Source organism: Pholcus phalangioides, unplaced genomic scaffold, assembly GCF_987345545.1.
Source record: "Pholcus phalangioides strain wild (caught in Gottingen) unplaced genomic scaffold, Ppha-v1.0 ptg000022l_1, whole genome shotgun sequence".
In the NCBI taxonomy this organism is placed as follows: domain Eukaryota; kingdom Metazoa; phylum Arthropoda; class Arachnida; order Araneae; family Pholcidae; genus Pholcus; species Pholcus phalangioides.
This window is the reverse complement of record NW_028301615.1, coordinates 3,462,823-3,575,714: the sequence shown is the minus strand read 5'-3', so window position 1 is coordinate 3,575,714 and position 112,892 is coordinate 3,462,823. Positions and strand designations below refer to the sequence as shown.

General features: G+C 39.7%; 1 protein-coding gene across 1 annotated transcript; it reads right to left on the bottom strand.

Annotated features, from left to right (window-relative positions):
* Positions 1 to 386: 386 nt before the first annotated feature.
* On the bottom strand, positions 387 to 98,252 carry LOC149069359 (pituitary homeobox x-like). Its single transcript, XM_089249827.1, has 3 exons — positions 97,601 to 98,252; positions 55,818 to 56,059; positions 387 to 5,271 (listed from the first exon to the last, which is right to left on the bottom strand). The coding sequence occupies exons 1-3, from the start codon at positions 97,848 to 97,850 to the stop codon at positions 4,717 to 4,719; spliced, it is 1,047 nt and encodes a 348-aa protein (XP_089105953.1). The 5' UTR covers positions 97,851 to 98,252; the 3' UTR covers positions 387 to 4,716.
* Positions 98,253 to 112,892: the final 14,640 nt, after the last annotated feature.

Genomic DNA, 112,892 nt, shown 5'->3' with positions numbered 1-112,892 from the left:
GTCTGTGTACTTGTATACTGTATTCAATGTCAAAAATAAGCAGGATTGCATTCCCCATTGCATTTAGTAGAAGTCGTAGGATTTCCATCCTAGCCAAGATTATCGATATTCAACTGTTATCACAAGTGAGAAATTTATCTCGCATAATTTCAGTAATACAGATGCTTGTGCATAAAGCGACATTACACACAATTTAGGCGTAGGCGAATATTGCCTTTCAACCCCGAAAAAAATCGAAATGCATTATTTTTTCGTTCGGAATATAGAAATGAACAATTTGCGCTATTGGTGGTGACGTCATCAAATACATAATCAATCACATACAAATGAAGCGAGAGATACACACAACCGTCGTAAACGAATATGTTTTATTGATACATTTTTTTTGTTTTCTTCTCTTTGTACACACAGATATGTTATTAGAACAATGTGATGAAAGTTCACTAGATAGTGCTTTTCATTTTCAAAACCCTTTTTTTCATTAATTAAAACGCGCGAATGAAGGATCTCTTCCACCAAATATTGGGGAAATGCGCATCCCATTGTCATTATTATCCTATTTTGTTGGGGGAGGGGGGGGGGTTTGTGCTAGTAACCTTTTATCCTTATAATAATTATTATAAGATTATATAATAATTTCTCGTAATTATTATTATAAGACGATTCTTCCTTCGACAAATCACGTCGCTCGAATTGGCCTGAATTTGAAACGAAGCATGTTTTTGGAAGACATGAAATTCATAAAACTTCCGTCAGTAGAAAACAATTACGTAATTACGATTGTTTGTTGTTTTCAGTCATAACCGAGGGTCGAATAAACCAAATAATGGGGAAAGTCATAAGAAACCAATCGATTAATGCATTGTTGTTCTTTAGAAAACAATCTTATTCTAAGAAGTACTGTATAGAGTTTTTCACCGTCTATAAATACGTAACAATTTTAAGTAAAGACAAACACATGCTAATTGTATTAAAATGGTAGTGGTAACTATATGGAGCAATTTTGAAAATTGCGAGAGCTCGTGTAGGCCCATTAGGGTCTTCGAATGGAGGGTTAAGAAGGGGGGCACCAAGGGTGTGTATAGTGGAACATTTAAATTGAAAGATTTAAAAGAACAGAAAGCGCGGTACTTCGGACACTATCAAAACATAGAGGTTACCAAAGTGAGTGCTGTGGTCAAAATATATTTCACGAAAAAACAAGCATCGAAACAAGAAAATGCTACTAAAAATCAGGAAATGTTTACTTTAATGAGCACCGGTGCGGAGCAGCTCGTTCTAGAGCAGAGGCGTCTTCTAGAGCCCGGAGACAGAGACGCAAAAAATATGAGTTATTACGGTAAAAAACGTGCAGGGTGTACACAGTTGAAGTTCTGTATATAATATACCTATTCAGAGCTGTCTAAAGCCATAACCAGAGACGTAGGCATGGGAAGGCTCGTCCCCTGCCCAAAGCCGACTAAAAATTTGGAATTGTTTTTAATTTTTCTGTTGAGAAATTAAAATGTCGGAAGAAGATACCTTTTATACAGTATTTTAACGAATTTATGTTAATTTAAATGCTTTTTGAAGGGTGGTAACTCCAAATTTCTAGGAAAGAAAGTTTTTGTGCCTCCTTTTTCTCAAGGGTCGATCCAGCCCATGCCCCTGCCCGTAATAATTCATCAGAAAATTGTGCAACTGGAAATGCATCACTGAAGGGATGGGGGAAAAGTTGAGACCAAAAAAAAAAATAATAATAATCTGCTCTGACATTCACACTAAAGAAGGTTTTCTATTAAGTGCATATGCTAATTTTTTGTAAGCATGTAACCCAACTGCTCATAACATTGATTTTGTTCCCAGCTAAAATTTACCGCTCCTAAAGCTTGCCGCCCGGGCAGTCTCTCTGTCCCTTCCTCCCCGTAATTCCAGCCCTGCTCCAGCAGAGAAAAAAAAATTTCGCTTATTTTTTTTCACTGAACAATATGACGTTGAGTTTACAAGAATGTGTTTTGCTGGAGAAACTATTTTAGGAACAGTGTGTGTGTGGGATTTTGCAGCAAATACAGTACATTGACGCAGAGACTCTTGAAAATTCTCTCCATCCGTTCAATTCAGATGTTGCTGAAGGTTCGTGATCGGTAGTTAAGACTGTAGACAGCTTAGAAAAAAGAGGAACTTAAGGGCCGAATTTTTTTTCCAGAGGTCAGTTAGTTTTTTGGCGATTCTTTTTTGAGGGAGGAATTTCGATCATGCTTTTTGGGGGGAAGGGGAGGGGGAAGCACTGCATTATTGCTATTCTGTACTTTCTCTTACTTTACAGAGAGGTTGAATCATTTTGTGCGGAAATCAGGCCCATTTAAATAAGGTCCACTGAAAATAAGGGAATCTTTTACGCAATCGAGGACCTTGCTTATTATGACAATGCCATTAATGTATCGGCTGATCCCTCGAAGAGTATTCTTCGAATTTCGTGCAATAAGAAAAAAAATGCTACAGACGATGATCTCGACTGGTTATTGAGTGGAGGGTAAAACACGTACTAATTATGACGAGTTGCGGCATTTAATGATGACTAGATATTTTTAATTTTGAATACTTGCGGATAATTACAGTGTTTGTTACTTTTTAACGGGTTGATTTCTTGAGAATATCGATAGGCAATCGCTGAAGGAATCGTTCGGGATTGTAGCTACGTTTCAGAAAGACCCTCGAACAAAATAATGAGATATTAAACTCACCTCCCCCCCCCCCCCCACTCCAATAGTTATGATCGGTAAATATGTTACAATGCCGCTCTAAAAATAAGTATTTTAATAATAAGTTGTTGCTATAAATAATTATTATCAAATTCTGCTGACAAAATTACTATATAAGACTTCATTGTTTGGGAGGAGGGGGTAACGCACAAATTGACATTCTGTCTAGGGGAGGGACAGGATAAACAATTTGCCATTTACCGATCATAGCGAATTGAGATTGAATTTATTTCTTTGTGCTTTGAGTGTTCCTTGTGGTGAACACGTGGTTTATGGGGTGGGTCGAAACTTGACTCGGGCTGGAAACATCTATTGGCCCGACACGCCATGCAAATAAGTTTAACCGGGCATGCATTTTTAAAAAAAAAAATTTTGTACTTCTCTCAAAATCTTGATTTTCTTGAGTGGCACGTTAGAACATCGATGTCAGAGATTTCATTCAGGGCCGTCTTAAGATATTAAAGGGTCCTCGTGAAACACCCCGGGAAAGGTGGTTTTTCTGAGGGGCTGCTCCTGGGTAATTGGAAGCAAATTCGCAGGCGGGGCCCATGTGTTAAGATGACAGTATCTTCATTAAGGTATCTAATATGAGGGGGGGGGGGAACACATGAATATACAGTCTACGTCGCTTAATGCGATCACATCGGAACTCGGGGTTTCTGATAACAGTAACCAAACGATAAAATATCCCAAAAAATCCGGTTCGGATATGAATGTCTACTAACACTAACAAATTCATGGGGCGTACGCAAAAAAACCCTTTGATGGGAAATGGCAATATTATCCGAAGTACTGATAACTATAAAGGAATTTTCCCCATATTATGATATTGGTCCGATTCGTTCCTGGCAAAAGTGATGATAGTACCCAAATGATAGCATTATCCGTGATTCTAATAAGCGGCGCCGGCTGTATTTCTGGGAAGAACGGAGAGAATTAATGCATACGTCGAAGTGATTTGGCGCATGTTTTAGCCGCGAAAGGAATTTCAATTCAACAAACTGACCGATGGAGGCAATTTCGTAAAAAAGAAAAGTATATTTTTAATTAATTTTAATTTTTTTGCACCTCGAACGGATTCAATCGCCGCGATCAAATGAAAAGCACTGACTCGTGTACAAACAACGGGAAAAATGTTTATGTGCAACATTACAGTTAGTATATTTCACACGGTATTATTCATCAGAATCAGATTTCGAGGCAACGATCACCTCGGTATTTTTTTTTTTTTTTTTGGTGGTGACGCTGTCATAATCATCATCATCATTTCACACACACGCACTCACTCACGCACTCTCCCCTCTCTCACAATGACTTTAATGTTAATCGAATATCCCGCGGGTGATTATTAATAATCCTCGCGGTTTTTCTCGTGATGAAGATGATGATCTTCTCTCGAAATTGAATGTTCCTCCTTTAGTGGACATGGAAATGATGGTGTTTTGATGAATATTATCTTCTTTTTTTTTTGTTTGTTCACTTCTACTTTAGGAAACATTTGCACCTTCTTTTTCTGGGCAGAGAAATGTGCAAAATGATACAGAGAAGAGATAGAAAACGAACGGCTACCTTTTTTTTTGATGATCGCGATTTCATTATTATCATCGTAATTTGGCGGCGCCGAATTTGTGCAAATCGAGAGACTTTTGTTGGTCATCACCAGTTCGTATCAAAGAAAGGAACTGTCTGCTGATGCAGCTACAAAAACACACACACACTTGGACCGTGACGACTCCAAAGTGTCTTTTGTGAATCGCATCTCCGATCCAAGTGGCCGTGACAGCAGTTTTCTGAACAACGGGACGTTCACGTACACATATTTTACTGTATATTCGTGTGGTGCGGACGTTGAGTAGAGATTGCTTTGCTTTTTTGTTTGTTTGTTTTCAATTTCGTTTTTTCTCGTGTTATTTTGGAACGGCTGGTCGAGTTCGTTCAATATTTTGTTTGTCAGCTTAGTGTTGTTGTTGTTTTTTTAGACGGTTGGCCTGTCCACTGTGGCGTATTGGCACGGTGACAGCGTCGGCGTCTGCCTCGGGGACATCGGGCCGTAGGATCCGAACCCGCCGGCCGCGTGCTGCTTCGCCTTGAGCCGGAGGGTGGCTATGCTGGATGTCATAGTGGAACACTGCTCCCTGTAGACGTAGGGCGGCGTCGGGGCCGCGTAGGGACAAGGAGGGGCAGGATTACTGAGGCTGTTGACGGGCATACTGACGTTTGGCATGATGCTCGAGCTCGTGATGCCTTGCGGAGAGGACGCGTTGAAGCAGCCCATGGCTCCTTGGCTCGGCACGACGGACGTCAGTGGGTTGACGTTTACGGAGTTGAGGCCCGGCCACGGGAAGCTCTTAGCACCCAGGGGACTGGGAACTTTGGCGGCCCAGTTATTGTACGTGGAGTAACCGGAATATAAGCTGTCGTCGAAAGGTTGCATCAGCCCGTTGAACTGCGTCCCGAAACCGTTCTTGAGTTCGGCCGCGGCGTTGCGCTCCCGTTTCCGCCATTTGGCTCGGCGATTTTTGAACCAGACCTGAAAAGATATTTAAAAAACGATTCGGTCACTATATGCATTCATACGGCTGCTTGGCTATATATCAAGTACAACACACTTATGGGAAATGTCAAGTTCTAGCGTGCGAGTGAATTCGCATTATCGAGAATCTACTCACGACATTATTAACATTCAAATAACTTTTCGAATGCAGTAGATTCTCGATAATCCGGCACAAATCAGACCAGGGTGTGCCGAATCAAGTTTGTTAAAAAAGCCTTATTAACATAATACAGGGTGGACGAGAAAAAGTCCCGAACAAATTTTAAAAATTAATAAAAAAATCAATCAACTGACATAAAAAGCGGTACAGTTTTCATTAAAACACTTTTTTAAACGGATATCGACGGTTCCAGCACATAATATTCGATTTTGCGGGGAATGATTCCATTGGTGTTTAACACTCCGTCAGTTTAGTTTGCTAATTGAAAACTGACGAAGGATCGTTAACAATATTATAATAAAGCTTTCTGAATAAGTCAGGCATCGAATGAAATGAAAATTATATTACAACGCGCGCGATATAACAGTACCTAGGATTTTTTCTTTTCATTTAGAAAGTTAGCGCCCTCTTGTGTTCAACAGAGAACAAAAATAAAATACTGAAGACGACTTAAGATACCATTAGATTCTTCAAAGCTAGTGCCCACGCTCTCCAGTGTAGGCTTTATTCAATTCTTAACTTTGCGGGAAACTTTAACATTGTCTCCATGGGAGAAATTTTGGTTCCAGAGGATTTTATTTTATTAATTCGGGACCGACTGTAGAACCACTTATGGCCTAGAGGTTTTTTTTGTTGATAAATTAAAAAAACAATAGAAATTTTTACTCACAGGGGGCACTGCGAAACGAAAAATTCGATGAATCGCATCAAATGCAGCCCAAACAGTGCATAATTCATTTTAATGACAATTTGCTTCACGTAAAACTACCATATTTCAACCATGTATATATACTCAACATGAATGTTCATGACAGTTTGCGCACTGTCATGAACATTCACAAACGCACTGTTTGTGTTGCATTTCAAGTCTCATGTGGAGTTTTCTCGTTCCACAGCACCACCTGTGAGTGAAATTTGAATTATTTTTTAAATTTATTAAAATAAAAACTGGGGCCCACGATAAACATTTTGGTGCACACCACGCTTTTTATGTCAATTGGTTAGTTCGTGTTATTAATTTTTAAAGTGTGTCCAGGACTTCTCGTCCACCCTGTGACACTGCCGGAGATTTGGACCCTGTGTACTTAGTATTTCGAACAACGATCAACGGGAAAGGCTTGCATAAACTTCTGCGTACAGACCTGCTCAGTGACATGTTTTCTTGTTCCATGCTCAAAGAAAATCCGCCGCCTGAAAACGCCGGATTACTTGATTATTAAGTTATCGAGAGTTTACTGCATTTATAAAAACGCAGACACTGACACACAATTCATAATTCATGCAGTAAAATCGTGCCTCGAAGTACGAGTAAAAATGTCCATTTCTAGAGTCGGAGCTCCATTTGTAAATGTTTAAGAGAGTGACGCAAAAGCTGCTTCACGGTATTATTTGAATACGTGAACGTAAGTGTACAATGATTAACATGGCGATTATTGTAACACAGGGAAACCAAACGGCACCGGGAAAGAGAGAGATGCACATAAAGCACACTCCAAAACGAAATCAACAGAAGGAACAGCTACCACATATAAATACCGGATTTATTCGGAACGCCCCAAGTGTTTCTCAGCCTAATGACGAACTCACTCGGCACTGATCACTTTAATTGATTCGAGATCACCGCGTTCGATTATGAGTGAAACGTCCGTCTTTTTTCCAAAGGAAGCTTCGTTCCAAAAGTCATTCTGATACTACTTGTTTCCTGAAGTTGTCACACCGGCATTAATACCCAATACGGAAATTCGAGAGAAAGCGATTCCGCTCATAAGAATCAACACATATATTTGCTTGTAAGTCTAGATATTTTCCGTTCATAAGTCCACGACGCATAAACCGAGATTTTTTTCTAAATAACGCTCGACATATATCCCAGAGATTAAGGCTAAAGTAGTAGTAGCTGAAAGTTTGTCCGAGACTCGTTTGCATCATCATCCCCCGCGGTAATGATGATCGAAGAAAAACTTTTTCCGTCTCTATACCATTTCCTAAACATTAAACTTGGTACACACTTATATATGGCTTTTAAATTGTAGTTGTGGGGGAAAAAAAGGCAATCGTCGGTACTCGAGAAATGATCTCGTTCGCATCGATTTCATTTTAGAGAGAGAATCTCTTGTTTCTTCTTCTATTTTCAGGTTTAAAGATGATGTATCGGTGCATCGGGCCAATAAATCGTCGCGAGAAATTTGCATTCGATCTTACGATCGCGTAAGCGAGGTACTGAATGGCGGATGGAGGGCGGTGTGTGGCGGTGCATTTGCAGATCAAAAACGTATCTTGCGAAGAGAGAAGCGTCCACAACCGCTCTTAATCCTTGAGTTATGTTTCGTGTATCGACGATCGCCAAAATGGAAATGTTTCCAAAGATTACCTCGTTTTATATATATTTCTCTCTCTCTCTCTCTCAAGAAACAAACCATTAGCAGTACAGCGGCAGCGGAAGTTACACACAAGTTATTTTTTTGGCTCTTGTTGTTTTATTATTCGGGCTATGACAGATGACGTTACTCACGATTTTTGCATCGGGACGCCATATTTTATGCCGTCGTCGAAAAGCCCTCCCCATCGCGATTATTCCAAAACTATTGGTTGCCAAAGCCCAATATCGCGGAGAAGACATTACACATTCGCCCGAGGCTTAGGGGCTCTCTCTCACACTTCACTCTCTCTCTCTCTCTCTCTCTACTTACTTCCTGCCCGAATTCTTGGCTTTTTTTTTGCTGCTGCTTTATTTCGTTGTTTTTCCTTCCCTGGAAAAATCTCGAGGAGATGCTGCTGCTACCTTACCTACCAACCTTTAAGGAGGTGGATGGTGATGGTAGGATGGATGGATGGTCTTGTAATCGAGCGTCGAGTCGCGCCGCCTGGTGTGCTAATGAGAATTTAAGTCGCGCCGTCCGTCTATCAATTGTGTGCGGCGCGAGTATACGATAGCGGGAAATTTTAGTCGCGTAACTTTTCGAGGCGAGGGATTTAAAAGTATTTTGGTAAAACTGAAAGCACCCCCCACCCCACCCCCACATACTGCTGAATAAATAGGGCTGGAGGAAAAAAAAAAGAGATAAAATAAATATAAAGAAGAAAGAAAGAGAGCGCTTTTATATCGCTTTTAGAAAAGGATGAATAAATATTTAAAAGGGAAAAAGAGGATAAGGAAGAGAGAGGCAGGAAGTAAATAGCTCTAAAAATATTTATAAGAAGAAAAAAAAGGAAGCCTCGGTTTTCGAGAAAGAGGAAACCAACGACGACGAATAATGAAAAAAATAAAGAACAGACATGAATAAGAGAGACACACACACACTATTTCACAAAGCGACGTGAGAACAGGTCGGTGGTGGCCGTCGGTTAAGCGATCATCAGCGATGGCCGATCCCGATCAATAATAATAATACGTATTTCTTTCTCTTCTTTTCCGGCTTTTTATTCATTTATATTTTTAAACGCGAGGAGTTATTTTTCACGTGATAAGTACGAATTCCTACACGATTCGCTTTACGAAGTGGGATTTCGACATCCTGTACAGAAGGAGGTTAAATCGCTTAATTACTGAGAATGAAGAAACGCTTTATTTCGTTCACCCCCCCATCATCGATTATGAACTTCGTTCGTTTTCTTTATACGGTCATCGATACGTCGATCGTATCGTTGTTTAATGTTTTCTGCTATTAGGAATGCAAACTCTAGAATTATTATAGACTAATTGGAATTACTTAACTGTTATACGGTTGATTTCACTGCTCGATAGAATTTTTTTTTCTCCTGTTCCCGAGGAAATTTTAACGGTTTTAGGGTACGTTGGAGCTACTGAGTTCAAGAGCTGTTGTTGGTTTTGCCGCATTGGATATAGTTTTTGAGATAATGCATACTCCCAACATTTCAATATAGTCTGCAGCCACTAATTTTTGCGCCGAATTTTTACTTAAAATTTCTCTATTTTATTTAATATATAGTCGACTACGCTTACTAAAATCATGGATAATGTTATCACTCAGGTATTGTTATCACTTTTCCAAGAAACGAAACATTCAAATATCATAACATGGGAAAAAATTCATTTATAGTTATCGGGACTTTGGATAATCCTATCTTTTTTTTCATCGAAATTTTTTTTTGCTCATTTTGAAGCCATGTAACCAAACTCATCCCCCCCCCCCCACCGTGAGGTTATCATTATTATCTTGCAAGATTATGTAGGGTCTAGAGTGTGTTCTTCTGCCTCTTCCCTTCTCCTAATCCAATCCTACAAACATTTCCGTGCTTGTCGTAATCCGTCCGTATTATTCGCTGTGACTCGTGTACGTGGGGAGTTACTTTTGCAATGGCCTTTCTATAGTGAAGGTAAATGCATGACAAAAAGAAAGCAATTTCCTTCATTTCTTGATCGGTTTCTTTCAGTTGACGGAATTCAAATTTTTTTTCTGAGGAGGATTTCTTTTCTCAATGAAACCTATTGGGCATTAAAAAAAGTAATTCGTGATATACATTCGTCAGTTTCATTCGAACGCCTCGCAATGGCTCAACAAGAAAAATGCAGGATTTTAGCAAAAAGTGGGGAAAGTCCCGTTTTATAATTAGAAAAAAAATTGGAACGGTTGAATATTTTGTAGCCAATTATGTAGGAAATAAAAACAGATTTGTCCCGTTCCATCAATACCCGTTTACCATACGTCTTATTAGACCAAACGTGATGGGTGGTCACCGTACTTGTGTAAACGAAACATTTTACCGGATATAATTATCAAGTTGTACGTCCCGGTTTAATTAGCCCTCGCGTGCAGAAAATGACAGCGGTGGGACAAAAATTATCAAATGTCTATTTCTTTGGGATTTCATTTATTTAAAATTACATTTTCAAGTCTGTTAGAGAACCAAGAGAAGATCTTCACGGACCATAGGACGAAAAACGCAGCTCTACAAAATCCCGATTTGTCTTTTCAACTCGCCAAAAGTGTACGAGTATTTTAACCCTAGACAAGTGTATACGTATTTAAATACACACAGCACACATCATCAAAAATCTCATAATTACGAAACTGATACTTAAAAACCCGCTGTATTACAAAAGAAAACACATCTGGAAGATTTATTTCATCGAAACAAATGGTTTTATATTATTATAGTTTTTTTTATTGCGTATACAATAAAAGCGTTACCCCCGTCATCGTGAAACACTGCTCATATGTTGTACAGATACAAATACAAGGCCACAACAGACAAAATGCCTGACGAGGTGGCTAAATGGTGTTGAGGGGGCGTTGACAGAAGCATGAAATCATACCGAATCGAAGAAACCGATAATAAAAGTTCAAAAAATGCTTCCGTTTCACTAACTACGGAGATGTCAGTCGCCGATTTAAACAAAAGTGGTATCGTTGGAAAAAAGACATCTTGCCGTGGGTAGTAAAGAAAGTCAGTAGAACTAGGAGATAAGAGGCCAATTTAAATCGATAAAACCATATCCTTTACTACGAGGAACCCCCTCTATAACGATATTCCCGAGATTTTGAAACAGCTATTTTTTAAATATTTTACTCGAAATATATATCTTTAAATTCGCCACATATTTTATAGTTCTTTCTCTAGTAATACTGGTAATTGGTACCACCTGACCATTGAAAATGATGAAGTTTTCACAGAGTATCGCTACTTTTCGTGTGACTGTGAAAAATCACACAGAGTGTATTACGTGCGATACCTCTTTTTACTGGGGCAATACGTGCTACTGAATTTTGTTTATCAACGAATCGATTAAAATTTTTTGCGGCTCGAAAGCACATGTATTGGTGGTGCAGTACTAACAATGCCGGAGTTTGAGACTTTTGAAGGTTTATTTTGGTTACCGTGTTTGCCAGACAATGCGTTCGAGACATGTTTACTCATTCGAAATGGTTTGTTACTTCTTCATTGCTATATGAGGTGATGCCACGATTCCCCCTCGCGAGCGACCTTTTTACAAACGAACCGTTGATCCTGGAAGAATACTTCCGTTTAGAAAAAGTATCCAAATAACGTGTTCACCTCTGAGATACGCCATTTATTTATTTATAAGCTCATACAACACGCATATGCCCAATTACAGTGGAGGGAAGATAAAAGTAAAAAACAAACATAAACAGCACGTTGCAATACAGAAAAACAAAGAAGAATACCAATAATAATATTAATAGCACAAATAAATATATTGCAAATAATACCAGATGCGCGCGCATACAAAAACATACCATGCTTCAAAGGGTTGAATAGTTGTTAAAATAAAAAAAAAAAAACTTTCTATCTGGACACCCTGTGTTCTAACTTCCAATTAGAAAGTTGTTGTCCTTTCTCTCCTGAGGCCAACAACGAAAATTCCACGTTTCCAAGTGCAATATTCGATGAGATATTCGAATTCAAAAATTTGAGGAAAAAAAAAATCACAAATGAGATTACAGAGAAGCGTTGCTCACTAGTTAATTCTGTTCTTTCCCATCTTTCCTCCGATTTTTGAATTCAAATATCTCGGTGAATATTACACTAAGAAACGTGGAATTTTCTTTGTTGGCATCTGGACAGAGACAGGGTAACAACTTTCTAATTGCGTTTCCTGAGGACAGGGTGTCCCTATAAAAAGTCAACTTTTTACTTTATTAACTGCACAACCGCATGAATGACGCAGCTGAGTTTTAAAAGTTATTTGGTACTTTTCTGATTGGAAGAACGTTTTCTTTAGGGATCAACGGTTCGCCAGTAAAAGACGACAAGGGGAACTATGGAATCACCCTATATAGAAAAATCACGGGCAACGCCGGGTATCGTAGCTAGGGGGTCATTCAAGTATAACGCGAGTGTCGATGGGGGGTAATTGAATAATGGTCAAGCCATCAACCACCCTTTATAAAAATATGAGATATTCTTAATGGTATTTTACTGGGTGTACCAAAAACGAGAAGAACTTTTCGCTGGTTTGTGGGCACTTGAACTAACATTCTTCCTATTGACAAGTCCTCTATAGAACCACTTTAGCGATCACTAAATGTTACCCGGATTTTTTAAGTGATCTAAAAATGTGTCCGGGCCCCTCAAGTGCTCTAGAAATGTGTCATGGGTCACTTAAGGGGTCTGGAACCGTGCCGCGCGTCGCACAAGTGATCCGTGATTATACCGCGGATCGCCGAAGTAATCTGAGAATGTTCCGCGTGTAACTTGAGTAATGTACAACTGCATTGGGGGCCACTCAAGTGCTCTAAAATTGTGCCACGTCACTCAAGGGATCTCTAAATGTGCCACGGACCGCTTAGGTGTTGTGAAACTGTGTCGTGGGCCACTTGAATGATCTGTGACGAGACTACTTAAATGATATGAAAATGTGCCACGGGCCTACTTGAATGCTCTGGAAATGTGACACGAATGATTTGAACGATCTGTAAATGTGCCGCTTAGTTTATTTTTACAAAATTAAGTTTCAGGTGGCGTGCCATCATTCATAACTCTGAAAACCACATTTGGTTCGTAGGCCATGGGTTTAGCATATATGACTTAGAGCATAGTCTCCCAAACTTTTTGTGTTCCATCGCCCCTTCTTCAGAAAATTTTTCCTCTCATCGCCCCCCCCCCCCAACTCAAGTAAGCCCATAGGATTCTACGTTAAATGAGTAGGTTGTATTGCCCCTTGGACCATTCCATCTCCCACCAGGGGGCGATATTAGGCACTTTGGGAAAGACTGGCTTAGAGGGTGGGTCGCAATGAATTTCCTAAAAATAAAATTTGGGTTTTTAGCCTTCAAACAACATTGGAATTAACAGAAATTGATTATAATAACATATAAAGATATTTTCTTTTGAAATTTTGATTTTTTTTTTTTTTTTAAATTTTCTCGCATCAAAAAAATAAATTTTTCGGTCGTTCTGGGCCCCTCCCCTTATAGCCTTCCCGCACGTACGACTTTAATCCCAATATGCGTTAGGAAGTAGGGGCAGAGCTGACGAAATTTTGCTGATAGGGAAGGCGGTCAGTTTTTGCTGACAGAGGGTGTGGGGGGGGGGGGTCATAAATGGCTAAAAATCTGCTGACGTAATACTTGAACGGTCCGAGCGAGCTTTTGTTTTCTGTGTTTCGAAAATCAGAAAAACGCACTAAATCATTGCGGAATAAAAAAAAAATCATAAAACGAACCGAATAATAAGGATTAAATTCCACACAATATGCGGGGGGGGGGGGGGGAGAGGGAAGCCTCAGAACAATGCAAATAACAAAATAACATCCGATCGGGCCGCTACCGCCGAATTCGTTTTTTTCCCCCAAGTTCATCCTCGTAACAAGATGAAAGAGAGCACGAGATTATTATTACTTATAAGCATCTCGAAAAAAAGGATCCCATTCGAGATCGGGAGGGAGAATCGCTCTGCACTATACATAAGAATTGCACTGCACGTGCTCCTAGATCTTCTCGAACGAATCCAAGAAATAAAGCAAAATATAATATTTTCAAGGAAAGGAGGGAGAGAGAGAGAAATAAAATAATTGCTTGGGGGAACAACAAACACAAGAGTTCGTTTTGCGTAACGCCACGCTTTCTTTCAAAAAGAGAAAAAGACGCGAAAACACAAAAAAACAAAAAATCGCCGTAATAAGAAACAAAATTCTACGAGAGGGAAAGAAAAGCAGCCATTTTTCTCTCCCTCTCTTTTTTTGTTCTAAACTCATTTTGTTAGGAAATAAGGAGAGGAGATGGAGAGGGAATGGATGTTGGTTGGGCGATAAAATACAAAATGAAGTGCGTCGTTGGTTCGTAATCGAACGTCTGTGCGTTGGAGGCGATAAATTTAATTTATGGCTGGTATTAGGGGCGTCCGCTTCGACCAAAGGGTTGAGAAGAGATACGAAGAAGCCTCGACAAATAATCGTAGACAATAGAGTTTCGCTCTTTTAATAGAGACCGAGCGCTCTTCTCTCTCACTCTTTACACACACACGACGGGAGCGAGCCTCGAATCGATGAATTTTTCACCTTCGTTGTCAACTGTGCAACGATAAATTTTAATTAGAGAACGTAGCACTTCCTCCATTCCTTCCTCCGTCGCTCTGAATATTTCAACAGCCGCGACCAACACCGACGTTTGTTCGCCTTTTAATGCTTTAAAATCTCGTTTTATAAAACGCGTCACCCGAAAAAGGGTTTCCCCAATAAAATTTAAAGTACGAATGTAATTATTGTGTTGCCCGAACGTCTATACACGCCCGAACACGGGCATTTCTTTTTATCGGTAAATATCAATTACCGCTGAATGAGCATAGCGAAATGTATTGGAGTATCTTGATCGATAGATCTTATAATCGATAGAAAACCAACGAATGCACAGAGAGAGATTTCTCTCGGGTATTCTCCGACAGAAACTGCCTCGGGGTCTCAATAAAATCTGCTCGACCATTTCCCTGACTTTCCTCGACCGAAATTCGAAAATTTCCCTAACTTTGCTTGATCAATAGTAAAAGATTTTTTTCCCGATTACTTGACAAAGAAGTAAAAAATTTCCCAGGCTGACCTTGACCAAAATTCAAAAAATCCTCCAACTTTTTTGACCAAAGTCAAAAATGTCCCTACTTTTCCTCAACAAAACTTTTGAAGAAATTAAATTCAAAATCTCTTAACACCTTTCCCTCCACCTTTCAAGTTTCAGTCCCACCCCCCGGAATTTTTTTCCTGACTTTTTGCCAAATATTTAACATTTTCCTCGACTTCCCCTAACCGTGTTTCATTTCCCCTGATTTTAACTGGCGTTCCAGGTAGCTAAAAGGCCTGCTAGGTACCCCAAGGCAGAGCATGTCAACCTTTTTATACTCTGCGAACTCGTGAGCCCTTTACTACAATTTGTTACTATTTCTCTTGGAGCCTAACTCACCAAGGTAATTTTTTTCTACCAGGGCCGTCTCAGAGTATCATTGGTATCTGGGCAAGCGATGTACTGAGGGCGCTCTACGTGCCTGGGCTTAAAATAAGCACGCTAGTTTTCATACTGACTCATAAACACCATAGTAGCAGATTTGATAATCACGATGATAATCATCATCTCCTATGCGTCTTAAGACCCCCCGAGTCGTGACCGGGTGACGACTGCACTGGCCAAAAACACCGAGGCTCCCCCCCCCCCTACTCGTTTGCTTGGACCCCAGACACAAAGAAAGATTTGATGCCACACGTGTAGTAGAAGGTGATGCGCTAATCGCCCAGACTTCCGGAGGAACTCTGAATGAAGATTAAAAAAAAATTAACAAGTCATACGAAATTAATAAGTAAGGGCCGATCGAGATGAGATTTCGGGAGGAGAGCACACACACAATATTTATAATGTTTATCAGGACGTAATTCTGATTATTCTCACGTGTCAAAATATTATATGCGCGTTGCGTATTCCAGAAAAGAAAACATTCTAACGCCAGAGAAGGAGCTAATAAATGTTCTTAGAAATTACGATACACACACACGCGGTATTTGCGTTGGCAATAATGTTTGCGTTTCGTTGCGCTTCCCTTAAGAGCGTTTCTTGTCAAGGTTCAGCCGCGACGATAGATAACCGTTTCCATATACGCGACACTCTTCTTTTCTTATTTTCCTGTCATAAAAGTCTCGGCGGACGGACACTACACGGAATCGAACCGAATTCTCCGCGTTGGTGTTGACATACACGTTATCCGAACAACTGATTAGTTTGCTTCCTGCGACAGAACAACTGTCATATCGCCGAGGCGCTTCCAAATTTTATGGCTTCCAATCGCAAGCGTTTATACAAGGCTCGTAAATCATATTTTGGGAAACGCTTCTTCTCCTTGTTATCTATCTCTTTTAACACGTGTAATTTTTCCTTTTCCTTTCTTTCTTTCTTGTTTTGTCGGCTCTCGACAATAGTTGTCTCGTGTCGAAAGACTACACCGATTGCCTTTGAAAAGTTTCCACGAGTCAAAACTGAATACTGCCGGACCCTCGAATTCTCACCGTGTTTTATCGAAAGGCAACGTTTCCCTTGGCCACTGGGCGTATCCCGAAATTCAACGACAAACGAATGCATTCAATAAATTTATAAAGTAATTACGATAATAAGTACCGGCAAATGAAAAACAGCTAAAAATATTTGTTAACTCTAGGACGTAGTGGGATTCGCGTGCATAATGAATGGCTTCTGGTGCGAGAGTCTGTCAATACCTCCGAGTGATAATACGAACTCTCGCACCGCTACGCGGTCGTATGGGCATCATGCTGGACTCTTTTCCTCAGGATCCAGGTTCGAACCGCGTTGACAACACAGTGGTGGTCGGCTGAAGTTGGTTTTGTGCGGTTTTCCAGCTTTGAAATGTTGATGCGCGTGAGCTGGTCTCCCATTTGAAAAAGTCTCTCAGTGGAGAGCAGGCAGACCTACAACACGATACAGACGTAAGGGACCGTTCATGTATTATGTCAGCAAATTTTTAGCCATTTTTGAACCTCCCCTCCCCTTGACAGCAAAATTTCGTCAGCACTGCCCCCTACCTCCTAACGCATTCTGGTGGGATCAGAAACGTACGCGGGAGAGCCATAGGGGGCTCGTGCGTCCCCCCCCCCCCCAGACGAAAAAAAATTAAAATTTCGAAAGAAAATACCTTTATATGTGTGTTATTATAATCAATTTCTGTTAATTTCAATGATATTTGACGGGCAAGAACTCAAAATTTCTCTTTAGGAAATTCATTGCGACCCGCCCTCCAACCCATACATGTTAAACCCATGGCCTCGGTGTTATCTGATGTGCCCAACACCTCAAACCTAATTTTGTAAAAATGAACTAAGTGCTACATTTTTACAAATCGCTTAAATGACCCGTGGCACAATTCCAGAGCATTTAAGTGGCCCGTGGCACACTTTGAGATATTTGGATCACTGAAATAGGCCTCAAAGATCACTTTCGCATTCAAAGGTCACTTAACACAGTTAAGTGATCACTTAACGCGATACAGTTCCAGAACACTTGAACGATCCGTGGCACATTTAGAGATCCCTTGAGTGACATGTGCCACAGTTTTGGAGCACTTAAGTGGTCCCCAGTGCGGTTCTACATCACTCAAGTTACCCGCGAAACATTCCCAGATTACTTAAGTGATCCGTGGTATAATTACGGATCACTTGTGTGATACGTGGCACGGTTCCAGAGCACTTAAGCGGCCCGGACACATTTACAAAGCACTTGAAGGATCCGTGAAACATTCAGAGATCACACTAAAGTGGCTCTGTAGGGGACTTATCAATAGGAGGAATGTTAGTTCAGGTGCCCAATAACTTTCGAAAGGTTTTTTCCGTTTTTGGCGCACCGAATAAGATGAAATGAAGAATATTTCATATTTTCATAAACGGTGGTTGATGACGTAAGCATCATCCAAACCCCCCCCCCCCCCATAGATGCTGACGTAATACTTGAATGACTACTAACAGCAAAAAAATTCAAGCATTTCCATCTTTAATTTAGAAAATAGAAGACAGATGGCACGGACACGTCTTCCAAGGGTAGGGTTACCAACCGTCCCCCTTTTTAATGTCATTTTAAGCGTCCTCCTACATATTTCGGAAAATTCGCCTTTTTGTCCTCCTTTTCAGGTTTCCGGAATTACGTTTAATTTTTTCTGGGAGAGAAAATTTCTTTTTCTCCACTTTGAAACATATATTTCTTCATTACATGAGTGTTTTTGTGTTTTTTTTCCCACGTGCATTCACCAATAGCCATCGAAATTGCAGAATTTTTTCTGTTTCTGCTTTTTTTTAGCGGTCCTGTTTTAGAGTTGGGAAAAGTTATTGTTTCGGCTGGTTTTATTGGTCGCAATAGTGGCACCATCTATTGGTGAAATTGACATAAGTGACGTCACTAAGGGTGCGTGCGCAGACGTCTTCGGATCTGGTAACCCTACGTTAGTGCCACAAATACACTCAGAACACACATTCTCTGGCACGTGCCGATTCGTTGGAAATTCCGTAGAGAAATGTGTCAGTAGTAGTAGTAGTATCTCTGAGAAACAAGAAGTATATGTTTGACCGTGAATTATTTTTCACACGGTGCATGAGTCATTTCTGTTCCATCTCAATGCCCAGGCCTGTCTGTTCTGCGAAGGAGGTTATAACGCAATTAGAAATCGAATTCAGGATTATTGGCACCAATGTTCATCAAGAACGTTTCACTCTCAGACTGGTAATTGATCACTTCATTCCATTGGAGAACCAAGATTTTTAACCACACCCTCGGAGGTGCGAGAAAGCATTCTTGGGGGGTGCGAGGAGGGGAGAAAGCAACACGATGACTGATTATTCTTAAACATTGAAATGATGCAAAAAATTATACACCTCATTTCTTAGCTTTCTCTCGGAGAATTGTGTTGCGCAATATTTGAATGTCCCCGTTTTGAAAGGAGTTTAAGGACAGACACACACACACTTATACGCAGTTTCGAAAATATGCGCTTTGCAGAAGTTTTTTTCTCTCTCTCTCTTCTGTGTGTTAATGTGACTAGAGATATATTTATTTTCAAACTTAATTCTACGAATGATGGCAATTTAATAAAAAATGGTCTAAAAATGCCAGCGCACGTATTTAACTGAAATTTCTCAAAAGTTTGATTCAGACGTGCGCTCGGTTGGAATCATTCCTAAAGATGGGGAAGAGAAACAGCTTCGGAAACACTTCGACTTGACACTGATGGAAAAACCGACACACACACAACAATCCCAACCCTAAGAAAGAATTTCTCTTGATTTCGTAAATCGAATTTGCTTCTAGATGCGTTTCTGTCGATGCAAACAAATAACGCAAGATAAGAATTCTGGGGGGAAAAAAAACTATGGGACCGGATACCAAGCTTCGTATTCCGGGAGAGAGAGAAGCGTGTAAATAAAAAATGGCAACTAACCCCTCTTTACATATTCGTTGTGGTTAACCTTACTACTGTACTACTACGTGACCCTACATATTCACCTCATACACAATCCTCACTGGAATTTCTAACGAATCGGTTACTTGCAGTAAAATGCGTTTATGTTGTCGGACTTGTGGTTGTTTTCATGTTTTCCTCGTGCTGCCATCTAATTTCCACATTTCGAAGTGAAGATGGTAAATGCTTGAATTTTCGTGTTATGTAGTTATCATGTTGAAGGTCTGCGTGCTCTCGGCGGAGAGACTGTTTCAAATGGCAGAAGTTTCGCGCCTCGAAGTTGGTTTCTCTTTTATCTAGATATAGAAGTCGAATAACAATAATGCAAAGTTAGACATACATAAATGCACCTCGTAAACATTCTTTCAAGGAATTTTTTACAAATTGGTGCATGGCGGAAAGTTTTGTGCATAAAAAGTGTGACCCTAACGTATTCATGAGGAATGCGAGATTACATATTTGACTGTAGTACATAGTGTGAGTAGGCATATACATATTTCCATTACAGAGATCATACGATTTATAGTAATGTAATACCATACGGCAACTTTAAAGGGCCACGCAATGAGATTTTTGGGTGTTGTTTTTATTCGTGTGTGTCGGAATTTAAGCAAATGAGTTAAGGTGTACCGCGGGATGGAAAATCGTGGCTCTAGGACGGAGCGAGAAGCAAGTGATCGAGTGAGGCCACCAAAAATACAAGCAGTTTGGAAGGATAGACTCCGTTGTGTATTCGCATTATCTGTACGTACAGATATGCATACATACACACGTGAATACACCACTGTATATGCACCCGAAGAATGGCGGGCAAATCGCAGGAGAGACGGAAGCTGGCGGTTCGTGGTTCGGGTTCAGTTCGCCGTAAATTATAGCCCAGCTCGGCCATTCTCTCTCTCTCTCTCTCACACAGCCTTCAGGTGGGAAGAAGAAGAATGTCTCCATGGCAACGAAGGATGAAGTGATCGATATTTGGTTCGAACCGCCTTCCGATCGGGAGAAACGCTCCCCCACCCTCTCTCCACTCGTATTATCCGGCAATAGAAACAACGAGGGAACGGGGAGGAGCCGTGCCTTATATATATGTACGGATGTATGTATACACAGTCTTCCTCCCATAATATCAAGACGGACGGAACATCTGCAGCGAAATTCGATCAAGTGTTACCTCCAGATTTCGCGAGAGGGCGCCAATCTCGTTTCCATTCATTACCTATTACTTGTTCTTTCTTTCTCTTTTTTTCTTACTCGCTTTAGTATAGGCGAGATTGCATTTTTTTGCCTTCATCATCAATTCGCGCTTAAGACGATGGGATTAAGGCACAAATCTGAAAATATATACATATATATATGAAACACGCAGTACACATACAATTTGCCTCGAGGCCGACGACTTCGGAAAGTTAACCCTATTTACACTACTATCTACACTACAGACTACTATTTTTTTCCAAAAGGGTGGTCCACGGACCCATAGGGGTCTGCAAGAGGAGTGCTAAGGGAATTCCCACAGTGCGTTTCATAACATAGCAGAAATAATATTGAAACTACACGTGGCAAGAGGCAATGTGTTATTTTTCGATGGTACGATCAAATGTCCAAATTATTTGCAAAACACCACTAGTTCATAAATTTACGACACAGCAATTTGTAAGGCGTTCGAGGCGACCGAGTTAGATACCACTGGCACAGAAACAAAAAAAAAACCTGTCTCGAGGGTTTCCTTGGGGCTCCCTCAGTGCCTGACCAAAGGAGGATGCACGCGTGGATTGCAGAATTCAAAATTTAGTAAAAGCTTGTTTGGCATTTTATTTATGATGGAAATGGTGACTTTTGGTAGAAAACACTCCTATTTCTTGGAACAAGTTTCGGGAGAGTAATACGCGAGGGAGACTAAATTATCGTTCGCAATTCAGCGATACCGTGGTTTGGCTCTACTGCAGAGATTTTCATTCAGTGTAGAGGTGGCCACCAACGCATTGGATTTGAACACAAAAATGGAGTTCGTAGGGGCGGAAAAACGCAAAATATTTGAGCGTTACTGATACAGTAGAACTTCGGTTAACGAGCGGTTCGGTTAGCGAGCAATTCACATAACCAGCAAAAATTTTGAAAAAAAAAGTGATCCGATTAACGAACGATGATTCGCATTACGAGCAAAAATTTTGCGCTTTATTTATTTATTGTCACGTTTTCACAACTGATGGTTTTTCACTTTCTTGTACACGCGTGCTGTGGAATTTAGGCAATATTCTCCCCTACAGAGTGTCCGGTCAGCGCGTGCTTCACTGGAAAATTTGATTGTGGCTACTATGCGAAACTAGATGCCACACTGTAATCGCGCGTGCGTGCGCTTGTTTTTTATAAAAATTCTGCTTGGCCAGGAACTGATGGACCTCTATTACATACAACAGCAACTATATTTTTCTACATTATCGTATCGCACGTTTGTTTATGGCGTTAATACATTACATATATTTTATTGTGTTATATATATTGTAATTATAATTGTATTGTATTATATTGAATAAATGTCGTTCTTATTGGTCATTTTTATGCGAATGAATAATTGTGGAACGAATTATTCGTATAACGTTCGCGGAACGAATTAAGCTCGTCAACCGAAGTTCCACTGAATATAGAATCTTTCTTTCACAAACGTTATTGGTTGTCGATCTAATTGTCATTTTTTTGAAAAGGTATGCAACTTCTCAATTTTTATCTTAAATACAGTAAAACCTCGCTACAACGATATTCCCTATAACGACATCATTTACTACGATAAATCCCTCTATGACGATATTTTAAGGATATTTCTGAAAAACCACTATGAAAAACGATATTTTTTTAACATTTTGCTCAAAATCATTTTGAATTTAATTTTAACTTCGTCACTTGTTTTCCTTCTTCTGAAGGCATCTGATAACATCAAGATCCTGCACTAAAAACTCACCGAAAGCTAAAGTAAGTTATTGGTATCGTTACTTTCTGTGTACGACAGGAAAGTGCAATGCAGTAAACTTCCCTGGGGATCTCAGTGAATTTTTATAATAAATTAATCAATTACAATTTTTTGTGGCGAATAAATACAAAAAAGCGCATTTTCTGATGCTATTAACAATGCCGATGTACAGAAGATGGCAACATCACCATAAATTTGATCACTCTTAAGGATACTTTTGCCTCTCGATACAACGATATTTTTTCTTGGTCCGCAGAATATCGTTAAATCGAGGTTTCACTGAATTAAAAAAAAATTTATTTTTGAAAAAAGTAAGTGTTGATTCTATTGCTATTCAGGAGAACGTTTTATATTGAAGTTTTACTATTAGCGCATTATATATGAAATTTCAAATGTATAGTTCAGGCCCGTCATTTAGGGGGGGGGGGCAGGGGGGGGCCGGCTTTTGAAAATACATTAAAAATGGTATATATGTGCATATATATATATATATACATACATTGAGTATATGTGCTTTGCCCCCCCCCCGAAAAAGGTGAAATGACGGCCCTGGTATAGTTATCCCTGGTATAGATTTGAAACAGCAAACATGAAAAAATTTAGAATAATAATATGCATGTCTCTGTTTAACATACGTTGGTTTGTAGAAGTTCGGGTGATGTTATCAAAACACTCACGTTTCGTAAACGATAGAAATAAATCACTGCATACATTTGTATGTGCACCCTCTATAAAATGGAAACTTGTCTGGAATGGAAAATAATTTCAGTCTCGTGACCTTTCGTCTTATACAGGTTTCGCTGTAATATGTTAATCGATTTTCACAAGGCATTCGATAAAATAGATCGTTTTCTTCTGGTCCGAAAGCCATTAGACCCGTGTATGCCAGAAAAACAATTGCCGTATCCAAGCTCAAGTCATATCTAAATTCAAGTTCGTGTTGAAGATTGCCTCTCTGCCAAAAAGACGTATCCAGCGGTATGTGTGCAATGTTCAGTGTTGGGTTGACTCTGCTGTGTGTCCTATTCACGCGTGATATTACTCTTTACATTCATCCAACATCAGTTGATAAAAGTGGTATTATACACGGGGGGGGGGGCGGCACAGAATGAATTAATGAATTCAAGTTACACAATGGCCGGCGAAGAGCCCAGAGATTTCACGTCCTGCCCCAGGGGATTCTTAACTTATGGGTCACGGTCCAAACTTGGGTCGTAGCAGCTTTTGAGATGGGCCGTTCAAACCCACTAACAGCTAGGAGCTGTGTCTCAACCTAGATCCCGAGATACGTCGTACAAATTCACTTACAGCCACGGATTCTTGGGCTGTGGACCAATATTCAAAACTTGGTTCGCAGATTCTTCTTAAATTAGTTGTGCAAATCCAATTACAGTCCTGTTATAAATGCATTTAATGCGTCACTAGTTTCATTAATTTTGAAAAACAAACAGTCCCGTGGGTCACGAAGTTTCATTCCTCCCCCGCTCTGTTTCCATGGGAGATATAAGCTGGATACTTCAAGAGGTGTGAGTATATTGGTCGCGAAGCTGATCTGGTTGATTTTGGCTCGCGACTGAAAAACATTAAGAGAGGTAGATAGTGGTATTATAGAGCCCTGCTGTATATCAACTTGGGAATCACAATATACAATACCGGTAGTTTCGGCCTCATAATTCAAATATAGTGTGTAAAGCGAGACGCGCTTCTCACGGCTTACGCATGGCCTGTAAGAAATGTGGTTCCAATACACTCATGTACGCGTTTTCAGTAGCGTATTTATACATCATGGAATATTTTTCGCCAATATGGTGTCCATACAATGTGACCGAAGTCTAAAAATCACTTACCAAGCAGCTCTGTGGTCTGAGTTACCTCCCACAGGAGGAAAAGCTGGTGTATTGTCCGCACATAGTGAAGTGAACAAACAAATAAGCAGACATTATTTATTATTTATCTTATTAACAAATAAGAGCAGTGGATTCCAAACTTTTTCACTCGTTGCCTCTTTTCCAGAGGAAACATTTTCAGCGCCTCTTCACATGGAAATATCTCAATTTTTTAGAACGAGCTTATATAGCTACAGTAAGACCTCCCAAATCCGGACGGATCCACATTCCAGACAATTCGGCCAAATTAGTTTTCCTTCAAAACCGGGAACTTTTTGTGTTTTTTCTGCACCAGATTCTGTTTCGGCCTTTCCCAATTCAACCATTTTTTTTGTACCATTTATTGTTGGTGTTCGCAGCGATTTTCAGGCTTCTGGGAAACAGTGACGGGAAACTGTCTCTCGATGAATGCGAATGGTCGGAAAGTCAGCTTTGATCAAAAGAGAAGAAGAAAAAAAATATATGTGTCTTCACACGTTTCATTTCTTTGCTCTGTATAGCTGGTAACGGTATATAAATTACAAATTATAGTTAAAAATTAAATTATATCTGTTACTATACGCATATGCATGTTGATTTTTTTTACTTCAAACGAAAATATAAATCAAAGTGCTTAAAGAGGTCTACCACTGTTCTAAATGTCAAAAATTAGGGAAGAAACAAAAGTTGATCCATAATCCGCAATATCCTCTCCGAATTCGAGAGGTCTTAGTGTACTACGGTGCAGTAACCTACGACGTGTGTGATACTGACTATGTAGTAACGTGGTTCAAGTTAGTTACAAATTCATACTCCGACTGAGTTTCGAAACCAGACTTGTAAAGCCACCTTAACCAATCTCGTTATATTTTTGTAGTTCGAGAAGCAACGTCAAGTTTTTGAGCTGCTAAGGAGTAAAGGACGCGATCGTGTTCGCAAGAGAGAGAGAGAAATGATTCAAAATTTCGGTTTTTACCAGAAAGTATTACATGCAACGAGATAAAGGAGAATCGGTAATCGCATTGTGTGAGTGTGTTGAATATGTCGCAAGCGCATATAAATCGGGATCTGGAAGCGATTTCGGAAGCATCATTTGAAAATGAGTTTCGTCGATTGGATCTTGACGCGCGTTGCTTTCTTCTCGGCAGAAGCTCAACATTCCGAATCGCGCGCTTCTTCCACGGCTTAAACGGTGTCTATTGGAAAAGTGTGAACAAAAGGACAAGGGGCTAGGAGGGCTCGATGCAAGGTCCCAATACAGATAAACGTACGCACAATACGACGCGTTAAGCACCCAGCGCAGAAATTCATCTTCTCACACACACGCACGCACACACAGCGAATATATGTATATCTTTTCGCTCGGTGGGGGGATCAGCGGAATGTCGTTTTCAAGAACTCATTTTTACGACATTAGCCGCGCAAAGAGGATTAACTCCTCAACTGATTCCGATTCGAAGGCGAAAAGAGTTTTAATTAGTTTGAGAGAGGCGCGAGTTCGCATTCTAATGATGTCGAGCGAACGAATCAAATATCCGATTTGCTCGCAAAATTTGCTCGGAATTTGGAATCAAAGTTTCTCGTCGTCGTCGAATACTTTATTCGACCCTTAACTAGGAAACTGTGATTCTCTCGGAATTAGAACAGCGCACCGATCAGAATAATGTTAATGGTAATTATCTTTCTCTCTCTCTCTCTCTCTCTCTTTGGTAAAGCTTTTCTGTGCGACGACGATGAATGCGAATTTCGCAGATATACAGTACTATATACACGCACGCACATTGCTGCTCTCTCTTGTTTTGAAAAGCTTTTGCTGCCTCTAATGCTAGGCTCTCCGAAACTGTTTTAGGTCGCGCTCTTCTCTCACCGTATGTACATTAAAAATTTAGCTAATTTCTAGCCTCTTCTTCTCCTCCTCTAGCTCAATAATACTTCTTCAGTGTTGATATTATTATATTCGGATTTTTGAGGTTCAATCCGCGACATTCGCAATAACTTGAGGGGCTCGAATGACTTCTATATCAGCGACGAATGAAGGATTTATCGCGTCGAAAGGTACATATGTATATAATTACTCTCGAGAATCTCTATCGATCGTATAATAGAAAGATTCTCGTCTGGAGCCGATCTTCCTCACACCTTCGCGAGCGAAAAGAAACACGTTTTCAGTTGTTTTCAACCCTCTCTATGGTCATACACGGCTAATACGTGGTCAAAAAATGCCCATTATGCTCATTTCTTTTCCCAACTCTCTTGATATTTTAGAAAGTACGGTGTAATTTCAGTACAAAATACGGCCACAGTGAAACATCGCTATAATGATGTGCTCGATACAACGATATTTTTTCAAATCGTATTTGGAATTGATTACAGTTCAATGTAAAACTCCTCTCGATGAAACGATATCCTTTACTACGATAAATCCCTCTATAGTGATATTTCTTGAGGGGATTTCGAAATTGCTACCACGATATTTCTTAAATTTTGCTCAAAATCACCTTCAATATATTTTTGAATTTCTCATCAGTTTGTGTTCTTCCGAGGGAGTTCTATAACACAGGTATTTATTGCAATATCTACCCTCCGAAACTGTTAATGAAGCTGCCGTAAAGCTCTTTTCTGTGTAATACACAAAAGTGTTGGCGGTAAACTACTTTACAGGGTGAAACAACTAACTGTGTTCTATTGATGAACTAATCCTTTTCTATGTTTTTCTTCGAATAAACACTCATTGATGCATTTTATGGTGGTACGGTACTAACAACGCCAATTCAGAGGAGATGCCAACAATAGCATAAATTTAGCACAGCCTGATGGTAATATCTCGATATAACGATAGCTTCTCTACACCGGTAGTTTTCTTGGTCCCCAGAGTATCATTGTATCGAGATTTAACTGTATATAGGTGCAATACTTTTTTTTTGTCTAGAAAGAGTTGATTCCTTGTCAATGTCTTTTTGGGAGCTGCTGAAATTTTGGTGTTCAGAGATTTATGAAATTGCACCAAATTGAGAGAGGGATTGGAAATGAAAAATTGAAGGTAAACACTATTCAACTCTGTTAAGCAAGATCTGCTGTGTTTGTCTGATTGTATCTGTTTATGTAGATAACATGAAAACCAAGACAGATTGCATATTTTACCTTGAATTAACCATTTTAGCTAATTACAAGTCCACTATAATTAGTTAAAGGGTATTTCTACCGATTCGTAAACGTAGTCGTGAGTATTTGTTTTAATTACCAAAGCGAAATGGACGGTATTTCCCGAAGTGAATGAGACCAAAACACGAACGTGACGTTCATTTCGACCGAGTTCGGGGGGATCTTCATTGAGGAAACTGCGCCAAATTCAAACGATTTATAAAGGCCACGGGTCACCACACCAAGACATAATTCGATATTTTGAATTATAGGATGGAATCCAGATTCGCAAGGACTCAATGTAACGTACAGTGGCGTCTTAAGACGACTTCGACAATAAACACTGAGCCAAAATAAAACAAATATTCATTAAATTCATTCATTTTAATATTTTTTTCTTCTGTATGGAACGAATAGAAGACGAATGAAAGTTGAAGAAATAAAGTAAAATGAAAGAAAAAAAAAAGAAATGAATGTTTGCCACGCCCACATCTTATATTCGATGTTTGATTTCCATCCGTGCATTCTGAAAATTTTTGTTGTTTCTGTAAAACTGATACAACTAAGAATGAAAAATGTGAATGATCATAAAAAAAAAGGGAAAATCACGCTGTGACAGTTTCACTCCCATAAAACTAATTAGGGGGGAATTAAAGTCGGTCCCGCCTAATCGGATTTCAACGATTTCAGCACACAATTTCCGATTAAGCGGAGTATCCGATTATGCGGGAAAAACAATTCAGTTGCCATTTTAAAACGTCAGTATAGTTTTTATATTGAAAAGTGATGAAAAATCAATATTAATAAAGCTTCTTGAATAAATCAGACATAAAAAATGAAATGAAAATTGCATTTAATTATAATGATCACAATTCCTAAGATTTTTACTTTTCATTGGGAAATTTAGCGCCCTCTATAGGCTCAACAGAGAATAAAGATAAAATAATTAAATGTGCTTATTGAAGACAACTTGAATACTCTGAGGCCAGTACCTACTCTCAAATGCATTTATCTTAACTCAGTAACATATTTTCTATTGATTTCAAATGTTCATGCAATGAAAACATTATGTGTATAGCGGTTGATGTGTATTAACAGTTGACGTTTAAAACGTAATATTCGATTTAGCGGAGAAAAAAGTCGTTGAAATTATCTTATTAAGCGGGGAACTTTAACATTGTCCCCACTCAAGTTATTTTATCAAGTGGGTTATACGTTTAAACGTTATCCGATTAACCGGGGCCGACTGACTGTACATGAAATTATAATTCATATACGATCTCTAATCAAAATAATGTTAATAAATAAAAGTTGCGTCCGTCCCTATTTTATACCGAAAGCAATTTCACCCTGTTTATAACTTGAACGAAACTTCACTGATATATCGGAGATTAAAATCCCTGGTTTCGGTCAGTTTTACATTACAAAATAACTACCTAAAAAATTTCAGGACCCCGGAAGGTTTAAAAAAAATCTGGAATTCCCATCACATCAATATCATAGTGAATTTTAAACTCAAACGCTACGGAGTAAAATTTTTTCGGAATTTTTAAATGGGAGCAATTTAAAAGAATAATTATATTTACAACGTTATTGGAGACAAATAATTGCAGAACAAATTTCACTTCACGTGTCTTCGGCTACTTAACCTTTCGGCCTACCGTTACCAACTGAAACAGTTGTTTACCTTTGAGAACGGTACCCAATTAGTTAGCGAAACGCATTTATTTGTCTTCAATAACGTCGAAAATAAATTTCTTTCTGATACCAAGGCAACGTATCATTCTTCAATCAGACCAGGGATTTCCAACAGGTGCGCCGTGAGACGATCGTAGGTGTGCTTCGAGAAGCTTCAAAGAAAATGAAATAAGTCATTTTTTAAAGAAGCATAAAATGTTGAATTGTCTAAACAAAAATTGAGACACCGTACGAGTAATATCATGCATATCATAAATGAAGAAAATAAAAAAAATCTGAAGAAGGTTTTTGCATAAAAACAAGTAGCACAATTGCCCGAATTGAAAAATTTGAAAATTGAATAATAAAAGTCCTAGACGAGACTTAGATGCGTTGGATAGAAAGGGTTAAAATAGAAACTTCAATAGAAAAAACGTTTGAATTACAGGAGGCGTAAAGTCGATGAGGTGCTTACTAAATGAATTTTTCAGAAGTTCGATTTACTGCATTAAAAAAAATTTGAAAAAGCATTTTTATACACCTACAACCGACATATACCAGTATTTTCTCCGTATTGGGTGAGCGATTCCATTGTTTAAAGGAGTGGTTTGCAGTCTGTGGTCCGTGGGGGCCATTGGGGCTCTTTGGTCACTCCACAAAATGAAATTGATCAGTAAATTTATCGACTAAATAAAAATGAGAAAATAGGCGCCTCTCTCTATAAGAGGCTCCAACATAGCATTTTTTTTTCATAAAAGGTCTCCTCGAGTCAAAACATTTTGGGAGCCGCTGTTTTGACGAGCGCGAGCCTCAGCGAATTAAAATATTACAGAAAAGAAGAACAGGTTACAGCAAAAAATAAATTGAGAGAGAAATGACAGAGGATCACAATTACACCATTAAAAAACAGATACAGTATTAACTTTTGAATTAGTTAGTTAAATAAAAAAATTTACGTTCGGGTAATCGATCAATAGCAATCATTTTGAAATGTCACAAAGAAAAGCAACAATTCTGTTCTTAACATCACATTTGGTGAAACCTGTTTTTCTGTGATGAATAATATTAATAATAAAAGCCGATCATAATTAGAAACTTTGGAAAAAGCTTTAACCATTTAAGCGGTTTTTAAATTTTCCTGATCCGCATTATAACTGGCACATTGGAAATGAAAGCGTGTTGAGAACTCGAGATATTTCGGGGTGACCGAAATAAAACAGATCAAGTTTGACGAGATATCTCGGGATTAACGGTTAAGGGCTATGAGAGTGATCCCTGTTCAAAAAAGAAAATACTCCACTAATTAGTCAAAATAACAAATCTAATTAAGTTTTGTTAATGTTTTAAATTTTTTGTTTGTTTTAACCCATTGCTTTGTGATTAACAATTAATGATAATGATAATTAATTCAAGATTGTTAATTATTGCTAATAATTAATAATAATTAATAATTAAATAATAATAATTATATAATACTAAAATACGTAATAATTAAATAATTAAAAAATCGTTTTTTTTTTTAAATCTCAAGTTAAGTGTACACTGGAAGTTCAAGAGTGCCGCAGGGTTGAAAAACACTGAATTAGACATTTAAAAACTTCAGTTTCTATGGAATGAAGAAAATTGGCTTTTCGGGCTCGACGGCCGTCGTTGGTTTTAGTTTTTGCTGCACGTTTCTCCCATTATCGCTTTACGGATGTACCGTATAATCAAAGATGGATCTTTCTCTTTTTTTCTGTGATACAGATTTACGTATCACTTTAACTTTAGAATTAACCGTAGACATTTTGCTCTTATCGAACACTTTTGATGAAACACCAGGTATAATCGCGGCCAAGTCGAGTAAACACTTGATTTTTTTTTCTATTCATTGGATATCCTAATATGGTTTGGCCTGACGCACAGTGAAACTTGAGCGTCAGAAGCTTATGGAGCGAGCTTTTGATCTCGATGATTTTTGTTTTCGCAATTACAGTGGATCCCGCTCTTCACGTTTTTCATAAAAGAAGGCCCGTCACGAGAAAACTTTGTAAGCGGGAAAGCACTTCAAAAGGGGAATGAGTATGAATAAAAGTTTAGACCCTCGGAAATAAGTCGTACTAAGCGAAAAAACGTTCTAAGAGGAAACGTTATAAGCGGGATCCATCGGCGATTGCAACGTTTCCTCATCTTGCCATCGAACGAGTAGCACGTGCTTCGGGTCAGCTTTGGGTCGCGTGAACTGTCGCAAATACCAGAAGGAACGACAGGAATTTGTTTTTATTCTTCATGTCCATCCGCGGAATTTCAAAGAATATTTTCGTAGTAGAATTAGTTCGGCGAAGAATTAATCAAGGGGCTGACGAAAATGAATTCGACGTCAGAAAAGAGAGGAAAAAAAAGAGTAGTTTGAAAAGAGCTTGCACGGGGCAGTGTGTGCAAAAGTAAAGAGGAGGAGCTTAAAGAGGAGGACGAAGGAGGATGAGAGGCAAACGATGGAGGAGGGCTGTAAGAAAAGCTTTCGAAAGCTCTATCGAAGAAGAAGAAGACGCAAAATGTCTTTTGGAAATGCCTCGGTAATCCTCTTGCAAGGAGCCGAGAAGAAAACCTTTTCTGCGTGTGTGTGTGTCTCTCTCTCACACGTAATTACCTTCAAGTCTCGAGGCCCTTTTAATGCAGGTGGGGCTTAAACACATTACTATGCCTAATTAAACCTGCTGCGTGCTTTTGATCGGCCGATCATCTCGACCTGACCGATCTCTCTCTCACTGAGTGGATTTTGTTATTAAGCTTTCTTTTCGTTCGTCGCATCGCAAAAGCTGTTTTGCGGTTGTACCTGTGATTTAATTAAATTCTTCTTTGACTTTTTTTTCTCTCTCTCTTCGCGGCTTTTGTCGCCAGACGTCGAAAATCGAGCTTTTATTGCGAAAAACGATCGCCAACCCCCTGCCCCATTTTTATTTATTTATTTTTTTCTCTCCTGGCCATCGTTCCTGGAGAGGAGAAGCTGTTATCGCATCTATTATATTCGCATAAATGCCGTTTCGTCGAGACGAGACTCGCGGGAAATTAATCCGACGACGATATAAAACACTTTCGAACGAAGAAATCGAACGACGTTGTTTCAATTTGGAAACGCTACAAATGATGAGACGGTGTTTCCCGAAGTGGCTCGACACCAAAACGCGAGCGCCTCGACCTTTTCCACCGTTACACTGCAATGTTTCTCAAAGTAGCCGCTGTGCGGGTCGTGTGGGTATCGTGCTGGATTCTCATCGCGAGGAGTTAGGTTTGAAAACCGTTGCTGAAGTTGGTTTCCTTTTTTGGAGGAAGTTGGTTGGAAGTGGCAGCTGAAGTTGGTTTTCTTCTTCAACTTGTAGGCGCGAATGCGAGCAGGTTTCTCATTTGAAAAAGTCTCAGAGAGCGAACAGACTTTCGACATGATACTTACATAACATGAAAATTCAATCATCTATCATCTTTACTTCAAAATACGGAGCACAGATGACAGCACCAGCAAGAATACAAAGCAGGCACACAATTCCGGCAACATAAATAAGTGTGCCATGCATGCAATGCATATACTTACATACACTCATACAACATGTTCCAATATGTACCGATTCGTTAGAAATTCCGCAAAGAAATGTGTACGAGGTGCCTGTACGGTTGAGAAGACGTGTTTCTCAAAGTGTGCATCGCCGCTCTTAGGGGAATAGCAAATGTTGGAAAGGGGCATCGCGGTGAGCTGGAGATGTTGATTTGTGTGCTTATTTACGGTTTGAAGGGGCTCTTTTATAAATGAAAAATATCTACTAAACTATTGTGGGGAGCCGCAGATGCGTCAGGAATTGGGCAAGGAAGCCGCAGGTGGCAAGAGTTTGAGAACAACTGGTGTACTGGGATTGAGGCACTGGTCGGATAAACCATGCTCGTAGCCACCCACAGAAGCACCGTTCTAACAGATATCCTGAATGTTTTGTTAATGATTGCTCATATGAATCGATTCGAACCTAATACCACTCGTTTTTTACAACTACGATGCGGAAACAGCTCCAAATACTATGGGGAAAGAGATTTTTCTGATTGTGATGTGCAGATCCGAATCCTAGGAAGGAAAGTTGTTTGTCTCGGAATAAAACTCGGACCAGTGCGTTACCTACACAACGAAGACACAACCTTCCTTTCCTTATAACACGCATAATAGCGATAACACGTAACATTTGAATGACTCAAATAGTATCAGAAAATAGATCTTGATAAGACCAACACAAAGCCTTTCGCCCATTGGAAGTTACTACGAGTACATGCGCAAGACTCTTAGAGCGGACTTGCGCATGCACGCGCCTTGTTCCGCTCGTAGTAGATTCCAGTGGAGGGCCAGCAGTGCGTAACACTGCCTTTACTAATACGCCTCCTGTCTTGCGCAGCAGGCGCACGCGGTTCGCAACGAAATCGTTTTACACTTTTTCTCAGGAAGTACATACAAGATGCAGATGAATCTCTCGTTGAGAGACAACAAAATCCCACAATATTCCATGAAGTGCCTCCTGCAGTTTTTCTTGGCAGACCAAACAAATCGTATTGTAAGTTTAAAAGACGTGTTCGCGTTGAAAATTGCGTCCGTGTCGATGACGCAGCTTCCACCAGTTTCTTTTTATCTTTGATATTTACACTCAATCCTTGTATTAGCGTCATTTACGTACATTTGCGCACCCAAAAATGACACAGTAGATCAAGTTTCCTCAACCGAGGGTTCCCGAAACATCGTTGTGGTTTTGAGAGAGAAATTGCAAGGAATAATAGTGTGGCACATTGTTCCGTACATCAGTGGTAATGTTCTGCAGCAGGGATGTTCAACCTATAGGAGAGTGCAGATTTGAAAACGTGTCCTGGGCCACTAAATTAAGAGATCTAGAATAGTGCCACGGCGACCTGTAAACATGTCGCGGATTTATTAAGTTATCTGAGAATGTGCCGCGAGACCCTTAAGTGGTCTGAAACTGTTCCGTAGGTCACTCGAGTGATCTGGAAATGTGCCACTTAGTTAATTTTTTACAAAATTATTTTTGAGGTTGCGGGTCAAATCAGATGACTCCCAGAGATACGTTTTCCCGCGGGCTATGGGTTCAGCAAAAAGTCCGTAGAAACTTTAAAAATGGACAAAAACCGGAAAAATAACCGAAATAAAAAACGGTTTGCAGGGTTAGCATCGCTAGGTCAGGAGACGTTTTTAAGACAAGGAAAAAAACAACGCAAAAACAGCCGATAGGTGGCGCTGATACGAGCGACTTCGATGGAAATATGCAAATGAGACGGTTATAAGAACTTGCGCTCCTAATCCGCAACCAGTTCACCACTGTAAATCGTGTATGTAGACCTGCTGCACTCTGCCGTTGCTGGATTTGTGACTCGCCTTCAATGTGTTATCCCCTGTTGTAGTGGTGAACACATAGTGCTGTAATAAACGATTTGGAGGCATTCTGTTCGTTATTTGCGTATCTTTTCTTTGACTTGTGTACGTCAACGCCACCTATCAGCTGGCGATGTAAACCCCGCAAACCGTTTTTTATTTCGGTTATTTTTCCAGTTTTTATGAAGTTTCTACGGACTTTTTGCTCACCCTGTATATTCTACAGTGTAGGGATTTCCTAGAAAAGGGGTTTTCAACGCATGGTTCATCGAATTGTTTGGTAACATGCATATGTAGTGTAGCTGAGTGGTTAACAGGCCTCAGTAAAATGTCAAATGTGGCCCACGCAGTTTCAACGGTTGGAGGTCTTATCCTTCTCCTTTCTTAGAACGTGGATATTATTTTAAGGGTTCCGCAGAGGTGAAAAGGTAGAGGAACTTGCAGCTGATCGAAATGAAACAACTTTCATTGCCGTCTCATAGTCTTTCAAACTTCCTGGGAATGAATAAAATCTGTTGTTACGGCCCGGATAATCGAACCGCCCCCAAGATTAAGGCATGGAACATCCTATCGATCAATCTGCTGCATTCGACCGATGATGACCGGATCAATAAAGACAGGGAGTCGATCGATTAGGGTTATCATTAATGCGTGTTTGTTTGTGATATATTACACGGAATATGAAAATTGGTGTTATAGCGTATTAATAATTGCGTTGTTTTCAATATGAAAGAGTCAAGTCGAGAGACGGAAAATAAAGAAGAGAACTTGATTTGGTTGGGGACCGACCCCGCGGTCGCCATACTGTTTTTCCCGCCCCCGCTGTGGTATCCCGCAGTTGTGTCCCGAATGACAGAGGCAGTGAAATTTCGCAGCCAAAGGGGGGGGGAGAGGCGGTGGTGAATGCGGCACAAAGGCGGCAGCGGGGGTAGTAAGGTAAACTGGTGGTTGTGTGAGTGTGAACTCTATGAAAGCCCAGCGGGCCGCGTAACTCCGGCCCATTTATCTTGCTTATTTAAAGAGAGAACACCTCTGCTAGTTTCCCGAGGCCACACACACACACACGACACTGTCTCCCCTCATGGCACTGAGTCGTATTCATTTCTCCCTCGCGAACTTCTCGCTTCGCTACCCACTGTCAACTCTTTGGGCACCTCCCGGAGGTGCCCTTTGTCTCGTCTGTATCATGAATATTTAGAGTAGCTGCTTTTCTGTGCCCAGCTAATCCGAAATGACCGCTGCTAGAAACGTGCACCACCACCACCACCTTTTCTCTTCTACAGCGTCTCTTCGCTTTTAAAACCCCTTCCATCCTCTTGCTCCGCATATCTTCTGTACATACTATACATGCATATGCGAAATAGCGATTAACGAAGAGCTCGAGAGAAAATTGTTTACAATATTTCCCTCTGGCGCGGCTCCGATTCAAATTTCATTAAGTTCTCTGTCTTTTTGACGAACACATTCTCCGAGACTCGTCTTGACATTCATTTGTGCGGAGGAATTCTTGAAACTCTCCTCCGACGAAATGAGTTTGCTCCAGCGATCATCTCCCGCCATCCCAATCAAATTAGTAATAGCAAGGATCGGATCTGTTGTTGTCTTCGTCGATACGCGATACGTCGATCATCGCAAACGGAAATTCAAGAATCCACCGAGCACAGAAGAGACCTCAAAAAAATTAATCGGCTCCCAAAAACGTTCTTTTACGTGACAGCGCACCGCCATCACCGAAAAGTCGTCGACAACCAGAGCCTTCCGTTATTATCTCAATTTCTTGGTAATTAAAAGTGTTCGAGTTAGAGCTGCTACGAAGCTCCCGTTTTTGAAATACGCACACAGTAATCACGAAAAAAGTTGAAAACGCACTCGAACTCTGTTCAATCAATCGATCACCGCTTAGCATTTCTCTCCATTCATCCGTAAATCTTAATTACTCACACGATGATCCTCCAGTTAGGGATTATTTAGGCAAGAGCCACGGAGAGGAGACATCCAGGCAGGGATTTAGTTCTGAAACAGGAGCATCATACACATGATACAGCGCGATAACATCGACCAATAAACATGAATGACGAGCTTATAACATCCCACAGATTGATTTTAGATGGATTTACCATAAGTTTCACAAGCTCAGACCGGGTCAATATTTAAACCATTAGATTCGAATTGGGAAAACACTCAAATTAAGGGCATCGAATTTCTCAAATACGAGTAATTTTTCCAAGATATTGTCATGTTTTTTTTTGTTCTTTTTTTGTAAATAATATAATACAAGATTTTTAAAAATTTCCTTTTGAATCTAAAAATAGTTACAAAAAAAAAAAAAAAAAAAAAAATCAGCTCACAGATTTTATCAAAGTTAAGCAAAGAATGTACGAAAGGTAATATTTACCATCGTAAATTAATGGATGGTAATATTTACCATCTTCATCGGTAGCTATGACCACTCGTATTTCTTCTCACTCGAAACGACCTCTAAAACGACAAAGACGTCGCCTTTTCCCCGTAAACCCATGATATGCGTATATAATGCCTGCCATTTTAGTTTATACTAAAACATTTCAAAAATATTTCTAGTACAGGTAGAACAAAAACTTGAACACAGTTAGACGCAGAAAATTTCGTAGGATTTGAAAATTTAAAAATTCGAGAAAATGTGATTTTTGGAAAATTTGCGTGCACCAACCGTCTTAAGATACTTAATTAATCATTATTTATCAAAAAATTGTGAGTATTTTTATTGAATTTGTAACATTTATATAGCCGTCTGTTCAAAATTTCGATACTGCAATCAAAACTAAAAATTTCGCTTCTTAATTAGAAATGAAAATAAGCGTCCCCCCAAAAAAACAGCACAATGGTATTAAGGGTGATCGTCCACTGGAAGCGACAACGCGGGCGACAGCAGCCGACATTGAGTCAGAAGACTCGGGAAGTCTGAAAGCGGCTTTTGCTCTTTCAGACTTCACGCAAGGAAAAGGTCCAAAGGTGTCCACTAATGCTGCTACTCATTCAAATATGCACAAAAATATAAAAATATCCCGCGGAATTATTTATATTTATCACTCAAAAAACAATGTAAATATTAATATTTTGAACGCCAATAGAGGCCAAGAATGAATTTGAACTCCCGCATCCCTACAGTCTTAGAGTGACGTCATTCAAGCAAGACATGATTAGGTACAGCACAGACAAAGCGATGAAAACAAATAAATAACTAGTTTCTGGAAAAAAAAAAACCTGGAGGGGGGGGGGAAAGAAGTTTTTATATAACAGATAAATCGCCAAGGAGAGCGAGAGGTGATGAGTAGCCAACTGTTGTTGTTTTTAATAATTGTTTGTGGCTTTAATAATTGCATTCCGCCGCCAATTTTCTGTTTTTATGTATTTCTGGGTGAGATATGAATACACATAAATTTTTTGAGGATGACGTCTTTGAACCCTTTTCATTGTCAGTTCATGACTGCAGTCCTTGCAGACACGCGTGTTTGATAAAAATCTTGAGAAAATACTGAAGAACTAAAACCTTTGAGAAATCCAGGGAACCTACTTGAAGAAACATCTGATACAAACTCGGGGAAAGCGTTCGTATTGTGAATTAAATAAATAATAATGTATATATATATTTAATAGATTACTATTTACCTTCACAATCCATGAACGGCAATTATTAAATTTTTAGCTTCCATGTTTACGTGGGGGAAGGAAGGAGTGGGGGGAAAAACGGTGCGAGTGGTGGAGAAAAACGTTAATAACTACAAACTGCACCTGCGCCGAAATAGCAAGACGCGTGAAATCCCAATTCGGCCGGATTTGACGATTATCTGCTGCTGTCACCGGAAGTCACTCGCTCATGATAGTATCTGGTGGGTGACATTCTCCTACTTTCTGTGCAATGGGAATATAGACAATTGCGCGCGATTTGTTCAGCGCTTCAAGTCGCTTCCAGTGGAAATGACCGGCATAAAACAGGCACAGACTCGCTTAGTGAAAACACCGCAGTCTCCGAGTAGAGACATCCATCTATCTTTAATGCACGGAACTTTCATATTTGGTAGCGTTAGGTTCACAAAAACACATTTTTGACAGTAACTTTTTTGGAGGTTAAACGGTAGCGACTTTTTTGCCTCCATGGCAGTAGACCGCTGTTGTGTAGGAGTGGTTAGTAAGTGAGCTACACCTCAAGCAAATATTTGGTTTACAAATCAACAGAGCCCGAGAGAATCTTATTCATAGAACCTATACTGCTGTGTGAATATTTTATAAGAAAGCCAGACCACTTAGACCACTTCACGTTTGTGTCGTCGTTCTAGTGCCCTGGTTTACGGAAGGTATTTCACGGATTCCCGGGTGTGCAAGAGCTAAAGGGTTCGCGAGATGTGTTTCGAAGAGTTGCATTATCTCCAGTATCACATCAAAGGGTCCTCGGATAAATGCGAATTGAAAAACAGTGGTGTACGGATGCACCATTTTTCATAATACAGTAAAACCTGTCTTCAACGGAACCTGTATTAAGCGGGAACCTGTCTTTAACGGGAAAAAGATCGTGGTCTCGTGATTTCAATGCCAAAATGCACATTAAAAAAAATTAAAGGATTTAAAATTATCCGAATTAAACGGAACCTGTCTAACGCGGAAACTGAAAGAAAAATTTTACGCGACCAATTGACCAACGGATCATGCAAAATATTAGAGCTTCTAGCGAAATTTCTAATGCAATGACTGTTTGTCAATGCGATTTCTATTTCACCCACCCTTAGATTTGTAAAAACCGTAACCATACTTGATGCTGTGGTTTTTGAAAAGCCATATGTATTTAAGCAATTGCTTTCTGAAATTGTAACAAAATGTTTCGTTAAAGCAGGCTTTTCTACGGGAGAAATCAGTGTAATGGTTAGATTTGCAAATGATAGGCAAGACACAAAATTGCGTACAAGCTGTTTTCCGTGATCGCAAGTGCTGAGCAGGGCCGGAATTACAGGGAGGGAGACGGGGGGGGGGGGGGCTATTGTTTGGGCGGCAAAATTTGAAGGTAGCAAATTTTACGTGGGAAAATTATTGAATTTTACAGAGGTCGGGGCAGCGAAATCATGTTGGCCCCCGGCTCCCACAAAAATGCTAGTTACGGGCCGGGTGCTGAGGATTATATAAACATAGACGACAATATACAAACTGAATCTGACACGACAGATATTGACACTCTCACTGAAAGTTTCAGAGAAAGCCAAAAATAACGTAAATGTAGTCATTTCACATGAAGAACAATGTGGGACGAAGTTTCATACCGATGCCTAAACCTAATATATATTCAGTAATTATGGAGAAATAATGTACTTTTGATTTACATGTTTATTATTGAGCGTATCTCGTTACAACGGACGGCTGGCCTGATATACTTTATTACCGGATATTTTCGTGGCTACCGGGATAAATTCGCACATCCTTGGGACACCATGATAGGCATTTCCAAATGGAGTGTTCCGGTCAAACCGGGCCGTATGCAGAACTCGGAAAGTGTAACTACTACTACTACTACTACTCAACCGCACATGCGAATGTGCGTGTGTGTACAACACGAATTGGTACATGTCTGAATGCATGTTCTGAGTGCACGCGAGACCCTAATGTATTTATGCTGATAGAGTTAGACTTGTTTCGCGTTATACTAGCGCTGCCTTCTATATTTTGAAGTGAAATGGCAAATGCTTGAATTTTCCATACGTAATTGTCGTGTTGAAAACCTGCCCGCCCTCTGCGAACATATTCTTTCGAATGGGAAACGGGCACATACGCATTTCGAAGTTCAGAAAGCCTCAGAAAACTAAATAGGGTGTGTACATTGCACAAAGTGAAACTCAAGTTTGGGTGTTTGTTGTTGCGACGAGAACTAAAGCTCTTTGAGAGAGAGAAATACAAGTATCGCGCGGCGGAAAAAGGGCGTCTTCAGTGTCCACCTTTTGTGATACGGGATAGAAACAAAAAAAAAAAAGGGGGAACTTATTCGAGTGGAATTCGCAGTTGAAAAAGAAGAGAGCAAAACAAAGAAAAAACGGCTAAAGGATGAAACAAAGGACACAGAGATGTGACAGAAATGAGATTCGACGTGCCAACCTCACATGGGACTTAAGTCGGTCGCCCCGGGCAGATACTCTACGCAGATTAAAGGCACCGGACAAGAAATCGGACAAAGTCCCCTAAGACCTACCTCCTATATTGCTCGTGACTTTTTCTATCTTCATTTTCTTCCTTGTATCTCTTCTCTCATACGTATATATATATGCTTTTCCTTTAGTTTCTAAACCTCTTCCTTTTCTTATATTCTAGTCTTTTTCTTCGGCTCGCTTCAGTTACGGCTCTTTTCTCTCTCTCTCCAAGAAGGAGAAAGAACTGCTTGTCTCTTCGAATTTCCAAACAGATGTATAATCCCGAAAGAAATTCCATTTCTTGTCCAGATCAGCGACAACAAACAATTCCGACGACTTCTTACGTTGGCCCAAGGAGAGAGAGAGAGAGAGCGGGAGGGAGACATCTACACGCTCACTCACGCAGCACATTCATATTTTAGGCATACATGAGGGTGCGTGTGATGCAAACAAGACGAATATGATGAATGGTAATCACGCGTGTGTGTGATGTGCTGCAACCATCGAATCTGTTCGACATTTCGCGTTCGAGCAATTGAAGTTGTTCGGCGAAACCTTTCTTCCGCAGAGAGCAAACGCAACACAATACTTGCGTAACATGAAAAATTTCACGAAATTCTCGTAATTTACATTTTCACTTCAAAATATGGAAGACAGATGGCAGCACCAGTTCCACGGGAAATTCCACCGGCGGCGCAATTAGTGGTAGGCTGAAGTTGGTTTTCTGTGGTTCCCAAGTTTGAGGCGTGAATAATATGCTCGTGTGCACGTAGCTTACCCCGTTAAATTCTCGCCAGCAGCCAGAAACCATTCATTCATTTATTCATTCATTCGAACCGAGCACAACTCCGGTCTATCGCCATAGGCAATTTACTACCGATTGAGTTGAGCCAGAAACCAACAGGCCTTCAACGGCACAAATATTCAATCATTACATTTCTTTCATGGTTAGATGGCAGATGGCAGCGAAAATAGATGGCGCATGGCAGCATTATAACAGACATTAAACAGAAAGAAACTTCACGTCAGGTTCACAACTCATGCACGCACATTCCAACATTAACTCACTCGTTAGAAGTTCCATAGAGAAATATATGGATGAGGAGCACTCGTGATTTAGCAGTAGCACCAGTATAATACGTAGCTTGTTTCTAGCTGCAGCAGAATCAGTGCTCGAGTGGTATAGTGGTAAGACGCTCGTCTACTACAACCAGAGTTGCTGTCAGGTTCTGCCTTCCCACCAAGGCAAATAATATATGCACTCTTTTTAGTGAACGATGGGGGTGATCGCCACCTCCATCCGACTGTGATACTAGCAGTGAAATCTTTCTGCACCACAAAAAAACTGACTCTTCAGAACATAGCCCACAGATGTCGGTACAGTGTGACATTTCCTCAAAATATGGGACAAACCAGTACGGGATACTACACCATCCAGTAACAGTGTCGTATTCAATCATGGGCTCACCCGGGGATCTCGAGTACATAATGAGATCCGATACTAGGTATTTAGAAAATATTTATTGTAATTGGTATTTTTTATTTGTAATAGAGTAAATATGTAAACTTATAGGCAGGTGCTTCCAGTCGGTTTGGGGGGGGGGGGGCGGCAGGAAATTACTTTAACTGGCAGCCCATGATTAAGCCAGTCTAGCCCTATGTAACAACCATAGGTCTCAAGGATCACTAAAGATTTCATCATATCGTCTCCAGGATTTGAGAGCCCTGGTCTTATAATTAATACAGTTTATGTGGGTGGGTAGGTGGGGGGGGGGGAAGGGAAGGGGTCCTAACCAGAGAAAATTGGCCCTGTACAGCAGGGCTGGACAAATCTCAGGTGCCGGGTCACCGTGGCGACTAAAACATTATTACTGGCGCCTAAACTTTTCTTTGTGTAGTTACTAAATTGAAAGCTGAGAGCAATTGTGTGGAATACTAGCATATCTGCCAACATGAAAGCGGATTACTATGCCCTGAAAAGTCAAAAGGAGCATTATTTTGCACCTTTTCCTTCGGGTAAACTATTTTTTTTTCGCCTAAAATTTTTTTCTGCGCCTTGTGTCTGTGTTGGAGCATACTATGACAATATTCGGAAATTAGATAACATGTATAATAGAATAAGATCTCAAATACAACGCCACAACAGGCAAAATGCCCAACGAGGTGGCTGAGATTTTTTTGCGATTTGTCCAGATCCGCTGCGAAGTAGGTAGCCAGCACTTCAGAGTGCTTTTAAATCGTATCGTTCATTACGCTTTTTTAAATTTGTGTGGAGTAACCGTAATATTTTCAATAATATAATGTTAACCAAGGCACGCGCGCTTCCACAGATGCGTATACAACATGCACCCTGCCTCATACTGTGTGTCGAACAATATGCGTGACAGCGGGTGACACTGGAGGATGGACGAGGTGGCGAACATCCTCACCATGTCCCGCGTTCGATATATTTTGTTCATTTTTATGAACTTGTATTCGGTGCAGCAAAATCGTTAAGGAGGGGTAAAAGGAGGATTATTATTTTGGACTCCTACCTCGTCCCCCGGAGGATGCTCGTTCGCACGGGGAGACTCTTTTCGCTCGTTCCTTGCCAAAATGAAGTATAAAAAAAAAAAAAAACGGGGGCGCCTTAATAACAAAAGGCGACGACAGACGATCGCGCCTCACGCACCTCTCGCTGAGCGAAAAATATTGACTTTTGATTGGAAGTGACGCCGCGTCCTTTGATAAATGGGTCGGGGGTTTATTGGCGTTCGGCAATGATTGGAGGGCGTTCGAAGTCGCTCGCCCATCTTCCCGCAGAGCGGGTTATTGCCATGTTCGCAACTGACTCACGAATTGATATAAATGCTGTCCGTTACAATGTCACAAAACCTGATGCAATATCCACCTACTTCCACGACTGCCAAAGTAATAACGCGCCAAAGGCTGTAGGGGGTGAGCGCATAAATACACGGACGAAGGGTGAGACGAACACTTCAAGGAGTTGGGTGCCTCCCTTCCCTCACTGCGTAATTTTTTGGAATTTCTGGAATCTATCCGAATCTTATGGAATTTTTCTTCAAAAATCGACCTCGACATCAATTTTCTTCAAAAACCCACATTGCCTCGGACATTCGCTCCGGATTGTTGGAACTGCTCGTCCATCTTTGTATAAACCAGGGGCGAACACTGCACAAGCTTTGCAGTCCGTGGCCCAGATATACGGTATTTCTGCCATTTGCTGGCCGGAAATTTGTATATATGAGAAAGAGGTTGATTATATGACACGTATTTTACGGGAAATTCCCGTAATTTTGACCATTCCATTTTTCTTATATAAAATGTCACGTTTTTTACTTCATTTTCAACAAAGCTCACTTAAAATTTTGAAATCAAGAACTAAGAGAGACTAATTTCACGACTCGGAAATTAGTATATTATGATAATTAGGCCTATATCACGATATTTATATGACCATAATTAATTATGGTCATATAAATAATATATATTGGTGAATTACCTACCGCGATTTACAGCAGCACTTCATTTTCCACCATTAGCGATTTTTCAGCAATTTTAGCGATAGATTGCAATTTTACCTGCCTTTGGCAATTGTTTTGGCTGCAACTGACAACTTTACTTTGCGTTTGACAACTTTTTTTTCTGTAATTTAAAAATTTACTGGGCTTTGACAATTTTTTGCGGTAACTCTAGCGATATCCCGATTTTCCATATTTTTATGAAAGAAATATGGTGAGCCCTACGCATTTATCATGCTGTTGTGTGTGTATTGAGATTTTTCGGCCGGAACACTGTTCGTGGGCAGGAACAATCCTTGGCTTGCCGCATCTGGCCCGCGGGCCGGTTGTGCGCCCCTTGTATTGGTCCATTTTTTCTTCTTTTTCCTTTTTCTTTTTGTTTTTTGAGGATTGACTAATCGCTGGTACCAGCGATATCATTTGATATATGGATCCCCGGATATTAGGCCTGCGTTGTACGCGCCCACATGCAACGGTATACAAATAGAATACTCATAAGTACATACTCATAAGTCTCAAAAGTTCTCCTATATGAGAGCCCTTGTGTCAGAGATTCCCTTATAAATAGGTCATCGTTATTGGCAGCTCTAATACAAATAAACTAAGTCATTGAATTAAGAACAAAATACGTAAGAGTAAGTACAAATACGGAGGTCTAAAAGATACAGGGTGATTCCATAATTCCCCTTTCCACATTTTACAGGCAAACCCTTGATCCTAGAGACATACTTACAATTAAAAAATTTATCCAAATAACGTGTAGAACTCAGATACGTCATTCATGTTGCAAGGGGTTGTACAGTTATCAAAATAAAATAATTAACTTTCTATACGGATACCCTGTCCTCAAAAACCCAATTAGGAAATTTTTGTCCTGTCTCTCCTGAAGGGAGGAAAAATTCCACGTCTTTAAGTGAAACATTCACTCAAATATTTGAATTTGAAAAATCGGAGGAAAGTTTCTGAGGAAAGTTTTCTGAGGAAAGTTCCCCAACTTTCCTCAGAAAAAAACAGCATGAATCAGGGAAAGAAGCGTTGCCCGTTAGTTTCTGCCGTTCTTTCCCAACTTCCCTCCTTTTTTTGAATTCAAATATCTTAGCGCATACTGCACATAGAAACGTGGAAGTTCGTTTTTCTTTTTTGGTCTCGGGAGAAACAGGGCAACAACTTTCTTATTGTGTTTTTGAGGACAGGATATCCGTACAAAAAGGAACTTTCTTTTTTATTTTGATAACTATACAACTCCTTACAACATGAATGACGTATCTGAGCTCTACACGTTATTTGGATAATTTTTCCACCTGGAAGTGTGCCTCTAGGATCAACAGTTCGCCAGTAAAATGCGGCAGGCGGAATTAAGTAATCACCCTGTATATTCACTACGTACAGAGAAATACCCTTGAATATCCTAGCATGTGGGGTTCATCGGAGATCCCAACCCATATGGCCGTGTTGCCGGATGCAAGGGTCATGTCTACACCTGCCCGTAAAATATGAGGTGCCACAAAAATAGATTACAATACGTTGACTACATATTGCATCATAAAGGCCTTGCAGAGAGCCGTCTATAGACTTACGTGTAAGAACACTCGCAATATTGCCGATAATGAGAAATAGAAGTGTTTAAATTTTTGGTTTACCTTGCCTTGGTTGTATAAATTGTGCCACACATTTATATTTTCCTTATCTTTCTCAATTTCTTACTTTTTTTTAGCCCCCCCCCCCTCTTGTTGGGCAATTTGCATGTTGCGGCTACAGATTTTACACGAGAAGCTCCTCGGAACATAGTACTGATTTCAAGACAGAAAATGTGGCATATGCCACAGGTTGATACCCGAAACACAGTAAGGTTGAAAAAAAAAAAGAATTGGAAATCTGCGACGTGTGTGTGTGGAGCAGTCAGTCAATCAGTCGCACGACCGACCGGAGAAGTGCCACGCGTGACTCTCGCCGACAAAAAACTGTCACACTCCCGTCACACCGAATTATTTTACTCCTCGTTTTCTGGCAATATCAGCAATAGAGATCTCGAGTGACGCGCATGCTCCGTCCAGATAACGTCGTCTCTCTCACTCCAGACGTTAAGCCTCAACTAGGCGTACATAACGCGGTACGCTATAAGAGGAGATTTTCCACACAGCTGCTAATTGATTTGTAATGGGATCGACCCAACGGGATCGGCATCCTTGTTCACATACACGGTTTACAACTGTGATCTGATTGGGGATTAGGAGCGCAAGTTATTATAATACTCTCATTTGCATATGTCCAACGAAATCGCTTGTACCAGCGCCATCTATCGGCTGTTTTTGAGTTATTTTCCCCCGTCTTAAAAAAATTCCCGTGACCTAGCGATGCTAACCCTGCAAACCGTTTTTTATTTCGGTTATTTTTCCGGTTTTTATCCATTTTTAAAGTTTCTACGGACTTTTTGCCCACCCGTATATACATATTTGAACATTTTAGTTTTTTTAAATTGTTTTTCGACGATGATGTAGAAGTGTTTCTATACCGGTACACATCCGTGAAAGCATTTCCCAGAAATGGCCTAGAACACACTTTAACGTTTTCCAAACGATCGCGATTATTCAAATTAGACTGTAAACACGACTACTGCAGCTACTGGCGCTACCTATCATCTCTGGCAAGAACTTTGTTCTCCACCTACTATTTATTGGCTATTCAGAGAAACGCGCAATGCCATTTTCCGCTGTTCATACAAAGTGCTAAATACTACTACTATTATTTAACCGTGAAAATGTGCACTTCGTACACATTGCTCTCTGCGGAATTTTTAACGGATCCGACACGCAAGAATTTCTATCACGTCGGAACGTATGTTGTGTGAGTGTATGTGTGTATATGCATGGCTCCAATGTATTTGTGCTGTCAGAGTTGCGCGTGTTTCGTGTTATTGCTGGTGCTGCCATCTGCTTTTCATATTTTAAAGTAAATGTGGTTAAGTGCTTGAATTTTCATGTTCAAGGATACGAAAGACTAGATATATCAAGCGGATATGAATTTATTATGAATCCATTACCGAAAGAAAATTTACATACGTATTTTCTTCAGGAAATACATCTTCATCCCTTTTGGTATGCAGTCAACATTGGTACTTTCGTACTTTTCGTACTTCCTATTGGCTATTCTCTCATCGCCCCTTATTTCTCGACAAAATCCCCCGCAATGGTACAGCCACTGTCCCGATTTTAACATCCGTACCGAGCAACAAAAAAAATAAAATGTCGTTCATTCCGTTAATTTTCTCGTTTGTGCCTGATTTTTCTCTTATTAAATCGGGACCTTGTTTTGAAATTCAATAGAAGTATCCGGTGAGATTGGAACTGGGACGAGAGAAAGCTTACTTCGGCGCTAAATCATATTGCTCGATCATACACGACTGGGATATACAGTATTCAAAATTCAAGGAAAATGGGAAGAGGGAAAATACGTATCACGTTCGTGTACGCACCTTCGTTTCCTATATTTTTGGCGTTATATTCTGATATGGAGGGGGATGGGATATATACAGTATATATATTTTTTTTCTTTTTTACGAGAATATAAAGTCTGGTGATAGGACTAGGAAGGGACGATTCCCATCGGGACGACGTACTTTGAAGGAGGGACCTCCATTTTGGGAAAAGTGAATGCGTCTATTTCCTCTTTTTTTATTATTCGGAATGTCACCGTATTCGAGTAAAAAAAAGAGAGAGAGAGAGAGAAAATAATAAAAACAAGGACAAGGGTATAGTACTAGATGTAGGACGAAGTTTGGCCGTGTTGATATGCGGTTACAAATATCGCCCGTGGGAATAATACATAGTGCGCGAACCCAACCACAAGATGGGAGGAAAAAGGAGAAATAATAAATAAAAACATTAGGAAATTGGAAAAAAAAAGTAAACCTGGTGGTGGTGGGGGGGGGGGGGAGTGAACATATAATACTACGCGTTTGGCTGTCGTCATTATTTTAAGGGAATGGGGAAATGCCATTTGTGTGACAGATTAAAGAATGGATATTGATTTAAATCGATTTTCGATTTGATATTCGCGAGAGCATCAACGTGTCGATCACAAAATGAAAGAATATAATGACAATAATATAAAGAATATATAAATTATGATGCGAGAAATAATTTTCTAAATAATATCTACTTGTGTGCGATCAATTTGCATTTTAAATTCGTCAAATCTCAAAGAGCTGAAAAAAACTTTTCTTTTTCAATATTAAAGTAAATGTATCAAGAAAATCTATGTATTTTTTTCACTATAAAGCATTTTTCAGCACTTTTAATATCTTATAGAATATATTTTGTTTGAACACTTTGGAAATAGAAATAGGTAAGTGTCCGCCGGTAACCGGAAACGGTACACGTGCGAATCCGGGAAATCGTACAAACCAATATATCATAGAGACACTGACTTTTCTTTCCTTAAAACGTACACAGTAGCGTTATGCACCGAGTAGTCATGGCAGACTTCCTTAACTTAGGATTCTGCGCGTTTTTGAGTATTAAGAAAGAAAAGTCAGTGTCTCCGATGGTATATTGGTTAGTGCATTTACCTGGATTGCAAGAGGACCGGCGTTTGATTCCCGGCGAAGACTACCGACTTTGCGAAGTTCGCTTCGGCACTAATATCAAGAAAGTGTCTTTCCTTTATTTGTTGTAGGCTGAGCCTTATTAACATTCTCACAAACAACTTACAAAGGCTGAATAACTCATGAATAAGCAGCAGATTACCGAGCAATGATCGCTCCTAAATTCAAGTACACTAATTTTTTCAATGTCTTCATACATATTATTCATAACGAAGTATGTTTTTCATTAACTAAATGGTTTTTTTGCGACCTGGGATTGTTGAAATTTTTTGTCTATCATGCTTAGATTACAAGGTAGCACAAAAGTTCCTAAATATTTCACCAGGTGGCGTTCTAACATTTTTATTATTTGGCACGTACTCATATTACAATATGACTACGCTACTTTCATTATTCTATCTTCCATATTTCAGGAGTTATTCAAGATTATGTGGAATTTCTACTGTTCTCTATTTCTCTATGAATAACATTTTTGCTCCCGGGCATCCCAAAATGATTTCGTAGAGATTGAAAATGATTGTAAGAGGCTGCGCATATATATCATTGTATATGAGATCTTCGAGTGTTCATAACTTTTGGATGGATGATGATAGAGCGATGGAAGAAGTGTCTAGGTATACTAAATAAGACATACGCTACACGATGACAACAACCAAAAAAACCCCTGGTGGAAAGTTCCTGCACTTTTTTTATTCTGTCATGACAAATAAGCAGGCTTTGAACAAAATTATAGCTTAAATTCCTGAAAATCTATTGAATGAGTTGAACCGCGTGGCAGTCGAGTGGTTAGGGAACTAGCTTCTCACTGTACAGGTCTGGGTTCGAATCCCGGTTCGGGCATGGATGTTTACTAACACTAACAAATTCCCTGGACGGATCATGCTGATCCCTTGGGAATACGTGGGGATCACGTTATTAGAAAAAAAATATATATGTAATGTTTACTGAGAATGTGTACACTGACTGCAAAAACGTTTTCAACATTTTTTACATTGTAAGTATAAACTATTATCCGGTAAATTATTTTGCATTGAAGGAACATCAAAGGACCGAACGTACCTAGTATATTATTTTACAATAATGCAGACCAGCGCTGGACAAACTTATTGCCCGACACGCATGCATGTGAACATTTTGACAGGGCATGTATATTTTTTTGCTGACCACATGCCCGCATTTGCATATATATCAAAAACGCCAACGCTTTCTTCCTTTCAAACCGCATCCTCATCTGGACATGAAATCTTAGCTCATACATCAGTCCTTAGGGTTCGAACACTTCGAGGCTTACATACAAACCTTTCTCCTCTTTCAAAAAATTCGCCACCGCGAGTGACAGGCTTCACAACATTTAAATGCACACATTGGAGCACTCATCCACTGTCAATTTCGTCTTTAAAATGTAGAGAGTAGTACCGTCTGCTCGAAGCTTACATAGACCACAGTTTCCAAAATAATTGATTGACAGCCTGGCCACTTCTTCAGAAATAAAATTGCCTCTGCGGCGATAGGAGCAGAGCTATGTACGGTTCGAAAAAAAGTAAGTCGGTTGTAAACCGTAAGTCCTGGTCGGTCTGATTATGTTGTGTCTATGAAATAAATTATCGTGGTGGGAAAAGAAAAGCTATCCCAGACAAGGCTACCAAAACTTTAAAGTTCTAAAAGCTGAGAGAAGATAGGCCTAACCGTATTTACGGGGGGGGGGGCTTAGCGGGCCATCATAACCAGGAGGGGGGCTGCAAGTTTGGAAGGGCGGCTAATTTGAGGAATGAGTGTTCAAGAAAATTAGTAGAACGGAGAAGGACAGAAATTTTTTTATAGGTTACAGGCGGTAAAACCATAAATCCCCCTCACCCAGAGATCGAGGGACACGGTCAGTGAATGACTAAAACAATGTGCAAGCATGTGAGCGACCAAAAGAATGACATGAAGACAGGGATTAGATCAGTGAGTGACTGATGAAATGTTACTTGGGGAGTGGAGTGAGCATAGGAGTGGCCAAAACCCTTGACCAAGAGACGAGGGGCCAAGTCAACGAAAGTCTAGAAGAGTGGTCCAAGAAAGTATGCAAGCATGTGAGAATGACATATAGTGCGTGCAAACATGTGGGCTACCAAAACAGTGTGTGAATGACCAAAAGTGACCGAGAACGTTTGTAAGCACATGAACTACTAAAACAGTATGAAAGCATGTGAATAATCAGAAGAGTGACTTACAGTACGACCAGATCAGTGAATGACCAAAAGAGTGACCTAGAGAGTGAATGAGCATAGGAGAGACCGAAAAAGTAATCTGGAGACTGTGTGAGCATGGGAGTGACCTAGAGAGTGAGGATCTGGGTCAGCGAACGACCAAAACAGTGACCAAAAAAAAAAAAGACAAAGAAAGTGTTCAAACACGATACCAAATGAGTCACTTGGAGAGAGAAGCGTATTTACAGGGGCGGGGAGGCTGAATGAATGCACGCCAGAACTTGCCATTGGACTTATTCCGTTGCCGAGATCTCTTCCAGCCCAGCTTCGTGGCAGAGTCTGGGGCGGGGAGGCTAAGCGGGCTTTTGCTTTGCTTAGACCGGACAATTGTACTAGAATGGGACAAGAGCGGCAAAATTTGTATAGCGCCCACAGACAGTGAAATCCGCTTTTGAAGATGGATAGCGTCAGTGGTCTCTGTTTTCGAAGTTCCCCATAAGATGAATTCCGAAATGTCTAAACTGAATTTTTGTTGCGATTCATAATGAAAATTCTTTTTGAGCAAACTCGAGATTGAGGTGGAGAAGAGAAAGAGCGCTCGCTATTAGTTTGCGAAGGAGTAACTACTAACTACTATCATAACAACAATAATGAATTTACCCATATGTGTATGTATATAACGAAGAGAGGGGGGGGGGAGGGCGCTTCACTTTCGATTCAGCGCGAGTGCGTGTGTTGTTTCGACCTCATTTTCTCACGACTCGGCTCTTAATTATTTTTGGGATTAAGGTTGGTTCGGGGAATGGCGCGCTTCCTTTTGCGAGTACCAGGTGAGCGAGCAACTGGAGGTTGCCACATTAATCCTCGACTTAATCCAGAGTCTCCGTCCTCGAAAGCTTCTCTTTTAATCTGCGCCCTTCACTCGGCGAAGTGAGCGAGCGTATGTCTGCAATTCGTGGGCATGATTTTGGCGAGATTATTACCCGTCGTTAATTGCTCAATTAAGAATTGTTTCGTCTTGACTCTTCAGTAATTAACAGTAAACGGATTCGACACGCTGCCTAAGCTTCTTTCTTCATCTTTTCTTCACGTGCAACTTCTTCAATTTTCTTCGCATCAACGTCTTCTCTCATCATTTCTTATTTCTTTCTTTGTGTCTCCGCCATAGTCTTTTTTTTTTCTGTTCGATTCGCGTAACTTCTTAAGAAGTTTCCGAGTCACATTCTTTCAAATGATTATTGATTGCGTTAGAAAAATTCAAATGAATATCATTTTTATTTTTAAACGAAGGAGCAGCGTTTTCTAGCAGCCTACAGATTGGTTCTGCAGAAAGAATGATACTCATCTCTTTGGATGGATAACCCTCTATTTGTAAAGGTGTCTATCGAACAATTTGCTTTAACTCATTTTTCCTCCCTTAATTCCCATTCATAAAAGTTGTACGAACAATTTCCAAATCAATTCAATTTTCTGTATCATTGTCACCATGGGTTTCGAGAAGGTTATTCATCAATAACAGTTCTATCTCAGACTTCAAATTTCGTTTGAATCAATCTCAAACGTATCAAAACGCGTGCTAGCGTTTTCTTCGATATTTCTAAAGCTTTTGATTCAACATCTTACATTCCGAGAACGAAGCGGTATCCGAGGGTTTTCGATCCGAAAAACAGATATCAATAGTTACAAATACAAAACATCGAATGGAATTATTATAATGTGAAATTGGTGTCACCTCAAGGGGCTCTTAGGAACCCGGTTTTTTTTTACAGCGAAATCTTTATTTTTTTGTCTTGCTTTATTCGATGTGGCACCAGTCTATTGATACCTCCCCCCCCCCCCCCGGTTCTCCGTTTGCCGGCGAAGTAATCCACTGCTACTTTCTTCAGTAATTTCTGTATTGATCTAATTTTCAAATCAAATCAGGTCTAGTTTATTAATTTTAAGTTACAGAAAGATTCGAAATTAATTTTTGTAAAGCATATTTACCATCCAGAGGCTATGATGCCTGTTCGGATGATTGAAAACTTACATGAAAATTATGCTCTAAACAGCTTATATATTTGCCCTTCTCTCTCCCGCAGTCCGTGCATTCTTAGATTACCATGATGAGAACCTTTTTTTCGATTATTTTCCTTACTTACAACAAGGATGTCTCCTGTCAAATATTTATTTCCTTATTTTTATTTATTTAGACAGGACAAAACAACACAAAACCGAACAAGAAAAAAAAAAGAAGAGACAATTACAAAAACAAGCATTATTTGACTCATGGGTCATAAAGAGTAACTTGTGACAACATTTATGGCATACCCTAATTTCACACAGTGATGTGATTAAAAATCAGGGATAGGTGACGATATCAAAAAAACTTGGGTGACCAACTCTACGAGTTTGACGACAAATTTTCTGAAAGAGTCAATGCCATTGCTACAAGCAAAAAGAAAAAGGGAAAATTGAGAAATGGTATGACCATAGGAGAAAAAAAATGAACAAATCGCTCAGTGGACTCGCACATGAATAGCAAACAAATTTACTCCAGAATGATTTTTTTTAGATGAAGCAGCATTCAATGTGTCCAACAGGGCTAATAAAAAGCAATTCAAGTATTACGTCAGCATCGATGGAGGGGGGGGGGGGTTCAGATTTGCTGTGACTGTTGATGACGGGGGGGGGAAGAGGAATTGGAATTATGCCTACGTCGCCATCAAATACCCTTTATAAAAATGTGAAATAGTCTTCATGGCGTCTCTACTGGGAATACCAAAAACGAGAAAAACATTTCCCTAGTTTGTGGGCACTCGAACTAACATCCCCCATTGAAAACCCTTCTACGAAACTCAACTCCTTCTCCAGTAGACCCTCTCAGACCTCTGGAAACCACACCCCCCCCCCCCGACCAGTTTCACTTATAGAAGAAGGGGGGGGGGGGAATCGGCTAACCTGTTTTGTGCCCACTCAGCACGTCACATACACTGTTCTCGAGTTATTTGCTAGACTCCCACACATAACCGGATGCGTGCTGTTCGAACACCTATACAATTTTTGGAACAAGTTACGATTATTTACGGGACAAGCAAAGAGAAACTGCTACTCATGAAAAGAATTTTCTTCTATGATGGAAAGCTGTGACCGCAACCAGGCAAGTACCTCGGAGGGGGCACAAAAGGCTTCGGGGGAAGGGTACAGAAATTTTCTTCCCGAGAAACTTTGAGTTACCAACCTTCGAAAAGAATTTAAATTAACAAAAATTGGTTGATATAGCATACAGAGGGTATTTCCTTCTGATATTTAAATTTTTTTTAATATTTTTTACGGCATAGTGGGCTCATACCCCCCCCCCCCCTTACGTCTCCACGTACGTCTCTTGATTCCAATATCAGTTAGGAGGGGGGGGGGCAGAGCTGAACACAAAATAGTACTGACAAAGGGGAGGGGTCGGAATTTTGTTGACTTTTGCTGGTGGTGGGGGGAGGGGGTCAAAAATGACTAAAAATTTGTCGACGCGATGTTCAAATGACGCCTGAGAACAACAACAGAATTTGGAGCTCAGAAATTACCAAGCAGTTTTTGAAGTGCCAAAGAAACAATCTCACAAACAATTGCGAGATGCGCGCTTCCATGTTATATGGTCATTGGACCATTTTTCGTCCGGGCAACAAAAAAGAGCCCACGTATAAGCGCACTGATTATTTTACAATAATTTTTTCGATTGTCGCTTTCGATTTATATACTTCTGACGTAAATACGTCTTTTGAATCATCCGACGATACTGGGTGTATTCGCAAAAAGTTGCGTAATGAAATAATTTAAACGATCATTTCTCAAGAAGTATTCAGTAGGCCTATATATCAGTGTTTTGATGTCTGCGGGTAGATCACATTTAGGCAAATCTATTTGGTTTTATTACCTCTTCTGGTCTAGACACCAGGATTGCGGCCCGTTTTAGAAACGAAACTGTATTATGCTACATCTCAAAAGGTTCGCAACGGAGATAGAAGTCAATGATGTTGCCGGATAAGCATTTCTAAGACAAATCCAATGATACCACTCTGATTTCAATACCTCTTCTGGTCTGAGCCTCAGGCACTTCCGCAACGAAATCGTTTTGCGCTATATCTCGAGAGGTTCGCAAGACATTAGTGTATCACCGGTTAGCTATTCCACCAAAGACTAATCTGATGATACCAATTTAATTATGTCATTGCCTACCACGCGATTCAAGGCACAAAGAAAGTATTCACGTCAAAACTTGCGGCCGCGTCTATGATACAGTGCGTATCCCAATGTTATTTCATTCCTTTCAACTTCTGAAATGCAGGAACTGATTATAGATAGAGACATTTGATCCAGATACCCTGTAATATACAGCCATTACGATATTCAACAGTCGCAACACGCCATTAGCCCAACTAGGTGGCTGTATTAAAAAAAGGCTTTAAAAAATTTTTTTTTTCCATGTTAAATTTAATTAACAAGCTTCGCTCATGTATCATATTTTTATAACACGTTTACGAAAATCATGGAAGAGCCAAGCATAAAATTACAAATAAAAAATATATTAGTATTATGGCAACGTTCGCTCTTCTTCTCATGAGATGAAACACCGTTGGCACATATTCATTGGTGTAGCCCAGCGGTTCTCAACTGGTGCTCCGCGGAGCCCTTGGGGTTCCGTGTGCACTTCCCAGGGGCTCCGCGGCCACTCGAGAATAATAAAATAAATCAATAAATTTAATAAACAAACAAAAAAAAAGGGGGGCCTAAAGGGTACCGCCATATGAATAATGTACTAAAAAGGGCTCCGCCATAGAAATTATTCACTGGAAAGGGCTCTGCGAGTCAGAAAAGGTTGAGAACCGCTGGTATAGCCTATTGCTATTTTCGAGCTAGAAAATAAATAAACATAGAATAGATGCGGATATGGGGGAAAGGAAGGTTTAGCTCACCCGGACCCTGGCTTCCGTTAGGTTGGTCCACATGGCGATCTCTTCCCTCGTGGACATGTCCGGGTACCTGTTCCTGGCGAAGGTGGCCTCGAGCTCCTGCAGCTGCTGACTCGTGAAATGCGTCCTCTGCCGCCTCTGCCTCTTCTTCTTCTTTGGGTCATCGTCCGGAGAGTGGTCTCCTCCCGCCGGAGAATCGGCTGCAGCACCGCTCTGGCTCGGCTTCTCTTGCATCGAACCCGAGTCTGAAACCAAACAAAAACGCTAATTTAATGCATCTCGACCGCACAAACTTTCGTCTAAATCATGAAATAATTGAAAGAAAACGATGATTTTTGTATACGACGTAAGTGCAAATCCATGCATTCGGACGAAATAAATAACTTTTTTCAGATATCGATTGCCAAATGCACTAGGGTAATTAATTATCAATCATCACGTATTAGGGCTATTGATTATCAGGCTCTATTCTTTGTTTTTGTACAAGAAATGTTTTTTTTTTAAAGCTATATATATATCCCTTTCCGAAAGCGTTCTCGGTGTGACATTAAATTAAATAATTAACTAACTCGTGGAGACGTGTTGACCAAGCACAATATCGAAGTGCAGTAACTACACGTACAAACACAGAGAGAAGGGATAATTCTAAATAAAGGGTTACGTTTACATCAAATCTATGAGAATAGGATTAGAATTGCAAAGAACTTCGCTGTAAACTTTCTGACGCCGTATATTTCCTTTGTGTAGTCCTATATTGTGTATTTGATACAAATATCAATCGTTGAACCACAAAAGTGGAATTTTACATTGCGTACAGCTTATATTTTTAGAGCCTGCCAGAATGTCGTTTAGGACAACAGACCATCTACTTTTTCTATGGCTATTGCAGCCGTATCAGTTAGAATTCAGAAATTCGGGCACTAAAAATAGCAAAATATTATAATATAGTAAAACCTCGCTACAACGGTACTCGATATATATATATATAACTTCCTCTACAACAATATTTCTTCAAATCTTGTTTGGAATCACCTAGTCTAATGTTTAATTCCCTTCTATACACAACGATATCTTTTACTACGATATACCCCTTCGTAACGACGTTTTCTAAGGAGATTTTGAAATCGCTATAACGTAATATTTTTATATTTCCCTCGAAATATCCTTCAATATATTTTTTAACTCGTCACACATTTTAGTTCTTCCGAGAACATCTAATAATATCGCTGTTTGGTACCACCTGATCATCGAAAATTTTGATGAAGATTTCGGTTTCGCTACGTTTAGTGTGATACACCAAACCGTATTGTGTGATAAACCTCTTTTTTCGTTAAAATTTTTTCAGTCAAAATGATGCAGGGTATATTCATCTTCACATAAAATTGTTTTCCTAGAATTTTATTGCTAAATTTTATGTAATAAATCACACTTTTTCCCGAAAGCCATCTTAAAAATCCCCCGAAAGTCCAGCTTCAAGTGCAACCCTCTGATGAAAGCATCCCTAATGATCATATTCACCAAAACAATTCACTAAAAATTTAATTTACACAATCCTTTATTCAAGACTTAACCCCCACTGTGCGTGCAGGGTTTGAAACGGCTAAAGGAGTCTATTGTTAGAGGGCGAGAGACGCTACCGAATATGAAAAAAATTCATTCCTTTGGAATAAATGCCCTAGCAAGGTGGCATACAAAGTACAGACACATCTCGGAACATTTAAGTGATCAAAAAATCGAATATTTACAGGCAACTAGCGTGAAGATATCAAACCGAACACGATCTGAAACAGAAAAATTCACAAAAACGAAGCGGGTAGTACGTATATACGACACAGAAATATACAGGTATGCGAACGTATCTCAAGTTAAACATAATATACAAGCTCTTAATTAAAAAAAATAATTAATAAAAAAGTGCCGAACAAAAATATGTAAAAATATAGGGCATTTTTTTCCCCACAGAGGTCAGCTCAAAATCTCTCATTTATGAGATACGATACACCATTTAAAAAATTGTAAATTTTAGATGCGCACCAGGTATCAACTGCGGTCTTGGGTTTTTTGGGTTGATAGTAATGTGCCTACGACCAAAATATATACAAATACAACGCCACAACAGGCAAAATTCCCAACGAAGTAGCTAAGAAAAAGATGCCATACAATGTTATACATATATATACATTGTAAAATATTCATTGTTATATATATATATATATATATATATATATATATGAAAAATTTAAAACCAAACTGATGATGAGAAGAAATAGAACTTGAAAGCATTATATGAAAATTGAAAAATTTAAAAATAAATTCATCGAAGCCAATGGCTAGGGTTCTCATCGGGGGGGGGGGGAACATTAGCTTAAACCAGAACATTTCTGAGAGCATTTGAGCCCGAAAATGTAAACAAATGTTCAATTCCCTCCCCCCGACGTCCTGCTATTGTATCAATGAAATCAATAATCATAGAAAAATCAAAAGAATAAGAAACGTTAAATCCAAAAAATGTTGTCCAGAAAAAATATAAGCAATAAATGCAGTCAAATCATAGAATTCTAATAAAAGTAGATGCAGGAGTTGAAAACACATACTATAGCGTTGGCGGTCAATTTGAAGTTAATAGTTATTGGTGTGAAGAGGAAGTAAGTCCAAAGTGTGTGGAGGAAAATTGCGTTGCCTATTTTTTTATGATTATTAATGCACTTTGAAAGTCGTTAGCATTATTACAGATACGTTTGATGCGAGATAGTTGAGAAAATACAATATCTTTTTGAAAACCTTTTTGCTGATATTAGAATTGTCATTATATGAAATATGTTTGAAAACGTATTTTTTGTCATTAAAGCCATTTCTTTTGTTGTGGATACCAGTTGAAACCATTTTGTTAGCAATGTTTATTTTTAAGTCAAGGAAATCAGCTTGATTATTGCTGTGATTAGTTTTTTCAAGATTTACTGTGTTAGGATTTGTTGACTGATTTCGTGAAAGTTGTTTGCAGTTGAAGATTATCTAATCGTCAATATATCTTAAACCTATCGTCAATGTATGTATATAAACCATATATATATATAAAACAATGTTTAACATGGGATCTTAATTAAGTGTAAGTGCGTTTCAGATGTATTTTTCAACCCATTTACAAAAAAAAGTAGGGCACCATTCAGAGAACGTTACCGAATATGTTTCTCTTCTGGTAACTTCTACATGCAGATTGGTCCTTTTTTTTATAAATTTAAATGAGCCGTTGCACAACACCTTAGCCATTTCCACTTTTCATTAGCTCCATTGATCTTACTAGCTGATGGTGAATGGTAAATGAAACGAGAGAACAATGTTTTAGAAATGGAATGATTCGAATAAGTAAAATTGTTTTAAAGTGAGTATACATGATTATTTAAATGATACTCAATTTTTTAATGGTAAAGTGTTAATCGGAGAAGCATTGAAAATGAGACGATCGAAGGGAAATGGAGCTCGAATCTTAAAAGAAATGACTTTGAATTGAAAAGTAAACGCGGCGATCAATGAATTCTCGCTCTGTTTTTCGAGATCGAAGCGCCAAAGTGAAGAAAAAACGTTCTCTTCGTCAATTTACGATACTACGTAAAGTTGGAAATATATCGCACGGGGGCATAAGCTAATCGAATGCCGAAGATTATCTCGTGTCGGTAATTGGCTCAGAAGCAAAACAGTGGCTAGAAGAAGTAAAAAGAAAGACAACAAATGGAAACAACAACAAAAAAAAAACATTCATGAGACAGGACCATCGAAAACCGACTTTTGAAACTTCTCGGCTTTTAGTCGACCACCATGTTAATGAATTAGCTCGAGACATTGTTTCGCGACGCACTTCAAAATGAAACTGGTCGGCCGAATTCTATTAATCAACTCCAATATTCGTCATATTCATCATTCGTTTCTTATAAAAAATATATATTTTCCTTTCATTTTCGATATAATTCATATAATAACACTAGACAGTAAATTTTGACAAACTTTCTTCGTTTTTGATTAAAAAAACCCAGTCAATTATTATTGTATTATTTCATGTGCTGACACAAACCAAAAAAAGTTAGATTGGGTTCCCTTTTTTCTTCGTAATTGCGCGTTTAGTACATATATCTAATAAATATATTTTAATATAGTTTAATAAATATATATACGTATAGTAGTACAATACATTGAAACATAACAAGAGCATACTGAAAACAAAATAAAAATATGTAAAAAAAACTCAATTATATTTAAACCTCGCCAATATATTGACACAACATTAATACTAATGAAAACACAAAACAAACACACAATTAATCCATTTATCGGCATCTGACGCGTTACTTTGTTTTGCATTGCTCTTGTACTGGGCATATGGTGCATCTCTTACAATTGTCCTACAACAATCGGCCAGCATCGAGGTTGACCATTTTCCCTGCTCTATACTGGCTACGTTTTGATGGAAACGTTCTCCGTGTTACCAACATTGCCATTATTTTCTGGGAAGAAATCCATACGGGGGAAAGGGAAGAGAAGAATCTTTTTTTGGTTGCAAATTTCAGCCAAAGTGATGGAACAGGGTCAGCATGTCGTCTACCGATTCCTGGTAACTATCAGTTGCAAGATATATCGAAACAGGTGAAAAAATAATGCAGTAGAACAGTGTTTTTCAAAGTGTGCGTCGTGGCTCCTAGGGGCGTCGTCCACCTTTGTCAGAGGCGTCTGAAAATATTCATTTATGTACCTATTTATGCTTTGAAGTGCTTTTTTTATAAGCGAAAATATCCACTAAATTATTATGGGGAGCCGCAAATGAACCGTGAACCAGGCAAGGAAGCCGCGGGTGACAAAGGTTTGAGAACCACTGCAGTCGAACCTCGATTGACCGAAGTAATGATGGGGGAAAAGAACACGGATGCCCCAAAATCACGATTAAACCACCGGGAATAAAAAATAGGTTGCAATATACTGTCGGCCCCGCGTCAAACGGATATCAACGCTTCCAGGACATACGATTATCTGATTAAGAGGAGTATTCGATTATGCGGGGAATAATTCAATAGCTGTTTAACACCATTAGAATACAAGATTCCTCGAAAGACTGGTTATATTTTTGGAGATGATGATTACAAGGAAGAAAATTCATCTCTACCCCCACTCAAAACCCGATCGGACGAGTGCTCTACCAACTAAACTATGGAAACAGATAGAATGTTTCTCCCTTGGAGCGTATATACGTGTTGAAAGGCTCCGTAATGAACGGCGGCAGCAATCAACTAATAGCTCGTAAATGACACAGGCCACAAAATAGCGACATGTATATAGAAAGGTCCTCTCCGCTTGTTAATACAAAATTCCTCGAAAGACTATATGAAAGATCGGCGTTAGAGTCCCCGTGGGGACAGAGAAGAATTTTCTTCCTTGTAATCATCATCTCCAGAAATAACCAGTTTTACGAGGAATATTATATTAACAAGTGGAGTGGGCATTTCCGCATACTATTAGAATACTTTATCTTTTTAAACTGTTGAATCATCAATATTAATTAATAAGGCTTCTGAAATAAATCAAAAAATGAAATAAAAATTATATTGAATTTCAATGATCACACAATAACCAAAATGTTCACTTTTCATCGAGAAAGCTAGCGGCCTCTATGGGCTCAACAGAGAGCAAAAAAATAAACTATCGAAGGCAACTTTTAGATACTTGGACGCACCAGGCCATGAACTTAGGGAAGCACCACCCTATTCGTGACTTCGTGCGCATTTCCGTGACATCTTTTTCATCGTTTTAATTTTTTTCATCAATTTTCATTGTTTCTGTTGCTCTTTTTGGCTTATTTATCGTTATTTGTTTGTTTCACTATTATTTGGTTTATTTATTTTTTGTTCTTATTGAATATACATATAAAAAAAGACTTATTGTAACGTAACAGCCGAAGCTCTGAATCATCTTCGGTAATGTTCGTGTCTTCAGCTACTATGTCACGAGATAGGTTCGGAGTTGAAATTTCCCGCGGTCTAAGTTCATGTCTTCGACGCCAGTACCCACTCTCGAGTCTGGGTTTCCTCCGAGTCAACTTTGCAACATATTTGCCATTAATTCCAAAAATGTTTTGTCCAATAAAAATATTGTATACATAGTATTTGATGTGTATTGCAATCGCGATATTGGATTTGAGCGAGGTAAAGTTACTGAACTTATTCGATAAACTTTAACATTATCTCTCTATGAGAGAAATTTTCATAAGGATTCCAGCAGATTTTATCCATTTAAGTAGGGGTATCCGTATATCCGATCAAGTGGGGCCGAGAGTTCCCCCAGACTTCAATTCCAACACCAACATAAACATGTCTCTGACACAGCTACGCCTCCCTTCGTGAAATACTTGTTTTGTCCCTTTCTCCACTTACGACGAGATGCCATGTAAGACTTTACTTTGGAATTTTTTGTTGGTCTCGGGAGAGACAAGGCAACAACTTTCTAATTGGAAGTTAGAAGACAGGGGACCGTATAAAAATTTATATTTCTTTATTTTATGATACATTGTATTTTCACTCCACAACTGGTACATGGTAATTTTTGAGCATTTTTTAAATTGAAATCAAGCCTCTACGACGAACGGGTGACGAGATAAAAGCCCAATTAAGACTTACAGGATACCCAGAAGAAATTTCAATTCGATTAACATGAAAACTTTGCAAGGATGCGACGGTGGCGTTAATGAATACGCGCGCAACCAAACGGGAAAGGGAACACTTTTAAGCGCGCGTCTGACGTTCTCCCGCCTTTCAATGCGTACAAGAAAAGACAAAAATTGGTTGTTCAATCAGCCGAGGAGGAGGACAGTAGCTCGTTATATCCGGATGGGAACACCAGACGTTACGATGCGTCTATCTCTCGTACAGCAATAAATGATTTTTCGGAAGGGGAGGAAAGGGACTTCTTTAAGTATCTGCAATGTCGCAAATGTATAATAAGGATAATATTAGTCTCCGATTAGGTCGTTTATCAAAGCACTACCTGGCGGTGTGTGTGCGCCCCATCCTGGAAGTCGCCCGCCCGCAAGACATATCTTCAAAGCCCTTAAATGGACCATTAGACGGAATAAGCGCTATCTTTCTTTTCGGAGTATAATAATAAAGCCATTTCTATTCGTAATACTGGAATGACGCCGCTTTAATTAGTTCTCCGGACAACAGCTGAGCCCTCATTAGCGTCGCTAATTACCCCAACTTCATTATTTCCTTAATCTGGATGGTCGCATCATCGCAACTGTTTTGCACATCTCTCTCTCTCTCTCTCTCTCTGTCTCCTTTTGCGCACTTGTAATAAGACTGGCTCATGCAGAGAGAGAGAGAGCTTCCTCCTTCTCCTGTTTCTGAAATTCACCCTCAGAAATTCAAACGACTTTTATGGCGTTCTCCTAATCCGAATCGGTCACATGGGGAAAATGGAGGGAGGGAGGAACGGGGAGAAATTGGAAGAAGAAGAATCAACGACGAGAGATGTCGCACTATAACAACAAGCTGAATGAAGAATGCCGCCGAGCCAATTCCAACGAACAAACGACGATGATAATAATGAGCGGCATCGTTCGCGCTTGCGACGAAATGAGTTTCCTAAAGATAAAAATTTGTCATAACTCGTGAACAAGACAGTATTGGTAAAAATGATATACGTTTGTCCCCCCCCCCCCTACGCTGTGACAGCAACGGTGTCTTCAACGTTTCCAAACGCGATCAAAACCAGCATTTCCCAGACATGGGTTGAACCGAGTCGTATTTCGTCACGTATCGCATCCTGATCAAATGAAATTACTTCATTCCTTTCATAGAAGAAATCATATTCATCATCTAGAGGCAAATTAATGCCTGTAAGAGGATAAAGAGAATCGCGTTTCTTTTAGGAATGTCGAATAATGATACAAAATGAACAGAACATTAAAAACTTACGCGCGCGCACATTACAACACAAACAAAACAAAATTCTTAATGTCAAATAAAATTTACAATGTAAACAAAACACTGAAATACACCAACTAATATACAACACACGACCAAAAGCAATTTTTAATAAATAATTAAGAAGGGGCAAAGCTATGTGCTGCGGATAGTTTTTCTTTTCTCCTTCTAAATATCAACATAAGAATCCACGTCGTTTGTTGACGTGGATAATTTGAATAAAACTTTTCTTCAAATGTCAAGTATGTGGGCATGTTCTGTATTATTTACAGTAGCAATGAATTATACAATTCGGGCACTAAATGTGCAATTTGTTAACGAAAAATTATTTTTTCCAAAAAATAGGAATACAATAAATATTCCTAATTTATTGCAGTTCTTCGCTCGGCTTCACAGTCGAACTCATAAACCGGTCACTCTTGGAAAAGCAAAAAATATGACTTTTTAAACCAAGAGTTCTTAACCTTTTTCAGCCGCGACCCAAAATAAACAAAAGTTCAGCTTCGTGACCCACATGGGTGCGGGGTTTTTTTTTTAATTACTAACACTATTGCCGCTATAAGTGCATTTATAACTGGACTTGAAGTGGATTTGCGCAATTTATCTAGGAAGTTCCAACGAATCACTTTTGGGTTGTGACCCGTAGATCAGGAATTCCTGGCTGTAAGCGGATTTGTACGATCCATCTCGAAGTCCCTGCGAATCAATTGTGGGTCGTGACCCACCTCAAGAATCCTGGATGTAAGTGAATTTGTACGGTATGTTCTTAGAAGTCCATGTGGCCCAAGTTTGGATCCATAGAAGCCCTAATTTATAGATAATGATCTCTATTGCACCATTCGACGTCACAATTACAAATTGCGTTGAAGACCTCCCTCTGGTCTCCCTTTTTCGCATACGACAACAACCGTGGGACTTTGGTCGCCATTACAATGTGAAATAACTTCACAGTTTGAATTAAATTACATCATTTTATTTTATGCATACGACGAGGGAAAATTAGACAAGTTTATATAGTTTGTCCTGCAAGTCCTAGTCGGCTTTTACGACGACAACCGTTCGTCGTAGGGGCTTGTGGTTACAGTTTAAAGATGTGTTTATAAGTCGCTCTGTACCAGTTTTGACAGTGAAAATACAATGTGTCATAAAATTTAAAAAACCTAAATTTTTATACGGACACCCTATCCTAAACAACCGAATTAGAAAGTTGTTGCCCTGTCCTTTCTGAAGCCAAAAAAAAACGAGAATCGCGTTTCTAAGCGTAATATTAACTGAAAAAAGATAAATGACAGAGAAAAAGCGGTGTGTCCGTTAGTTTATGCTGTTCTTTCATAACTTTTCAACGATTTTTGAATTCAAAAATACCGCATCGTATATTGCACTTAGAAACATGATTTTTTTTGTTCTTTTTTGTTAGATTCAGAAAAGACAGGGTAACAACTTTCTTATTGTGTTTTTGAGAGTAGGGTGTCCATATGAAGAGATTTAGATTTTTTTTTATTTGTTCACACAATGTATTTTCACTCTAAAAAATAGTACGATGTGATTTCGGAATACATTTTGAGCATCATTTTAAATTTGAACCATTCCCCCGACAACTTGATGGGGCAAAGGCCAAATTAGGACTTAGGGACACACCCTGTATGTAGGACAATCTAAACCAGTGTCACTCAACCACTGGGCCCTGACATCATGAATGATTTGCCGTTTTACTTTTTTCCGTTTATATCCCCATCAGAGTCACGTGTATGACCGGTCTTTCCGCTCAGAAGTGAAAAACAACCGGGCCGAGGGCTTCCAAACATTAACAACCACTGGTCTAAACAGTATCACGGGACCCCCGGGCAAGAGACTTCCGGTACATTAAGCGGATGTGTAGTCGGCCTCGGCTACGAGATCCCGTATGTTAAATGTGTACATTTGCGTATAGTTTTGAATGAAATGATTTGAGCTCAGCGCTGTCTGGACCAGTAAACCCACCTCCTCAAAACCCGGCACCAAGTGGCACAGTGACTAGAAGACACTAGCCCGTGTTACCATTGCCACGACGATGTTAAATGTAAGTGGCTGAGCAACTGACCTCCAATGATGCGAGAGATATTCGAGAACTCAAAGGGTTCTCGACTCAACCAGCCAAGAGATAAAGATACTCGGCACCTCGCTGATCCGCAGAGCTGAGCCCCATCTAACAGGGAGGACAACAAGCCACAAAAATATCAAACGAAAACATTGGGAAATCCTTCCAAAGCTACCTAACCATGTCAATCCCAAGCCCAAGAAACTGTTATACTTACTTCAGTCTGGGTTAGACCTCAAAGAGAGGCCTTTCTTTGGAGGCCAGACGCGAACGCGTCTTACCGGAGTGAAATCGGCAATTCGAATGATCTTCAACAGATGTTTCAATACTACAGAAGCGCGCATTGCAAGATTTTACTGAAGATCGAGAATGCGATACCCATTTGTTGAACACCATTGTTGCTGTCACTCGGTAGATGAGCAATTAGCACTCGAAAATTTGAGCTTTATTTTCTTTTATTTACTGGGATGACCTAGTGCAGGGATTTTTCACTTTTTCAGTCACGTCCTAAAATCAACAAGATCAGCTTCGCAACCTATGGGACTGATTATTCTTCGAAATCAATAAAAACTGTAACGCATTGCATTTATAATAGACTGCAAATGGACTCATCTATAGGAAGCCCCTGCGAATCAAGTTTGGGTCATGGACCATAAATGTTCCAGAATCCCAGGCCGAAAGTGAATTTGTACGACCCACCTCAGAAGTCCCGCGGGGAAGGAGGGGCACAAGTCCTCCGTGTCCCCCATCACACAGAAAATTCACTTTTTTGCTGAAAAAAAAAATTAAAAAAAAAATAAAACATCGGAAGAAACTTTGTGTTATTTACAATCAATTTCTGTTAATTTCAACGCTATTTGAAGTTTAAGAAATTGCTTGAAAATTTCTAAGAAATTCATTGCGACCTACCCTCTAAACCCACATATGCTTGTGAATCGCGTGTTAAATGTGGTCCTCGTGGTTATCTGATGTGGTCAGCCATCTCAAACCTAATTTTGCAAAAATGAACTAAGTGACAGGTTTACCGATCGCTTAAGTGCATCGTGACGCAATTCCAGAGCATTTAAACCGCCCGTCGCACATTTTCAGATCACTCGAGTGACACGCGACACATTTACAGATCACTTGAGTGACCCACGGCACAGTTCCAGAGAATTTAAACGGTCCGTGGCACATTTAGAGATTCCTTCAGTGGTATGTAGCACAGTTTTGAAGCACCAGTGACCAGCAGTGCAGTTCAAAATCACTCAAGTTACCCGCCGCAATTCGCAAATTACTTATGTGATTCGCGGCATATTTACGGATCGCGTCAGTGACGCGCGGCGCAGTTCTGGAGCACTTAAACGGCCCGCGACACATTTCTAGAGACATTAAGTTGCCCGCATCCCATTTCTAGAGCACTTGAAGGGAACATTCGGAACCGCGGAACATTCAGGCATCACTAAAGTGGGTCTATAAAGGAATTATCAATAGGATGGATATATTAACGCAGGTGCCGACAAACTAAGAAAAGGTTTTCTCTTTTTTTTACACTCAGTAAAGATGCAATTAAGAATATTTAATATTTTACAAAGGGTAGTTGATGACGTAAGCATCATTCAAGCGCCCCCCCCCCTTGTCGTCAAAAGTCAGAAAGTCCGCAACGGCCCATCAGTGCTGACGTATTACTTTAATGACCCCCAAGACGGCACTTGAATCAAGTTTTAGGTCGTGACCCATAGCTCATGAATCCCTGGCTCCAAGTGAATTTGTGTGTCCCATCTTGGAAGCCCTGCGACCCAAGTTTGGGTAGTGACCCGTAGGTTAAGAACTCCTTCCCGCATTAGACAATTCCAATAGTGTAACTTCTCACAATGGATGAATAACGAAAATGCAAGTTTTCAGTGCAAAGGAAAAAAGTTCCGTTTTAGAATAGTTTTTAAAAACAATTGAATGAGATTGAGCATTTTACAATGAATCATATGAGAAAGAAAAACAGAGTTGTCCCGTTTTACCAATACCCATTTACCATACCTTCCATACGGAAAAACAGGACGTATGGTCACCGTAGTTGCAAACAGTTTTTCGAAATTAGTGACTCAATGAGTGCATTTATAACAGGACTGTAAGGGGATTTTTACGACTCATCTCGGAAGCCCCCTGCGAATCACGTTTGTCCGTCATCCATAATCTCAAGATCTGTTAGTGGATTTTTATAACCCACCTCGGAAACCTCTACCAATCAAGTCTGGGTTGTGATCCATAGCTCGAGTCCCTGGCTTAGTGGATTTGTACGACCCTTCTCGAAAGTCCCTGCGAATTACGTTTCAGTCGGGACCCCGTAGCCGAGAGTCCTTGGTTGTTAATGGATTTGAACAACGACCCATCTCGAGAGCCGGTGACCCAAGTTTGGGTCGCGACCCATAGGTTAAGAACCGCTGTCTTAAGCGGAGTGACCCGCTAAATGTAGTAAGATATGATGTCGCTAATCTCGCACTGCTCCCCATTCCTCTATTGATGTATCCCATCACAGAAAATCACATTTCCGTAATTAACACGAGTGCAGTCTTAATAATTTACTTATTCAAGTAAATTTACAATATAAATCTCAATGAACTCTGTGATCCAAAATCATGAAATATTATAAAAGCTATCGGACTTGAAAGATTTTTCCAGTTTTCGGGCTATAAAAAAGTTACTTTAGTTTTAAAAAAATAATAATAATAACCGCTCGAATATCACGCTCTTCGGGAAAATGAATAAAAGTTAAATTCATTTATAGTAATTTGAAAACAACTATAATTGGGGAGGGGGGATTGTGGTATGATACACCTTTGCAATGTGCACCTGACGGTACCATTGCTTCTGACTTGTGTTGGGTACTTCTTGAGATATATGAGCGTTTAGGTAATTTCGTGAAGCAACTTTTTTCCATGCGAATGCTCCCAGTATCGTCAGGCGATGCACAAAACGTAATCATTTAAAAAAAAGGTTATGAAAGTTATATTTTGGGCTCATTTTTAAAAGAGTTTGGATGAATAGGCTGTTGCCCTGCCCACCAGTCTTTACTCAAATTGGAGACAAGCTCTGTAGAATGGCGGGAAAACCACCAACAAGAGTGACCGTTGAGCTTATCAAGTTAGCAACACGGTGTTTGAGAAATTTCCGATTCAAATGAAAATTTTTGAAGAGTATCTTTCTCAAAAGTGGCCCCTGAAGCGGTGTAAGAAGACTCGTTATATGTTTAGGAGTTCAACAACATTTGGGCGCCGTAGAGGACAATCGGATTTTCCAAAAAGTGACCCGGTAAGCGGAGTGACGCGTTATCCGAGTCACCCGCTAACAAGGGTTTGACCGTATCTCTTTAACCCTTCTTCTACTGATGGCACTTTAAAGTACCAAATTAGATAATTTGTTATGTATTAGTTGTTTAAAAAAAGGCATTCAATTTCAATTTATTAATTTCATTTCCTACAAAAATTTAAAATGAGAAAAAAAAAATCATCCAAGGAGTCACGAGACCTATACACTGGTTGGCAAATGGCAAATTTATAATGAATGATAGAACGAACAAAAATACATATCAAATATTAATGAACAAACAAATGGAAAAAAAAAGGCAATTTCTGCGAGAAAAATAAAAGAAATAATTTAAAAAGCCGTGGTTAATACAAAAGAAAAAAAAATCAAATATGGGCGTAATACTTTCACACATTTATATTTCGTAGCATTTTTGGCAACAGGAGGGAGTGCAGTTACATAAAATACACATTGTAGGATATTCAGATTGGTACTAATGCAGTCGAATCCCGTTTTAAAGAACTCCAAGTCCATAGTGGTATAATTATTATACCACTTCGGTATAATGAAATTTCGTTATAAAGGAATTACATATTTTTGCATTGTTCCTAAGTAAACTTATCTGGGGAATTAGAAAAGTGCTCGTTGTTAAAACAAGATTTTCGCTACAACGGTATTCGTTAAAACGGTATTCAACTGTAATAAAAATCAGAATAATAATGCAATATGTAAGGTTGAATCGATTGATAATTTAACTGAATAAGTAGACAGAGTAGAAAAAATCAAAAGAAACTCTCGATGTCATTGACTGAAAATAAATATTACACTTCCTGTGTTTTTATAGGGTAATAAATTAGTTAATGTTAACAATAGCGGGTGGTAAAGAATCGAAAAATTTCGTGATGAAGTAAATAAAATGCTTCTTCAGGAGTGTTTTGTCTTTAGTTAGAACGAAAACGACACATCCCATATAATTTACATGCTAATTATTTATTATTATCCTTAAATTTATAATTTTATTTTGAATTAATGTCATTTTACTCTTATTCTACTTTTATAATGCGGCAAGGGTGAAATTGCGCAAGCTTTTGTTGCTGTTCAAAAACAGTATAACACCGGGAAAAAAACCCCGTTATATATAACGCAAAGGAAGTAGGTCAAGATTTCTACAAATCGTAGAAGAATAAAACTGACCTCTACTCAAAATTATGAAATACTTTTATGAATTGTAAATAAAGGCTGTGCAAATATATCAGATTTACAATCTAACCGCAAATTCTACGCAGCCTCCTTATTCTGTTTGGTACAATGGCGTCAGTGAGGAGATTTTCTTAGGGAAATATTGAGAATCGGATTCGACCCCATATGTCACGTATGATTTAGCCACATCACGAATCAGCCCTCTAATCACAAATTTTCAATATGCATTATTAATGTCAATCGGTACTACAATGGTGATACGTCATTCGACGACGCAGATATTCAAATCTAATGGTACTGCCCAATCGAACATACGAATATACGGAATTATGAACTGTCATCCTCCATATTTGTGCGAATAGTTTTTGTCAGGAAATAACACTGTGTATAATTTTTAAGCTGAACATTTTATGCCCTTCCGACAGCAACATTGACGATACAGAGCTGTTAACTCGAGTGGACGGTTATAAAATGCTCTCCTTAGTTTGCCCAAAATATAAAAGCAATTTGAAATTTAAAAAAAATGTTCTTGGTATATTTTCCCTTCTCATTGTGCAGTTGCCACTCGTTATAACGACCATGCGGTTATTGGAAACCGTTCCATTATAACAATCGGGATGATAAGCGCTAAATTTTTTCATATTCATCTCATGCTATCTTTCATTTCAGCATAACGAACTTCAAATAATGGCCATTCAATCCTATACGACGTCCAAAATCAGCTCTGCCCCGCTTGTTTGTTTGCAAGGGAATGTAGAAAACGCATTCATCGTTAACAAAAATTGTATTTGACCTTGACCTTCGATATTGGAGAATTCGGTACGTACTGTAGGTTCGTGGATGTAATTAATTATTACAACTTTGCTTTCTCATTTTCTAACCCGGTGCATTTTCATTGCTACTGCTTAACATTACAACACAAAATGATTAATACAGTTTTTCTATTCTGATCACTATCAATTTTCTTAAAAAGCTAATATTTTCATTTTATTTTAAACGACCTCTCATTATAACGTATATTTTCCGTCAGGCGCAGATCCAATGGGAGAGTGATCGCCCCACCAAAGTGCCGAATAACATGGGAAAATTAGTCTGTCCCGTAAAATACGGGATGAACCAGCGAACTTATACAACAAGTCGCCTCGACACATCACCCAGGATTCGTGCCCGCCTACACTTTATTTACCGCTGAAGAGGCCTACGCTCGATTCGAAGCTGAAGAAGTCTGCTTCCGTTTCATTTGTAGCTGAAGCTGCATTTCTTCGCTTAATTTGAAGCTGAAGATATTTCTCTCCACTTCATTCGCAGCTGTGGGTGAAGGTGTCTGCTTATGCTCAATTCGAAGCTGAAGACGCATTTCTCCGCTTAATTTGAAGTTGAAGATGCATTTCTCCGTTTAATTCGAAGCTAAAGATGTCTGCTTAAGCGTATCCAGAGGGGTGGTGATGGGAGCGATTACACCCCCCTCCCTCCCGACCTGAGAGCCGAATAATAAGGGAAAATTTGACTGTTCCGTGAAATATGGAACAATCCAACGAATCTACACAATAAGTAGCCCCACCCGATACATTGCCCTGGATCCGCGCCTGTTTTCCGTAGAGCGAGAAAAGCCTGTTTTCCATCTGCTAATATGTTGATCCAGGACCCTAGCCAAAAATTAGTTTGGAAACATTACGAGACTAATTATGTAACTCGACATGATTTGGTATGGATTCGGTTGTGTTCGTTTTCTTCATGATATTCGTGTGTGTGAGACGCCAGCAAATCAGAGTGCATGTAGAACAACACACAACCAGTGCGAGAGAGAGATTTCGTTCAATTCCACGCGAAAAAAGCTAGGACAGCAAAAATAAATAAAATAAAATAAAAAAAAAGAACAAGAAGCGAAACGACAAAATACGGAATAAAAGGAAGGGAGAGCAATTAAAAACCGCTACTAATGAGATTTGCGCTGGTTGCAGTAATTTGTCAAAAAATAGCGCGGAATCGTGATGTCCGCGGACAGTTGGAATCTCTTAAGTCTTCGTGCCATCGTCGGCTGCTGGCAACATGACTGAATGACTGACTGAATGCAAAGTAGGCTGTTTGCCGTTTCATCACGACTTTGTCATCTTCAGAGCTTTACGACACACCTTTTCATAATCTCGCACCTTCGCTAGGATTTAACTTTTTAATGAACATTCATAATAAACAATCGCCAAAAACTTTCCGACATCTTCATGCAGAGCATTTTCCCCGCTTAATCAAAGAGCTGTAATTATAAGGACAAACACGGAAAAAAAAAACTACGAATTACAACTTCAGGATCTCACTGGAAACCTCACGAAATAAGTGTTTAATAAACAAATACACACATTTCTCAAAGGAAAAACAAAACACAATTTTTCTTAAAAATTTAAATTTAAATACGCCTCGGTTGTTATGAACGTAATTAATCAAATCGACTTCGTATTTAGAAACATATTTGAACATACGACCTCGTTATGACGATCTATCCCGGATGTTTGAGATTTTTATGCCGTCAAATCGAGCTTGGGCGACATCTCGAAAATTGCGAGATTGGTTTTATTCTCAGTTGCTGACCCGATGGGGCGATCGAGCCGAATAACATGGGAGAAAATTCGTCTGCTCCGTAAAATACGGGATGATCCAAAGCACCTAAGTCGCTTCTCCGACGTATCGTTCTGGATCCGTCGGTCTCCACTCCATTCGAAGCTGAAAATGTCTGCCTCCGTTTCATTCGCAGCTGAAGATATCTGCCTCAGCTTCATTCACAAATGATTGCTTAAGGGATTGCTAGGGTTTTCCTAGGAGTAGAATTTCTGCGCCGCATGTAGCGTGAAAACGCTGATTGGTTAAAAACTTGAAATTCACACACACACACACACAAAATCAGTTTTCACGCTGCACGCACTGTAGAAACTTGCTTCTAGAAAAACCTGGCTTAAGGCTCTGTAGCGTGACGCGCTGAAGTAGAGCCATAGCAGGCTCTCTTGACTTCAACAAATGGCTCCCAGGTGAAGGTAGTAGCGAGATTGAGATATGTATATATGTATAGAGCGCACTTGCTCGAATTGTGTGCGTAAGAGGGCCGATTTTCGATTCCCGGTGGAGACTACCAAGAGACAAACCATTGATGGAGCTTTGTTATATTGAGCTATTTGATAACAAATGGCAGAGCAGTCACTGTTTAATATAGAACAGGATCTTCCAACCATTGTGCCACGAGGGGGGGGGGGTCGTAGTAGGGGGTGTGCTACGAAAAACTTCAAACGAAATTAACTAAATTATTTTCTAAACAAATCCAAAACATAATAAGTTAAAATTTTATAAGTATATGAACCAAAATTAAGACCATTATAGTATTGATTATCCGAGTGATGTATATTGTTATATTAAGTTGGGTGGTATACGTATATTTCGAACGCCTTGCACGTAGAACGAAGTTTTAATTTCCCATTGCTCATCAAGCCGGAAAGGATGTAACGAAGTTATTTTCACTGTTTTTCCGACTTCGTTGTAAGCGGGTCCGACTGTACTACAAACAAAAGCACAATACGTCTCAAATCATTAAAAAGGTACTTTCAATCTAAGTGCACAGCGGAAGCTCAACTGCAGGCTCAAGTGTACCGCCGCCTGATAGAAAAGGTTGAAAAATATTGATTTAGAATGAAGTTCAAAATGACAGGGCAGGAGTCACCAATAAAATTCTTGTTAAAAGGGGGTCGCGCTCCAAATGTTTGGGAACCATTTTCATGTCACCATTTGTAAAATCGTCTGTTGGCCATTTTATTAAGATCTCATCTGGGTCAGTTGTGGTAAATGTGAACACGCGTCCAAAAACTCATTCGGTATTTTTTGCGATGTGAGGCGATGAGGGTGACAAGAGTCGTTCCGAAGTGGAGCTCAATCGATATGGTGCGGCGTTGAAGCCTCATCGCATGTTCCCAAGTTTTGTTTGAGAAGCTGAGTTTCAAGTCATTTATTGAATTTGTGTCATTACGCAAAACTTTCCGTTTTAAGGACATTTTTTGGGAAAAGTAAAAAATTTTGAGGTTTTAATGTTTGAGAGGTTTATCTGCTGTTAGTTTTAACATGAATTATACACACAAAACATAAATGAAAAGTGTTAGGTTAGCGTTCACATTTACCCCATATTTTGTCTCATATGGGGTGAATGTGTGTGTGTGTGTGTGAGAGAGGGAGAGCACCAATTTTAACTTTATTCTAGGCATAAAAACCTGAAATCTTTTTTTTTGCAAATGCTTATTTTTATCATGTATCTTTTTTGTTATCACGGTTATTATGCCCCGAAATTATGTTCGAAAGGCAAAGCCATTCTACACGGCCTAGTATTTCGCAAATGCTGTTGCATATATGAAGAAGAAAAAGAAATAAAAGTTACCGTCAAGCAGAAGAACATTATGGGGTTCCAAACCCTCCATAAAAAGGAAGTGGGGGGGGGGGGCTGTAATTTATAATGGAATCGGCAGAAAGAAAACTCCAACGAACGCAACTGAGCCAGGTCGCTCCCAAATTTTACCACCTGAAGTCGAAAATCAAATTGTAAGATGTTTGCTAGCATTATAAAAAGAAAAAATAAAGCCTCTTCTTTGTAATAAGTAACTTCGTCAGCTAGTTGAGAAATATGTTAAAGCTAAAGGCTTGAAAACACCTTTTAAAAAATGGAGTACCTTGATAAGACTGATATTACGCGTTTACGAGAAGAAATATGTCTTTCCTTGAAAAAACCAGAACACGTGTAACACAAACTAAGGAAATACGCAAGGAAACCAGAAATTATTTTACCATTTTTATGGTAGTATTTCTCTAGTATTCTGCAATAATTTCACCTGGGTCACTGCAATATTCAAGTAAAAAGCTACCGGTTCACATTCACCCGATGGGTCGGGAAAAATGTGAAGACGTTAGGAGAAGATTTTTTTTTTTCTTAAAATTATTTATTGTTTTATTTAGAATCTCAAGGCAATCCCAAAGAGAGAAAATCGAGACTCGATTATATGCAAATTTGGACATAAAAACATCAGTCAAATTTCCAGAAGGGATGGGAAAAAAACCACTTTCTCTCCCATTTACTCCAATTAACCCTATAATTTTTCCTCTCAATAGAAAACTCCTCCCCCCTCGATTTTATTTTGATGTTTTTATGTGAATTACATTAAGATCAAAAAGAGAGGAGCAAAAACTGTATTAAGATTTCAAGGAGGAGCCCTAAGTGCAGGGCCGTCGTTTCAACTTTTTCCGGGGGGGGGGGGGGGTGGCAAAGCACATGTACTTAATGTATATATATATACCATTTTTAGTGTATTTTCAAAAGCCGGGGGAAGGGCCGTTGCCTCACTAAATGACGGGCCTGCCTAAGTGTTAAGCAATTAACCGCTCACGAAATCAAAAATCATCTCCGATTGATGCAGCAAAAGGGATGATTAAGCTTTTCCGACTTGGATCGCGGAATTGGATTTTCTGGCAGGAAAACACCCTCCAAACCATCACATTGCAACGGTGTTCGAACTGGCCTTCGGCTTCAATATCAGACATCTTCAACCTGTTGCTCGCGATCAACTCTTCTATTAAATGCACTGTAAAAATTGTGCATTCAAGAATTACGATTATGCAGATTTCAAGCATACGTATGTTAATGTGTCCGAAAGCCATACATGCTCAAGTCTTGGAGTTGAGCGTGCATTTCCTTATGATGTGGCCCGTGACCTCAAACCATAGTTTTGTGAAAATGAACTAAGCGGCACTTTTGCAGAGCATTCAAGTGATCCGCGGTGCAGTTTTACATCGCTTAAGTGCCCCACGGTACATTTCCAGATTACTTAAGCGACCCGCGGCAAAATAATAGATTCCGCGGCACAATCTCCTCTGTAGCTTAGTGGTGAGAACACTCGTCTGGCGAACGAGGGATCCGGGTTCGACTCTCGGTAGAGGCAGAGGTGACTTTTTTCCATAAGGAGTGTGTCTGGTTTTTTAGGTCCATGGCACAGTTCCAGATCACAAAAGCCACACGTGACATATTTACAGATTCCCTTAAGTGACCCGTGGCACATTTACAGGTCCTCAAGTGGCCCACGGGCCACGACACAATTCCAGATTACCTTAATGGCCAGCAGCACATTTAAAGATCACTTATATGACCCGCAATACATTCCCAGATCACTTAAGGGGTCCGAGGCATATTTTACAAATCGTTCAAGTGATCCACGGCACAATTTCTAAGCATTTAAGCTGCTCTCGGCAAATTTACAGACCACTTGAGTGATCTGCGGCAAATTTGTAGATCACTGAAGTGGCACGCTCTCTCCTAAATGTTGAGCACCCTTGATTTAATTACATTCTGCTCTTTAACATTTCACAAATGCGGTGGTTTCGCTGGTACTCGCTCCATGGCTCCGAGCTCCTACTGTCTTTCTTGCACATTCGAAGTTCCCCCCAATTCCATATCTTCACAAACAATTCACCGCTACTGTCTCAGGAATTAAGCTTTCCTTTTTCATTCAAGCCTAGCCCTCTAGTGGCAACGGTGTGACGTCAAACCCCATTGACCTAGTGGTCATAATAGTGACCACACAGTGTATGTAGCCTACATATTCTCCTCAGAAATGGCTTGCGACTCGTCCTGGCATAACGTTTGGGTGTCGTTCGAATGTGCGAAAAAAAAGAGGGTACGAACTGCGTACGGATATGCTCAATCTATGAGCCCACAGGTCAAATGTGGGCCCCGAAGTCACCTGATATGGCCCGAGACTTCAAATCTATTTCATAAAAAAAAAAATAATAATTAATAACTAAATCATTATTCATTCATTATTCATGTGAGTATTATTTGGTTGAACAGCGGTTACCGCACATAATTTTTACACACAATGCACATAATGTTGATTGTTACTATATAAAATTTTATAAGGAATTGAGAGAATTCTGAAATGTTTTATTCGATTGTGACCCGCGACCATACTGTACAAAGCGGCAAGCGGTACATTTCCAAATCAGTTAAACGGCCCGTGGCTTATTTCCACATCAATTAAGCTGTACACGACACATTTCTGGATCACTTAAAACGGCTCGTAACATATTTTCAGTTCATTTTAGCTGACAGCGACACATTTCCAGATTTTTAAGCGACCCACGGTGCATTTAAAGATTATTAAGCGACCCGCGGCACATTTCCAAATGAATGAAATGGCCCGCACTTTCCAAAAGGTTAAGCACGCTTGGTGTAGAGTAGAAGTCTGCAACCTTTTCTAGTCACGAGCACTGCCTGTATCCTTCATCAAAAGAAGAGAACCCTTTCGGCACGTTTGACGTACAAATGCACGAATTAGGATGGTATTAATCCTTTAATCCAATTTGTACAAGGTGTTTATTCGGGACGCTGATCAAGTGATCGCAAGCGGGAAAATCAAACAGGAGTATCGAGCACTACGGGTGCTTCACGGAGCAAAACGGTGCTCGCAAGCAACAGGTTGAAGACGACTGGTGTAGAGGGTAGCCAGCAACCGTCAGGCAGCATTTCGTCGGATCTCATTTATTCATTTCCAGAACTCTGTTCATTTATGCGCGCAGATAATGCATTTGCACGTTAGTAGGAATTCGACTTGTTTATCCGGGGGTGGCGGTTGCATTTAAGCTATCCAAGCTATCCACAGACGGCATTTATACGGCACGTATTAGAGAACACCGAACCGTCACGCGACAGTCTTCTCAGAGTGGAAACGCCCCCCCACCAACAAAAAGAAAAAAAAAAGCCGTGCATCCAATAATGCAGTACGGACTTAATTTAGGACAAGTATTTGTTTGACAAATTTGAAACTAGGAATGTGATTAGTACAGTTCGGAAGTTTAACCCCACAATAATGGTCTAAATAGGCATGAGGGTAAAAGGTCGCTAAAAATGCTTGAAATAGGCACCTAACAAATGACATTCGCAACGAGTCGAAAGAAAGTAAAACTTACTATACTAAGGGTGCGAAAAATTGCTAAAAGAACTGGCAGCACTTAGCTTATAATCTACTGTTTCAGCAACAGTTTATAATAACTACAATATAAGTCGATATTACTATTCCAGATTAGTTCTATAAATGCGTATCGAAATTTCACTATAATATTGTTTTCGTTCATATTTCAATAGGAAAATATCAAGACTATTCTCTATACTTAATTCCATTGCACTTGGAGAAAAGGGAACAAAAAAAGCAAAATAATGATCACCCGATGAGGTTCGTTGCATTCTGAACACGTTCAACTTTTTCTTTTCCTGCTGATTCGTGAAATTTCTGAGCTATTTTTTCCCCCCAACAAAGTCAATTATATACAGTGTTGATTGGTCAATTTATCTGAATCTTATGAGTGCATTAATTACAGATATACACTCATGAGATGCTCTAGGGGCTTTAGATCACGGGTTTCCAACCGATGTTCCGCGGACCCCGGGGGTACCGTGACAGTTTTTTTGGAGTTCCACACGATAAAACATCACGGAACCCCGAGAGGGAGAAAGAGAGAGGGGGGGGGGCTTTTTTTAAAAGAATGAAACTTTCTTATTTCCGATACTCGCGAAGCTGTTCTTTGTTTTGAATTTTAACGAGATATTGTGTGTCGTTTAAAAAAATCCGGACCAATCGGATGACTACCCTAGAGAGTGTGCAAGCCTGTGAGTGAGACTAAAATGGTGTGCAAGCAGCGCGTGGGCCTACCCGAGCATGGCCCGGGCCTCATAAGCAATGAAATTCGGTTAAAATTTTTGAGAGTAAACGTATAACTTGATACGGACAAGAATTTCTAGCCAAGTAGAGGCTCAAAAATATCGCTTTTCCCAGGGCCCTTGATTCTATTAAGACTGCCTTATGTGCAAGTAGCAAGTATGTGAGTAACCAAAAGAATCACCTAGTGAGAGAGCGACATTAAAATAGTGACTTATAGGGTGTGAAAGAATGTGAACGACCGAGAGTGACTTTCAGACACAGAGGCATATTTACAGTGTGGGGGAAGGGGGCTGAGATAAGTAGGCTATTATAAGTCCATGGCGGCTAAATTGAAGGAATGATTAGTGAAAAAAACTGGACTAGAATACATAATATATGAAAGGCGACAGAATTTGCATATCCCACAGGCAACAAAACTATAAATCCGCGTCCGGTGCCCTGATGGCATGAGGACCTCATTTGCAGGGGGTGAAGGCTCTATTATGGATTTATGGTGTTAAAAAAAAATGAAAATCATCCCAGGCTGGAGCCCTGTCAGCCCTCTTCCTTATTAGGGTCATGCGGGGAGCTCAGTTGCTCATAGGGGCTTCCACGATACGATGATTTTTGAAACAATGAGGAACAATGATTTGTGACAATAATATCTGCATATGTATGGCGGGGCCTAAGTCTTCTTTCATTTTTGATAAATATTGAAAAATTTGGATTCCATGGAAGAGCCTCATCAAAGGTTCCACGAGAAATTTTACGTTGGAAACCCTTGTTCTAGATCAAACCACAAAATGATGGTTCAAAGCTGTGTAACCTATGCGAACGCACGGAGCGCCAAATCAGCAGTGAAGGATAAAAATAATTGCAAAAAATTGCAAAACGAAAAAATAAAGTTTTATGCAGAACTTTAAGCTATGAGTATAACTGTACTGTCATTCACAGAGAAAACCGTGATTTTTGTTTGACGCCTTTCATAAAGCTGGATGCACAGCAGCGAGTTTTTGGGATTATTAAACTGGTGGGGCTTATACATCAGAAGGCGCCGAAACTTTTTCTCACGGGTAATAATAATTAACGGTAAGGTAATGCTCCTGAATGCATCATCGCCCATTCGCACCCCCATTCATTGCACTGCCCCTGAAACTATGTATAACTAATCTTTGAGTCTGCTAATGACTCAAAGATTAGCACATTTTCAAGTTCACGTTCTTATTATTCTGTAGAACTCGGGTTAATCTTAATGCGTGGGGTCTCAAACGTACATACCCCGAGGACCTCATGACAATTAGATCTGTTTGCAATCTGTATACAGTTAGTATGCAAATTGGTAGACAGGTACTTTTTAGCTAGGTGGGGGAGGGGGTTACTCATTAAAATCAGTTTGCCCCCTATGATGTTGTTAAAAAGGCCTAAGCGTACTTTATGGGAACTGCACGAAATATTCCTAAAAACTCAGCATTAACGTGATCTCTAGTTTGCAATATTACACGTATTCGTTTTTCTACTTTTGTGCCATGCTTATGACGAAGGTCTTCAGCTATACAATCAATCAATATTCGAGGACTTTTTGTCGGATGCTTGATGATGGAAAAAATTTTGTGCATAAAAAAACATTCTGATAACTTTTCGTGGCGCCCCCTTTTTTTTCTGATGCCCTAAGCACGGGCTTATTTTGCTTAACGGCCTAATCCGGCCCTCCCTGCAGTCGGCTGTAGGTGCGCAAAAACACCTTTTTCGAAAATTTTATGCAGTGAATCGAACTTTTGAAAAAAAATTTCGATAAGGACCTCGTCGACTTGAGACCTCTGTAGTTAAAGCGTCTCTATTGCGTGTGTATTTTCTATTTTTAACCCTTTCCATACAAAAAATTTCATAGTCTCGACTAAGCCTCGTTTTGAATACAAGTACTTTTGACATTTTCTTCTAGTAAAAAACAGTGTGTAAAAACATTCATTTTTTTTTCATTATTGTTATTATACCATATTAACCATCGAGCTTATATTACTGGAGGGAGCATGACGTCAGCGGTCTCCGCCTTGGCTGTGCTAAGAATGGTGACCATCATTCGTCGGAAGATCACGTGACGTGTTTAATGTCAGTGCAATCTCCGTTATTTTCTTGTGGCATCCACAGGTGTTTAAAGCAGTTTAAAACAATAAATGAAAGAAATAACTTCAGCATCGATAACTCCAGAACTAATGAAAGAAATTCTAGAATTAGTGAAAGCGATAATTTCAGAATTTTATTGAGAGATAAAAATCCAGAATTAAAAAGAAAAATTTCAGAATAAATGAAGGAGATAATTTCAAAATTAATGAAAGAAAATATTCTACAATAAATGAAAGAGTAAAAAAATAAAAATAAATTTAGCATCGATGAAAGTGATAATTCTAAAACTAATGAAAGGGATAATTTCAGAACTAAATGAAAGATAATTCCAGAATTAATGAAAGAAGTAATTTCAACACTAATGAAAGAAATTATTCCAGAATTGACGAAAGAGATTATGGCTAAAAATGGATGTACACGAATGATGCGATTTTCAGAAAATAATTATTCCAGATGGTATTGAGGACTACTCTTTACTGATTGGCTTTTAGCTACTGTTCTCTTCCCTATCCCACCTTTCTTCATCACATTATGAATTAACTGTTCTACCGTGTCCATTCAAATATTTTTTTCTTTCCCATTGCGTTTTCTTTCAAATATTGTAAAATATGTAATTTAATTGTAAACTCTAATTTGTATAGTATTATCGTAATTGACTGGGGAGAAATAAATTATGTTACGTTATGTGTATACATTGACAAATTAGCACGTGCTCAATGCCATCACAGTAGTTCTACTAAAATATCGATACGCGGAAAGTGTATCCAAACCGTATGAGCTGCGCTGTCACTCGGAATCTGGCTCTTTCGAAAATTTTATCCAATGCATTTTTAATTATGATATGGGACGTGGAGTTCAATGTGATATCGATACGAATAAAATGATTATTACGCTGATATAACTGCTGCACAATCAAAGCGAGTATGATTCGTTGGTTATTTTCCTTCGCATTTAGTTCTGAAATTCAGCTCGAATATATAAATCGCGTATACATACATACATTATGGTGAATACCTAGGTTGACCATATTTATTTCATAAAAAATACGGGATATGGCGAAAATACTTAAAGTTGCTTGTAAACAGCCGAGAAAACAAGTCAAATATATAAAGTAAAATTGTCAACTACAGCCAATAATGTTGTGAAAGGCAAGTGAAGTTGCCATCTTTCGCATACAGGTCATATGGAAACCTTTTGTAGACAAGTTTCCGGCCAGCGAGCGTCAGAAATACCGAACGTGTGAAACCGTGGACTGAAAAGGTTGTGCACCCCCGGTCTAAACTCTTACGAATTATTTCCCCCCGCTATTTGATCATTTGCACAAAAACTGTGTGTTTAAGAAACTTTATATAAGAAACTTTATATAAGAAACTTTACATATTTCACCACTTAGTTTGGATTTTTACGGGGACACAAAACCATAATAGGAGAGAAAAACTGAAAAAAAAATGTTGGAGGTGAGAAAGTGAAATTCACTTTCATGACGAAACAAAACCAATTCCATTTCCGGGAGATCCTCGAGAGACCGTTTCGTTCGTAGCAGTGCGTGCGTACATACATGACCTCGACTCATTCTTAGGTTTTTTAAAAAGCAAGAACTTTATATAAATACATTTTTAAATTTTGAATAAAGCGCAAAATACTCCCCACACCACGGGTACTTTGCGCGAAACAAGAAAAAAAAGGCTGAATCATTATTATTTCATGCCTTTTTATTACGAGATGCCTCGCGAGAGTGAGCGAATAGTGTAACAAAAATACGAGGATTACTCTATTTGTGTACGGACAAAACGACTTCCCTGGGTAGAAAGATGCATCCGGGTGATGTAAAAGACGATTTCGAAGGTCAGACAAAAGAGTTCTTCGAGATTTCCTATATAAAGTCGGCCGCCTAAGGTTTTCTTTTTATTGCACTTTGACGGATCACGATCGATCCGACTCTTTCACGCACGTCATGGTCAAGGGAAAATTGTCGGAGAGAATGTTTCCTCCTTCCTACGTTTAGGCGCTTTAATTTTGGTAAAAGTTTTTTTTTTTGCGCAGACTTCATACAAACTTTGAACATCGAAACATCGAATTACTCGCCACCCACGGACGAGATTTTAAAATGATAAAACCTATGTGTCTTCTCCATTGATTTTGAATTCCACTTTTCGCATAGTTAGAGCACGAATGGAAGTGACACCACATCTCAGGGCCGTAACTAGGATTTTTGCCACCCGGGGCAAACATTATTTTGCAATCCCCACAACTTTAAAATTCGATCATTTTATAACAGTGTTCTTTGTTCCCACGTAAAAAAATTGTCACTCCCTAAATTTTGCAGCCCGGGGCAGTTGCCCTCTCTCCCGCTCCCTCTAGTTCCGACCCTGATATATCTGAGAGACCATATCACAAAGTTAAAAAAATGCTTTTGGTTATAAATGTAAATGGGGGGCCTACAGGGAGAGAGAGGAGAGAGATAAAGGAAAGTGACATAATTTTTTGTTTCAGTTTTGCATCAAATAGTATCTTCCCAGATCCCTGGTTTTCGATTCATTTGCGTTTCGAGTAAAAAGATGAACGGAAATTAAAATTTGAAAGTTCTGATGGATATACGAATCTCCTACTGGCAAGAATTGAGAGAATTGCCAATGCTTTTTCAGTAGAGAAACTTCGGAAGGGTCAGTGTTGCAGTTTGGGGTGCCCTCACCACTTTTCCAAGATGTACCCCGAAACAGGACCCAAAGTAATACAGAACAGTAGAACCGCGGTAAACCGAAGGAATGGTGGGAAAGAAGAACACGGATCGACACACATCCGAAAATCGCGGTTAAACCACCGGGAATAAAAAATAGGTTGCAACACACAGTCGGTCGTGCTCAATAGGATATCAACGATTCCAGCACAAAATATCCGATTAGGAGGGGGTCCAGAGTTGCCAACTGCTACGGATTGTCCGTAGTTTCTATGGACGGCCGCACTCAGAAAATGGAAATCGTTTCCCCTCCCTCAAATTGTATATTGTCTTTCTTTTCGAAAAAAATTCGGGCCTTTTGAGTTTTTTGCTGTGTGTGTGTGTGTTTTACTTATTTTCAGTTTTTTTCTTGTTAATCGCGTTGATCTTTACCGTAAACATAAATCCGTATGCGCATGTGAGAGGGTTCGAGAGAAGAGACAAACTCGGACTTGTGAAGGGTCGGTCATCATTCCTTCGAGCGGGCTCGCGTATTGTAGGAGAGAGATGAGCGCTCTTCTTTCCTTCGCATATCTTCTACACACGCGCGCTCGATGGAAGGTTAGCTTCGATCCAGGCTGACATCAGAGCGTGACGATAGGGCGAATAACAAGTATCTGATATCGGACTTTGAAAAATCTGAAAAGTATAAGGAATATGTGAAAACCGTCCTCCGAGAGAGCCCGTGGTTGAACCCGCGTCTGGTAAAGGTAGTATTGGATCCACCCTACTCAATGCCCAAACGCAGGACCGTCATTTCAACTGTTTCTGGAGGAGGGGGGGGGGCAAAAGAACACATACTCACACAATGTATGCATATACATATATATATACACAACACACACACACAGCTAAAACAAGCTTTTTTGGCCGTTAGTGGTGGCGGGTCTGGACACGGGTTTATTGGGACCGATAGTGCCCAATTAAGACCGCGGAACTTGTTATAGACAGAATGTTTCGCCGCAGGAGCTCTGATACGAAGAAAATAGGGGACACTATGGGATTGCTAGACGTCCGTATATATGAACCACATGGGCGTATGATGGGTGGGATTGCACTGAATCTTCATGAATTAATAAGGAACTCGGCGACCTCATAAAGTTACTTGGGAAAGAGAGGACTCATGTGACCTAAACCCCTTGTTTCTAGGGCCTATGCGGTGCTGTATCTATTTCAATGAACGTTCAATTGAATTTTTTGTTAAATAAAAAAACAGTTTTGAGGTTTTTTAGTTAGACTGTGATTGTGTTGTCTCAGTGGGAGGGTGGGACACTTTCCCATGGCAAAGCTGCAACACTATTGAGAGGCTTCATGCCGATGTTGACATGTCTGGATATCCGATTATGCGGGGAACAATTCAATTGCCATTTTACAACGTTAGTATAGTTTGTAATGAAGAATCAACATTAATGCTTCTCAAATACATCACAGACATCAAAAATAAAATAGTATTTAATTACAATGATCACAATACCAAAGATTTTTACTATTCATTGGGAAAATTAACTTCCTCCATTGGCTCAACAGAGAACCAAAATAAAACGATTAAATATGCCTATTAAAGACAACTTGAATACTTAGGGCCAGTACCTACTTTCAAATTTATTAACTTAATAACATATTTTGTATATAATAAAATTTGTTCAATAAAAACATCACGTGTATAGTGGTCGATGTGTATTAACAGTTGACGCGTGAAGCGTAATATTCGATTAAGCGGAGGAAAAGTCGTTCACATTATCATATCAAAAGCGGGAAATTTTAACATTGTCTTTATGGGAAAAATTTTGGTTCCGGATTTTATCCATTTAAGCGGGTTATCCTTTCTTCGATTAAGTGGCGCCCACTGTATAACCATAACAGCAAAACGGGTCGAATAAAATGTACACTAATTTCTCCAGTTTAAATTGAATAATACAGCGTATATCCTTGTTATTTATGTCAAACAACCACAATTTACTGTACAAATTGGACCGATTTCCTGCCTAGACCGACGAGGAGACATTTGCCCGGAGCCCTCACCATCTCACCTCAAGGCAATTTAATTTGCTGAATGTATTTGTCAAATCATGGGATTTCGTTACAAGAAAAGTTTGCGCTTTTTTTTTTATCTTTTCTAATCGGTTATTCCTGGTTAGTCACTGATTTCAAAACTGCTTTCGATCATAGTATTTGGCTTGTTTTTCTAGAAACTCTTCCGAAATGGTACTTGTGAGGAGAAGAGCTGAAGCTTCCAAGGATACCAAAAAACTACTGTTCATAGAGGAGACAATAAATTTTGATCTTCTAAAAACGTCCATCAAACTCAATTTGAAACCCCGCAACCGCCATTTTTCTTTAAATCGACTTGTATTTATTTCTCCATGCCGAAGAATTCGATCAAAACACTGATTCGAATTACAAAATGTATTGAAAGATTATTTTGCAACGTACTGTGTGTGACCTTCGAAATGTTGTAAACTGCAGTATTTCATATAAATTTACAATATTATCATTCGATTGTTTTATTGCATTCTTCAGTAGTTGAAAATACAAATACATGGCCACAACAGGCAAAACGCCCAACGAGGTGGCTGAGAAAAAGATACCCATTACAAATATAGATGTCGTATATTTTAAAAATACAGCAACCCAATTAAAAATGCAGTTATAGGCAATTACATGCAATGCAAGGACGAACGAAGCCTCGGAAAAGCGGAAGAATGACTTTAGGGGAATGCGAAGAGACCTTTTTGAAAAATCGAGCATTCTATTCATTTTTTCACCTTCATATTCAAAATAGCCTTCGTATCCAAACGTGATATTTCCACCACTTATGTATTTATTTCATTAAACATAATAGATTTTTTTTAAATTGTTTATAAATAAATATTAGTTAATGTTTTGTTTTAATTTTCATGCCAGTTCCTCCTTTAATGTTGATGTTAGAATCACATTAGGTGCTCCTTAATGTGATGTTAGAATACAACAAAATACCGTAGGTTCAAAAATGAACAGTAGGCCAAAATGGTAAAGAAAAGGAAAAATTTTAGATGCTCTAAGCAGAGCTTCGATCTGCGTAAAAATGACAGTTTGCCCCCCACACACCATACTCTTAAAAACAAGAGAAAACATGTTTTCCGAAAATATTTGCAATTTTTTCTTTTCACCCACGATGGTATCCTATTAACAGCGGTCGGATCCGCTATGAGAGACGCGATGTACGACACCGACCGTCGATGAGAGAGCCACTTCATTCAGCGGACCAAATAGCCTTCGCTGTCGGCGAGCTCCGGTTGCGAAAAGACGGAGCAGAATCTGTCAGCGGGTCGTCGACCACCACAAGAAACGCCTGCGTGACTCGGGGGGGATTTTGTTTCGGTGCTGGGCGTGTTTTTTGGCATCTCTATATGGATGATGGCTTCTCTCTCAACCCTCCGGCACTTCTTTACTCATTACAGTAAAAACAATAATGTAGGGGAAAGCCCGTCCAAATATAAACAAAAACACGATCTCACCCTTCTCCTCTTAGACGATGTGGCAACTCCTCGCCAAGTTTTGACGCCTTTGACCTTCGCGTCAGCGGCGAAAAATTTCACGACAAACACAAATATTTATGGGCGCGAGGGAGTTTTCTGTGTTTTTCCACCCTCTTCTCTTGAAATGGCACCCACCGCGAGAAATGCATTCGGCTCTAAAAAATCACTGAAAAACTCGCAGTCCAAACAAGTCGACAACTGGAAATAAACATCCATCTATGATCGAAAGAAACACAACTAACACACACGCACACACTCAGATTCAAACATTTTGATTTTAAAAAAATATATACGAGGACAATATGGTGAGATAGAATATTGTTTGAGAGGGTGGAAGGATCAGTTATGCAATATTTCCACACAGGCAGTAGCCCTTCTTTATACCTTCACCGAGTCCCAAACCTATAATTTTGGATGTTTTTTTGCAACGTTATTTTTTTATCATATAGTACGTGCAAGGATTAAGGAACAGGATTATTATTATTTATTATTATTCTAATTTGAAAGAGGACGACAATCTGAAAAACCTGCATTTTTTAAAAATAAAATTTGGATTCCTGTCATATATTGCATTGACTTAGGGCAGCGGTTCTCTGAATCTTTTCTAGCTCGCCCTCTGGTATATAATTTCTATGGCGGAGCCCCGTTCGATTTCCTATTTATTCATCAAAGTTTCTGATTTATTTTTTTAATTTAAAAATATTTATAATTTTTTTTTCTTTTAAAATTTACTGGTTTTTCTTATTTCCCTCGGGCGGCCGCGGAGCCCCTGGCGAGTGGTAACGGAGTCCCAAGGACTGTTTGAGAACCGCTGACTTAGAGAATAAATATCATGTCTGAGAAAAATGGTGTTTATGGAGAATGATATTTACGGGGTGGGGGGCGTGTGATATGAAATGTCGGGTGATAAGAAAAAAGTATTTTAAAAAATTATATGGATGTTAAGGTGGAGAGGTCGGGTAGAGTATGGTACAGGGAGTTCAAAATGAAGAAAACTAATTGGTATTGATCAGAAACAACTTTTAATGAGCCTATGACAGTAAAAAAAAGTTTGTTTTTTAGTTGAGTGATGGTGGTGGTGCAGGGGCGTAGCCAGAAGTTTCGTTCGGGGGGGACCACTTTCATTTCGGGGGGACCAAAGTGATAGAATAATGGATTTGGCCATATTTTTCCCTTTTTTGGGTCATTTTCTCACATTTCGGGTGGGCCAGACCCCCAAGTCCCCCCCCCCCCTGCTACGCCTTTGTGGTGGTGTCATAATCCAGTGGTTCTAAAACTTTTGTCCCCCCCAAAGCTCCCCCAAAACAGTTTAAAAAGAGCCACTTTAAAGCACTGAACAGGCATACATCAATACGTCAATTCTTTAACTTTCTACGCCTCTGCTAAAAGGTAGCGACGCCACATTTAGCAGGGAGTGTGGAGCTGCGACACACACTTTTAAGAACCGCTGTTATAGTCTGTTTACAAAATTCACAGACGCAATCTCCCTTTTCTCAAGGTGGATTCCGCGGAGAACGGGAAACACGTCATTCCCGGACCTTACCTCTTCTATTCCCTAAAACTTCTCATCTTTAAAATATATTTTGCATTGTCCTACAACAGGCATCTTCAACCCGCCGCTCGCGAGCGGCATGGTTGCTCCCTGAAGTACCCATAGTGCTCGATGCTCGAGCACGGATCAACGTTCCGATTAAACACCATGTGTAAATTGCATTCACGGACTGAAATCATTCTGATTTCGTGCATTCGTATGCCAAACTTACTGTAAGGTAGTGTTTCTCAACCTGGGTCCCTGACACCAGTAAAATCGGGACGTGAGTGGTTCACCCAATCATTTTCACCCATTTATTCCCATTAGTCGTGTCTATGACCGGGACTTCCACTAGCAAAAAAGAAATCAACCGGGCCGTGGGCGTCCAAAGGTTGAGAACCGCTGCTTTAAGGGATGCTCTTCTTTTGATGATGGGTATAGGCGGTGCTCACGACTAGAAAAAAGTTGAAGACCTGTGTCCTACAGTAAGATGTTGAAAAATCCAACTCAGACGGTGCATTGGATGACACTCATAGTATTCCATATAATCCGATACACTATCTTTGAAAAATAGCGTTCCATCTAAGAAGAGAGAATCTCTCTAGCTAAAAATGAGAACAGCATAATTAAAATGCAACTCTTGCCATGTGATATTACCTTTTGCTTAGTTTCAAATTACACTGGTCAATAAAGTTTTTCGAACGTGGAAAAATTTATCTGTTCTTAATTGATTTTTGGGTGCTATTTCCAGATCTGAACTTAAGAAATCATGGAACTTAAGCCATCACGTCCAGTTTTTTTGTTATATTGCATTCAATTTTGATTGTTTTTCGAAATTTACATATTTAGTCCATACGTATGAAATGATACTAGAAAATCATTTTTTTTTTGTCAACTAAAACTCGAGAAATGGCAACACTGATTTCAAATCTAATTGCAAAAAAGGATTCTCCGTTATTTTTTTAATTGAAAGAGAAACTCGGGCTTTATGTCTATGTTCAACCCTCCCTTCAGTCGAAAAATAGAGCTAAGTAAATGTCGTAGATGAGACAGTAATGTTCCAAATGAGTTTTGCTGCCACAATTCACATTAAATTTGGCTGATCAGAGACGTACGAAAGGGGACGGGGGACTTGAACAATATTTTTTCTGAAAAAGTTTGGCACTCATTAAAATCATTTTCACTGGAAAATGTTTAGTTCCACTTGCAAAATTATCGCTCTAAAATTTTCACATGTTTAGATTAGCAAGTTTTCGGGATATGGCAAGTTTTCGGTTGTCCTAATAACTTTTTTCCACGACCTTATCTCCGCGATTCATAATGTTTTTTTCTGTCTTGTCTCTCTCTTTTGTTTCTCTTTTTTTCCCCAGAAATGTTGTTGAGTAATTTGCTTGTTGTGGTATTGGGGGTTTTGTGTTTGTGTTTAAAACATTACATGCACTCAAATGCAAACCAGCATCACGTCAATTCTTGTCCTTCAGTACCTCAAGGGTGCGAAATAGAGCGTAAGCATTGGGCCTTTTTCCGTAGTTTAGAGAGCACCACGGTGCTCGCGAGTAACAGATTGGAGCAGCCTGGGCTAGTGGTAAGGCAATCCAGAAAACTCCTTTGGCCAACTTTAACTCTTTCTTCCTCTCCTCCGTTGTCAAGGTGAGACGTTTCATTGGAGAAAATGGAAAAAGATGGTGAAGGAAATGAGTCCGATTGTCTTTGGCGATTATTGCATCGGCCTCGTGGTCAACAACTCCATTAACAGCTTTTTCGTGGAAGAGGAGGTTGTCATTGACATAAATGACCACTCGCCGGAGTGGGCTTTGCATTCTGTCTGGTTAGGAGGGAGACAAAGAATGGTAGGTATTCTCGCGTCCACTTGATAAAGATTTATGTGATGCACATGGAAAAGGGGGAGAAAGAAAAGGGATGCGATTTGACATTTATCGGGGGTCCGACAACTAACAATGGCTAAACGATATACGCTATATACGTGTACACTTTGTTACGAGGGTCAAGAAGGCTTATCGAGAGGGTTCGCGACTCTCGAGTATCATCCCAAGCTTGACGAAACGAACAAAAACGACGACTAAATTGCCATGTCTATCGAGTATTTTCGCGAATCAAAGGGATGTGGATCGTGACAAAATATGGCGCTGACACAGTAAATGACATAAATGCGCAAAATGCTTCTTTGCATCACAGTCAATTTCATCAGCGTGGATATATAATATTCAAAAGAAAAATTATTTAAATAATTTTAGATTTAAAATTATAAAAGCACATATTATATACATATTGATACATTGATATTCTGCGGATCAAGCAAAAACGTAGTTGTACTGGGGCTATCGTTATATCGAGAGGCAACATTATCAGCACGCGCCATCAAATTTATGCTGCTGTCGGCATCTTTTCTAAATCGGCGTTGTTAGTACAGTTTTTTCGCCTTAATTTTTTTTATTGATTAGTTGTGATAAACAAAATTCAGTTGAATGTATTGCCATTGTGTAAAGAGGTTTATCGCGATACACTTTGGTGTATCACAATAAAAGTTGTGGTACCGAAAACTTCATCAACCAGAGCCGCAACTAGGGGGTGCAGATGGGTCTGGTGCCCCGGGCGCCGAACCAGAGGCAGCGTAGATTTCACCAATCAACCCCTCCCTTAGCATTACATTGGGGCGCCAAAATGCTCTCTTGCCCCGGCTGACTAAACAACTAGTTGCGGCCCTGTCATCAACACTTTCGATGTTAAGTTGGTACCAAATACCGATAGTATTAGAGACGCCCTCGGAAGTAGTAAAATAAGTGACGAGTTTATAAATATATATATTGAAGAATATTTCGAGCGAAACGTAAAAGAATATCATCAAAAAATATCGTTATAGAGAGGTTTATCGTAGTAAAGGATATCGTTGTTCGTTGTATCGAGAGGAGACAACATTATTAGACTATAGGTGATTCCAAACAAGATTTGATATAATATCGTTGTAGAGAGATCCGTCGTTTTATCGAGCACCGTTGTGGCGAGGTTTCACCGTAATTGTGAATTTCGTAAACATATCAGCCGTCCATTTATACGTGAGCGTATATCGACAGGCTTCGACCAATTACCGACAAATTTCTCATCTGAATATCAGACAGATACGACGTGACTTATTGAAAACTTTCATAAAATATTGAAAAAAAAGAAAAGAAGTACGATATTTGCCAAAAACTGTACGACAACAGTTGCTTCTTGAGACGGCGGTTGTTTCCAATCAAACGCGTACCGCTTATACGGGATTTGCACATTATTTGCACTGCTTTTACAGGGCCTTATTGAAGACTTGAAAAAAATCAAAAATCGCACATGAAATAAATGTATTGAAGTGATGTTTACTTTCTAAATATGTAACTATCTTTGTTGCGATTCAAGTTATAGTAAGAAAAGAAATTTGATTGTAAACTTCAAGATTTAAAAAAAGAAGAAAGAAATGCAAAACATTTTAACAAATTAGCGAAATCATAGCCACACACGCTCTGCAACGAACAAAAAGTTGTCGCGCCATTAATTGGAACATTTACTAGCATATTCAAAATGTAAAATGAAAAGAACCTTACCTTATGTATAAAGACGATTCTGAATTTTTATCCTCAAACTGGCTGCAGTGATGAACGCTTAAGGAGAACCCTTTACAAGCTAATAAAACTACGCATTTAAAGGTTAATGCTTGTTCCGGATACAGAAACACTCAAATTATTTCTATTATTTATGAATCAATATTCACATTGAAATAGGGGTGGGGGGAAGACAAAGTATATATACGAGTGTCTGCCAAATCTTTGAGTATCTAGAGTTTCACGTCGCAATTAGAGGAAGATGGGTACTACTTCTCGGAATTGTAATAAGTGTTCTGACTTTCACGACCAACAACAAACTGGGAGCACTCGAAACGGGTAGACAAGAACTTCCACCACACGTCCGGTAAACTCTGTTTTGGACAAAAGCTCCGCATTTTTTTTTACGAGAGACTATTGTTGATGGATCTCATGCTGAAGATTAAAACGCATCCACATTCATCAGCGGTAATGTGTACAATTTCACCACGAAGTTCATTTGCCATCGATAATGATTCAGCGGCGATCACACACATGCTCTAGGATACTCTATACAGACACATTTATCCGAAAATTGGAGAAAAAAAAAAGTTCCGAATGTATTTGTAGTAGGCTAAACCATGTAATTCATCAGGAATATTTAGATGTATGCAGAAAATTCAAGTGAAAATTAGCACATAACAACCAACAGTTGGCGTGTCTGAAACAGTAAGTCCACGTGCATAATCATAATCTGTACGCTCGAAATTCCATCCGATCAGTATTCGCCAATACGCATTTGGATTCACGCATCGAAATTGAATTTTAATCCTTGAAATTTTTTTTTTGAGTGAAAGTACTCTTTCAAATTTCGGGTAATTTTTTTTTTGATAGCGTCATATCGCTCTATTTTTCATTTAAAAAACACTCTTCTTTTTGCAAAAATAGCCCTTAAAATTTTGGATAGGAATGAAATACACTCTTCAAAGTTATTCTTTCGGATAACACCGATCCGATGCTAATCGTTCATTTCTTGAATTTAGTTATTCACGAAAATAAATTTGCTTCAACAAACGCAAACGAGGCCCAGACATAGCCATAACTACGTAGTAGCAATCATCCTGGGTGGGGGTTGCCCGAGTTGACAAGGCAAAAGTAGCTGTCAGGTAATGCAGGGCTATCAATAAATGAGTCTAGAGGATGGTTTTCGATATTTGTAATTAATGCCGTCTTCCAGCCAAGGAACATTAGATCGGATTTCATTGAAAAAAGTGCATTGAAATTGTCGAAGAGATAAAAAAGAAGAAATTGATAAAAAATTCATAATGAATGAAAAATTTCAATGATTTTTTGGGCTCTGTTGGCCCAAATACGTGACTGGGAGTGAGCGCATTAATTATTAAAGCCACGTTTAAATGCAACTATAGTATTCACGAAAAATGGTTTTCGCAAACACGTACGTAAAGTTTAAGCAAACACTGTCTTATCCCATTTTTGACCTCTCTTCAAATTCTTGACCAAATTGCACAATTTTTATATAGTATATGCTGATTACTTGAATGACATATCTGAGAAGTTTCAGGAAATTGAGCATTAATTTCGCATGTTTTTATTTGCAATTAATGTAAGTTTCCAATTTATGAACTTTTAAATTAATATAAATTAATTAACTTAATTTAATGAAAATAATTAATAATCTTGATTTTCGGAAATTTTATGTCGAATAAAAATTTGGGAAGAAGCTATTTTTCTATTTTTAAAAAAAGTTATTTCTGTTCTCATTCATGGTCGTGAAAAAGAAAAAATTCAGATTGAATATTAAAAATTACAGAGAAATAAATTCCCGAAAATTTCATTTTTGAAAATTTATACAAAATCAATTTTCTTTGTAAAGAAATTAAAAACAAATACTATTTACACACACTCATTAAACTTTTAAAATTTCCAAAAATATATCATATCATACAAAAATTTGCATGAAAATTACTCTTACTAACATTTTTTTAAACAAAGCGTTGCGCAAATGCAACGTCAGTCAAAAATGGGGCAAGTGAACTTGGGACAATGAAATGTCATAAGGGCCAAACATTTCCAAGGAAGCTCAGGAATCACGTGAACAAGCTCATGAGCGCCATTAGAAAGAAAAGAAACGTTTGAAATTCAAAAAGATGTTCATCGTCGACATTTTCCGGCGAAAATAATAATAATTCTCACAAGCATTTTTGCTATCTGAACGTATCGCTTAATTTCGATTTGATTAGACTCGAATCAAAGTATATATACCATATATAGCTTCTACATGGCACATTCAACAACATGCATTGAAATGTACATTTCCTGCGAGCATCGGCCGGGACTAAGTATATCCGTACTACAGTGTAGGTAGGCTTCATAGGTATCGTAGGCCAATATATCCACGTTCCATATCAAAATTTCAAATTCTAATGCTTTTTTTTTCTTTTTTGAGTAAAAGAAGCTCCATGCGAGGGACAAACTTCGCTGATATGCATATGCTACTCATGACCATAAATAAATTCTCGGGAAGGCGCTGTGATATACTGTGTAGCCTATCGATTCGACAATCTTTCTCGTTTGGAGCACGAGGGGAAAAATAAAAACTCACCGAAATTTACTTTACACAGGCCTATACTACTTCCCCAGCTTCACCTTTATTTAATGCTTGACAGTTTTGACTGAATTGTGAAATTGTTCTCCACAGATAAGACGACGGCGCACTATCACCGCCTTCCTTTATCACTATTTGTCGGTGTCGTAACACCTGCTCGAAGAAACAACCGACACACGATTGAACCGCAACAACAAAATCACCCCAGCATTTCTGAAGTTACTTCAGTGCAAAGCGATTCGCAAAGTGCAGGTCGAAGCTACCTGGGGCGTCACCGAACTTTGTAAAGGGGAACCGCGGAGAATCGATTACATTATTTTGAATGTCGTTCAGATTCTATACAACCATTACTTTTATTAGGGGGCGAAGCAGGGCCGTCTTAAGAGCTCCATGGGCGTCCGGGTCAAGTGATTTTTCTGAGGCTTTACTAGGCAAATTTACATGCATATCCCTCAAAATTTTCAACAATATCTCTTTTTCTGAGGATCTCATTTCTTGAGGTCCCCTTCCCGGGCCCGTGCGTCAAAACAGTATGGGTCGCGGATGTATTATCACACTCGAATTGTCAGTAGGCCTACAGATTAAAAAACAAGCACAACTCTGATAACATAAATATGTTAGGACCACGCATATATATATATATATATATATATATACACACACTTATTCGTTGGAAATTCCGCAGAGGAATGCGTACGAAGTGCCTCTACAGTGGTTAGTAGTAGTAGATGTATTACCACACAGCAGAATATAAACCCCCTATCCTAAGCTAACGACTTATTTCTACGATGGAATTTACCACATTCTTCGAGACCAGGTTATCGATAGGGACGGAGTGATGACAACATGGTGATCGGAATCAGCGAATGCTGTCCCTATTAGCAGTTCTGTGTTCGGCACTCAAGTCCTGCTAAAACGTCGATGATCGATGACATAAATCATCCGTTACTCGAATCCATCCTGCTGAAAATTTTAAACACTTCAATCATATCCCCCCGCGACATCTAATTTTATCCAATATAAACATATTCAAGAAATCAAGTCGCTGTTCATAGTTCAAGCATGGTGTGTGCTATATCCCTTAAAAAATGTTCAAAATTGATTCAATGCATTTATGTACACAAGGCTCCACTGCTCCTGAGAGAAAATGCAAAGGAATGTCGGTTGCGAATGTTGATCTGTCACCGTTAAATACAAATACAAAGGGCAAATCGCCCACGGAGGTGGCTGAAAATGATGCTCATAAAAAATATGGATGCGTCACACACAAATACAACCAAAATACAACAACCCAATATAAAAGCGTATATCCCAAAAGAAAAAACTAATAATTAATGCTATATAACGCATTGTGTCCATAAAACATATAACGGTCGTGCTACCTAAGTATGGGTAGCTTCTCGATATATCCCAATATGTTTATCGTATTTCTTTTTAAACGTGTCAATTGTGTAACAGTTCACGACCCCCAGGAAGTAAGCTATTCCATTTGTTCGCATCCCTATTGGAGACAAACTCCTTGCGACACCACAACCTAGAATTATCCCTTACTCAACGATACTGGGGTCCCTTTGTCGAAGCAGTTGACTGACGGTGTATTAACAACTATTGGCCCATTTTATCCCCCCCCCCACGTAAACATATTCAATAAATCAAGTCTTTCTGCATGGCTTGTGTGCCAACAAGAGCACGCGTATCTCTTCTCTGCACCCCCCCCCCCACCCCCTTCCAACCAAATCTATGTCCCTCTGTAGGTATTGTCTCCAAAAATGCTTCCTTACTCTTCAAAACTGTTTTTTTTACTTCCTAGGAAAAGGATTATTGTCTACTCTCTCTCGATCATTCCCTCTTCTCTCTGTGTGTGTGTGTTACATGCACATCTTTTCATGAACATTGAGAGCATTCGGACACATGAATGAGAGGTTCGAAATGCCCCACAAGAATACAAAAGCAAAGGACGGATGCATTCGAACGAGAGTATATAATGCATGTAATTCATAATCATCCTTGGAAGAGACGAAATTTACTCTAGCGCCGGAAGATACGCATTGATATCACATCGAAAACTTGGAGGAGACCAGAGGTAGATACCCCCTACACACACCAGAGATTTTTGCTGTTGCGGGTGTGTTGCACCAATACGAGAGCAATCACAAGACCCTAATATTCGATCATTCATTTACATGCGAACATCGTGGTTGGAATCGATCGAGTTCTCAGCCGGTTGTTGTCCTCCTTCCTTTGGTGGAATCCGAGATTTCTCGCAGCTACTACTAATATACATGTGGTGATGTTACTTATCATCCTCACACAAAAATGGCATTGCAATAAGCCATGGCGGCGAATGAACGGCATTGCATATAGACAGAGCAACAGGACACGAGTAAACAAACAACACATAAATAAACATTGGCATTATTACGAATTAGTAAAGGATTGAAAGAAAAAGATTTTTTCCTTAAAATGGAGCTCACCTCTTTTTTTCTTGTCGGAGGCCGAGTCCGGCATGTGCGGTGCTGTGGAACACGTGACTGGACCATGATCTGCCATGAGTCGAGGGGTCAAGGCAGTAGTCTGGTGATGGTGGTGATGGTGATGCTGATGATGACCCAGGGTGACCATGTGACCTAAGGGACCCATGGGTCCCCCGAGCGTGGGATCCGGTGGAGACCCGACTCCGGCCACGAGGTCCTGCAGGCACAGCGAGTCATTCAACGAGTCCATCTATCAATTACACTTGGCAGGAATTACGGATTAAAGAGGAGGGGCGGGGGGTGGTGGCAGCTTGTCGAGGACTTGTGACCCCCCTCTTGTCTATTCGTTCGCGATGAGCCGAAAAGCGTACAGCAACAACAACAAGAAGTGTAGTAGTGGTGGTGGTGGTGGCGTGCGCCGGATGAGAGCGGTGGTACGTCTTTACCCCGCAAAGCCAGGGCTGATTCCTTTCTAAGCCCTTTCGCTGATCAGGTGGGATTTGAGGCCAGCACCAATTCGAGCGAGAAAGAGAGAGAGCGGCCGAAGCTCTCGGACCGTTCCGGGATCTTAAAGTGAAGCCCTCCGGATCTAAAATGGAGCCTTTGAAATACAAGGCAGAGCTCGGATATGTGCGTTGTCTGTCTGTCTCTCTCTCTGCTGAAACCCGGTGGCTTCTTCTTGTTGTTGCTTCGGGCTTCCCACCATAGGAGCAGTCACGGCAGATTGTAAATCCTGGCCCCGCGACTCCCGCTCCATTGGCCCAAAGCTGTGGCCACGCCCAGCGAGAGCCCGCCTTTCGCCGCGACGCCAATCAAAGTTGCGCAATACTTGACGTCACGACACTTATTTCACAGTTTCCAGAGGAAAAGGCGGTCGGCTATTGGGGGAGATGGCGGAACATTATGTTTAGGGGGTACTGGAGAAATCTGAAGCGTCAGCGCTGAGCGCACGGATTTACCTCAAATTGAAAGTATTTTCATCCGCTCCTCATCCCATTTATTTTTTTATTTGTTTTTTTTTCCGGTTCTTCTTCTTCTCCCTCTCCCGGAAGCACGTGGTTTTCCGAACAAAACACGCGAGACCCAATCACACACAACAACTCGCAGAAAAATGCGATTCCCTCACGCTTTCCTTAGCATCTCGATGTCGGCTTATCCACTCCATCAACCTCTCGAGTTTAGAGAATCGTCACACGCTCGCCTATTTTATTGCCATGGCCAACGTGGCCAGCACATGACCACGGAGATGCTCAAAATCACGCATCTCTCGCGAATCTACACTTTTTTTTCAGTTTTTATATAACATTGATTCAAAACACAAAGCGGTTACTATCAGAATTTTTGAATATTTTTTAAACAAATAGTATGAAGAATTCACGTTAAAAGAAAAGAATTATGAAACAGTGAGTGAATCGGCCACCATAGCTCTTTAGGAAATCAGCTACATATTTGGGAAACATTCACTCTTTTTAGTGACTTTTCCTTGGTTAATAAAAGGAAGCAGCGGAAAATGCCCGTCTCAAAAATTTGCAAGTATTTCGTGACATTTTTTTTTCATTTGGGAAATACTGATCGCAAGGAAATAGCAATAGTTAATATAATTTGCATGTGACCGGTTGAAATGAATATCCTCAATCGTGCAACGACATTCAACTGCGCTCGACGAAAGTTTGCGATCGAGACGTAAATCGAATTACTCTGTATCTTTTGGCTTGTTATGACAATATGAAGATTACTGAGAAAGTTTCGAAAAACTACCCATAGTTTCCGAAATTTGAAAGACATTTGAAAGCAATTACCATGCGGGTTTCAATAACACGTAACTTGCGAATGTTCAAAAGCGGTTCAGAATTTTATTTTCAATTCTGGTCTTGTTAATAGACGATATGTTGTCCGATTAAGATCCAGCATCTTCAGGTCTCAAAATTAAAATTTAAAAAAGAAATGGTAATTTGACTGCTTGGGTGTGTGCGTGTCTGTTTATGGTACATTTTTCCTAAAGGTCGGGACTCGAATATTGATAAAGAGTAATAAATGTTTCGCCAGAAAGAATGAGAGATTCCAAAAATCTCGTTCTAAACAGATGAAATCCTCTACGATTACACATAGTTATTATCAAAGAACAAAAATTAATATCGCAAAAAAATAATATCGCAAAAAATAATATCGCATTTTATTTTAAGTCGGGGGAGGGTGGATGTTCGCGAGGGGGGGGGGGGGCGTCGCACCGGCTTTGGAGGGGGGGGGGAGGACGAAAAGAAATTTCTTAAGGAAAATTTTTAATTACTAACCTTCAAAAAAGAAGCATTTTAAATTATCAGGTTGATCAAGACCGCATACCTTATGTAAATGCATTTTCAAAATTTTAGCTATTTCACAGAGACATTATTCTTAGGGGTGAGGAACGGGCGCCCTTCCATGCCTCTCTCTGCGTACGTCTCTGTGATAAGTACATGTATGTATATGTTTAATTTACACCACTGTCCATTTTTTTTCCTTCGAGCCTTTTTTTTTCAGAGGAAGGAACCAAAAAACAGTTCTCTAAGAGCATCATCCATTTTTTAAACCATAGTATAAGGTCCTACAACACATTTCGGTCCACCATTAATATACCACCTTTATGCCCCTTTATGTTATCAACTAGGGATGTACACGATGGTTGTCACCCTGTGTTCCAATGTAGGTCAGTCCAGGCTCTGTCTATAGCGTGTACCTTTTAACGCTTATACACTTGAGATTTTTTGCGTTGGTTCTTGATTTTCCGCGTTTTCACGAACCACTGAGCGACTACCGTTTAATAATATTCATTTTGCGATTCCTGTAAGGAATAAATGAAGGGGCCAAAGAGTTAAATGCAACGAATATTTCGTTTTTGTTTCAGTTCTAATATTGTGGAGAAATAGGCAAATGGACTATATACAACGCAAAATATGCATAATTTTGAAAACATAAATACTTTTATAGTGCGACACACATACACACTCATGAGCAACACGCTCCGGCATGCACCAGATCGTAAGAAATTTTTCAGAGGAATGTTTACGGGTTGCATGTATACGATTACGTAGTAATAGTAGTAAGTGTTTTAGTTAAATGAAATTATTTAAAATTTCGCGAAAACACACGAATGGAATCATCATGGTGATGTTTCCCAAAGTGGACGATCACCACGTCCTGAAGCCTTGGAATGGACCGGGAAGCCGCAAATGCAAAAAAAAATTCTACGGGTTCAGCAAAGTGTTCTGGGGAAAAAATAACTCTGAGGAGAGGAGGAGTGTGTCTGTGTGTGTGTGTGGGGGGGGGGGGGGGTTAATGAATAAGTTTGGTAAATTGGAGTTAGAGTGAAGAATTGCAGATGATGAATTACGAGGTGGGGGCGGGGGGGGGGGGGAGAGAAGAAAAACTGAGAGATTAGAAATTTGGTTCTACTACACCTTTCATCTCGGTCAACGTACAATCGAACCCCGCACCCGTGTTGCGCCAACCCCGCTTAGCGTCAGATATTTTCAGTGAACAAATCTTGCATTTCTAGAGATTAGGTTACACGTGTTAAACCATGATTCAATGTAACGCCAAACTCGTTATAGAGCCAAAATTTTGCGTAAAAAATGATGGTGGTTTCGAATAGGGGTTCAACTGTATCTAGCGAGAGAAATAATACTAAATAGCCCACTTACTTCGAAATGTCGGGACGTTTTTGGCGAAAGAACGGTGCCGGCGCTCTCTGGGAAGAGTGACCAGTGATCGCAGGGGTCCGAACGAGCATGTTGACTCGTGTTGCTCTTGCAGTACGGGATTCCATACGCATCCCCGGCTGCCTGTATTTCATGTCTGGGTGTGCGTTGTTCGCGATAAATCTCGCGATCTTTTTACGAAGCCGGCGAGATGCACGGAGTCGCGGTATCGGCGCAGCCCAAGTTTGGTGTGCGGCCGTCGATGAATTAAAGAGCCGAAGGAATGAGAGAAGCTTCTTCCTCCCCCCATGACATCTAAGCCTAACGGGAGCAAAATGTGTGTGTGTATAGGACGCGGAGAGGAAAAGAGATGGACTTATTCGCCGTGTTACCTTTTGCCGCCATCATAAGGGTTCGTGGGACTTAGTCCAGAGGATTACAGGCAAAGTCAAAAGATATTCGCCGGCAATCCTACGCCACCTTAAAGGGGCTTAGCTTATCAGCAAGATGGCGTAGCGGCGCCTCAATCACAAGAATTGCCGCCTCTCTCTCTCTCTCTCTCTTGCACGAGAGAGATTATTACCACCATCACCACCACCACTGACTGGCCCGCGCTCTCTACTACTACTACTACTACTTCTTATTCTTGTTCTTGGCGTATTTTCCGATCGTAGTTAAAAGGATTGAGATTCACCAGCGAGAGAGAGAGAGAGAGAGGGAGGACGGTTTAATAAGGCGGTTGAAATTATTTCGCCGACTTTACTTTTAAAAGCTGGCCTTGATTTCATTTGAAGCTTTACCACGGGGAATTTGCGGATTAGCGTCTGAGCTCATGCACGCACTCTCGGCTCCTCAAGACAAGATGTATATATACCGCGTCCACACCATTTTTTTCTATTTCTCTCTCTCTCTCTCTGTGTGTATGAGAATAACAGGAGCTGTTCCATAGCCTCCTACTCTTCGCTCCAAGCTACCGATGTAATTACGAATACAGAGAGAGAGAGAGAGAGAAACATTCTAGACACAAAACACTCTTAAAAGACGCGAGATAATATTCGTGTGTGTGAGAGCGCTCTCTCTCACGATTTACTTGTTCCAGGGAAGGGGGGTGTTTGTACGCACACACATCAAATGTGAAGAGAAACAGAGCAAGCACCTTCTCGTGCGATGATGCATCTGAACCGTATTAAAAAAAACGTCGCTCTCATTAACGTAAGCGACGTTTCATTTTCTCGCAGCGGGAACGAACCTCGTCGAAACGTTCTCTTTCTTTGATAATTTTCTCACGGGCGAAATCAAGAGTGAAATTATTTATCGCAAATAGCCTCTCTCTGGATATGATATCGTTTCCATCTCGAGCGCACCTTATTTATGAGAATCAAATAAATCCGATTCACGAGGAACTCCGTTACGACAAGCGTTAAACGATAAGCGTGATAATACGCTTCCACGAGCACACGCGAAAAAAGCTCAACGTCTTGTTTATGTCATAGGATATTTCTTCCAAAACGCACGCTCGTCACGGGAAAAGGTGTAAACAAAAACCGCGATATTCTACATACTCCTGTTCGGTGCCAAAAATCACGTGCCAAGACAAAAGCGTCGAAATTGAATGAAACTTCCTGTGCGACGGTTGCTCCTTTGCCCCCCCCCCCCCCACACCACAAAAGACTCCCAGATTTTCAAATGAAATAACTCGGAAAAAAACGTTGATTCATAGAGAAAAAAAACAAGTGATTGTTCAATAATATTGTTCAGGATAATCTCATTCATAAGCACTGAAGATGGCAAAGCACAAATCCCACCCCCAGTTTGAAGGACAACGCAGATTTATTTTACAGAACAGCAGTGTACACGTATTCACAAGCAGAAATTTGCCTGTACATATTAAACAAAGACCCTGAAAGTTGGCTTCTTACTAACGCACACAAAAGTTTTCTTTCTCTCACCTACTCGGTTTCGTTTTGGCGGTGCTTTTATACCAGTCATGGGAAAGGTCGAGAAATTTCTCCACTATTCTCGCGAGATCCCATTCTTTCCTTTTCCTCCGACCAATTTCTCTTTGCACTATGATGTCGCCAAATCATCCGAGTTGTTGCCAAACGCACCAAGTTTTAGCTAATTTGGTGATTTACAAAGAAAGGCGTTAATTTTCATTTTTACGTAGCAAGATAGCAAGATGAACGTTACATGACTATTTACACTATTTAAAGGCGAAAAATGCCACAATAAATGATAAATTAGGACTATTTACATAATTTTCATAACAATATGTTTATTTTGAAAGCCGTAAAGATCTGATACAGAAGTTTCAAAATTAGTTACAAACGCTGCCACACGTGGTGCTGCACGCTGCAGTCGCAGGTGGATCCCTAAAAAAGTGTGTGTGGGGACTATTTTGAAAGCCACTGTTTTCCGGAACAATCCGGAAATACTGGACGAGATTGAAGAGATTATCCGTGAGGCATGGGCGTCCATTTTCATTTGCGACACCACAGAGGGAAACTGAAAATTTCGTTCTTCGTTTACGCCATCTCTGTGCTGCAAAAGGTGTACATTTTGAATCTTAACGACTGCTTGCAAAAAACAGTTTATAGCCTATTTCTCGTACTCCGTACTACGACTACAGCTGATACAGTATAGTGCTGCCTGTCCATGACATCTGTAATTGATTTTGAAACTTCTGTATCCGATTTTTTACGGCTTTCAACATATATACATACCCCCCCCCCCTATTTTTTCCTATCGGCCACCGTTTCTGAATTATTTCATTTTAAAATCAGAGAGTCCTTTGCGGGACACCCTGTATAAGAACAATATCAAAGCGATATTTTGTTATGGAAAGCTGAACACGTGAAAAGAAGCAGGCACTTGTAGCCTAACCCAGAGTTTCTTAATCCGATGCCGATTTATGGTTTTATCGCCTTTGTGGTTCAACCCAAATTTTTCCACCCTTCTTCCATTCCAGTCTGATTTTCTTAAAAATTTGCGGCCCTGAGCGATAGCCCGCTTTACTCTCACCCCTGAAATACGCCTCTGTCTCTGAGCCATTCACTCCCATGCTCGCACACTTTATTGGTCACTCTTTTGGTCGTTCACTGACCTGGTTGCTGGTTCTCTAGGTCAGTGTTCTTCAACCTTTTTGCACCTGGCGGACACCGGTAAAAACAGTTGAACATTTTCAAGGACCGGCGAAAATGAGAGAAATACATAATTCGTGACCTGCTGACGGCTGAGATAAATAAAAACAAATATATATAGGAAATGGTATTTTGTTTTATCAATCTCCAATTTTGTAACTGCCGGATATAATTGGGTAAAATATGTCACGGACCGTAGAACAAACACTCTTTTGGTAGCTCATTGACTTGTTCCCTCACTCACTATGTCACTCTTTTGGTCACTCATACTCATACGCACTCTCTCTCAAAAGCACTCATTTGGTAGCTTACTCACCTAGTTCCCTCGTTTACTAGATCATTCGTGTGGTTATTCACATGCACTGTTTTGGTCACTCACACGATTGCGCATTGTTTTGCTCACTTACAGCTTGCACAGACTCTAGGCCACTCTTTTGATCACCCACTTGCTCCTTGGCTGGCTCCTTGCTCTGTAAGTCAATCACGTTATTATTCTTTAGGCCACTCTTTTGGTCACTCACTGACCTAGCTCCTTACTATGTATGTCACTTTTGTGGTCACTCATATTCTTGCAAACTCTCTAGGTCACTTGTTTGATCATTCATTGACCTAGAACGTCTAGAAACGCTAAATTAGGTAGGCCTATATCAAGCCTGTCCTACACTGACCTAGGCCCTCAGTTTCTAGGCAAAGGTGGATTCATGGTTTTACCGCCTGTGAGCTATACAAATTTTGTCACCTTTCTCCCGCGTTCTCTCTACTGACTTCTTTTACCACTTATTTTTCAAATTTGCCGCCCTCTGCTATAGCCCGCCAAATTCCCCTGTAAATATGCCATTGTTCTTAAACTTTTGCTGCCGATGAGCCCCTGTAGACCAAATTTTCTTCTTGCGACTCCTCTGTATATCCATGGTCCCCGAGTCCTCATCTAGAAGAAGGACACTTCCTACTCTTTGAGTTCGTATTTTTCCCAGTAAATTTATAGTGAGCTGAAATTTCATAGATAACTTCGGTTTCTGGGCCCTTGGTTATACCCCTTAGGTTTGGGGCAGTTTTCTCTTGTCTTGGCTCTATGCAGGGCCGTCTCAACATCGTGGACCCGGGAAAAAGTGGTTTTTCTGAGGACACTGCACTTAGCCGGATATAAGTAACAGCGTAAATATTTACATACTTACTCTCGTAACTAATAATGCCGTGAATGAATCATGGTACAGGTTTCACCATATAGGCCTCTATGGACATATGATGAGAACCAGGTCCACCCAGGACATGCTCAGATGCCCCCCCCCCATGTCTCCAAATGGCCCTAATTTTATGTGCGTTTCTGTTGGATTCTGTAAATATATACAGTATGTAGTCACCACTTTTTTGCTACCATATTTCATTCAAAAGCCTTATTTCCTCATATATCTGATTTTTTTTCTTGTGGCTCTCTTAACTACCTGTCATGTCTCCCCCTTACACGTTCTTACCGTATGATATCCCAAGACCATAAAGAGTCACCTGGCTCCTTGTTGAAAGCCACTGGCCCAATCTATTGGGCCGGATGAATGTCAGGTGCATCCTTCGCAAAACCTATCAACCAAATCCAAGAGTTAACTGCACCGGATAGATCACTCAGTTTAGACATATTTGTACATACAGCAATGAAAACAATGCCGTTTTAATGCATAGGCCCACCCGGGCACGTCCTGAGCACCAGCAGGGAGGGGCTCATGAAAATGAGATCTGGTTAAAATTTTCGAGAGTGAGCAAGTGAATAGGTGTGGACAAGCATTTCTAGCCGGATAGGAGGCCTCAGAAATATCACTTCTCCCGGGTGCCTATGATGCTCTTAAGACGACACTAGATGAAAATATAAAAATTTAAAATTAAATACAGTCACAGAACCTCCAAAGTTTATTATTATTGTTTTTAAATCGCGTGGAATCAGGATAGGGGTTGGTGCTGCGGGGAATATCATATCCATCACGTGGAATGTATTCAGCTCATAATGTCGGATCAAAGTCCGATTTGAATAAATAGCGCATTACGTGAAGTGTATGGCTACCTGTTAGGAGCAAGCATGTAAAACGTAAGCGGGATTACGCGAGGGAAGTATAACACGTCCCCAATGATTTGGGCTCGGTGGTGGCAAAGTATACGCACCAGATGCGTCGAATTTGTCCTCACAAAAGACCAGACACGTCCACTAATCTCCGCGGCAAACATTCAAACACACAAACTAACTGCTCATCCTTTTTTTGTGTGTGGTGCATCCCACAAAAAATATGCGCATCGGAATAAAAAAATGGGGGGTGGGGGGGGGGGGAGGAAGCGTACTTTTGTCTTGCTCCGAACCGCGTGCCCCTTTGCGGAAACCATATTTACCATTGATATGGTAATAATTCGACCGATCTGGTCGTAACATCGCTTTTTTTTTCTATTCATTTCTTTCTTCTTTTTTTTTGGACTAGTAGGAAAGAAGAGGGAACGAGGCGGATAATACTGTCCGTATTCACGCGGATTTTTTTCGTGTCGTTTCTTTGCGGTTGCGGTGGACGTAATAACATGGTCGATCACTTTTCACGGTGTCATAAAGATAGATCAGTTTCTAGGGAAATATACAATATATCGTCATCGAATGTGCACCGAGAAAGTTGATTTTTATAATCATTTATGTCGCACCACGGTAATTCTGTGCAGGTCGAACATGGCCCCCCACATCTTGGAGCAGGGCTTCTAGGCTAGGATCTTCGACGAGCCCCATGCACAGACTTTTCACGGATCCGGTTTTGGTAAAGTTATAGCGCGGAAAAAAAAAAAAAAAATGACTAGAACAGTCACTGGCCCCAGGGATACAGCCCTGTCAGTCCCACTCTTGTGGAGGCCATGAGGACAAGGGCTAATTAGAACCCGAAGCTGTTTCCAAAAAGTTATTATGCCATGCCAATCTCGGGATCTGAACCGTGATGCCTCGAATAGGTTTGTATGCTAATCACTTGGATGTCACGTGTCAGCGAGAGAAAGAAATCAGTATTTCGTAGTATAGCATTTTATAGCACAACTTTAAGGTAACCAAAATGTCTTTGCCATTCCTTGGTTAAAACCAAAGAAAAGCAAGGCATTTTTTCTTTTGGTGGTAAACAAATAGTATGAAGAATTCACGTTAAAAGAAAGGAATTATGAAACAGTGAGTGAATCGGCCACCATAGCTCTTTAGGAAATCAGCTACATATTTTGGGAACATTCGTGCCTTTTAGTGACTTTTCCTTGGTTAATAAAAGGAAGCAGCGGAAAATGGCCGTCTCAAAAATCTGCAAGTATTTCGTACCATTTTTTTTCATTTGGGAAATACTGATCGCAAGAAAATAGCAATAGCTGATATAATTTGCATGACCAGGTTGAAAAGAATGTCCTCAATCGTGCAATGACTTTCAACTGCGCTCGACGGAAGTTCGGATAGAAATACTCTGTATCATCTGGCTTTCGATAACAATATGAACATTACTGTGAAGTTTTTGGAAATGTTTTCTATCCGTGAAACTATAACAGGCTTATAGTTTCATGGATAGAAATTCATACATAGAAAAGCATAAAGAATTCGTATTTTTGACATTACGTTAAAATACGAGGAAACCTCGATTTATAGATTAATCTACGAACCGAGAAAAAATATCGTTATAGAGAAGTTATCGTTATATCGATAAGCAGCATCAAATTTATGCTGTTGTTAACATCTCTTCTAAATTGGCGTTGTTGGTACCGCCATAAAAAGAAAATCATGGGTGTTTGTTCACAGCAAAAACTTATAATTGATTAGTTGATTAATAAAATTCATTTAGTTGTTGCGCACTATAAAGGGTTTTATCGCGCAGCATTTTTGTGTACTACCCAGAAAGTAGCTTCCCGGCGACTTCATAAACAATTTCGGACGCGGTGCAAAATACCGATGCTATCAAACACTCTCGAAAGAATAAAAACTGTTGTGGGATTTAAAAATATATTGAGGATGATTTTGCGTGAAATATAAAAAGAAATATCGTTTTGCGGGTTCGAAATATCGCCAAAAATATCATTATAGAGGGATTTATCGTAGTACAGGATACCGTTGTGTCGAGAATTTAACGTCAGACTATAGTCACTTCGAAACAAGATTTGAAAAAATATCGTTGTAGAGCGATGTATCGTTACGTCGAGTATCGTTGTAGCGAGGTTTCACTGTATATCGAAATATGTCCAGCTCATTTCCATTTTTAACGTTTAATTTTTTTCATAATATGATATATATTGTTATTGTGTATATATTGTATATAATTTGTGTTAATTGCATTTTTAATTGGGTTGCTGTTTTTTTTTTAAATATACGACATCCATATTTTTATGGGCATCTTTTTATCAGCCACCTCGTTGGGCATTTTGCCTGTTGTGGCGTTGTATTTGTATTTGTATATCTTTGTTTGGCTTCTTATCCAAATGATTCGTTTTCTATCTCTTATTGTGATGCTTAGCATACATTTTTCCATGCTTTTTTGAGCTTGTCTACAGTCTTTGTATTGTCGCGACAGTGGTGGTTGGCTGAAGTTGGTTTTCTGTGGTTCCCAACTTCAAGGCGCAAATGCGAGCCGATCTCCTTGTTAAAAAGTCTCGCCACAGAGAGCAACAGTCCTACAAACGGTGCAAATATTCAGTCATTACACTTCACTCACTTCACTTCTGAGATGTAGATGGCAGCACTAAAAAATCGTACCAAAAAACTAAATACGCACTCAGACTGTTAGGTACACTACCGGCACAACTCGCTATGTAGTAAATTGCCCATGGCGATAGACCTGAGTTGTGCTCGGCTAGGAAAAAAAAAGGTAGTACTATAGCAACCATTACACGAAAACAAACTTCACGTTAGGTTTACAACACTGACACGCACATTCAAACATGTACCAATTCGTTGGAAGTTCCACAGAGAAATATGGACGAGTTGCATGCGTGATTTAGTAGTAGTCTTTGTATTGTTCCACTGGCGAGTGTCCATGTTTCAGCTCCACGAGTCAGTGCCGGTAACATATACTGTTTTTCTTTCAGTCTGATTCTTCTGTTTATTTCATTTGAGATCGCTGTTTATTTGTTGCCCCACGTACACGGTAGCCTTTTAACAGTTCCGTGTTGTTTTCTTCAAAGCGAACGAGTTGAACTTTTGTCTTTTCAGATTCATTTTCAAACCCACTTGTATGCTTGGTGCTACGTATGTTCAGGGGTGGATGGCTCTAGGGTTATGTGAACCATCCAGCCCCACGGGGCATCGCTATAGCAGGGACGCCAAATAAAGGCAAAAGAGAAAAACATAATTGTAGAAAAATTTAGCAAAAATGTTTTGTCTGTAAAATTTGACTTGAGAACGAGTCGGACTGAATAATTCACAGACAAAACTTATTTTTGATGCATTCCATTTCTCTGGAAACACAGATGCGAGTTTTTAGGGCAGGTGAACAGATGCAAGTTACGTGTGTCGAACGGGCGAGAATTTTGTCCACGTTTGTCCACGACGCTCCAGAATAGTGTGAAAAATAAATACTACTTTAAAGCACTGAATAGGAAATCCTCCATGTCGACAGCTCACCACGACGCCCTTGACAAAGGTTGGTTTCACACACCCGCAAGAAACATTGTTTTAAGAACTTAATGTGAAATATTAAGTTCCGGATTATTTATTATATTTTTTCCGAAATATTTTCCCTCCATTTTCGCTGTTCTTTCGTGTGAATACATAGCTCTATGGTGAAGTTAATGTAATTTGCGTTTGTGCACACAGACATGCATGAGTAATCATATTAAAAGAAAAAGAATACACTAACAAAAAAGAAGAGGAAAAGGAGCGATCTTTGGGGTGGGGAGGTTATTGGTCATATACATGTACACATTGGCCTGCATATTCGCCGTGATGATAGAAAGCACCCAAGAAAATCGTAAGTACATAAAAGACGCGCGCGCGTGCGTCTCTTTGTATAATATAATTCAAAGCGTGTAATCGAGGTATCTTCTTAAGCAGCCTTGTTTCCTTTAGTGAGTTTTTTTTATTCCCGAGGCGTGATAGTTTCGTATAAATTTGTGCCTGTGGCCCCCGAAGGAGAAATCAACGGAAACTAAATGAGAGAGAGAGAACGTGTACGGGGCTGTCTTTTATGGCCGCTGGTCAGAAGATGTGATGCATTTAGATGGCGATTATTTCGGCGGCACATGTTTTTTCGCCGAATAACTTCATCACGAAGCGTTGGCGCACTTACTCCTTAATCCCCGGGGTCCCCTTTATTTTATTCTTGTTCGGATCGCGACCGCGAAGGGCATAAAACGAAGCGTCGACGACACTTTGTCATAACGGCCACCATCGTAAAAATAACCCTTAAATACGCGCGTCCTTCTTTCATTTTATTTAGTATCCTTTGCGTCAGCTGCTGTATATTTTAGCTCTATATTATCATCATCATCATCGTCGTCGTCGTAATGATTGCCGATACGAACCGTTCTCACCATCGTTCTTTAACAGTGGTCATTTGGGTTTGCAGGAATCGTACCGGTAATGATTACCTCGAAATAATAAGATTCATTCGATCAGATCCCCGTAAATCATTGTACAAATACAAATACAAAATACAACGCCACAACAGGCAAATTGCCCAACGAGGTGGCTGACTTAAGAACATCATGGATCCCCGAGCCATTTTTTGGAGGCCCTACCTACTACTGCTACACCACACATGCACCCCGCCCACATCCCCCCCCCCGCGGAACCCCCAACGAATCGGAACCCATGCGGGAATGTGCGTGTACGTGTAGTGAAACCTGACGTGAAGTTTTTTAATGTTTTTTCCTTGTTGGTACGGTATCTGAAGTCGATAAAACAATAGTCTACCGCACTGGTTTTCAAATGTTGGTTCGTAGGGGTTGGGGGTGGGGGAAGTGTCTACAGGGATTCACGGAATGTGCTTGAGGGAAAAAGCAAGAAACTCGTGAATTAGGAATAAATCTGCTGATTCCAATGACCTCACACACACAGACAATGACTACAGACCTATTTCAATCCTCAATTCTGTTCAAAAACTATTTGCAACAATAATAAAATCGAGGATAGCATTTTTATAACAAAAGCCCAGCTTTTTCTCTTTCAAAAAACATGGATTCCTTCCCAATAAAAACACCTAAACTTAGACTTTACCTTTGCTAGTTATACTATAGTTTTTTAACCTTTTCTGTTTCCTCACCCCCCCCCCCCTTCTTCAGAATTTTTTTCTCTCATCGCCCGCCAACTCAAACGAGCCATAGAATCCTATGTTATAACCGTAGCTTCTATCGCCCCCGGATCAATCCATCGCTCGCTAGGAGGCGATATTACCTACTTTGGGAAACACTAATTTATACTAATAATGGTAAATCGTATAAAACTGTTGCAGTATTCCTTCATATAAAAAAGCTTTCGATAGTGTTTCGGGATTAAAAAACTAAATTTTTGTGGCATATACGAGGTGTTCCTTTCAAACTCCTAAAGTCTTATCTCAGTAACGGATACCAATTCGTTCAATGCCGAGAAAAGCATACTGATCTAAAGAAATTTATCAATGGCGTTCCTCAGGGCTCTGTTCTTGGCCTTCTATAATTCCCCATTTTCATCAATGATCTTCGCAACCTTGTTGGTAACAATAATATTTGCTAACGATACATTTGTAACTTACCGAGCAGTGTTGCGTTTTTACATACAAAGTAGTTCGCGAATGAAAAGTTCAAACGTGTTTTACGAAGAATGCTATTTATGACATTTTACTTGAGCTTGAAACACCATTCCTAAAAAATCAATTGATTGTATGATTACAAAATTTTGATATGATGTTCTGGCACATATTTTGAAGGTCTTGAACCAAAATCCAAGGTCTCTCACGTGTATTTGTCTAATTACAGCGATTTGATACACGATATGTTAAAAGAAATTTCGAAAAATTCACACGTACATTAAAGGAGTTGGGTGTAACTTATAAGCATACCATATAATCCTTTAAATTTTAGTTCATAACCTGCATCATCTCTAGCTAAATGTATTGTGAGAGCATTAAAACATTTCATCAATGAAATTTTTTGCAATCGTGTTTCGAATATCACATGAATTTTACTTAAAACGTCATATAAAATTACTTTTTCTTGAAAATAGCATAGGTGATCCAAACTTTATTACTCTTTCCACAATTTTGGGACTCTGTCATAAAATGTTATCAAAGTTCACTCCAGTAGGCCTATTATTTTATAGAAAAGAGCTAAGAAAGAGGTAATCAGATACCCCTTACTCGTAGTAGGCTACTTTTTTGTTGCTATGCTTTTGGAAGAGAGGATTGATCAGCCTCACGGGAGGGGGCATAGAAACACTTGCAAATGGCCGTTTCTGAATCGACTATAAACTACAACCTTTTCAGTCAGTGGTGCTACAAATGTGTGGGTTGCTTTTTCTTGTAGAATTTT

What these genes read in the sequence shown, in the direction of transcription:
- LOC149069359 (XM_089249827.1), bottom strand. Translation starts at nt 97,850, where the DNA reads ATGGACTCGTTGAATGACTCGCTGTGCCTGCAGGACCTCGTGGCCGGA. An exon ending in CTCCGACAAGAAAAAAAGAG is followed by an intron (nt 56,060 to 97,600) that starts GTGAGCTCCATT and finishes GTTTGGTTTCAG; the next exon opens with ACTCGGGTTCGATGCAAGAG. An exon ending in TAACGGAAGCCAGGGTCCGG is followed by an intron (nt 5,272 to 55,817) that starts GTGAGCTAAACC and finishes ATATCTTTTCAG; the next exon opens with GTCTGGTTCAAAAATCGCCG.